General features: G+C 44.3%; 7 protein-coding genes, 1 long non-coding RNA gene and 3 pseudogenes across 8 annotated transcripts in view; 3 read left to right on the forward strand and 8 right to left on the reverse strand.

Annotated features, from left to right (window-relative positions):
- The first annotated feature begins 22,024 nt into the window (after window positions 1–22,024).
- Window positions 22,025–22,760, forward strand: LOC123130032 (uncharacterized). Its single transcript, XM_044549987.1, has 3 exons — window positions 22,025–22,285; window positions 22,379–22,613; window positions 22,741–22,760. Exons 1-3 carry the CDS (start codon window positions 22,025–22,027, stop codon window positions 22,758–22,760), a joined length of 516 nt encoding a protein of 171 aa, XP_044405922.1.
- A 34,278-nt stretch (window positions 22,761–57,038) lies between these two features.
- Window positions 57,039–59,885, reverse strand: LOC123130033 (uncharacterized ATP-dependent helicase YprA-like). Its single transcript, XM_044549988.1, has 2 exons — window positions 59,237–59,885; window positions 57,039–59,086 (listed from the first exon to the last, which is right to left on the reverse strand). Exons 1-2 carry the CDS (start codon window positions 59,870–59,872, stop codon window positions 57,074–57,076), a joined length of 2,649 nt encoding a protein of 882 aa, XP_044405923.1. The 5' UTR covers window positions 59,873–59,885; the 3' UTR covers window positions 57,039–57,073.
- Window positions 59,886–61,298: 1,413 nt separating this feature from the next.
- Window positions 61,299–62,063, forward strand: LOC123129321 (2'-deoxymugineic-acid 2'-dioxygenase-like). Its single transcript, XM_044549534.1, has one exon. It carries the CDS (start codon window positions 61,299–61,301, stop codon window positions 62,061–62,063), a length of 765 nt encoding a protein of 254 aa, XP_044405469.1.
- Window positions 62,064–64,950: 2,887 nt separating this feature from the next.
- Window positions 64,951–69,043, reverse strand: LOC123131706 (cytosolic sulfotransferase 5-like; annotated as a pseudogene).
- Window positions 69,044–76,855: 7,812 nt separating this feature from the next.
- LOC123130034 (uncharacterized) lies at window positions 76,856–79,769 on the forward strand. Its single transcript, XR_006463726.1, has 5 exons — window positions 76,856–76,943; window positions 77,014–77,061; window positions 77,245–77,414; window positions 77,811–79,138; window positions 79,437–79,769. It is a non-coding gene; the product is annotated as an uncharacterized lncRNA (long non-coding RNA).
- Window positions 79,770–86,403: 6,634 nt separating this feature from the next.
- On the reverse strand, window positions 86,404–87,842 carry LOC123130035 (transcription termination factor MTERF15, mitochondrial-like; annotated as a pseudogene).
- A 9,705-nt stretch (window positions 87,843–97,547) lies between these two features.
- Window positions 97,548–103,225, reverse strand: LOC123129322 (uncharacterized). Its single transcript, XM_044549535.1, has 2 exons — window positions 103,052–103,225; window positions 97,548–100,135 (listed from the first exon to the last, which is right to left on the reverse strand). The coding sequence occupies exons 1-2, from the start codon at window positions 103,223–103,225 to the stop codon at window positions 98,900–98,902; spliced, it is 1,410 nt and encodes a 469-aa protein (XP_044405470.1). The 3' UTR covers window positions 97,548–98,899.
- Window positions 103,226–105,896: 2,671 nt separating this feature from the next.
- Window positions 105,897–107,254, reverse strand: LOC123130036 (uncharacterized; annotated as a pseudogene).
- Window positions 107,255–116,158: 8,904 nt separating this feature from the next.
- Window positions 116,159–117,559, reverse strand: LOC123130037 (transcription termination factor MTEF18, mitochondrial-like). The gene has a single exon (XM_044549990.1). The coding sequence runs from the start codon at window positions 117,534–117,536 to the stop codon at window positions 116,376–116,378; it is 1,161 nt and encodes a 386-aa protein (XP_044405925.1). The 5' UTR covers window positions 117,537–117,559; the 3' UTR covers window positions 116,159–116,375.
- A 13,379-nt stretch (window positions 117,560–130,938) lies between these two features.
- On the reverse strand, window positions 130,939–132,266 carry LOC123131707 (transcription termination factor MTERF8, chloroplastic-like). The gene has a single exon (XM_044551380.1). The coding sequence runs from the start codon at window positions 132,239–132,241 to the stop codon at window positions 131,087–131,089; it is 1,155 nt and encodes a 384-aa protein (XP_044407315.1). The 5' UTR covers window positions 132,242–132,266; the 3' UTR covers window positions 130,939–131,086.
- An 11,098-nt stretch (window positions 132,267–143,364) lies between these two features.
- LOC123130038 (high-affinity nitrate transporter 2.1-like) overlaps window positions 143,365–144,179 on the reverse strand; it is a 1,527-nt gene continuing 712 nt past the window's right edge. Inside the window, exon 1 of the mRNA XM_044549991.1 lies at window positions 143,365–144,179. This exon is cut by the window's right edge and continues 712 nt beyond it. Within this exon, the coding sequence (XP_044405926.1) occupies window positions 143,365–144,179 (815 nt within the window).

Genomic DNA, 144,179 nt, shown 5'->3' on the forward strand with positions numbered 1-144,179 from the left:
GTTTCAGTCCTAACAAAACTATGGAGGTAAAAAAAAGTTTACTTGAAGACCGAGCATGGTTATACCTTCAACGTCAAATTATATAATGCAGACACATACACCTATTTTGAATGCAAAACTTGGCAAGCACTATGCAATGCTTATGCATTTGAGCCTGATATGGTTATCACCTTTGATATTCGTCCGGAAGATGATATTAAAGGTAATAGAGACATCTGGGTCGATGTGCAGACGCCTCCAGTTCTACCATTATGTGAGTTTCTCAACCATATTTATGTCTTCGATATTGTTTATTCAAAAATAGTTGACAAGTAATTTATATTGACAGGTTATTTCCAATCAAGCAAATATGTCCGGCGCTTGGTAGACAGGACCGTCCACTGTCCCGGGGCTGAACTAAACTGCGAGGAGACAAGTCATTATGTTCATGGCTTGAGGATCTTGATGCTGTCAAGACAAAAAAAATTCCTGCACTTACAAATGTTAGTACTCAAAACGTGCGACCAATAGTGTTCGTACTGAACTACGATCACATATATTTAGGAAAGATGGTAAGGTTTCTACTATTTCTCCTCAGTGCATCTTTTGCATACATTATTTTTTAAGCTAAACTTCATTGCTAAGTATGTTACTATACGATGTTCTTCAACAGGGACTCCCGATGAATGTTGTGCCTGATTGGATCGAGACTAAAGGTACCATGAATATTGTTAGCTTGCGGCCAAGATATCCTACAATGCACTTTAGTGCATTCATGTTTTCTAATAGCGAGGAATGCTTAATAGTAAAAGACTGGAGCAAAATTGTGAACGATCGCAGAGAAGTACTAGGGGGGCAGCAATCAGAAGCGCAACCCACGATTAGGAGACAGGTTCATCTGCATGCTCCAATATGATGAATCAGGAAAGCTATACATGTTCTATGCTATTTTACCTGAGAGAGAGAGCAGCAGGAGTGATTAGCTAGTTCATGCTCTTAGTGAAGGAAATATGCCCTAGAGGCAATAATAAAGTTATTATTTATTTCCTTATTTCATGATAAATGTTTATTGTTCATGCTATGATTGTATTAACCGGAAACATAATACATGTGTGAATACATAGACAAACAGAGTGTCACTAGTATGCCTCTACTTGACTAGCTCGTTAATCGAAGATGGTTATGTTTCCTAACCATAGACAAAGAGTTGTTATTTGATTAACGGGATCACATCATTAGGTGAATGATCTGATTGACATGACCCATTCCATTAGCTTAGCACCCGATCGTTTAGTATGTTGCTATTGCTTTCTTCATGACTTATACATGTTCCTATGACTATGAGATTATGCAACTCCCGTTTGCCGGAGGAACACTTTGTGTGCTACCAAATGTCACAACGTAACTGGGTGATTATAAAGGTGCTCTACAGGTGTCTCCAAAGGTACATGTTGGGTTGGCGTATTTCGAGATTAGGATTTGTCACTCCGATTGTCGGAGAGGTATCTCTGCGCCCTCTCGGGACGTAATGCACATCACTTAAGCCTTGCAGCATTGCAACTAACTCATTAGTTGCAAAATGATGTATTACGGAACGAGTAAAGAGACTTGCCGGTAACGAGATTGAACTAGGTATTGGATACCGACGATCGAATCTCGGGCAAGTAACATACCGATGACAAAGGGAATTGACCGAAGACGTGTCTCGGTCATGTCTACATTGTTCTCGAACCCGTAGGGTCCGCACGCTTAAGGTTTCGAAGACAGTTATATTATAAGTTTATGAGTTTTGATGTACCGAAGGAGTTCGGAGTCCCGGATGAGATCGGGGACATGACGAGGAGTCTCGAAATGGTCAAGACGTAAAGATCGATATATTGGACGACTATATTCGGACATCGGAAAGGTTCCAAGTGGTTCGGGTATTTTTCGGAGTACCGGGGAGTTACGGGAATACGGGAGAAGAAGTATATGGGTCTTATTGGGCTTTAGGGGAGAGGGAGAGGCAGGCCGCGCGCCCCCCAAGGCCTAGTCCGAATTGGACTAGGGGGAGGGGCTGCGCCCCCTCCTTCCTTCTCTTCCCTCTTCCCCTTCCTTGTCTCCTACTCCTAATACTTGGAAGGACTCCTAGCTGGACTAGGAAAGGGGGAATCCTACTCCCGGTGGGAGTAGGACTCCCCTAGGGCACGCCATAGAGAGGGCTGGCCCTCCCCTCCTCCACTCCTTTATATACGGGGGCAAGGGGCACCCCATAGACACACAAGTTGATCTTTGTGATCGTTCTCTTAGCCGTGTGCGGTGCCCCCTTCCACCATAATCCTCGATAATATTGTAGCGGTGCTTAGGCGAAGCCCTGCGACAGTAGAACATAAAGATCGTCACCACGCCGCCGTGCTGACGGAACTCTTCCCCGACACTTTGCTGGATCGGAGTCCGGGGATCGTCATCGAGGTGAACGTGTGCTAGAACTCGGAGGTGCCGTAGTTTCGGTGCTTGGATCGGTCGGATCGTGAAGACGTACGACTACATCAACCGCGTTGTCATAACGCTTCCGCTATCGGTCTACGAGGGTACATAGACAACACTCTCCCCTCTCGTTGCTATGCATCACCATGATCTTGCGTGTGCGTAGGAATTTTTTTGAAATTACTACGTTCCCCAACAGTGGCATCCGAGCCTAGGTTTTATGGTTTGATATTATATGCACGAGTAGAACACAAGTGAGTTGTGGGCGATATAAGTCATATTGCCTACCAGCATGTCATACTTTGCTTCGGCGGTATTGTTGGATGAAGCGGCCCGGACCGACATTACGCGTACGCTTATGCGAGACTGGTTCTACCGCAGTGCTTTGCACACAGGTGGCTGGCGGGTGTCAGTTTCTCCAACTTTAGTTGAACTGAGTGTGGCTACGCCCGGTCCTTGCGAAGGTTAAAACGGCATCAACTTGACAAACTAGCGTTGTGGTTTTGATGCGTAGGTAAAATTGGTTCTTGCTTAAGCCCATAGCAGCCACGTAAAATTTGCAACAAACAAAGTAGAGGACGTCTAACTTGTTTTTGCAAGGCATGTTGTGATGTGATATGGTCAAGACATGATGCTAAATTTTATTGTATGAGATGATCATGTTTTGTAACCGAGTTATCGGCAACCGGCAGGAGCCATATGGTTGTCGCTTTATTGTATGCAATGCAATCGCCCTGTAATGCTTTACTTTATCACTAAGCGGTAGCGATAGTCGTAGAAGCATAAGATTGGCGAGACGATAACGATGCTACAACGGGTGCAAGCCAGTTTTGCACACGCAGAATACTCAGGTTAAACTTGACGAGCCTAGCATATGCAGATATGGCCTCGGAACACGGAGACCGAAAGGTCGAGCGTGAATAATATAGTAGATATGATCAACATAATGATGTTCACCATTGAAAACTAATCCATTTCACGTGATGATCGGACATGGTTTAGCTGATTTGGATCACGTGATCACTTAGAGGATTAGAGGGATGTCTGTCTAAGTGGGAGTTCTTAAGTAATATGATTAATTGAACTTAAATTTATCATGAAATTAGTCCTGGTAGTATTTTGCAAATCATGTTGTAGATCAATAGCTCGCGTTGTTGCTTCCCTGTGTTTATTTTGATATGTTCCTAGAGAAAATTGAGTTAAAAGATGTTAGTAGCAAAGATGCGGATTGGATCCGTGATCTGAGGTTTATCCTCATTGCTGCACAGAAGAATTATGTCCTTGATGCACCGCTAGGTGACAGACCTATTGCAGGAGCAGATGCAGACGTTATGAACGTTTGGCTAGCTAAATATGATGACTACTTGATAGTTTAGTGCACCATGCTTAACGGCTTAGAATCGGGACTTCAAAGACGTTTTGAACGTCATGGACCATATGAGATGTTCCAGGAGTTGAAGTTAATATTTCAAGCAAATACCCGAGTTGAGAGATATGAAGTCTCCAACAAGTTCTATAGCTAAAAGATGGAGGAGAATCGCTCAACTAGTGAGCATGTACTCAGATTGTCTGGGTACTATAATCGCTTGAATCAAGTGGGAGTTAATCTTCCAGATAAGATAGTGATTGACAGAATTCTCTAGTCACCATCACCAAGTTAGTAGAACTTCGTGATGAACTATAGTATGCAAGGGATAACGGAAACGATCCCCAAGCTCTTCGTGATGCTAAAATCGACGAAGGTAGAAATCAAGAAAAACATCAAGTGTTGATGGTAGACAATACCACTAGTTTTAAGAAAAGGGCAAAAGGAAGAAGGGGAACTTCAAGAAGAATGGCAAGCAAGTTGTTGCTCAAGTGAAGAAACCCAAGTCTGGTCCTAAGCCTGAGACAAAGTGCTTCTACTGCAAAGGGATTGGTCACTGGAAGTGGAACTACCCCAAGTATTTGGTGGATAAGAAAGGATGGCAAAGTAAACAAAGGTATATTTGATATACATGTTATTGATGTGTACTTTACTAGTGTTCATAGCAACCCCTTAGTATTTGGTACTAGTTCAGTTGCTAAGATTAGTAACTCGAAACGAGAGTTGCAGAATAAACAGAGACTAGTTAAGGGTGAAGTGACGATGTGTGTTGGAAGTGGTTCCAAGATTGATATGATCATCATCACACACTCCCTATACTTTCGGGATTAGTGTTGAACCTAAATAAGTGTTATTTGGTGTTTGCGTTGAGCGTAAATATGATTTGATCATGTTTATTGCAATATGGTTATTCATTTAAGTAAGAGAATAAATTGTTGTTCTGTTTACATGAATAAAACCTTATATGGTTACACACCCAATGAAAATGGTTCGTTGGATCTCGATTGTAATGATACACATATTCATAATATTGAAGCCAAAAGATGCAAAGTTAATAATGATAGTGCAACTTGTTTGTGGCACTGCCGTTTAGGTCATATTGGTGTAAAGCGCATGAAGAAACTCCATGTTGATGGGATTTTGGAATTACTTGATTATGAATCACTTGATGCTTGCGAACCATGTCTCTTGGGAAAGATGACTAAAACGCCGTTCTCCGGAACAATGAAGCAAGCAACAGATTTGTTGGAAATCATACATACTGATGTATGTGGTCCGATGAATATTAAGGCTTGCAGCAGGCATCATTATTTTCTGACCTTCACAGATGATTTGAGCAGATATGGGGATATCTACTTGATGAAACATAAGTCTGAAACATTTGAACAGTTCAAAGAATTTCTGAGTGAAGTGGAAAATCATCGTGACAAGAAAATAAATGTTTCTACAATATGATCGCAGAGGTAAAATATTTGAGTTACGAGTTTGGCCTTCAATTAAAACAATGTGAAATAGTTTCACTACTCACGCCACTTGGAACACCATAGTGTAATGGTGTGTCCGAACGTCATAACCGTACTTTATTAGATATAGTGCGATCTATGGTGTCTCTTACCTATCTACCACTATCGTTTTGGGGTTTTGCATTAGAGACAGCTGCATTCACGTTAAATAGGGCACCATCTAAATCCGTTGAGACGACACCGTGTGAACTATGGTTTGGCAAGAAACCTAAGCTGTCGTTTCTTAAAGTTTGGAGTTGCGATGCTTATGTGAAAAAGTTTCATCTCGATAAGCTCAAACTCAAATCGGAGAAATATGTCTTCACAGGATACCCAAAGGAGACAGTTGGGTACACCTTCTATCACAGATCCGAAGGCAAGACATTCGTTGCTAAGAATGGATCCTTTCTAGAGAAGGAGTTTCTCTCGAAAGAAGTGAGTGGGAGGAAAATAGAAAACTTGATAAGGTAATTGTACCTTCTCTCTTATTGGAAATTAGTTCATCACAGAAATCTGTTCCTGTGACTACTACACCAATTAGTGAGGAAGCTAATGATGATGATCATGTAACTTCAGATCAAGTTACTACCGAATCTCGTAGGTAAACCAGAGTGAGATCCGCACCAGAGTGGTACGGTAATCCTATTCTGGAGGTCATGTTACTTGACCATGACGAACCTACGAACTATGAGGAAGCGATGGTGAGCCCAGATTCCGATAAATGGCTTGAGGCCATGAAATCTAAGATAGGATCCATGTATGAGAACAAAGTGTGGACTTTGGTGGACTTGCCCAAGGATCGGCAAGCCATTGATAGTAAATGGATCTTCAAGAGGAAGACGGACGCTGATAGTAGTGTTACTATCTACAAAGCTAGAATTGTCGCAAAAAGGTTTTCGACAAGTTCAAGGTGTTGACTACGATGAGAGTTTCTCACTCGTATCTATGCTTAAGTCTGTCCGAATCATGTTAGCAATTGCCGCATTTTATGAAATCCGGAAAATGGATAAACAAAACTGCATTCCTTAATGGATTTATTAAAGAAGAGTTGTATATGATACAACCAGAAGGTTTTGTCAATCTTAAAGGTGCTAACAAAATGTGCAAGCTCCAGAGATCCATCTATGGACTGGTACAAGCATCTCGGAGTTGGAATATGCGCTTTGATGAGATGATCAAAGCATATAGTTTTATACAGACTTGCGGTGAAGCCTGTATTTACAAGAAAGTGAGTAGGAGCACTACAACATTTCTGATAAGTATATGTGAATGACATATTGTTGATCGGAAATAATATAGAATTATTCTGCAAAGCATAAAGAGTGTTTGAAAGGAGTTTTTCAAAGAAAGACCTCGGTGAAGTTGCTTACATATTGAGCATCAAGATCTATAGAGATAGATCAAGACGCTTGATAAGTTTTTTCAATAAATACATACCTTGACAAGATTTTGAAGTAGTTCAAAATGGAACAGTCAAAGAAAGAGTTTCTTGCCTATGTTACAAGGTGTGAAATTGAGTAAGACTCAAAGCCCGACCACGGCAGAAGATAGAAAGAGAATGAATGTCATTCCCTATGCCTTGGTCATAGGTTCTATAAAGTATGCCATGCTGTGTACCAGATCTATTGTATACCCTACCACTGAGTTTGGCAAGGGAGTACAATAGTGATCTAGGAGTAGATCACTGGACAGCGGTCAAAATTATCCTTAGTGGAATAAGGATATGTTTCTCGATTATGGAAGTGAAAAAAGGTTCGTCGTAAAGGGTTACGCCAATGCAAGTTTTGACACTAATCTAGATGACTCTAAGTCTCGGTCTAGATACATATTGAAAGTGGGAGCAATTAGCTAGAGTAGCTCCATGCAGAGCATTGTTGACATAGAAATTTGCAAAATACATGCGGATCTGAATGTGGCAGACCCGTTGACTAAGATTCTCTCACAAGCAAAACATGATCACACCTTAGTACTCTTTGGGTGTTAATCACATAGCGATGTGAACTAGATTACTGAATCTAGTAAACCCTTTGGGTGTTGGTCACATGGCGATGTGAACTATGGGTGTTAATCACATGATGATGTGAACTATCGATGTTAATCACATGCTGATGTGATCTAGATTATTGACTCTAGTGCAAGTGGGAGACTGAAGGAAATATGCCCTAGAGGCAATAATAAAGTTATTATTTATTTCCTTATTTCATTATAAATGTTTATTATTCATGCTATGATTGTATTAACCAGAAACATAATACATGTGTGAATACATAGACAAACAGAGTGTCACTAGTATGCCTCTACTTGACTAGCTCGTTAATCGAAGATGGTTATGTTTCTTAACCATAGACAAAGAGTTGTTATTTGATTAACGGGATCACATCATTAGGTGAATGATCTGATTGACATGACCCATTCCATTAGCTTAGCACCCGATCGTTTAGGATGTTGCTATTGCTTTCTTCATGACTTATACATGTTCCTATGACTATGAGATTATGCAACTCCCGTTTGCCGGAGGAACACTTTGTGTGCTACCAAACGTCACAACGTAACTGGGTGATTATAAAGGTGCTCTACAGGTGTCTCCAAAGGTACATGTTGGGTTGGCGTATTTTGAGATTAGGATTTGTCACTCCGATTGTCGGAGAGGTATCTCTGGGCCCTCTCGGTAATGCACATCTTAAGCCTTGCAACCATTGCAACTAATGAGTTAGTTGCAAGATGATGTATTACGGAAAGAGTAAAGAGACTTGCCGGTAACGAGATTGAACTAGGTATTGGATACCGACGATCGAATCTCGGGCAAGTAACATACCGATGACAAAGGGAACAACGTATGTAGTTATGCGGTCTGACCGATAAAGATCTTCGTAGAATATGTAGGAGCCAATATGGGCATCCAGGTCCCGCTATTGGTTATTGACCGGAGACGTGTCTCGGTCATGTCTACATTGTTCTCGAACCCGTAGGGTCCGCACGCTTAAGGTTTCGATGACAGTTATATTATAAGTTTATGAGTTTTGATGTACCGAAGGAGTTCGGAGTCCCGGATGAGATCGGGGACATGACGAGGAGTCTCGAAATGGTCGAGACGTAAAGATCGATATATTGGATGACTATATTCGGACATCGGAAAGGTTCTGAGTGGTTCGGGTATTTTTCGGAGTACCGGGGAGTTACGGGAATACGGGAGAAGAAGTATATGGGCCTTATTGGGCTTTAGGGGAGAGGGAGAGGCAGGCCGCCCCCCCCCCCCAAGGCCTAGTCCGAATTGGACTAGGGGGAGGGGCTGCGCCCCCTCCTTCCTTCTCTTCCCTCTTCCCCTTCCTTGTCTCCTACTCCTAATACTTGGAAGGACTCCTAGCTTGACTAGGAAAGGGGGAATCCTACTCCCGGTGGGAGTAGGACTCCCCTATGGCGCGCCATAGAGAGGGCCGGCCCTCCCCTCCTCCACTCCTTTATATACGGGGGCAAGGGGCACCCCATAGACACACAAGTTGATCTTTGTGATCGTTCTCTTAGCCGTGTGCGGTGCCCCCTTCCACCATAATCCTCGATAATATTGTAGCGGTGCTTAGGCGAAGCCCTGCGACAGTAGAACATCAAGATCGTCACCACGCCGTCATGCTGACGGAACTCTTCCCCGACACTTTGCTGGATCGGAGTCCGGGGATCGTCATCGAGCTGAACGTGTGCTAGAACTCGGAGGTGCCGTAGTTTCGGTGCTTGGATCGGTCGGATCGTGAAGACGTACGACTACATCAACCGCGTTGTCATAACGCTTTCGCTATCGGTCTACGAGGGTACGTAGACAACACTCTCCCCTCTCGTTGCTATGCATCACCATGATCTTGCGTGTGCGTAGGAATTTTTTTGAAATTACTACGTTCCCCAACACTTAGTACTTGTCCTCTCATGTCCGTGTTCTTCGTCCTGAACTTAATCTCAAAGAGTGATTTGCTCTTGTGGTGTTATGAACGCTTATAATATCATTACCATGTTGAACTCGATGATATCTTTGCTTCTGGTACAAGTGAATGTTTCTTTTTAAGCTAGTGTTGGTGGTGATTAGATAGCGGTAATGACTATATGATGATTAAGTAGAGGTAATGAGACGACTATTATATGATGATTTTTAGCTAGCTATGAAAACTATTGTTGGTGATGATATATATGATGCAAGAGTTTTTATATTAATATGATGATGATGAGCTATTATATCATTTATGAAAGAAACCGCAGATTAGTTTCAACTGGATGGATTCTAGCTAAGTGATCAAGTATATGCCATATCCATATTACCTCGATCACTTAATTAGGTGATCAAGTATATATAATATGGATATGGCATATACTTGATGACTTAGCTAGGATCCACATGCATCCAGTCAAACTAATCTGCGGTACTTTCACCTAATGATTTAACAACTCATTATAATGTAAAACAATCACTAAATTAAATTGAAAACGCAAAATTAAAGTAAAAATAAAAAATAAAACCAAAACACACCCAAACATTTAGTACCGGTTGGTGTTACCAACCGATACTAATGTCCTACGCGCCCCTGGAGCTGGCTCGTGCCACGTGGTTGCCCTTTAGCGCCGGTTCGTGCGTAACCGGTACTAAAGGGGGGGGGACCTTTAGTCCCCACACTTTAGTGCCGGTTACCGAACCGGCACTAAAGGGCCTTACGAACCGGTGCTATAGCCCGGTTTTGCACTAGTGCTAGGGCATACACCGGTCTAGCGCACTCTTAGCAGGCACCACATGCGCACGCTGCAAAGGCCGCCGCCATCGTCTTCTACCGATCCATCTTCCGAGCAGATATCGATGCATCAACCTTACCAAGCCTACCATCGACGACACCACGGCGCCAGACAACGCCACCTCCCTATGCGCGTCCATCATTTGTCATCGAGACTCCACGTCTTTGATGCGTCACATGAAACGTCGTTCCACCGTTGAAACCGTCCACTAGTCCCTTGAGCCAATGCGCACCTCCAAGAATCACGCCCCCAAGGAGGGAAGGACACAAGAGCACTGACATCATCCGATCGACCGATCTAGGGTTTCCTCCGGAGGTAGTTGATAGAAGCCAGGAGCTTCTCCATGGCGAGGCCTTCAAGAAGGGGACGACATAGAAGAGTGCCTCCATCACCGGCCTTGGCAACTAGCCAAGAGCAAGGTTTTTGTTGGAAATATGCCCTAGAGGCAATAATAAATTGATTATTATTATATTTCCTTGTTCATGATAATCGTCCATGCTAGAATTGTATTGATAGGAAACTCAGATACATGTGTGGATACATAGACAACACCATGTCCCTAGTAAGCCTCTAGTTGACTAGCTCGTTGATCAATAGATGGTTACGGTTTCCTGACCATGGACATTGGATGTCGTTGATAACGGGATCACATCATTAGGAGAATGATGTGATGGACAAGACCAAATCCTAAGCCTAGCACAAAGATCGTGTAGTTCGTATGCTAAAGCTTTTCTAATGTCAAGTATCATTTCCTTAGACCATGAGATTGTGCAACTCCCGGATACCGTAGGAATACTTTGGGTGTGCCAAACATCACAACGTAACTGGGTGGCTATAAAGGTACACTACAGGTATCTCCGAAAGTGTCTGTTGGGTTGGCACGAATCGAGACTGGGATTTGTCACTCTGTGTAAGCGGAGAGGTATCTCTGGGCCCACTCGGTAGGACATCATCATAATGTGCACAATGTGATCAAGGAGTTGATCACGGGATGATGTGTTATGGAACGAGTAAAGAGACTTGCCGGTAACGAGATTGAACAAGGTATCGGGATACCGACGACCGAATCTCGGGCAAGTATCGTACCGATAGACAAAGGGAATTGTATACATGATTGATTGAGTCCTTGACATCGTGGTTCATCCGATGAGATCATCGTGAAACATGTGGGAGCCAACATGGGTATCCAGATCCCGCTGTTGGTTATTGACCGGAGAACGTCTCGGTCATGTCTGCATGTCTCCCGAACCCGTAGGGTCTACACACTTAAGGTTCGATGACGCTAGGGTTATAAAGGAAGTTTGTATGTGGTTACCGAATGTTGTTCGGAGTCCTGGATGAGATCCCGGACATCACGAGGAGTTCCGGAATGGTCCGGAGGTAAAGATTTATATATAGGAAGTCCTATTTTGGCCATCGGGACAAGTTTCGGGGTCATCGGTATTGTACCGGGACCACCGGAAGAGTCCCGGGGGTCCACCGGGTGGGGCCACCTATCCCGGAGGGTCCCATGGGCTGAAGTGGGAAGGGATCCAGCCCAAAGTGGGCTGGGGCGCCACTTCCCCTAGGGCCCATGCGCCTAGGGTGAAAGGGGAACCCTAAGGAAGAGTCCCAAGGAGGGAAGGCACCTCCTAGGTGCCTTGGGGGGGGGGGGAGGGAAACCTCCCTTGGCCGCCGCCCCCCTAGGATTGGATCTCCTAGGGCCGGCGCCCCCCCTTGGGCTCCCTATATATAGTGGGGAAGGAGGGCCTCTCAAGACACACTTTTTGCCTTGGTGCAGCCCTCCCTCTCTCCCAAGTCCTTCTCCTCATCTCCCGTGGTGCTTGGCGAAGCCCTGCAGGATTGCCATGCTCCTCCATCACCAGCACGCCGTTATGCTGCTGCTGGATGGAGTCTTCCTCAACCTCTCCTTCTCTCCTTGCTGGATCAAGGCGTGGGAGACATCATCGGGCTGTACGTGTGTTGAACGCGGAGGTGCCGTCCGTTCGGCACTAGGATCATCGGTGATTTGGATCACGACGAGTACGACTCCATCAACCCCGTTCACTTGAACGCTTCCGCTTAGCGATCTACAAGGGTATGTAGATGCACTCTCCTTCCCCTCGTTGCTAGTCTCTCCATAGATAGATCTTGATGACACGTAGGAAAATTTTGAATTTCTGCTACGTTCCCCAACAGTGGCATCATGAGCTAGGTCTATTGCGTAGATTCTATGCACGAGTAGAACACAAAGTAGTTGTGGGCGTTGATTTTGTTCAATATGCTTACTGTTACTAGTCCAATCTTGATTCGGCGACATCATGGGATGAAGCGGCCCGGACCGACCTTACACGTACTCTTACGTGAGACTGGTTCCACCGACTGACATGCACTAGTTGCATAAGGTGGCTGGCGGGTGTCTGTCTCTCCCACTTTAGTCTGATCAGATTCGATGAACAGGGTCCTTATGAAGGGTAAATAGCAATTGGCATATCAGGTTGTGGTTTTGCGTAGGTAAGAAACGTTCTTGCTAGAAACCCATAGCAGCCACGTAAAACATGCAAACAACAATTAGAGGACGTCTAACTTGTTTTTGCAGGGTATGCCATGTGATGTGATATGGCCAAAAGGATGTGATGAATGATATATGTGATGTATGAGATTGATCATGTTCTTGTAATAGGAATCACGACTTGCATGTCGATGAATATGACAACCGGCAGGAGCCATAGGAGTTGTCTTTATTTATTTATGACCTGCGTGTCAACTTAAACGTCATGTAATTACTTTACTTTATTGCTAAAGCGTTAGCCATAGTAGTAGAAGTAATAGTTGGCGAGACAACTTCATGAAGACACGATGATGGAGATCATGGTGTCATGCCGGTGACAAGATGATCATAGAGCCCCGAAGATGGAGATCAAAAGGAGCAATATGATATTGGCCATATCATGCCACTATTTGATTGCATGTGATGTGTATCATGGTTTTGCATCTTGTTTACTTAGAAGGACGGTAGTAAATAAGATGATCCCTCATAAACAATTTCAAGAATGTGTTCTCCCCTAACTGTGCACCGTTGCTAAAGTTCGTCGTTTCGAAGCACCACGTGATGATCGGGTGTGATAGATCCTTACGTTCACATACAACGGGTGTAAGACAGTTTTACACATGCAAAACACTTAGGGTTAACTTGACGAGCCTAGCATGTGTACAGACATGGCCTCGGAACACAGAAGACAGAAAGGTCGAGCATGAGTCGTATAGAAGATACGATCAACATGAAGATGTTCCCGACGTTGACTAGTCCGTCTCACGTGATGATCAGACACGGCCTAGTTGACTCGGATCATGTAATCACTTAGATGACTAGAGGGATGTCTATCTGAGTGGGAGTTCATAAGATGAACTTAATTATCCTGAACATAGTCAAAAGGATTTTGCAAATTATGTCGTAGCTCGCGCTTTAGTTCTAATGTTTAGATATGTTCCTAGAGAAAATTTAGTTGAAAGTTGATAGTAGCAATTATGCGGACCAGGTCCGTAAACTGAGGATTGTCCTCATTGCTTCATAGAAGGCTTATGTCCTTAATGCACCGCTCAGTGTGCTGAACCTCGAACGTTGTTTGTGGATGTTGCGAACATCTAACATACACGTTTTGATAGCTACGTGATAGTTCAGTTAAACGGTTTAGAGTTGAGGCACCAAAGACATTTTGAAACGTCGCGAAACATATGAGATGTTTTGAGGGCTGAAATTGGGATTTCAGGCTCGTGCCCATGTCAAGAGGTATAAGACCTCTGACGATTTTCTTAGCCTGCAAAATAAGGGAGAAAAGCTCAATTGTTGAGCTTGTGCTCAGATTGTCTGAGTACAACAATCATTTGAATCAAGTGGGAGTTGATCTTCCAGATGAGATAGTGATGTTTCTCCGAAGTCATTACCACCAAGCTGCTAGAGCTTCGTGATGAACTATGATATATCAGGGACATATATGATGATCCTTGAGATATTCGCGATGTTTGACACCACGAAAGTAGAAGTCAAGAAGGAGCATCAATTGTTGATGGTTAGTGAAATCACTAGTTTCAAGAAGGGCAAGGGCAAGAAGGGATACTTCATGAAGCGGCAATTCAGCTGCTGCTCTAATGAAGAAACCCAAGGTTGAACCCAAACCCGAGACTAAGTGCTTCTGTAATAAGGGGAACAGCCACTGGAGCAGAATTACCCTAGATACTTGGTAGATGAGAAGGCTGTCGATAGAAGTATATTGGATATACATTATGCTAATGTATACTTTGCTAGTACTCCTAGTAGCACCAGGGTATTAGATACCGGTTCGGTTGCTAAGTGTTAGTAACTCGAAATAAAAGCTATGGAATAAACGGAGACTAGCTAAAGGTGAGCTGATGATATGTGTTGGAAGTGTTTCCAATGTTGATGTGATCAAGCATCGCACGCTCCCTCTACCATCGAGATTGGTGTTAAACCTAAATAATGGTTATTTGGTGTTTGCGTTGAGCATAGACATGATTGGATTATGTCTATCGCGATACGGTTATTCATTTAAGGAGAATAATGGTTACTCTATTTATTTGAATAATACCTTCAATGGTCTTACACCTAAAATGAATGGTTTATTGAATCTCGATCGTAGTGATACACATGTTCATGCCAAAAGATATAAGATAGCAATGATAGTACCACCTACTTGTGGCACTGCCACGTAAGTCATATCGGTATAAAACGCATGAAGAAGCTCCATGTTGATGGATCTTTGGACTCACTCGTTTTTGAAAGTTTGAGACATGCGAACCATGTCTATTGGTGTATATGCATGAAGAAACTCCATGCAAATGGACTGTTTGGACTCACTTGATTTTGAATCACTTGAGACATGCAAATCATACCACATGGGCAAGATGACTGAAAGCCTCGTTTTCAGTAAAATGGAACTAGAAAGCAACTTGTTGGAAGTAATACATTTTGATGTGTGCAGTCCAATGAGTGCTGAGGCGTGTAGTGGATATCGTTATGTTCTTACTTCACATATGATTTGAGTAGATGTTGAGTACATTTACTTGAGATGAATCACGAGTCTGAATTATTGAAAGGTTCAAGTAATTTCAGGGTGAAGTTGAAAGATCGTTGTGACAAGAGGATAAAATATCTATGATATGATCATAGAGATGAATATCTGAATTACGAGTTTGGCACAGAATTAAGACATTGTGGAAATTGTTTCACAACTAATACAGCCTGGAACACCATAGTGTGATGGTGTGTCCGAACATCATAACTGCACCCTATTGGATATGATGCATACCATGATGTCTCTTATCGAATTACCATGATAGTTTATGGGTTAGGCATTAGAGACAACCACATTCACTTTAAATAGGGCACCACGTAATTCCGATGAGATTACACCGTATGAACTATGGTTTAGAGAAACCTAAGCTGTCATTTCTTAAAAGTTTGGGGCTGCGACGCTTATGTGAAAAGGTTTCAGGCTGATAAGCTCGAACCCAAAGCGGATAAATGCATCTTCATAGGACTCCCAAAACAGTTGGGTATACCTCCTGTCTCAGATCCGAAAGCAATAAAGGATTGTTTCTAGAATAGGGTCCTTTCTCGAGGAAAAGTTTCTCTCGAAAGAATTGAGTGGGAGGATGGTGGAGACTTGATGAGGTTATTGAACCGTCACTTCAACTAGTGTATAGCAGGGCACAAAGAGTTGTTCCTGTGGCACCTACACCAATTGAAGTGGGAGCTTATGATATTGATCATGATACTTCAGATCAAATCACTACCAAACCTCGTGGGATAACAAGGATGCGTACTATTTCAGAGTGGTACGTAATACTGTCTTGAAAGTCATGTTGCTAGACTACAATGAACCTACAAGCTATGGAGAAGCGATGGTGGGCCCGGATTCCGATATATGGCTCGAGGCCATAAAATCCGAGAGAGGATCCATGTATGAAAACAAAGTGTAGACTTTGGAAGAACTACTTGATGGTCGTAAGGCTGTTGAGTACAGATGGATTTTAAAAGGAAGACGGACAATGATGGTAAGTTTCACCATTAAGAAAGATCGACTTGTCGTTAAGATATTTTCCGACAAGTTTAAGGAGTTGACTACGATGAGACTGTCTCACTCGTAGCGATGCTAAGAGTCTGTTGGAATTATATTAGCGATTACTGCATTATTTATGAAATCTTGCAGATAGGATGTCAAAACATTGTTTCCTCGACGATTTTCTTGAGGAAAGGTTGTATGTGATACAACCGGAAGCTTTTGTCAATCCTGAAAGATGCTAATAAGTATGCAAAGCTCCAGCAATCCTTCTAAGGACTGGAGTAAGCATCTCGGAGTTGGAATGTATGCTTTGATGAGATGATCAAAGATTTTGGTGTATACAAAGTTTATGAGAAACTTGTATTTCCAAAGAAGTGAGTGGGAGCACTATAGAATTTCTGATAAGTATATGTTGTTGACATATTGTTGATCAGAAGTGACGTAGAATTTCTGGAAAGCATATAGGGTTATTTGGAAAGTGTTTTTCAATGGAAAGCCTGGATTAAGCTACTTGAACGTTGAGCATCAAGATCTATAAGGATAGATCAAAACGCTTAATGGTACTTTCAAATGAGCACATTCCTTGACATGATCTTGAAGGTGTTCAAGATGGATCAGTCGAAGAAGGAGTTCTTGCCTGAGTTGTAATGTATGAAGTTAAGATTTAAAGCTCGACCACGGCAGAATAGAGAGAAAGGACGAAGGTCGTCCCCTATGCTTAAGACGTAGGCTCTAAAGTATGATATGTTGTGTACCGCACCTGAAGTGTGCCTTGCCATGAGTCAGTCAAGGGGTACAAGAGTGATCCAAGAATGGATCACAGGACAACAGTCAAAGTTATCCTTAGTAACTAGTGGACTAAGGAATTTTTCTCGATTATGGAGGTGGTAAAAGAGTTCGTCGTAAAGGGTTACGTCGATGCAAGCTTAACACCTATCCGGATAGCTCTGAGTAGAGATACCGGATACGTATAATGGAGCAACAATTTAGAATAGCTCCAAGTAGAACAGTTATTTGGAATAGCTCCAAATAGAACGTGGTAGCTACATCTAGGAGATGACATAGAGATTTGTAAAGCACACACGGATCTGAAAGGTTTAGACCCGTTGACTAAAACCTCTCTCATAAGCAACATGATCAAACCTAGAACTCATTGAGTGTTAATCACATAGTGATGTGAACTAGACTACTGACTCTAGTAAACTCTTGGATGTTAGTCACATGGCGATGTGACCTGTGAGTGTTAATCACATGGCGATGTGAACTAGATTATTGACTCCAGTGCAAGTGGGAGACTGTTCGAAATATGCCCTAGAGGCAATAATAAATTGATTATTATTATATTTCCTTGTTCATGATAATCGTTTATTATCCATGCTAGAATTGTATTGATAGGAAACTCAGATACATGTGTGGATACATAGACAACACCATGTCCCTAGTAAGCCTCTAGTTGACTAGCTCGTTGATCAATAGATGGTTACGGTTTTCTGACCATGGACATTGGATGTCGTTGATAACGGGATCACATCATTAGGAGAATGATGTGATGGACAAGACCCAATCCTAAGCCTAGCACAAAGATCGTGTAGTTCATATGCTAAAGCTTTTCTAATGTCAAGTATCATTTCCTTAGACCATGAGATTGTGCAACTCCCGGATACCGTAGGAATACTTTGGGTGTGCCAAACGTCACAACGTAACTGGGTGGCTATAAAGGTACACTACAGGTATCTCCGAAAGTGTCTGTTGGGTTGGCACGAATCGAGACTGGGATTTGTCACTCCGTGTAAGCAGAGAGGTATCTTTGGGCCCACTCGGTAGGACATCATCATAATGTGCACAATGTGATCAAGGAGTTGATCACGGGATGATGTGTTACGGAACGAGTAAAGAGACTTGCCGGTAACGAGATTGAACAAGGTATCGGGATACGGACGATCGAATCTCGGGCAAGTATCGTACCGATAGACAAAGGGAATTGTATACGGGATTGATTGAGTCCTTGACATCGTGGTTCATCCGATGAGATCATCATGAAACATGTGGGAGCCAACATGGGTATCCAGATCCCGCTGTTGGTTATTGACCGGAGAACATCTCAGTCATGTCAGCATGTCTCCCGAACCCGTAGGGTCTACACACTTAAGATTCGATGACGCTAGGGTTATAAAGGAAGTTTGTATGTGGTTACCGAATGTTGTTCGGAGTCCCGGATGAGATCCCGGACATTACGAGGAGTTCCGGAATGGTCTGGAGGTAAAGATTTATATATAGGAAGTCCTATTTTGGCCATCGGGACAAGTTTCGGGGTCATCGGTATTGTACCGGGACCACCGGAAGAGTCCCAGTGGTCCACCGGGTGGGGCCACCTATCCCGGAGGGTCCCATGGGCTGAAGTCGGAAGGGATCCAGCCCAAAGTGGGCTGGGGCGCCACTTCCCCTAGGGCCCATGCGCCTAGGGTGAAAGGGGAACCCTAAGGAAGAGTCCCAAGGAGGGAAGGCACCTCCTAGGTGCCTTGGGGGGGGGGGGAGGGAAACCTCCCTTGGCCGCCGCCCCCCTAGGAGATTGGATCTCCTAGGGACGGCGCCCCCCCCCCTTGGGCTCCCTATATATAGTGGGGAAGGAGGGCCTCTCAAGACACACTTTTTGCCTTGGTGCAGCCCTCCCTCTCTCCCAAGTCCTTCTCCTCATCTCCCGTGGTGCTTGGCGAAGCCCTGCAGGATTGCCACGCTCCTCCATCACCACCACGCCATTGTGCTGCTGCTGGATGGAGTCTTCCTCAACCTCTCCTTCTCTCCTTGCTGGATCAAGGCGTGGGAGACATCATCGGGCTGTACGTGTGTTGAACGCGGAGGTGCCGTCCGTTCGGCACTAGGATCATCGGTGATTTGGATCACGACGAGTACGACTCCATCAACCCCGTTCACTTGAACGCTTCCGCTTAGCGATCTACAAGGGTATGTAGATGCACTCTCCTTCCCCTCGTTGCTAGTCTCTCCATAGATAGATCTTGGTGACACGTAGGAAAATTTTGAATTTCTGCTACGTTCCCCAATAGTTTTCACCCGGATCTGCTCGACGAACCTCCATCTAGCATTGTGTGCACGGGACGACCACCAATCTCTGCTGCCACGCAGCGAACAGGCTGCATCGGCCAGATCAAATCTGACTGGAGGCTAGACCACACATGCAGCTGACTCATCCATCAGGCCCTCCACACGGCTACCACCGATCTGAGGTCAGATGGCCCGCCGCCGCATAACAGGCCACTGCCTGAAGCAGGGCCGACCGCCAAGTCGCCAAGACCAGAACGGCCACGCCTCCTCACATCGAGGGGCCCCGCACCACCCCTAAGCCGCAAGAGAGAGGGAGACGCCCGCCATCGCCATCGGCGGAGGGAGGGGAGGAAGGAGGTGACACCCCCATCAGCTAGGGTTGCGGCACCACCAGAGTCGCTTGAGCTGGGGCGACGCGGGGGTCGGAATGAGATGGGAATTCACCATATCCATGGTTCAAGTGTCTAGGAACTTTCAAATCCCGCGCCCAATGCGCCTGAGCAAACACTCATAAGAGATAAGGACGTGGGCATTATTTCGGGGACTCAAGATTGGGAGCTATGTCTCCAATTATTGTAGAGTCACCTAATTATATCAATACCTATAGATACTTACCAAACTATCGGACTTCGTCTATCTCTATAAAGGTCAGACAAAGCCCCACCGACGTATACAGTCATGCGGGAGCACATACCTGTCATATTTGAATTGGTCCATAAATTCGGCAAGTCAAAATTCAGAAGAGATTGTTGCAAACTAACCAACAATTTGCCTTGCCGTGGAGCAAACGGATAAGTCGAAAAATTGCGATTCTTCAAGGAGGCAAGATTCGAGAAGCATAAGGGGATATCATGTAAAGCTTAGGGAGAGATTGTTATGAATAATCTCGAGTAAGTGGTTGAGTCTAATTGAGTTAGATTTGATTTGTGTTAAGCTAATTAGGTAGTGTGGTTTGCATGGCATGAGTTATAGTAGTCCGGCTAGGATTAGTACACTTGGCCATTTATACGTGTTGTTTAGAGTTTGGGTAAAAATATGTTGAGATGTCCAATCCGAGTATGTCTATGTGTGTGCTAGAATGTGCAGTGTATGTAAGCACAGCCTTGGGCGTGTGTTTAGTAATACCATGAGACGAAGAAAATAAAGAAAACAAAGGCGCGAGACGAGCCTTTGGGAAAAGTTTTTTATTGTATATATGTGTGTTCGTTGTTTTGATGTAATCGATCGTGGGTGAACCCCAACAACACCAGTAACCTATTCTCTCCGTGTACAAAGTTAGTATAAAATTGGGTTATCTATTTTGAAACGGAGGAAGTAGCATGTAATAGATAGGTAGGTAGGGAGTAGGACTATTATCTATCCGAGGACCCCGAACCTTGATATATAAAAGCATCGTGTTACTTTTATTGCTGACGAGCTGCCTTCAGGCACCACCCATCGTCTACAATTTTCCTTGACTACATCCAGATCATGATATCGGTGGTGCATTAATCGTCGACACTAGTGGTGAAAGGAGCTGCACCTGTGGGGCGGGGCGAACAATGGGAAAGTTAAAGGAGGGCCCACGATTGGCCGAGAGAATCATGTAGGGCACATCAAATGTCACTGGAAGTCACAGAACTTCAGAAATATGATCTGCTGGCCACGAAACTTGTCAAAACGGGTGCACATTAGTCAATTTGGCTCCGCGAGGTAGGCGCCATTTACGGCGCACTTCTCATATGAGGGCGCTGGGGTTCTTTCCTTTTTCTTGTAAATATTTACTCATGTATGCTCATGTGTACACAAGGGCAATGTGGTCGCCTCCTAAGTCTACCGGACGCACGGTCATCGGCGAGCACTGGCGAATCTTGGATGAAAATGAAGGGCAGGCTCAACTTCAGTACAAGGGGCTGGAATAGGTAAACAACAGGCTAGACACTTAGATAGTGGGTTGAGATAGGCTGGGAACTAGTAGTAAATTTTTGTTTTTCAATTTTGGAGGGCAGGCTTGAGCCTGTTGAAGCATGGCCAGTAGAATCGCCACTTTCGGCGAGTGCATTCCAAAGCAAATAAAAATAGATGCTATATCCCAGCAAAGTTATCCTCTAGATTCTCCCAACAAACTTTGGGCTTGAAGCCTAAATAAGACACACCTTGCTTGGAAACATTGGCACCAGTCAGCATCCATCCATGCATCACATGGCCAACGAAGCTGGCTAGCAGCCTAGCTAGCATAGCATAGATTCTAACTTGCACACCAATGAGAAGCTAGGTAGCTCTTAACCTTCTCATCCAATGACGTGGCCATCAATAAACTCCACTGAACCGGTCGACCGAATCCACGCGTGGCAATTGATTGTTTCCATTCACCAGACACCAGAGCAAGCAGACAAGTGCAGATCTACAAAAGGGTAGACGTATTAGACAGCTCGCCGTACTGAACTGACGTGTTCGGTTGCTGATCACTCGATCCCTCAGCTGATCCAGTGTTCATGTCAGTAAACGCATGCAAGTGAAGATTAAGTACTCATAGATACGTACACCAACTTTAGATTCCTAAAGATGACTAGCTTAGCTTAGCTAGGCCAGCCAGAACATGCATCTGGCGATTCTCCAGGCCGGCTTACATATGCATGCATCGATCGATGCATGTGGCGACTGGCGAGCAGGTGTAAACTATTCCCGGCCGGCGGCCGACTGTTTTGTTTCATCCCCTCTGCTGCTTGATTAGCGCGCGAGGCTAGCCTAGATCCTCGTGGTCGGTCGACCGGTCCGGCGACTTGTGTCTCGCTGCCTGTCTGCTTGCTTAGCTTCGATCGATCCGGCCGGCATCGGCCGACATGGATCAGTGTGCGTCCAGGGTGCTGCCGATCATCGACGAGGGGTCGGAGTCGGAGTCGGAGACGGGGTCGGCGGAGGGTGTGGCGCCGGAGACGACGACGAGGAAGGCCGCGGCGGCGAGGGCCATAGCCGAGCGCAGGAAGGCGATCGTGGCCAGGATGAGGGAGCTGCTCCGGCGCGCCGTCGTGCAGTCGTCGTCGGCGGCAGCGACTCAGTCCAAGCTGCGCTCCTCCACCGTGGCCACCGCCAAGAAATGGAAGGTACGTAATTAATCGGGAAGGAGCGGCCTGAAACGAATCTTCCTCGTTGACCATTGTTATACTTATGTCCGTGCTTTCTTGATCGGTTTCCAGAGGGTGGTGACCTTCAAGAGTAGAGATCGCCGGCGTTCGGTCGTCCACGGCGGCGGCCTCGACGGCATGAGCTCCGCGTCGTCGGTGTCCAGCGCCAGCAGGAACAGCCTGAGCAGCCGGGACGCCACATTCCCGCGCTCCCCTCCGCCGCCGTTCGCCGCCGCCAACAAGATATGCTTCGAAGAAATCATGGCGATGGAGCATGAGGCTCACTGGATCACCACGGATTCCGACTGTAAGCTCGCTCAGCTCAGCTGCATTGCTCGTTTCATCTTCAAAACTCTAACCTGTGTGTGAGTTGGAGCAGCCTTGTACTGTGCGAGCGGTGTTGATTTTTTTTCTACTTTTTGATGAATTTGCAGTCGTCGTGCTGGAGCTCTAGACGGCGGAGACGACGACGAGGACGCGGTGATCTCTCCGACGAGCAAATTAACGTACCGAGCGGCGTGGATTCGTTGGAGGTCCGGCCCAAGTCTTGCAAATCGTCCTGGCATGATCACACAAGTTTCTGGGCTAATAGTAGTGAGCCTTGCAGACCAAACAAATAATGGACCGGCATATATGTGTATTGTAAAGGCTGATTTTCCTTCTTCTTCTTTTTTTAAATTATTATTGTGCATTTGCTATTTGACGGCTCAAAGAGTTCGGACAGATATTGTATTTTTAGAAGAAGAAATCATCTTTGCGTAACTTAATTACTGTAAACAGATTTGTAGTAATGCAAGCATACTAGTACCGCATCACTTTAAAGATGAGAACAAAATAGAAAGGCTTAAAGTACTTTTGATAGAACTCACCTTTCAATTTCTCGGGATTCTTTTGGTACACAACTTCAGTCCTGGGTAAAATTGTCTGAACAAACATGATATGACTTCCAAATGTTGGTGTACCATGTTCAAAGAAAATCATCATATATTTTGTCGTGCAATGATTGGGCAACGGCAGTGTTCGTAGATCACCGGAGCATCAATGAAGTCAATTCATGCAATCTGAGATCAAAGCAGAAGTTGAGATTATGAGAAGAATAACCATTTCACAAACATACATTTGAAACTAAGATGAACCATGTTATTACAAGTCACCATGACACATTTTCCCAACCTCCTCATTTTGTTAATGCAACACCAAAAGGCAGAGCGAATCGTATAATTCTTTTGCACGAGCCCAACAGGTTGGTGTCGGCACGTGATCGGACTCTATGGTGGCGTGCAAGGGTTCATGTCATTGCGCACTCGGAGGATACAACTTCTGTGGCGACATGAGGGTTTTAGGCCGGTGTCTGCTCGGAGGAAGAGGCTTTCAGGGCCAGCGATATGAGTGAGCCAAGGGGGCAGAGCTAGATGGGCAAGAAGTTGGGACTGGGGAGATCGAGGTGGTTGAGGGGTGGTAGGGTGGAAGTGGAGACGTCTGCAGATGTGGGAGTGGATTAAGGAGAAAGAGAGATGAGTAGCGAAGCAACTAGATTTTGGAAAACGTTGGTCTCAAACCCAAAAAAGTGAATTTCCACGCTCTATTTTTACTTACTATTGTTCCACCGACAATTATTTCTTATCTCCGAGAATGGTTGAACATAATAGCGTAATGCAAGTAAAATTGGACATGTGATGCAAATATCATGCATTAACTTGTTTATGCCTTGTCAACAAGGATGCTTATGTCTTGTTTGACTATGCTTCATAGTCGACATATTCTCAGAAGCTTTTCATTACTACACTAACTGAGATGTCATAGCAAACTAAGCAAAAAAAAGCAAACCACTGCGCAGACACGGTATAGTGGACACATTCATAAGTAATATTGGTGATTACCTGTCGGAGAATCTTGGAGTTTCTTATACAGCTTGATCACACCCTCCATTAATATTGTTATTTAAGTTCCTCGGCTCATTAGGCTCCTAGAGTCCTTAGCTCATTTTCCCCATTTGGTATTTGATAATCTCTAAACGTGGTGGATCTAGCATTTCACTTACGTGGGATCGATTTGTAAATTTTGTAAATTTACAGTTTAACGTTCATTATATATTTTAAAGAGACATACATATTTTTTTAGTTATATCAAATAGATTGCATTTTAATTTTCCAAAATAGTTCAAATGTATTACTCAACCTTACTTAAATTTATATATTTTTAGCCATAACAATCTTGAGTACATTGCTTTATCTTGCAGAACAATATCACTAAATAAATACAACTAAGAAAATCAACAACCACCAACCATAAAAAAATTCAAGTTGTATGTATCTCTCGCTATATTCATTGTCATCCAATCGACATAGCACCCAGGTTGTTATGAGTGGTAAAAAAATATGTTTCAAAAAGTATTACGTGTTCAGCTTCAGAAATTATCCCTCCTCCAACACCATATAAGTGGATACAAAAATCTAAGCTTCAAATAGAACTTAAAGTGTTTGCATGGCTAATTATCTCCCGCCGACTGAATACAAGAAATGTGCTTAGGAGACAAATGAACATTGGTAACAACATTTGTTTTGTGCTTTGCGCCTGATGAAAAATTGTGCGTTTAATTAATTTCCGTTGTAGTTTTATTGTGGCGTGACAGACAAGGTTTAACATCATCACATGGCCTCAAAATAACACACGGATTGGTAATATTCAGTAGGTTGGAACAAATTATCCTAGACGTCTCCTCTTTGAACTATTTACTAATCATTGCTTGGAATATCAAGAAGGATCGCAATAACCAAATTTTCAAAGGGATTTCACACTCTCTATGTGCTCAAAAGGAAAGAACTAAGACTGGTTTGATTCTTCTTTCCTATGTTGGTTTGCTATCTGGAGGTTCCAATCTTATGTAAACTATAAATATTATCTGCTAATATAGAACCGTAGGAGCCTCTCTTACAGTTTATAGGTCAACAAAATGTTCCCACAAAAATCAGGAAAATAACACTAGTTTGAGATGAAATTACATCCAATTGTAAAGATACATTATTTTTTTTGTTTTGTTCCAACTTGCTTAACTGAAATCTCATGGGTTTTTGAACCGATGGTCTCTTTTTTATTTCACCAATTATGTATATCAAGTTAATTATTGCATGTTTGAATAAACGATAGACTAAGATGACGGAGAATATATGTTGTTTGTTCATATGTTAGCCAACACTAAATTGAACATATAACATTTATATGAACAAGTAAATGGCAAATCATTTTGTGGCATCTATAACATGAATTTCATGTATCAAAATATTATTATAAAAAATATAACAAGATGATGTAGTGTTTGTTCAGACATTAGGAAAGACTAAATAAACATGTGATATTTAGATAAATTTAAAGCTAAATTCACAAATACATATTTTTATTTAGATTATATCACCATCCGGCAAATAACCCACTTGACCTCTAAACTCACATATGGTTATCTGTCGATATAGTCATAAGGGGTAGAATCGCTATTCCATCTGTGTACTAGCAGCCAAAAATTCAACAACGAAAAGCAAAAAATGGATCAGTATGCCAAGGGGTGTGATCAGAGGAGTGGCTCAATTCAAGGCCGGAGCACGTTTAAGGGACGAGGTGAAAGGAAAGGTGGTGTGGAAGCCAGAGGAAGCTAGCACAAAGCGGCAAGATGCATAGTAGTCACGCAACCCAGCCGCTCACCGCCACCAGCACATCATTGCAGGAAACAAAACAAGACGCAAGGGCGGCGACCATGGTCAAGCTGAGCGGTGGCGGTGTCAACCCTATGACTAGAGAGGATGGATGAGGCAACACGAATATCTTCGGGGAGCCGTGGGAGAAGGGAGAAGGAGGAGGAGGCAATGCGCCAAAGGAAGGAGTGAAGCACCACCTAGCAGTGTTTCTTTGAAGGAAAGATCAAGCCATGAGGTCGATCTCCATGCGTAGGAGCCTAATGTAATGGACGAGAAGTGACGGGGAGACATATCATCTTAACAACCCATAGCATTTCTGCACCAAAATAATCCTTCCTCTTGTCCTTCCCACAAACCACTTCTGCAACGGGTTCTAACTTTTAATTTCTCCATAGTACAATCATAGAATGAATTAAAATGAGTAGTAACCAACCAATGGAACCAAAACATCAATGATAGATATAGTATTCCTATCAACTTCATGGCCTATTTTATTCACAAGATTGAAAAACGCGGGAATAAGAAAAAACATAAGATTACAATGTCATGCCCTTTTGAATCCTATAATATTAAGGTTTGTTTGATTTCATCATAGTAAAAACAAAGGATTGGTTTTAAGAGGTTCGAATGGATGCTAAATTCCTATGTAATGTAGTAGAAAGAGACAAGACAAGCGTCACCGAGGATATAAACAATAAATTAACAAAATTGTTCACGTCGGAGGAGCTATGTGACACTTTATCCTAGATTGGGCTGCTAAAGGCTCCCGGCTCAGACGGTTTCCCAACCCATTTCTCTCAATGGAATTTGAAATGTGTTGGGAGATGATGCCATTAATGGAGTTCTGAATTTCTTTGAACATGGCGCCCTGCCAAAAGGAATAAACGATGTAGTGATGGTGCTCATCCAAATGTCAATGATCCTCAATCTTTAAAGAATTACCGGCCTATTAGTTTATGCAACATCATTTACAAATTGATCTACGGTGCCTTGTTAACCGCCTTCGTCCACTCTTGGATGACGTCATCTCTCAGACACAGAGCACATTTATCCCGGGGCGCATGATAATGAATAATACTACTGTAGTGTTCGAGTCCTTCCACAAGATCCAACACAGCAACAACAATCACAACACCCACTGCGCGTACAAACTAGATTTGGCAAAGGCCTATGACAGGGTGGAGTTTTTTGGAGGATTTTTTATAAATTAGTTATAACTATGACTGTTGTGATTTTTTTTATTTCCCCCAGGTTTAGAAAGTAGCAAGGATACGATATGAATTTGATTAGACTCGAGATGTCGATAAAAGGTAGATGGTTGGTCTACATTCTAGAGTTGGTTATGATGATAATGTGTATTTATTTTTCTACTTAGATCTTAATTTTTAAACAGAAAAAGAGATTTCAGCCCTATTTACATGCTATAGACAAAAAAAATAGACATTCCTCAATTAATCCAAAATTGTATTGTTGGTGCCTGGTGATGATTAAATGTGCATTTGTAGATAACTGGGATCCTTATCTTCTTCTAAGAGCATTTACTTTTTAATGTCCCTCTTCTTCTCCTATTATTAATAACATATACCACACGGCCCTTTGATGGTTTATTAAATTATGAATGTCTTCCTGAAGCCAATAATATGATTGTTTCAGTTTTCAGTATTGTATCGGGACAAATTTTAGCATCTGAGATTACAACTAGGTCGTAAGTTTTCTTATGCATTATCTTTCCCAAATTTTTAATTATAGATGCTACCTATATCTATACTATTCTCACATTCTAATATCATTTTTTGTTTGCAGTGAACTTGCTCTTGACAGGGAGCAACTATTCGATCAAATTGCAAAGAATGATGGAATACATTAAAAGATTAAGTTTATCTCTTTGTTATACACATCTCGGCTTTCATAATAAGTTTTCTTTGTTCTATAGAATATTTACATTTTAGCTATAGGGAGAATCATCGCAAGGATTATCATTATGTAAGTCTGGTTGTAAACATGAAATACTACAGGAAATCTTTTAGCATATTCTAGCATACATATTGTACCTCCATAACATTGCTGCCAATCTTCCTCCTTCTGGTCTTCCTTCACCTAGTTTTTCATCGAAACTCTCTGTCTAGCCAAAACAATGCTTATAAATCCTTATCAAGGAGCCCACGATCATTATTACAAAAGATTTCACAACAAAGATTTCCACTAGACCAGCCCTATAAATACATATACTCACCTTCCATCACCACTCTCATCATCATGGTGGGGGAGTTGTAGGAGATATGCCCGAGAGGCAATAATAAATGATATTATTTATCTCTGAGTTCATAATTATGTTTACGTTCCATGCTTTAACTGCAATGATTCTCGAGTTTGCAATATCCACGAGGCTCGGGGGAAGACTCATATGCACGTGTGGAATAATAAACGGTAAGAATTATTCCTAGTCTGGCCTCTAAGACTAGCTCAAGTGTTGCATGATGGTTCTGTTTTCCTGATCATGGGCATGTCTATGCCAGCAATTTTGAGGGCACAATGTTAAGAGAACATTTGTGTTGAATCGACCCGGATTGATGTTATGCTATGAGATTCATTCGTCACAAGTTAATGGTACATAACACAGAGATGGTTAATGTTTGCATGATTCCTTAGACCATGAGAGTATCGAGTTTCTTCATGCTTGCTTCATGAACTTTGGGGTTTGTTAAACGTCATCCGTAAATGGGTGGCTACTACGGCAGCTTACGGGTTCATGGAAAAGTATGTCAAGTAACTTGATAGCTCAAGATTGGGATTTGCTCCTCCGGCGATGGAGAGATATTCTCGGGCCCTCTCGGTGTTACGGTATCCATAATCGTCTGGCTAGACACCTTGTGATTTGATCACTGGGATGCCGGAACACGGAAACGGGAAAAGAGAACAAAACCGGTAACGAGGTAACTTGCATGGTGGACAAATTGTTCGTCCACGGGGATGCAATAAATCTCACCTCGGGTGTTTGTGACATATCGCGAAGCAACAGGAATAGCTCACTACAACTGGAGGTTCACCCGAATATTTATTCGTGTGGGTATAGGGGTCAATATGGGTATCCACGGCTCCGATATTGATCATTGATCGGAAGGGGTTCCGGGTCATTTCTATACTTCACCGAACCTATAGGGTCACACGCTTAAGGGTCATCTATCTGCTGAATACTAGACAAGGAGTCTGAGAGAAAATCATCAAAAAAGTTTTGGACACCGAAAAGTTTCGGACAGTGGAAAAGTTCCGCAGAGAGAGGTCACCGGATGAGTTTTGGTGAAACCGAAATAGTTGTTTCGGGGTATGCCATTAAGTCAAAATGGTTTCGGCGCATGCCTGATAATTCTTCGAGGGTGCCAGAATCATCTGGAAACTTTTTGGAATTTTCAGAAATAAAAACCGGAAATGTTCCGGAGCTGCAGGAACCAGTTCAGATGCTTTTCGCAGATGAAAATCACTAAACTGGAATTGTTCCAGAACGTGTTGAAAATTATTATGGTGGGTACTGGAAATGTTCTAAGCCCACATAAAAATTTCCAGTTCAAACGAACGCTGAAAAATGTTGTCGTGAATAGTGAAAGTGCTTTTTGGGATATGTTATGGAAAGCCACCTTTTGGGGCTTTGCCCAAAAGATCTAGGGATGACATGGAAGGGTGGGAACCTCCTTTTTGGGGGCCCCACAAGGGGTGGGACGTTCATGGGTGCAGCTCATCCATGGGGCCCCACTTGTCCCTTGTTTTCACTCTTTAGGTCCTTGGGAAGGACTCCATTTCATGTGGGTTTTGGGTTTTCTTGTAAAACCACTCTACTGTTGGGGAACGTAGTAATTTCAAAAAATTTCCTACGCACACGCAAGATCATGGTGATGCATAGCAACGAGAGGGGAGAGTGTTGTCTACGTACCAACGCAGACCAACTGCGGAAGCGATCACACAACGTAGAGGAAGTAGTTGTACGTCTTCCCGATCCGACCGATCCAAGCACCGTTACTCCGGCACCTCCGAGTTCTTAGCACACGTTCAGCTCGATGACGATCCTCGGGCTCCGATCCAGCAAAGCGTCGAGGAAGAGTTCCGTCAGCACGACGGCGTGGTGACGATCTTGATGTACTACCGACGCAGGGCTTCGCCTAAGCACTACAACGGTATGATCGAGGTGGAATTTGGTGGCAGGGGGCACCGCACACGGCTAAGGAACGATCAACAATGATCAATTGTGTGTCTAGAGGTGCCCCCTGCCCCCGTATATAAAGGATCCAAGGGGGAGGGGTGCGCCGGCCAAGGAGAGGGCGCGGGAGGAGTCCTACTCCTACCGGGAGTAGGACTCCCCCCCTCAATCCTATTCCAACTAGGATTCCCAAGGGGGAAAGGAGAGAGAGGGGGGCCGGCCCCTTCTCCTAGTCCTAATAGGACTTGGGGAAGGGGGGGCGCGCGGCCAGCTATGGGCTGCCCCTTTTCTCTTTTCCACTAAGGCCCATGAAGGCCCATATGGTTCCCGGGGGGTTCCGGTAACCCTCCCGGTAATCCGGTAAAATCCCGATTTTACCCGAAACACTTCCGATGTCCAAACATAGGCTTCCAATATATCAATCTTTACGTCTCGACCATTTCAAGACTCCTCGCCATGTCCGTGATCACATCCGGGACTCCGAACAACCTTCGGTACATCAAAATGCATAAACTCATAATAACTGTCATCGTAACGTTAAGCGTGCGGACCCTACGGTTCGAGAACAATGTAGACATGACCGAGACACGTCTCCGGTCAATAACCAATAGCGGGACCTGGATGCCCATATTGGCTCCTACATATTCCACGAAGATCTTTATCGGTCAGACCGCATAACAACATACGTTGTTCCCTTTGTCATCGGTATGTTACTTGCCCGAGATTTGATCGTCGGTATCCAATACCTAGTTCAATCTTGTTACTGGCAAGTCTCTTTACTCGTTCCGTAACACATCATCTCACAACTAACATCTTAGTTATAATGCTTGCAAGGCTTATGTGATGTGTATTACCGAGAGGGCCCAGAGATACCTCTCCGACAATCGGAGTGACAAAACCCTAATCTCGAAATACGCCAACCCAACATCTACCATTGGAGACACCTGTAGTACTCCTTTATAATCACCCAGTTACGTTGTGACGTTTGGTAGTACCCAAAGTGTTCCTCCGGTAAACGGGAGTTGCATAATCTCATAGTTATAGGAACATGTATAAGTCATGAAGAAAGCAATAGCAACATACTAAACGATCGGGTGCTAAGCTAATGGAATGGGTCATGTCAATCAGATCATTCAACTAATGATGTGACCTCGTTAATCAAATAACAACTCTTTGTTCATGGTTAGGAAACATAACCATCTTTGATTAATGAGCTAGTCAAGTAGAGGCATACTAGTGACACTCTGTTTGTCTATGTATTCACACATGTATTATGTTTCCGGTTAATACAATTCTAGCATGAATAACAAACATTTATCATGATATAAGGAAATAAATAATAACTTTATTATTGCCTCTAGGGCATATTTCCTTTAGTCTCCCACTTGCACTAGAGTCAATAATCTAGATTACACAGTAATGATTCTAACACCCATGGAGCCTTGGTGTTGATCATGTTTTGCTCGTGGAAGAGGCTTAGTCAACGGGTCTGCAACATTTAGATCCGTATGTATCTTGCAAATCTCTATGTCTCCCACCTAGACTAGATCCCGGATGGAGTTGAAGCGTCTCTTGATGTGTTTGGTCCTTTTGTGAAATCTGGATTCCTTTGCCAAAGCAATTGCACCAGTATTGTCACAAAAGATTTTCATTGGACCCGATGCACTAGGTATGACACCTAGATCGGATATGAACTCCTTCATCCAGACTCCTTCGTTTGCTGCTTCCGAAGCAGCTATGTACTCCGCTTCACATGTAGATCCCGCTACGACGCTTTGTTTAGAACTGCACCAACTGACAGCTCCACCGTTTAAAGTAAACACATATCCGGTTTGCGATTTAGAATCGTCCGGATCAGTGTCAAAGCTTGCATCAACGTAACCTCTTACGGTGAGCTCTTTGTCACCTCCATATACGAGAAACATATCCTTAGTCCTTTTCAGGTATTTCAGGATGTTCTTGACCGCTGTCCAGTGATCCACTCCTGGATTACTTTGGTATCTCCCTGCTAAACTTATAGCAAGGCACACATCAGGTCTGGTACACAGCATTGCATACATGATAGAGCCTATGGCTGAAGCATAGGGAACATCTTTCATTTTCTCTCTATCTTCTGCAGTGGTCGGGCATTGAGTCTGACTCAACTTCACACCTTGTAACACAGGCAAGAACCCTTTCTTTGCTTGATCCATTTTGAACTTCTTCAAAATCTTGTCAAGGTATGTGCTTTGTGAAAGTCCAATTAAGCGTCTTGATCTATCTCTATAGATCTTTATGCCTAATATGTAAGCAGCTTCCCCGAGGTCTTTCATCGAAAAACTTTTATTCAAGTATCCCTTTATGCTATCCAGAAATTCTATATCATTTCCAATCAGCAATATGTCATCCACATATAATATCAGAAATGCTACAGAGCTCCCACTCACTTTCTTGTAAATACAGGCTTCTCCAAAAGTCTGTATAAAGCCAAATGCTTTGATCACACTATCAAAGCGTTTATTCCAACTCCGAGATGCTTGCACCAGTCCATAAATGGATCGCTGGAGTTTGCACACTTTGGTAGCTCCCTTTGGATCGACAAAACCTTCTGGTTGCATCATATACAACTCTTCTTCCAGAAATCCATTCAGGAATGCAGTTTTGACATCCATCTGCCATATTTCATAATCATAAAATGCGGCAATTGCTAACATGATTCTGACGGACTTAAGCATCGCTACGGGTGAGAAGGTCTCATCGTAGTCAACCCCTTGAACTTGTCGAAAACCTTTTGTGACAAGTCGAGCTTTATAGACAGTAATATTACCGTCAGCGTCAGTCTTTTTCTTGAAGATCCATTTATTCTCAATTGCTTGCCGATCATCGGGCAGGTCAACCAAAGTCCATACTTTGTTCTCATACATGGATCCCATCTCAGATTTCATGGCCTCAAGCCACTTTGCGGAATCTGGGCTCACCATCGCTTCTTCATAGTTTGTAGGTTCATCACGATCTAGTAGCATGACATCCAGAATTGGATTACCGTACCACTCTGGTGCGGATCTCACTCTGGTTGATCTACGTGGTTCAGTAGTATCTTGTCCTGAAGTTTCATGATCATCATCATTAGCTTCCTCACTGATTGGTATAGGTGTCGCAGAAACAGTTTTCTGTGATGTACTATTTTCCAATAAGGGAGCAGGTACAGTTACCTCGTCAAGTTCTACTTTCCTCCCACTCACTTCTTTCGAGAGAAACTCCTTCTCTAGAAATGATCCATTCTTAGCAACGAATGTCTTGCCTTCGGATCTGTGATAGAAGGTATACCCAACAGTTTGCTTTGGGTATCCTATGAAGACACATTTCTCCGCTTTGGGTTCGAGCTTATCAGGTTGAAGCTTTTTCACATAAGCACCGCAGCCCCAAACTTTAAGAAACGACAACTTTGGTTTCTTGCCAAACCATAGTTCATAAGGCGTCGTCTCAACGGATTTTGATGGTGCCCTATTTAACATGAATGCGGCCGTCTCTAAAGCATAACCCCAAAACGATAGCGGTAAATCAGTAAGAGACATCATAGATCGCACCATATCTAGTAAAGTACGATTACGACGTTCGGACACACCATTACGTTGTGGTGTTCCGGGTGGCGTGAGTTGCGAAACTATTCCACAATTTTTCAAATGTACACCAAACTCGTAACTCAAATATTCTCCTCCACGATCAGATCGTAGATACTTTATTTTCTTGTTACGATGATTTTCAACTTCACTCTGAAATTCCTTGAACCTTTCAAATGTTTCAGACTTATGTTTCATTAAGTAGATATACCCATATCTGCTTAAATCATCTGTGAAGGTGAGAAAATAACGATATCCGCCACGAGCCTCAATATTCATCGGACCACATACATCGGTATGTATGATTTCCAATAAATCTGTTGCTCTCTCCATAGTACCGGAGAACGGTGTTTTAGTCATCTTGCCTATGAGGCACGGTTCGCAAGTACCAAGTGATTCATAATCAAGTGGTTCCAAAAGCCCATCAGTATGGAGTTTCTTCATGCGCTTTACACCGATATGACCTAAACGGCAGTGCCACAAATAAGTTGCACTATCATTATCAACTCTGCATCTTTTGGCTTCCACATTATGAATATGTGTATTACTACTATCGAGATTCAACAAGAATAGACCACTCTTCAAAGGTGCATGACCATAAAAGATATTACTCATATAAATAGAACAACCATTATTCTCTGATTTAAATGAATAACCGTCTCGCATTAAACAAGATCCAGATATAATGTTCATGCTCAACGCTGGCACCAAATAACAATTATTTAGGTCTAATATTAATCCCGAAGGTAGATGTAGAGGTAGCGTGCCGACCGCGATCACATCGACTTTGGAACCGTTTCCCACGCGCATCGTCACCTCGTCCTTTGCTAGCGTCCGCTTATTCCGTAGTCCCTGTTTCGAGTTGCAAATATTAGCAATAGAACCAGTATCAAATACCCAGGTGCTACTGCGAGCTCTAGTAAGGTACACATCAATAACATGTATATCACATATACCTTTGTTCACCTTGCCATCCTTCTTATCCGCCAAATACTTGGGGCAGTTCCGCTTCCAGTGACCAGTCTGCTTGCAGTAGAAGCACTCAGTTTCAGGCTTAGGTCCAGACTTGGATTTCTTCTCCTGAGCAGCAACTTGCTTGCTGTTCTTCTTGAAGTTCCCCTTCTTCTTCCCTTTGCCCTTTTTCTTGAAACTAGTGGTCTTGTTGACCATCAACACTTGATGCTCCTTCTTGATTTCTACCTCCGCAGCTTTCAGCATTGCGAAGAGCTCGGGAATAGTCTTGTTCATCCCTTGCATATTATAGTTCATCACGAAGCTCTTGTAGCTTGGTGGCAGTGATTGGAGAATTCTGTCAATGACGCAATCATCTGGAAGATTAACTCCCATCTGAATCAAGTGATTATTATACCCAGACATTTTGAGTATATGCTCACTGACAGAACTGTTCTCCTCCATCTTGCAGCTATAGAACTTATTGGAGACTTCATATCTCTCAATTCGGGCATTTGCTTGAAATATTAACTTCAACTCCTGGAACATCTCATATGCTCCATGACGTTCAAAACGTCGTTGAAGTCCCGATTCTAAGCCGTAAAGCATGGCACACTGAACTATCGAGTAGTCATTAGCTTTGCTCTGCCAGACGTTCATAACATCTGGCGTAGCTCCAGCAGCAGGCCTGGCACCCAGCGGTGCTTCCAGGACGTAATTCTTCTGTGCAGCAATGAGGATAATCCTCAGGTTACGGACCCAGTCCGTGTAATTGCTACCATCATCTTTCAACTTTGCTTTCTCAAGGAACGCATTAAAATTCAACGGAACAACAACACGAGCCATCTATCTACAATCAACATAAACAAGCAAGATACTATCAGGTACTAAGTTCATGATAAGTTTAAGTTCAGTTAATCAAATTACTTAGGAACTCCCACTTAGATAGACATCCCTCTAATCTTCTAAGTGATCACGTGATCCAAATCAACTAAACCATAACCGATCATCACGTGAGATGGAGTAGTTTTCAATGGTGAACATCGTCATGTTGATCATATCTACTATATGATTCACGCTCGACCTTTCGGTCTCTGCGTTCCGAGGCCATATCTGCATATGCTAGGCTCGTCAAGTTTAACCTGAGTATTCTGCGTGTGCAAAACTGGCTTGCACCCGTTGTAGATGGACGTAGAGCTTATCACACCCGATCATCACGTGGTGTCTGGGCACAACGAACTTTGGCAACGGTGCATACTCAGGGAGAACACTTCTTGATAATTTAGTGAGAGATCATCTTATAATGCTACCGTCAATCAAAGCAAGATAAGATGCATAAAAGGATAAACATCACATGCAATCAATATAAGTGATATGATATGGCCATCATCATCTTGTGCTTGTGATCTCCATCTCCGAAGCACCGTCATGATCACCATCGTCACCGGCGCGACACCTTGATCTCCATCGTAGCATCGTTGTCGTCTCGCCAATCTAATGCTTCTACGACTATCACTACCGCTTAGTAATAAAGTAAAGCATTACATCGCGATTGCATTGCATACAATAAAGTGACAACCATATGGCTCCTGCCAGTTGCCGATAACTTGGTTACAAAACATGATCATCTCATACAATAAAATCAACATCATGCCTTGACCATATCACATCACAACATGCCCTGCAAAAACAAGTTAGACGTCCTCTACTTTGTTGTTGCAAGTTTTACGTGGCTGCTACGGGCTTAAGTAAGAACTCATCTCACCTACGCATCAAAACCACAACGATAGTTCGTCAAATAGACTCCATTTTAACCTTCTCAAGGACCGGGCGTAGCCACACTTGGTTCAACTAAAGTTGGAGAGACAGTCTTCCGCAAGCCATCTATGTGCAAAGCACGTCGAGGGAACCGGTCTCGCGTAAGAGTACGCGTAAGGTTGGTCCGGATCGTCTCGTCCAACAATACCGCCAAACCAAAGTATGACATGCTGGTAGGCAGTATGACTTGTATCGCCCACAACTCACTTGTGTTCTACTCGTGCAAATAACATCAAACCATAAAAACCTAGGCTCGGATGCCACTGTTGGGGAACGTAGTAATTTCAAAAAAATTCCTACGCACACGCAAGATCATGGTGATGCATAGCAACGAGAGGGGAGAGTGTTGTCTACGTACCAACACAGACCGACTGCGGAAGCGATTACACAACATAGAGGAAGTAGTTGTACGTCTTCCCGATCCGACCGATCCAAGCACCGTTACTCCGGCACCTCCGAGTTCTTAGCACACGTTCAGCTCTATGACGATCCTCGGGCTCCGATCCAGCAAAGCGTCGAGGAAGAGTTCCGTCAGCACGACGGCGTGGTGACGATCTTGATGTACTACCGACGCAGGGCTTCGCCTAAGCACTACAACGGTATGATCGAGGTGGAATTTGGTGGCAGGGGGCACCGCACACGGCTAAGGAACGATCAACAATGATCAATTGTGTGTCTAGAGGTGCCCCCTGCCCCCGTATATAAAGGATCCAAGGGGGAGGGGTGCGCCGGCCAAGGAGAGGGCGTGGGAGGAGTCCTACTCCTACCGGGAGTAGGACTCCCCCCCTCAATCCTATTCCAACTAGGATTCCCAAGGGGGAAAGGAGAGAGAGGGGGGCTGGCCCCTTCTCCTAGTCCTAATAGGACTTGGGGAAGGGGGGGCGCGCGGCCAGCTATGGGTTGCCCCTTTTCTCTTTTCCACTAAGGCCCATGAAGGCCCATATGGTTCCCGGGGGGTTCCGGTAACCCTCCCGGTAATCCGGTAAAATCCCGATTTTACCCGAAACACTTCCGATGTCCAAACATAGGCTTCCAATATATCAATCTTTACGTCTCGACCATTTCAAGACTCCTCGTCATGTCCGTGATCACATCCGGGACTCCGAACAACCTTCAGTACATCAAAATGCATAAACTCATAATAACTGTCATCGTAACGTTAAGCGTGCGGACCCTACGGTTCGAGAACAATGTCGACATGACCGAGACACGTCTCCGGTCAATAACCAATAGCGGGACCTGGATGCCCATATTGGCTCCTACATATTCCACGAAGATCTTTATCGGTCAGACCGCATAACAACATACGTTGTTCCCTTTGTCATCGGTATGTTACTTGCCCGAGATTTGATCGTCGGTATCCAATACCTAGTTCAATCTCGTTACTGGCAAGTCTCTTTACTCGTTCCGTAACACATCATCTCACAACTAACATCTTAGTTATAATGCTTGCAAGGCTTATGTGATGTGTATTACCGAGAGGGCCCAGAGATACCTCTCCGACAATCGGAGTGACAAAACCCTAATCTCGAAATACGCCAACCCAACATCTACCATTGGAGACACCTGTAGTACTCCTTTATAATCACCCAGTTACGTTGTGACGTTTGGTAGTACCCAAAGTGTTCCTCCAGTAAACGGGAGTTGCATAATCTCATAGTTATAGGAACATGTATAAGTCATGAAGAAAGCAATAGCAACATACTAAATGATCGGGTGCTAAGCTAATGGAATGGGTCATGTCAATCAGATCATTCAACTAATGATGTGACCTCGTTAATCAAATAACAACTCTTTGTTCATGGTTAGGAAACATAACCATCTTTGATTAATGAGCTAGTCAAGTAGAGGCATACTAGTGACACTCTGTTTGTCTATGTATTCACACATGTATTATGTTTCCGGTTAATACAATTCTAGCATGAATAACAAACATTTATCATGATATAAGGAAATAAATAATAACTTTATTATTGCCTCTAGGGCATATTTCCTTCATCTACCCCTTGGGATTTCCTATAAATAGAGGTGGAGGGGCAGCCCTCCACTCTCATCCCTTGCTCTCATACACATGCCATGCATTATCTGGCTTCTTCTCTCCCTCCCACGAAAAGAGTTTCATAGAGCCATAAGGCTGTCTGGGTTCCGGCAGGAACTAGTTCTGGACGGCGAAGCCCTGCCAGATAGATGACACCGTATGTGTGCAACTCTGTAGAGAGATCGTAGTTTCGGTCTTATTCGTGAGTGCCTCCCAAAGGGCTGTCCGTGTGACCGTCCGAGTTTCGAAGGTCCTCCCGAAGGGCTGTTCGACCGCCTCCCGGAGGGCTGTCTGAGGAGCAGATGAGGGTATACATCCTCGCGGTTGGGAGGTTGTAAATCCTAGCTGCGGGGATCTGCACCACCGATCGTCATCGACTCTACTTCCCGCTGCGCTACGAGTCGGTAACGAAAAAGATCAAACCATGTATGCAGTCTCCATAGTGGTCCTGGGCTGCTGCATACGTCGGAATTTTTTTTTGTTTTCTGCTGCGTTACCCTACAGTAGCATCATGAGCCGTGCTATGCGTAGATGCAGGTTGCGATCTAGAATACATAGAGATGTATGGGTATTGCATAATATAATTAGGTAGTAGATGAGATCTATTGCTGAAAATTATTTATGCGGGTGACAGATGAAATCTGTTACCCAACGTTCTTGTTGCTTCCCTAGAATTTGCGTTTGCTCAATCTCGAGACAGCATGGTGGAATTTGACAAAGTTCTGGCAATCCGTGATCCTGATTGATCATGGAAGTGCTATCAGTTCTTTGGGTTCTGTCGTAGTCAAAAGAAAGATGAAATTCGCAGATGAAAGGGCATTGCAGATATGATCTGCACGGGGGTCATGCGTATGACGAAGTTTAGTATGGGGCTCGAGATTTTATTATCTCATGTTTCATACATCCCGAGATGTTACTCTAGCAACTTGAATAATCATACTTGATGATAAAACGTTGGTAGCTGCGGTTTAAGTTAAAACCTTAGAAGCCACGGAAAATAAAATTTTGCATAAACCGATTAGAGGCGTCTAACTTGGTTTTGCAGGATATGCATGTGATGTGGTATAGCAATGCTCATATTCAATTTGATTATGTATGAGATGACTATATGAAGTAATTAACATGACCTGCGTGTCATGATTCAGCATGATGGCTGGAGCCATATGATTGTCAATTTAATGACCTGCGTGTCAACCTTAAGTAATGCACTTATTTTATTAGCTATAGAGATAGCAATATTATCTGGTGCATCAACAGGGTGGTGGCAATCTTCGTGAAGGTGAACACCGATGCGAATGCCGAAGACGAAGAAATGAAATACTTCTCCATCAGAAAGGGCTATACCATATCATGCTATTGTGAATTGCCTGAGATGTTTATCCCTTATGATGCACCCTTCTTGATTGCACGGTAGTCGCTTTTTATTATGGTGATCTCTCACTTAAAATATCAAAGTAGTTAGTGTTCACCCAAGTGTAGCACCGTCTGAAATTCGTATCTTTTCGGGGTGCGCCATGTACACATGAGCACGAACAAATCGAGAGGAATGAGGCGGGTGAGGTCAGACCTCGCAGCATGATCACTTGGTTGTCTTTGACGTTCAGGCAGGAGAGTCCTAAGCTCGGAACACGCCCATCGAAAGATGAACAAGAATCACATAGAGATGTGATCGGCAAGTTGGCCTACCGATTGAAATTCGTGTCATCAGTGATGAACCCGTCAATGGCATAGAATAGAAATATGGATCTTGAATCACTCTAAATCAATTATGAGAGATATTGATTTGAGTGGGAGCGCACTGTTGAATTAACATGTTTAATTCTCAGTGCAATTAATTATGAACACTGTCTAAGTGTTTCTTGCAAAATAGTTGTAGAATAATGGCTCGCGTTTCCACCTTCCCTGTTAAAATTGAATAGCTGTTAAATATCTGGTTAAAACTTTACGTTTGATAACGTAATGTGAGGATTGTCCTCAAAAGTGCCAAGAAGGACTTTGTCCTATCGCATGCTTTCCGTATCCTCCCTCTAATGCTATGGATCATGTGACTCTCGTCCTTCGATCCAAAAGCTAGAATTCTGTTACGGTCAAGTGGAATATGTTTGCTTCCATGAAACCCAAACTTCGAAAGTTGGGATAGTTATATGATATTCATGGAACTGAAAATTATTTTCAGATACAAACAAAGCAATGTTTGTTTCCAAGTATTAGCAAAAGTGTTTACTATGCATTTGACTATTGGGAAAGGGATCCAAAAGAACGCCTGTCATATAATGAAAGGTGAATAAAACAACAACTTAAAGAGAAAGGAAGTGTCCAAAGGGTGTTAGTATGACTTACACGCCTAGGAAGTCCGGGGCCAACGCCACTCTTAAGTTGGGTGCTTCTTTTGCGAGTAGGAGAAATACTAAAAGTTAAACTGTTAGAAGTATAAAGGCAGAAATAAAGATGGCTGGAATATCCAGCTCATGTATGAATGTCATACAAGTTTTTGATGTATAGTAGGCTGGTCAAAGATATAGTTCTTGGGAATTATGGTTAAACATGTTAATCACTAATTCTTGGGTATTGTGAGTTAATCACAAAGATACCCGCTCGATTGCATTCTGTTGTGAATCAATGTAAGAGCTACTATGGCCTAAAAAGACTAGCCAAAAATGAGGTTAAGGTATACACAGGGAACATAGTAAATGTTACTATACCTTCCATCGGTGTATTGCCGTCTGTATTTATTTTCATAGTTCATTTAGAGTTTCACAAACTCTAGCCCATTGCATAAGGTATCTTGCAAGAAGGTTGTTCATAAGAGAACTTTTTATGTTCGATGTTATGAATAACACAAGGGACATACTTTCATTATGAATGAGATGTATGTTATGAATATTGATAATAATACAATACCTCTGGGTTTACTTTCATAATTCATTTTAGAGTTCCATACACTCTAGCCCATTGCACAATGTTTGTTGCAAAAGAGTTGTTCAGAAAAACAACAATTATTGTTAAGTATTATGAATAACATGAAGGGCCATGCTTCCATCCAAGATGGGATGTATGTTATGAATATTGATTGTAATATGATACATCCATAACACTGACGCTAAATGTCGCAAGACTAAAAGAATACCACACAAGTGTGGCACTACATTTGGTCACATTGGAGAAACCCGCATGGAAAAATTCCATTATGATGGATTTTGAAGTCGTTTGATTTTGAATCATTTGACACTTGCAACTTTCTCCGAAAAGTGAAGTGACTGAAATACCGTTCACAGGCCATAAGGAACGAGCAACAAACTTATTGGTGATCATACATTTTGATGTGTGTAGTTCAATAAATGTTGTTGCAAGTAGTGGATTTATATATCTTCAGAAATGACTCAGGTAGATATATGGATATTTGCTTGATGAGACGTAAGTCTGGATCTTTTGAAATCATTTGAAAGGTTTTCAAAAATGAAGTAGAAGCTATTGTAACAAGAAAATTATGTTTCTGCAATTTGATTGCACAAAGGAATATTCGAGTTACATGTTTAGCGAATGTCTGATGAGTTGTGAAAAGAGTTTCATAACTTACACCTTCTGGAACACCACTATGAGTGGAATGTTTGTGAAGATGTAATCAAACCATTTATGACATGGTAAGGTCAAAGATGACATAAATAAATTTGCCATTATCCCTTTTAAATTGATGCTTTAGAGACTGCGGCTTTTACACTGAAAAGAGCTACATCGGGTCTGTTGAAATAAAGCCATGGTATGGTACACCCAACTATGTTATATCTTTTCTTAACATTTGGAATATGGGGCTTGTGTAAAAGGTTACAAACCTATTCCAAATCAGACAAGTGCTACTTTGTAGGTTATACCAAAATGTTAGGTATTCCTCCCTCACTATACCGAGGCAAATAGTTTTGTCGCGAAACTGTGTGCTTTTAAAGAGAATGGTTCTTTCAAAAAGGTGGGTGGGAGAATAGTGCAATTCGACGAGATAAACAGTATCTTCGTCGTCAGATCAAAGGAAAGAGACCTTGGATGTAATTCCAGAGTTTCCTACTACGACTGATACGGAAGTCTCTATAATAAAATGTATGAACTTCGGTCGAACTTGCAGCTGAACCACGTAGGCAAGGCTCGTGCAAACCTCTCAGGTGCGCAAACGAGATATTGTTGTTAGACAACATTATACCTACGATACACAAGGAAGCGTTGATGGGCCCTGACTCCGGAATTGGCTAAATGCCAATACAACCCGAGTTAGTTTCCATATAAGTGATTCAAGATTAAAACCTTGATACACCTTTCGGAAGACTTAGAGTCTAACGAATATTTATGGAACTTTAAACTGATACGGATAAAAATGTTTTATCCATAAAGCTCGACTTGTTGAAATAACAAGTTCAAGAGTTGACTACGATAAGGTTGTTTTCATCGTAGCGATGCTTAAAGTCGGTTCGGGTTGAACTAGCAATTAATACATATTTCAATCATGAGATATGAAACATGGATGACAATAGGATTTCCATCTAATGGAAATGAAACCAAGGACTTGCATGTGTTACAGTCCAAGGCATTTTGTCTATCCAGAGGATGCTAGTAAGGGTGCAAACTTCAGAGTTCCGGCGATGGATAGAAGAGAGCAAAATGAAGTTGGAATCTTCGTGCTTTGATGAAATGGTCAAAGGGTTCTGACTTCATCAATGGGTAACAAAGATGCTTGTGATTCAAGAAAGTAAGTGGGAGCACAATAATATTTTTAAAAACCTTGTGTTCTTGACACATTGTTAATTAGAAATAAATTTCTTGACACAAATTAGGACTTCATTTGAAAACAGTTTTTTGATGAAGTGCTTAGGCTAAATAGCCTCAATATTACGCATAATGATCTATGGAGATAGATTTACCTAATAGGGCTAAGCAATGAATACATATTGACAAGGTGCTAAAACCTTTTAGCATTTAAAACCGCCAAGGCGTGATTCTTGCCGGAGTCACATGGAAGAGTTTTTTGCAAGACTCAGTGTCCCAAAACACTGATGAGCAAAATACATGATGCAGATTCCACACACTTTTGTGTTTGGATTAATCATGTATTCCATGGTATGTAAAACAACCAGATATGTCCGATACTCCCAAGGTGTTGCGAGTATGGATACTAAAGTGATCAAAGTACTGCTCGTTGGACAACAGTGAAAGATGTCATTGAGTACTAGAGTAAGTACTGATGATATGTTTTCTCGCAAGCGGAGATCATGAAGAGTTCATTGTAAAATGTTACATCGAAACAGTCTTCATCTTTTCTCCATGAGATTTTCGATTTAAATTGAGGGTTTTGTGTAACACAATATGGTGGTGCAGTTAGTTGGAAATTGTTCCAAACAAGTTACTGTGGTGAATTCTACAATAGAGGCGGAGTATGTTGCTGCTTTAGAAGCGACAAAGACAAAGATGTTGAATCATATAGTTCATTCATGAACTTAGTATGGTTCCAAGAAGGCTTTGGTCAATGGGACACTATTGCAGATAGTTGCTCCATAACTCAGTCTGAGGAATCAGGTTCGACCAATGATTCACATATATACAAAGCCAAGTCCGCACAAAATATGAATTTTGTGAAAGCGTGAAAACCCGAGGATATGGAGAGTTACACATGGTGCTGAAGTTGTCAGATCCGATGGACATTAGGCTATACCACATGCGAAGCATTTTTTACACCGGTATGCCATAGGTGTAAAGTGCATTAGCATTAACTAGATTATTGACTCTAGTGCAAGTGGGAGTCTGTAGGAGATATGCCCTATAGGCAATAATAAATGATATTATTTATCTTCGAGTTCATAATTATGTTTATGTTCCATGCTATAACTGCAATGATTCTTGAGTCTGCAATATCCACGAGGCTCGGAGGAAGACTCATATGCACGTGTGGAATAATAAACGGTAAGAAGTATTCCTAGTCTGGCCTCTAAGACTAGCTCAAGTGTTGCATGATGGTTCTGTTTTCCTGATCATGGGCATGTCTATGCCAGCAATTTTGAGGGCACAATGTTAAGAGAACATTTGTGTTGAATCGACCCGGATTGATGTTATGATATGAGATTCATTCGTCACAAGTTAATGGTACATAACACAGAGATGATTAATGTTTGCATGATTCCTTAGACCATGAGAGTATCGAGTTTCTTCATGCTTACTTCATGAACTTTGGGGTTTGTTAAACATCATCCGTAAATGGGTGGCTATTACGGCAGCTTACGGGTTCATGGAAAAGTATGTCAAGTAACTTGATAGCTCAAGATTGGGATTTGCTCCTCCGATGATGGAGAGATATTCTCGGGCCCTCTCGGTGTTACGGTGTCCATAATCGTCTGGCCAGACACCTTGTGATTTGATCACTGGGATGCCGGAACACGGAAACGAGAAAAGAGAACAAAATCGGTAACGAGGTAACTTGCATGGTGGACAAATTGTTCGTCCACGGGGATGCAATAAATCTCACCTCGGGTGTACTGAAGGAAATATGCCCTAGAGGAAATAATAAAGTTATTATTTTATTTCCTTATATCATGGTAAATGTTTATTATTCATGCTAGAATTGTATTAACCAGAAACATAATACTTGTGTGAATACATAGACAAACTAAACGTCACTAGTATGCCTAACCGTAGACATGTGTTGTCATTTGATTAATGGGATCACATCATTAGGAGAATGATGTGATTGACATGTCCCATTCCATTAGCTTAGCACCCGATCGTTTAGTATGTTGCTATTGCTTTCTTCATGACTTATACATGTTCCTATGACTATGAGATTATGCAACTCCCGTTTGCCAGAGGAACACTTTGTGTGCTACCAAACGCCACAACGTAACTGGGTGATTATAAAGGAGCTCTACAGGTGTCTCCAAAGGTACATGTTGGTTGGTGTATTTCGAGATTAGGATTTGTCACTCCGATTGTTGGAGAGGTATCTCTGGGCCCTCTCGGTAATGCACATCACATAAGCCTTGCAAGCATTGCAACTAATGGGTTAGTTGCGAGATGATGTATTACGGAACGAGTAAAGAGACTTGCCGGTAACGAGATTGAACTAGGTATTGAGATACCGACGATCAAATCTCGGGCAAGTAACATACCGATGACAAAGGGAACAACGTATGTTGTTATGCGGTCTGACCGATAAAGATCTTCGTAGAATATGTAAGAGCCAATATGAGCATCCAGGTTCCGCTATTGGTTATTGACCGGAGACGTGTCTCGGTCATGTCTACATTGTTCTAGAACCCATAGGGTCCGCACGCTTAACGTTACGATGACAGTTTCATTATGAGTTTATATATTTTGATGTACCGAAGTTTTTTTGGAGTCTCGGATGTGATCACGGACATGACGAGGAGTCTCGAAATGGTCAAGACATAAAGATTGATATATTGGACGGCTATATTCGGGCTATATTCGGACACCGGAAGTGTTCCGGAGAAGTTTCGAATAAAACCGGAGTACCGGGGGGTTATCGGAACCCCCCCGGGGGTTAATGGGCCTCATGGGCCCAAAGTGGAGAAGAGGAGGGGCGGCCAGGGCAGGCCGCGTGCCCCCTCCCCCTCTAGTCCGAATTGGACAAGGAGGGGGGGCGCCCCCCCCCCCTTCCTTCCTCTCCTCTCTCCCTTCCTTCCCCCTCTCCTAGTTGGACAAGGAAAAGGAGGGAGTCCTACTCCCGGTAGCAGTAGGACTCCTCCCTAGCGCGCCTCCTCCTGGTCGGCCGCCCTCCTCCTTGCTCCTTTATATACGGGGGCAAGGGGGCACCTCTAGACACACAAGTTGATCTTCCTGGTCGTTCTCTTAACCGTGTGCGGTGCCCCCCTCCACCATACTCCTCGATAATATTGTACGGTGCTTAGGCGAAGCCCTGTGACTGTAGAACATCAAGATCGTCACCACGTTGTCGTGCTGACGGAACTCTTCCCCGACACTTTGCTGGATCGGAGTCCGGGGATCGTCATCGAGCTGAATGTGTGCTAGAACTCGGAGGTGCCGTAGTTTCGGTGCTTGATCGGTCGGGTCGCGAAGACGTACGACTACATCAACCGCGTTGTCGTAACGCTTCTGCTTTCGGTCTACGAGGGTACGTGGAAAACACTCTCCCCTCTCGTTGCTATGCATCACCATGATCTTGCGTGTGCGTAGGAATTTTTTTGAAATTACTACGTTCCCCAACAGTGGCATCCGAGCCTAGGTTTTATGTGTTGATGTTATATGCACGAGTAGAACACAAGTGAGTTGTGGGCGATATAAGTCATACTGCTTACCAGCATGTCATACTTTGGTTCAGCGGTATTGTTAGATGAAGCGGCCTGGACCGACATTACGCGTACGCTTACGCGAGACTGGTTCTACCGACGTGCTTTGCACACAGGTGGCTGGCGGGTGTCAGTTTCTCCAACTTTAGTTGAACCAAGTGTGGCTACGCCCGGTCCTTGTGAAGGTTAAAACAGCACCAACTTGACAAACTATCGTTGTGGTTTTGATGCGTAGGTAAGATTGGTTCTTGCTTAAGCCCGTAGCAGCCACGTAAAACTTGCAACAAACAAAGTAGAGGACGTCTAACTTGTTTTTGCAGGGTATGTTGTGATGTGATATGGTCAAGACATGATGCTAAATTTTATTGTATGAGATGATCATGTTTTGTAACCGAGTTATCGGCAACTGGCAGGAGCCATGTGGTTGTCACTTTATTGTATGCAATGCAATCGCCCTGTAATGCTTTACTTTATCACTAAGCGGTAGCGATAGTCATAGAAGCATAAGATTGGCGAGGCGACAACGATGCTACGATGGAGATCAAGGTGTCGCGCCGGTGACGATGGTGATCATGACGGTGCTTCGAAGATGGAGATCACAAGCACAAGATGATGATGGCCATATCATATCACTTATATTGATTGCATGTGATGTTTATCTTTTATGCATCTTATCTTGCTTTGGTTGACGGTAGCATTATAAGATGATCCCTCACTAAATTATCATTGTAAAAGTGTTCTCCCTGAGTATGCACCGTTGCGAAAGTTCTTCGTGCTGAGACACCACGTGATGATCGGGTGTGATAGGCTCTACGTTCAAATACAACGGGTGCAAAATAGTTGCACACACAGAATACTCAGGTTTAACTTGACGAGCCTAGCATATAACAGATATCACCTCGGAACACGGAGACCGAAAGGTCGAGCGTGAATCATATAGTAGATATGATCAACATAGTGATGTTCACCATTGAAACTACTCCATCTCACGTGATGATCGGACATGGTTTAGTTGATTTGCATTACGTGATCACTTAGAGGATTAGAGGGATGTCTATCTAAGTGGGAGTTCTTTAGTAATATGATTAATAGAACTTAAATTTATCATGAACTTAGTACCTGATAGTATCTTGCTTGTTTATGTTTGATTGTAGATAGATGGCCCCTGCTGTTGTTCCGTTGAATTTTAATGCGTTCCTTGAGAAAGCAAAGTTGAAAGATGATGGTAGCAATTACATGGACTGGGTCCATAACTTGAGGATTATCCTCATTGCTGCACAGAAAAATTACGTCCTGGAAGCACCGCTAGGTGCCAGGCCTGCTGCTGATGCAACTGACGACGTTAAGAACGTCTGGCAGAGCAAAGCTGATGACTACTCGATAGTTCAATGTGCCATGCTTTATGGCTTAGAATAGGGTCTTCAACGACGTTTTGAACATCATGGAGCATATGAGATGTTCCAGGAGTTGAAGTTAATATTTCAAGCAAATGCCCGGATTGAGAGATATGAAGTCTCCAATAAGTTCTATAGCTGCAAGATGGAGGAGAACTGTTCTGTCAGTGAGCATATACTCAAAATGTCTAGGTATAATAATCACTTGATTCAGTTGGGAGTTAATCTTCCAGATGATTGCGTCATTGACAGAATTCTCCAATCACTTCCACCTAGCTACAAGAGCTTTGTGATGAACTATAATATGCAAGGGATGGATAAGACAATTCCCGAGCTCTTCGCAATGCTGAAAGCTGCGGAGGTAGAAATAAAGAAGGAGCATCAAGTGTTGATGGTCAACAAGACCACTAGTTTCAAGAAAAAGGGCAAAGAGAAGAAGAAGGGGAACTTCAAGAAGAACAGCAAGCAAGTTGCTGCTCAGGAGAAGAAACCCAAATCTGGACCTAAGCCTGAAACTGAGTGCTTCTACTGTAAGCGGACTGGTCACTGGAAACGGAACTGCCCCAAGTATTTGGCGGATAAGAAGGATGGCAAAGTGAACAAAGGTATATGTGATATACATGTTATTGATGTGTACCTTACTAATGCTCGCAGTAGCACCTGGGTATTTGATAATGGTTTTGTTGCTAATATTTGCAACTCGAAACAGGGACTACGGATTAAGCGAAGATTGGCTAAGGACGAGGTGACGATGCGCGTGGGAAATGGTTCCAAAGTCGATGTGATCGCAGTCGGCACGCTACCTCTACATCTACCTTCGGGATTAGTATTAGACCTAAATAATTGTTATTTGGTGCCAGCGTTGAGCATGAACATTATATCTGGATCTTGTTTGATGCGAGACGGTTATTCATTTAAATCAGAGAATAATGGTTGTTCTATTTATATGAGTAATATCTTTTATGGTCATGCACCCTTGAAGAGTGGTCTATTCTTATTAAATCTCGATAGTAGTGACACACATATTCATAATGTTGAAGCCAAAAGATGCAGAGTTGATAATGATAGTGCAACTTATTTGTGGCACTACCGTTTGGGTCATATCGGTGTAAAGCGCATGAAGAAACTCCATACTGATGGTCTTTTGGAACCACTTGATTATGAATCACTTGGCACTTGCGAACCGTGCCTTATGGGCAAGATGACCAAAACACCGTTCTCCGGTACTATGGAGAGAGCAACAGATTTGTTGGAAATCATACATATAGATGTATGCGGTCCGATGAATGTTGAGGCTCGTGGCGGATATCGTTATTTTCTCACCTTCACAAATGACTTAAGCAGATATGGGTATATCTACTTAATGAAACATAAGTTTGAGACATTTGAAAAGTTCAAAGAATTTCAGAGTGAAGTTGAAAATCATCGTAACAAGAAAATAAAGTTTCTACGATCTGATCGTGGAGGAGAATATTTGAGTTACGAGTTTGGTGTACATTTGAAACAATGCGGAATAGTTTCGCAAATCACGCCACCCGGAACACCACAGCGTAATGGTGTGTCCGAACGTCATAATCGTACTTTACTAGATATGGTGCGATCTATGATGTCTCTTACTGATTTACCGCTATCGTTTTGGGGTTATGCTTTAGAGACGGCCGCATTCACGTTAAATAGGGCACCATCGAAATCCGTTGAGACGACGCCTTATGAACTATGGTTTGGCAAGAAACCAAAGTTGTCGTTTCTTAAAGTTTGGGGCTGCGATGCTTATGTGAAAAAGCTTCAACCTGATAAGCTCGAACCCAAATCGGAGAAATGTGTCTTCATAGGATATCCAAAGGAAACTATTGGATACACCTTCTATCACAGATCCGAAGGCAAGACTTTTTTTGCTAAATTCAGAAACTTTCTAGAGAAGGAGTTTCTCTCGAAAGAAGTGAGTGGGAGGAAAGTAGAACTTGATGAGGTAACTGTACCTGCTCCCTTATTGGAAAGTAGTACATCACAGAAACCGGTTTTTGTGACACCTACACCAATTAGTGAGGAAGCTAATGACGATGATCATGAAACTTCAGAACAAGTTACTACTGAACCTCGTAGATCAACCAGAGTAAGATCCGCACTAGAGTGGTACGGTAATCCTGTTCTGGAAGTCATGCTACTAGATCATGATGAACCTACGAACTATGAAGAAGCGATGGTGAGCCCAGATTCCGCAAAATGGCTTGAAGCCATGAAATCTGAGATGGGATCCATGTATGAGAACAAAGTGTGGACTTTGGTTGACTTGCCCAATGATCGACAAGCAATTGAGAATAAATGGATCTTCAAGAAGAAGACTGACGCTGACGGTAATGTTACTGTCTACAAAGCTCGACTTGTCGCAAAAAGTTTTCGACAAGTTCAAGGGATTGATTACGATGAGACCTTCTCACCCGTAGTGATGCTTAAGTCTGTCCGAATCATGTTAGCAATTGCCGCATTCTATGATTATGAAATTTGGCAGATGGATGTCAAAACTGCATTCCTGAATGGATTTCTGGAAGAAGAGTTGTATATGATGCAGCTGGAAGATTTTGTCGATCCAAAAGGAGCTAACAAAGTGTGCAAGCTCCAGCGATCCATTTATGGACTGGTGCAAGCCTCTCGGAGTTGGAATAAACGCTTTGATAGTGTGATCAAAGCATTTGGGTTTGTACAGACTTTTGGAGAAGCCTGTATTTACAAGAAAGTGAGTGGGAGCTCTGTAGCATTTCTGATATTATATGTGGATGACATATTACTAATCGGAAATGATATAGAATTTCTGGATAGCATAAAGGGATACTTGAATAAGAGTTTTTCAATGAAAGACCTCGGTGAAGCTGCTTACATATTGGGCATTAAGATCTATAGAGATAGATCAAGACGCTTAATTGGACTTTCACAAAGCACATACCATGACAAAGTTTTGAAGAAGTTCAAAATGGATCAAGCAAAGAAAGTATTCTTGCCTGTGTTACAAGGTGTGAAATTGAGTAAGACTCAATGCCCGACCACTGCAGAAGATAGAGAGAAAATGAAAGATGTTCCCTATGCTTCAGCCATAGGCTCTATCATGTATGCAATGCTGTGTACCAGACCTGATGTGTGTCTTGCTATAAATCTAGCAGGGAGGTACCAAAGTAATCTAGGAGTGGATCACTGGACAGTGGTCAAGAACATCCTGAAATACCTGAAAAGGACTAAGGATATGTTTCTCGTATATGGAGGTGACAAAGAGTTCATCGTAAATGGTTACGTTGATGCAAGCTTTGACACTGATCCGGACGATTCTAAATCGCAAACCGGATACGTGTTTACATTAAACGGTGGAGCTGTCAGTTGGTGCAGTTCTAAACAAAGCGTCGTGGCGGGATCTACATGTGAAGCGGAGTACATAGCTGCTTCGGAAGCAGCAAACGAAGGAGTCTGGATGAAGGAGTTCATATCCGATCTAGGTGTCATACCTATTGCATCGGGTCCAATGAAAATCTTTTGTGACAATACTGGTGCAATTGCCTTGGCAAAGGAATCCAGATTTCACAAGAGAACCAAGCACATCAAGAGACGCTTCAATTCCATCCGGGATCTAGTCCAGGTGGGAGACATAGAGATTTGCAAGATACATACGGATCTGAATGTAGCAGACCCCTTGACTAAGCCTCTTCATCGAGCAAAACATGATCAGCACCAAAGCTCCATGGGTGTTAGAATCATTACTGTGTAATCTAGATTATTGACTCTAGTGCAAGTGGGAAACTAAAGGAAATATGCCCTAGAGGCAATAATAAAGTTATTATTTTATTTCCTTATATCATGATAAATGTTTATTATTCATGCTAGAATTGTATTAACCGGAAACATAATACTTGTGTGAATACATAGACAAACTAAACGTCACTAGTATGCCTCTACTTGACTATCTCGTTAATCAAAGATGGTAATGTTTCCTAACCATAGACATGTGTTGTCATTTGATTAACGGGATCACATCATTAGGAGAATGATATGATTGACATGACCCATTCCATTAGCTTAGCACCCGATCGTTTAGTATGTTGCTATTGATTTCTTCATGACTTATACATGTTCCTATGACTATGAGATTATGCAACTCCCGTTTGCCGGAGGAACACTTTGTGTGCTACCAAACGTCACAACGTAACTGGGTGATTATAAAGGAGCTCTACAGGTGTCTCCAAAGGTACATGTTGGGTTGGCGTATTTCGAGATTAGGATTTGTCACTCCGATTGTTGGAGAGGTATCTCTGGGCCCTCTCGGTAATGCACATCACATAAGCCTTGCAAGCATTGCAACTAATGAGTTAGTTGCGAGATGATGTATTACGGAACGAGTAAAGAGACTTGCCGGTAACGAATTGAACTAGGTATTGAGATACCGACGATCAAATCTCGGGCAAGTAACATACCGATGACAAAGGGAACAATGTATGTTGTTATGCGGTCTGACCGATAAAGATCTTCGTAGAATATGTAGGAGCCAATATGAGCATCCAGGTTCCGCTATTGGTTATTGACCGGAGACGTGCCTCGGTCATGTCTACATTGTTCTTGAACCCGTAGGGTCCGCACGCTTAACAATACGATGACAGTTTCATTATGAGTTTATATATTTTGATGTACCAAAGTTTGTTTGGAGTCCCGGATGTGATCACGGACATGACGAGGAGTCTCGAAATTGTCAAGACATAAAGATTGATATATTGGACGGCTATATTCGGACACCGGAAGTGTTCTGGAGATGTTTCGAATAAAACGGGAGTACCGGGGGGTTACCGGAACCCCCCGGGGGTTAATGGGCCTCATGGGCCCAAAGTGGAGAAGAGGAGGGGCGGCCAGGGTAGGCCGCGTGACCCCTCCCCCTCTAGTCCGAATTGGACAAGGAGGGGGGGCGACGCCCCCCCCCCTTTCCTTCCTCTCCTCTCTCCCTTCCTTCCCCCTCTCCTAGTTGGAGAAGGAAAAGGAGGGAGTCCTACTCCCGGTAGGAGTAGGACTCCTCCCTGGCTCGCCTCCTCCTGGCCGGCCGCCCCTCCCCCTTGCTCCTTTATATACGGGGGCAGGGGGCACCTCTAGACACACAAGTTGATCTTCGTGATCATTCTCTTAACCGTGTGCTGTGTCCCCCTCCACCATACTCCTCGATAATATTGTAGCAGTGCTTAGGCGAAGCCCTGCGACGGTAGAACATCAAGATCGTCACCACGCCGTCGTGCTGACGGAACTCTTCCCCGACACTTTGCTGGATCGGAGTCCGGGGATTGTCATCGAGCTGAACGTGTGCTAGAACTCGGAGGTGCCGTAGTTTCGGTGCTTGATCGGTCGGGTCGAGAAGACGTACGACTACATCAACTGCGTTGTCATAACGCTTCCACTTTCGGTCTACGAGGGTACGTGGACAACACTCTCCCCTCTCGTGCTATGCATCACCATGATCTTGCGTGTGCGTAGGAAATTTTTTGAAATTACTACGTTCCCCAACATGTGACATATCGCGAAGCAACAGGAATAGCTCACTACAACTGGAGGTTCACTCGAATATTTATTCGTGTGGGTATAGGGGTCAATATAGGTGTCCACGGCTCCGATGTTGATCATTGATCAGAAGGGGTTCCGGCTCATTTCTATACTTCACCGAACCTATAGGATCACACGCTTAAGGGCCATCTATCTGCTGAATACTAGACAGGGAGTCTGAGAGAAAATCATTGAAAAACTTTCGGACACCGAAAAGTTTCGGACAGTGGAAAAGTTCCGCAGAGAGAGGTCACCGGATGAGTTTCGGTGAAACCGAAATAGTTGTTTCGGGGTATGCCATTAAGTCAAAATGGTTTCGGCACATGCCTGATAATTCTTGGAGGGTGCCAGAATCATTCTGGAAACTTTTTGGAATTTTCAGAAATAAAAACTAGAAATGTTCCGGAGCTGCAGGAACCGGTTCAGATGCTTTTCGCAGATGAAAATCACTAAACTGGAATTGTTCCAGAACGTGTTGAAAATTATTATGGTGGGTACTAGAGATGTTCTAAGCCCACATAAAAATTTCCAGTTCGAACGGACGCTGAAAAATGTCGTCGTGAATAGTGAAAGTGCTTTTTGGGATATTTTATGGAAAGCCACCTTTTGGGGCTTTGCCCAAAAGATCTAGGGATGACATGGAAGGGTGGGAACCTCCTTTTTGGGGGCCCCACAAGGGGTGGGACGTTCATGGGTGCAGCTCATCCATGGGGCCCCACTTGTCCCTTGTTTGCACTCTTTAGGTCCTTGGGAAGGACTCCATTTCATGTGGGTTTTGGGTTTTCTTGTAAAACCACCCTACCCCTTGTGATTTCCTATAAATAGAGGTGGAGGGGCAGCCCTCCACTCTCATCCCTTGCTCTCATACACATGCCATGCATTATCTGGCTTCTTCTCTCCCTCCCATGAAAAGAGTTTCGTAGAGCCGTAAGGCTGTCTGGGTTCCGGCAGGAACTAGTTCTGGACGGCGAAGCCCTGCCGGATAGATGACACCGTATGTGTGCAACTCTGTAGAGAGATCGTAGTTTCAGTCTTAGTTCGTGAGTGCCTCCCGAAGGGCTGTCCGTGTGACCGTCCGAGTTTCGAAGGTTCTCCCGAAGGGCTATTCGACCGCCTCCCGGAGGGCTGTCTGAGGAGCAGATGAGGGTATACATCCTCGCGGTTGGGAGGTTGTAAATCCTAGCTGCGGGGATCTGCACCGCCGATCGTCATCGCCTCTACTTCCCGCTGCGCTATGAGTCGGTAATGAAAAAGATCAAACCATGTATGCAGTCTCCATAGTGGTCCTGGGCTGGTGCGTAGGTCATAATTTTTTTGTTTTCTGTCGCGTTCCCCTACAGGAGTTAGGGGTGTGTGGATGACCAATACATGCGGGGGCTCTATGTGGCACTGATATAACTTATTTAAGCTAAACTTTTTTAGTTTATGCCTATTATATAAGCACAATATTTAACAAGTTCTTTCCCTTGATAATTGGGAAATTTACACTGACAGAGTGCTGCAAAATATTAAATTATGCCTTTTTGTATTATAATTAAATCTTCAACACTTACAAACTTGCTTCCGCCAATTAGAAAGTAAAAGTATATTTGGCCAAAAGTTATGTTATTTTTAAATTTAGTTTCATACATTACTCCTTACAAAACCATTAGCTCAATTGAACCCGCTTGACCCTAGGGAACCTAGGGAAACAAATTATACAGTAATGCAGACATGATTATAATATAACATTGTGTTTGTCTATGTAGTGTTTTTACATACCCTTGTAGAGAGTTGTAGAGTGTACATATCTAAATAATATCTTATATGAGTTTCAAGAATTATTATTGTCGACCTTGCATGTACAAAAAAAACAAATACCTCCTCACCTGCCCCCTGCACCACCCACGACATAAAAATCCTCCTCACTATTGTGTCCCTCCCTGCCACGGTACCTCACCCCTACTATCGTTGTGACCCTTCCTCCCGTGCAGTTGGGCACCTCCCCAGGGTCACAGCTGTCGTGCTCCCCTCCCATGCCATTGTGACACACCCTGTCCATGGAGTACCTCTCGGTTGGCTGCATGAGACATTCACCTCGACCACGCTACCGTCTCCCCTCGCCGGCCATTGCCGCACCTCCTTCTGCATCGACAAATGCCTCCTCCCTCGCTATCGTGGACCCTATACATGCCTCGGGACCCCTTCCTCGTCATCACACTCCTCCAATGTCATAGGTCGTCATTACTAGTGAACCTGTGATCCACTATATAAACCACACGGATAGAAGTTCACTATAATAGATGTCATTCGTTAGCCCATACGTGAAACGTACAAACCAATAATTCAAAATGTGAGAAATGAAAAACAGCAGGTTGTTATCTTGTAATATAGTAGTTCGGTTTTTTTAAGAAGTCGCTAACAAAAAAAAATGCAGCGGTTCCCTCTGCAAAACATCACATCCGTCCGCCTTGTAGGAACACATGGGAAGTTCACTATGTATTAACATTCCATGAAACCTAACAGTCTGCCACTTGAACAACGAAAGTCTCAATGTGCAAACTAGAACAATTTATCATATAAAGAAGAAGTTCACTATTCGCGGCAGCGTTTCACTACCTGAAAACTGAAGTCCACTATTTGTAAATTTTGATAGTTCATGGCTCCCACGCATAAAACAAATAATAACAAAAAAATCACTCTAAAAAACTACAACAATTCAAAATTTCCAAAAGTAAAACTATATTCTGCGGTAGTACACTTGATGAACACAGAAAAAAAGAAGTTCACACTCTGGTGCAGTTGTTCACTACATAAAAACCTGCTACTGCAATTCATTGTCTCTACTATCCTGCACGCAGTGGCGGAGGACAGAAAAAAATTAAGGTGGGGGCGTGGGGCGACGGCGTGCTACAATCAACGGCGGCAGATGTTGAGTCCGGTCAGATGACATGCTATAACCTGCAAGACGGATGCTGCAACCGGTAGAAAGATACAGTGCAAACGCTGGGACAAAATGTTGCGAGGACCATTGGATGATGCTAAATCCAACGCAAATCTCCATGCAAAGATCTAACGGCTATGTAGTCGACTGAGTTTTAGCAAGCCCGATCAAGAAATATGTATATAGCATACAACCTACAAAACATCATGTGATGTAAAGCCCCAAGTACTACTACTCATCTTTTTTCTTTCCGTTCATCTTTAGTTGTGACTTTGATGGCCTCCATCCACCTCAATTAGGCTTCAGTTCAGACTTCAGAATGCCACTCAATGAGACCCTTGAGCAGCGCCACGGCAGCCTCCTTGTCCAGATTCTTGTTAGTGTCACGGCACGCGAACGACTGCACGCAGTTCGGGCACCCGTCGGAGTTGCCGCAGCCACACGCCGACACGAGCTCCAGGGCGGCCGCAAGGAGGTCCCCGAAGAGCGTCCTCGCCTGCGCCGCCAGCCCGATGCCGCCGGGGTGCTTGTCATACAGCAAGATCCTGTCGGGGACGACGACGCGGTCGTCGTCTCGCTTGCGCGTCTCCTGCGGATCCACGCACTCCGTGCCGAGATCGCCGGAGCCGCACATCATGTGCAGCGGCAGAATGCTGAGCATGGCGTGCGCGGCGCCGTGTAGCCCGCCCCGGAACCACAGCTTGCTCTGCTCCATCGATGCCTTGATCGTCCGGGGGATCGTCGCCCAGACGGCCTGGGTGTCGAAGGAGTAGGAGGGAAGGTGGAGAGGGATGACGTCGGACACCTGGTCCGTCGTTTTGAATATCCGGCGGTACCCGACCCACCGCGTGGTCACCGTGCACTCGTCGGCACGGACGCCGCCGCTAGCATCGGCCGGGGCGGCGACGTCGATGTCGGTGTAGTCCTCGGTCTTGGTGTGGTAGCAGAGCTCCGACATGCTGATGCTGCAGTAGGCCGTCCTGGACGAGAGGTCGAGCCGGTCCACCAGGTAGCTCACGCCCTGGTGCATGTACACCGCGCCCTCGTGCACCTGGAAGAAGGCCTTGCTCTGCTCGATCTCCTCCAGCACCCGCTTGCTCGCCGTCTCCGTCACCGTGAACTTTTCGTGCTCGATCGCGCGGATGCTCACCGCCTGCGACGGCCGCCTGACGGGGCCGGCGTACTTCCACGTGTCACCACTACTGGTTGGGTTGCTGGTGAGAATTCCTTTGTCTTTCAAGAACGTGATGGCGTCGTTCATGGTGGCACCGAAGTAGGGCTCGTCGCGGTCGGGCCGGAGCTGGTTCTCGACGGCGGCGCACGCGAGGTGCTGCCGGAGGACCTTCTGGTTCTGCGCATCGACGTGGCAGCGCTCGATCGGCTTGCCGAAGAGCTTGTCGGGGTAGTTCATGAAGTACTGGTCCACGGCGCCGTCGAAGGCGACGTAGACGGCGATGGAGTCCTTGGATCGCCGGCCCGACCTGCCGGCCTGCTGCCATAGGCTGGCAATGCTGCCTGGGAAGCCGAGGTGGAGCGTGGCGTCGACGTGGCCGACGTCGATGCCCAGCTCCAGCGCGTTCGTCGCCGCCACGCCGCGGAGCCGCCCGCTGAACAGGTCCGCCTCGATCTTCCGCCGGTCGCTCGCCATGTAGCCGCCACGGTACACGCACACGGAGCTCGCCAGCTCCGGCGCCGCCGGTACAGCCTCTTCGAGTATCTCGCGCGCCGCCGCCAGCACCTGCTCGCACAGCTTCCTCGTCTTGCAGAAGGCGATGCACCGCAGCCCGTGCTGCACCATCTCAGCCAGCAGCCGGGACACCTCCGTCACCGGCGACTTCGACGCCGACGAGGAGTTCCAGAGGACGAAGTGCTTGACGCCGCGCGGGCTGGTGTCCTGGTCCACCAGCTCCACCTCGTCCACTCCGGCGAGCTCCATGACGTGCTCGCGCGGGTTAGCCAGCGTGGCGGTGCAGAACACGAAGCTGGGATAGCGACCGTAGACGTCAGCACAGAGGCGGCGGAGGCGCCGGAGCACGAGCGCGGCGTGGCAGCCGAACGCGCCGCGGTACGTGTGCGCCTCGTCGACGACGACGTGGGCGAGGCCGGAAAGGATGCGCCGGAACTGGCCGTAGCAGGGGAGGATGGAGGCGTGCAGCATGTCCGGGTTGGTGATGAGCACCCTCGCTTGCCGCCTGATCCTCGCGCGGTCCTGCACCGGCGTGTCGCCGTCGTATATCTCCACGCCGAAGTCACCGGCGCCGGCGAGGAGGAGCGCGGCCTTCATCTGCAGCAGCGCCTTAAGCTGGTCCTGCGCCAGGGCCTTGGTCGGGAACACGTAGAGCGCGCAGGCCGCCGGCGAGGAGACGACGGACTCCAGCACGGGGACGTTGTAGCAGAGCGACTTGCCGCTGGACGTGGAGGTGGACACCACGACGTGCTTGCCGGCGACGGCGGCGCGCACGGCCTGCGCCTGGTGCGCGTACAGCCTCGTCACGCCGGTGCTCCGGAGGCAGCTCCTCATTGCGTCGGTGAGGTGGTGCAGTAGGCCGTCGTCGGCGAAGGAGGCCTCGCTGCCGGGCATGCGCTCGACGTGCGCGATCTGGCCGTGCTTCCCGAGCCCTCGCCGGAGGTGCTCCACCATCTGCGCCGGGTCCAGCGGCTCCGTGCCGCCGCAATGGTTGCTGCACGAGGAAGAGGACGGCCTCGCCACCTTATTCGGCGCGTACACGTCATCGTCGCCGCCGCCACTCCATGAACCCGGAAGCTTCCTCCTTGTGCCGGCCGCCGTCCACGGCGACGGCGAGGGACAGAAAGCGTGCCGGACGAACGGAGCGGGCGTGGTGGGCTTGGCGGTGAAGGGGATGAGGGAGACGAAATCTCCGGCGTAGATGGGGAGGCTGCCGACCTTGGCCTGCGGGAGGAGCTTGGCGCCCTTGAGGAAGAGGTGGAACGTGGGGGCGCCGGCCGGGGGAGGGAAGTTGGAGGCGCGGAGGGCGGCCTTGAGGTCGTCGACGGAGCAGGCGGCGGCCAGGCGCACGGTGGTGGTGCGGCCGTCCAGTGACCGCACGGGGATCGCCTTAGTATCCTGCTGCTGCCGCTGCGCCATTGCCGCCGCCGACGAGGTGTGATGATCGGCAGATCGCGGTAGTGTATTTGTGCCGAGGAAGTTTCCGAGTCGACCGGGATTCGGCGCGAGATTTTGCGGGCCGACTTGACAGCAACGGGCCAGCGTAGGCCCAGTTTTGCACCGACAAAACCACCCGCTGGCTGGGCTCAATCAGGTGTTTTTACTATACTTCCCCTAAAAAAAAGGTGTTTTACTATAGTCCCCTAAAAAAAGGTGTTTTACTATATCCAAAGAAGGATTCTGTGGGGGAAATCCTCTTTTGAAATATATGTCGTGTTATAAAAAAACTTTTTCTCCAAACAAAAATCTTTTGAAATACACTCCATTACTTTATATAAGGTGGATAAGTTTTTTGATAAAAGAAAAATATCTCTCCCCTGATTGCATATATCTCTCTTTGTGAAAAATAAAGTATCTCTATTCCGATTGTGTGTATCTCTTGCTTTCCTAGCTAAATGATTTACTTTTACTTAATCAACGAATTAGCCTAGGGTAATTTCATCCTAAATTTTTCTAAGTATTATGTGCCTTGGTCACAATGCCAAAAACAAAACACCTTACCGCACTGAAAAACTGGTCACCTAACGATTGAAGTGGCACCCATGTTAGAGGGCACTCACGTGAGATCTACTCCAAATTTTAGTAAAAAGAATTGGGTCATTTTTTTCAGAAATCGTGAAAAAAAAATCCTGCGTGCAAAGATAGGGCACTCGTAGGGGTGTCGAGCTCCGACAACGAGGGGTCTATCGTGGACCTCACCTTGATCGGCTACACTGAGGCCACATGCCCCGACGAGGAAGAGTAGGGTATGGAAGATGGTGGTGCCTGGTGTCTCATGTGTGGGACAGTCCATGTCCCATGTCCTACTTTACCCCACCGGCAAATGGACCTTCACTTTGCGGGTCTAAGGCTGGTTGTAATGGGGAGTATCATATACTAGTATCATGCATATGATACTAGTGTATGATACTACATCTCTAATGCATAATATCATATATTAGTATCATGTAGTGCTCTATTTATTGCCATGCATGACACAAAGTAGTATAACATTTATTATGATACGGTATTATGATATGATACTCCATCCTCTCTTTCTTCATTTAATGTTATGACACCTCATCAAAATTGTCTAGTTGGTATGTATGATACTAGCTATGATACTATCATTACGACCAGCCTAATGGCCTCCGGACAGACGCGGACGGAACAATGACTTCAAGGCGAATGAGCACCAGCCAAGATTTAGACTAGGTTTACATTGTATGTAATTGTGTGGATTTGATGGTTCAATAATGAGGTATCCGGTTGTGGCAGAGGAGATTTGAGGATTGACTGGTTAGACATTTAGAGTCCCAGATTTGCTAAGTCCGGTTGGAGATGCTCTGCTAAAACCTATGTACACATGGCGTCTGTTTCTGAAAAGGGGTCAGGAGACACTACTACAGTTGAATACCAGCATTATGATAGAAGCTTCAGCACCTTCTACGACAGTGGCGAGACCCGGTACTGGCACGACTACATCAAGTTCCGCGGCTACCCGGCCTCCAACCAGAACGCGCGCCATTGGCCGTCCAAGCTGGTGAACTTCACGCCAAGCCTCGTCGAGTACTCTGCGGCGGTGCACGAGCTGGCCCAGACCATCCTCTGTCTGATCGCCGAGGGGCTGGGCCTCGACGGCACCTTCTTCAGCGGCAACCTCAGCCGCGGCGACACGCACATGAGCATCAACTACTACCCGCCCTGCCCGGACCCAACCCTCACGATGGGCCTGCTCGCGCACTGCGACCGCCACCTCCTCACCGTGCTTTCCCAGGCTGACGTCGCTGGGCTCCAGGCAAGGCACGGTGACAGGTGGCTCCTCGTCCACCCCGTCCCTGGCGCATTCGTCATCAACTTTGGCCACCAGATGGAGATCGTCACCAACGGGGTGCTGGCCAGCGTGGACCACCGCGCCGTCACCAACTCCGCCGTGGCGAGGATGTCGGTGGCCACACACGTGCACCCCACGGACGGGTGCCGCATCAGACCGGCGTCAGAGATGGTGGACGAGGCGATGAATCCAGCCAAGTACAGGGAACTTGCTTTCAGCGAATTCATGGAAGCATATGACGCGGCCGACGCTAGCAGGGAGGAAGTGCTCCAGTCCTTCAAGATCAACCATGACTAGCTTGATGATGAGTGACAAACTGCACGACATCTGCTGCTGCCATGCAGAGGGCACGAAATAAACAAAGAAGGGAAATAAAATTTTGGTTGTTGTTGTGTGTGGGTTCTGTTTATTTGTGTTCGGATCAGTTTATGGATCTTAGAACCTCCTGAGTTTCTTTCTGTTGTTTGGGTCATCGGTTTATGGATCCTCGAACCTCCTGAGTTTGGAACTTTGTACCCCTAAATGTACTGTCTCCTTAATAAATTCAAAAGAGACTACATCCTGTAAAACAATGAATGTTGACAGTAATTTAAATTACCATCCCACAGTTCAAAGTAATCAACTGATATTACCAATAATTCCATCCTGGTGCCAAAGTAAACCATATTTTAGATTTTTATAATCAACCCAAAATACATCAACTACTGCACTGTCGTGCCTAACAAAAACAGTTATGCGGCCATACTATTATATAAATTTGGTCTATTCCAATGTAAACCTGAGAACACAACTCACCTCAAGTGCAGCATATATCGGAACACCTTCTTCAGTCAAGTGCAGTAAAAGACCGTTTGTAGAACCTGTTTAGTCAGAGTGAACCTGTTTAGTGCAGTAAAAGACCATGCGTAGAACCTGTTTATAGAAACCATATTATGCTCTGCTATGGTTCTAAAGGAACAGTACGTCCTCTCTACCATTTAAGTAAGCTGAAGCTTGGCTTCAAATAATGACATCACCAATTAAAATTCAAATAAGAGTAAGGTCGTAGAACTCAGCAAATTATGCATACTTAAGTTAAGGAAACTCCAGGGTAGTGTCCAAGGTTTACATAAGTAAGATCATGCAAATAGCAAAACTCTGCTCTTCAAAGATACTGGACTCCAACCTTTCAATACATTGATAAAGCAGTCATCACACATATGCCTTCCAAATCTTCCATGCTTCTAAATGAAGCTCAAAATATAATGATGCACACAGCATCGACACAATAATTATAAAAGGAAAATTTCATGAAGGTTTTTCTGAAATGCATGGATTAGCCAGTTCGGCTGTTAGGATATTACATGGTTCACAAACCTACCGTCTTTTGTACTGTGACCATCACCTACGCAGCGACGTCACTATGGCAGCAACTAGAACAGTACTTTACTTCCGACAGTTATGTGTCTAGCTGTACCCCAATTAACCTGTATGGAAAACAAAAGAAAAAATGATGGGCAAATTAAGCAACACCATGGAACTTTGTTGCCAAATCACAAACAGCCTAAATCTGACAACCAAAGCGCAAGATAGCAGTACAAAGGAGCACTAACGAAGAATCTGTAAACAAGATGGTAAGCAGAAAACAGAACAACATAAAACAGAGGCAAAATATAACCATGGCAATATCAATCTCCACATGACATGGTTTTAGTTTGAACTAAAACCATGACACTTATTATGGAACAGAGGGAGTAGATGGAAAACTCAGCAATTCTGCAGCTATGAACAGCTATCTACAAGGCATGAAATTAACTAATAAAATGAAATCAACTAATGACTGGAAGAAGCATATCTAAGTCACATTAAAATGCATGGATTTCTTACTAACAAAAGATCAAATCAAGCTGATAAAATGAGGGATAATTCTCAAAAATGAGGAGTAAACCAAGTTTGAGGCTACATAGGCTTCTTGGTAGAAGGACAGTGTGGTATACCTGAGCACCATCTTGGCACCTGTTTTGGCCAGTGTCCATGTATCTGAAGATGGAACGAATGCCGGCACATCCCAATTACCTGGCAACACATCATCCACAAAAATTTGGCATAACAACACGGCCTTGCACGATACTGGAGGCTAGAACAATGGATCATACTCCTACATCGTATGAAATGATTGAGGGCTAACCTCATCCAGCACCTTCAATTAGGCAGAGGACATCACGGCCTTGTCTTCCCATGCAGACGGCGTCTGATTAGCCATGTTCCTTGCCAGGGCCAGCTTAATCGTTTCATGTTTAATGATTTAATATTCAGAGACATCTTGTGATTACAAATCAAGCTTGCCATCTTAGCCTGCCCCAACCTAGCATTGGAAGGACAAGCAGGCTTGCTCCTTGTACCTGGCCTTTATCTGCGTCATGCACTACTTAAAAGCAAAATTAATTTATCTGTTGTAACCTCACTACTTGCTTGGAACCAAATCTATCTGCTCTAGTGAATCATTGCTTTCATCGTATCATGTCCTGAGATTAACGTGAAGCAACCTTCAGGAATTATATAGCCACTCATGAACATTAGTGTAAATTTTTAGTTTCCAATGAGCGTATACTATATTGTTCATCTTGCCTATCAGCCCTGCTGTAACCATTTGCAGTTTATACACAAAAGAAGTAATTGCTGCAGTTTTCTCTTCATTTTCGGATCAAAATAGCAGTGATCTTTCATGCGATTTAACAATGAAAATGTTTGACCATTGATCTCCAGAAAATGATATATATTAGCAAGGAACAGTAGAGGGGGGTAGTTACCCCTCTTGCATCATTAGACACAATCAAAACACATAATTACATCACTAAACACATAAATTTGCCACTTATTTTATGTTATAATGAACAGCGGGTGTAAGGTGTCAATGCCAAGACTGTTTTTGCGACGGCATATGCCACATCAATTTCCCCTCTGCAAGCCACCGCATAGTTTTCAGTAAGGTGCCAATGCCAAAACTGTTTTATTATAGTCTTGAGGGCCAGCTCATATGCTACATCAATTTTCCACTTTTACGTTATAGCCTGGAGGACCGGCTAATATGCCACATCAATTTGCCACTTTTATTTTATAATGAACAGCGGGTGTAAGGTGTCAATGCCATCACTAAACACATCATATGATCCAAGGAATGGCAACATCAACATATCAGGGTTCAGGAATATAATTATCAGTTTCATAGAAGTTAGCATTTAGCAATGACCAAACTGCCATGTAACAGGCATACTACAGAAAATAACCAACATCTAGTTTGGCAAAGATCACCAAAACAGGGAGTACCAGCTTGGTATAGAGTGAAAACTCTGTTGCGCCATACACAAGCAACCGATTTCCTTAGCCCTTTTCTGGTTCAAGTAAATCTGAAATTACTTGGCATTTCCCCTCTGCAAGCTGCCGCATACTCTTCAGCAAGGTGTGGTACAGATTCCTTGTAAGGGCATATGCACTTCTTTATGAAATACTTCTCAGGCCTAGTGACTGCAGTATAGAAGCTCCAGTCGCGATCGAGCAATCTGTTTTCCTTGAGAAACTTTAGAACATAGCACCGGGGCTTGATCCGGCCCTCCAGGCTATAATAGAGGAATACCGGCCGATGAGCAATGTACCCCGGTTGCAAGCCCACCTCAGAGACAAGGAACTCGAACCTGCGCTGCAGGATGTCCTTTGACCTGTTGAGCAGCATTGGAGCCATAGACAAAGCAACGACCACCTCAGCATCCGACCAACCGAACGTCTTCTTCAGGTAGTCCACTTTGTTGGCGATCTTCTCCTCGCTGAGGAATGCGACAGCCTGTATCGCAACCTTGAACATCCCCGAGCCACGGGGCACGCCCAGACCTTCGGCGCGCGCCACCATTGCCTGGACGCGTTCCAGTTTGTTGCCGAGCAACCTCGGCTCAGAGATGCACAGCTTGGTAATGTCGCAATCAGCTAGCCCGCATTCCCGCAGGAACATGACATTGGGCTTGACCACCTTGTCGAGGTCCGATGAGAGAAGGTAGCATGCGCGCTGGGACGCCCGGAGGAAGCTGTGGAAGGAGCCGAAGAGGGGCAGGTAGTACTCCAGCTTGGGGACTATGGATCTGCGGCGGAAGCGGCTGTGGACAAGCGAGACGAGGCGGGCGATCTCAGGGCGCGACAGGCCGAGGCCGGCGAGGCCGTCGACGACGGGGGCCAATGTTCTCTCCACGCCGGCGCAGAGGAAGAGCGGGTCTTTGGCGACGACGGCGGCGGCGTCGGCGCCGGAGAGGCCGAGGCCGGCGAGGAAGGCGAGGACGGCGTCGGGCTTGGCGGGGGAGTTGAGGTGGGAGAGCTTCTTGGAGGCCTTGAGGGCTTGGGGCCGGGTGAGGCCGCAGGCGTCGACGAGGTAGTCCTCAACGGCGAATCCTTGGCTCGGGGAAATGGGGGCAGCGGCCGCCGCCGCAGAGAGGAGCCGGTGGAGTGGGGAGATGGCAGATGTGGAGGAGGAGGAGCGGATATGGGACACGATGCGGTGCCGGAGTTGGAGCATGGCGCAGGCGGCGGCGGCGGCGGCGGCGAGGAAGATATTTCCGATGGGAGTTGCAAGTTTGCGACGGCGAGTGCGTGTCACACCTAACAGTGAGTGCGTGTGGGCTGGGCCGATGTTTCCTACGATGCAACTTTTGGTCTCTCGTGGGCCTTACAACTTCGTGAGTTTTTTTTTGCGTCCTCTCTCTCTCTCAATTTTAATCTCTCGTATGCCCGGCCTCGGCTCTGCCGATCTGAAGAGGGTTTTGGGCCGAATAAGTAAATTTATCGGAACCGGTATGTACCGATGAAGCATCTGCCGTCCATTTCAACGTTAAGATGCACGCTGTCCTTTGACTAATAAATTAAGAAATCTTTTGTGAACTGAAATACATCTCTATAATAGTCTGGCACCACCTGACCATCATCTTTTGTAAACTCGCTCCACTTTGTTTAAAAAACTGATATCACAATTAAGAAAACAAATTTGAGTCATTCGGAAATACAAATTTAACTCGTTCTAAAATAGATTTAACTCATATTGGAAAACTAATTTTATTCATTTTAAAACATTGATTTCGCTCGTATCAAAACACATACTCGAGTCATTTCAGAGAACTGGTTTCGCTCATTTCGAAAAGGTGATTTCACTCATTTCAAAAAAACTAAATTCTCTCATTTTGAAACACTGGTCTCACTTATTCCGGAACACATATTTCACTCGTTTACAAAAACAATTTCACTTTGTTCAGAAAACAGATTACGCTCGTGTCAAAAGACAAATTTAACTCAACATTTGCCGGTCATGCCTGATGGTTATTAATATTTCCCTTGCGTTGTTCATCAGAGCCCTCGTCAAATCTTGAGCATTGTCAATGGTTTTAAGACAGACTAGATAGTTGCATTAATTCAAACTTACACCCCATCGATCGATCGAAGTTTCACATTAACAGAAACAACATCATCCCATTTATCATCTATATAATGCTAGACTGACATCATTCAAACACTCTGAATTTCTGTTTTGACGTGCACATATTGTAGCTTCAGCACTTCGAAATCATAGAGATCAGAACAGCAGCCCACGGAGCAGACAGTATCAGGATAGCAACAATTAATTTCAGCGATGCTTCCTGGGCTGGGCTGCATCATTCGCCTTGGTTCGACTGCTTCTGGCAAGGAAGACGTCAGTGCCAGTGTGACGCCACGAGTTTTGCTGCTCCTGCTGAGGGAGCATGGTCGGATTTTTTTTGTTATGGTCTTCATGAAAAAATGAAGTAAATAGAATGAACCGAAGATACATGTTCAGTTTATTAACTGCAGTAGAATACAAGTAAAGAAGAACTGACTGTAAGAAACAAGCTGATTACTGAATGTGGATCAGTGTGGAGAAAGAACTGAATTTATATGTCAGATACTACTGGATGTGGATGCTCTTTTCTAACGCCAACATGCACACACTGATACATATATTATTGATTATTTAACAACAATGCCAAACAAGCCAAGCATTGATACCGATGAATCGGCTTATATACAAAAAGGAAAAACAAAACACCCGAGCTGAGGCACATTGGATATATGCATCATGACGGTATAGAATGCCTTCACAGTTCCTCCAGGGCTACCAGCTGCAGGAGATACGGTGTAGGAATACATGATTGATTATATTACTGTTGCGTGGAGATGCCAAAGCCAAATCCAGTGCCTTGCAGTGCTTGTTGGACGATTGCATCGAGCCGTGCCGCCATCTCCGGCGTCATGGTGTTGATCCAGTCACCGGACACCCCCTTCCTGAAGAAGGAATGGTCCATCACGGGTCCGTCCTTCCACTTGTTGCCGATCTGGTTCACCTCCAGCTTCTTTAGCTTGTCCAGGCTACAGAGCTCCAAGATGGCATCCATGACACCGGCTTTCTCCTCCGCCTCAGAGAAGGGGCACCCCAAAAACTCCGCCAGCCTCCTAAGATTACCATGCGGGTCTCGCAGCAGCTCCTCATACTTGAGGAACAGCACCTTGTCGGGCCTTCTCCGGCTCTCCTCCCAATGCTCGAGGGCGTGGCGCCAATAAATCGAACACCTCCTTGAACTGGAGCTGCTCGGGGTTTGGGACGTAGGTGCGCATGAGCCACCACCACGAGACGACCACGCCCTTGGGGTCCCGGCAGATGTAGACGATCCGGCACCCGCTGCCATCACCGCTGATGTGCTCCGGCAGCAAGGACAAGGGGAAGTGGGTGCCGAAGATGCGCGGCGAAGGCTACGCCTCGACGATGCCCCGCGCAACGTCGACCGGTATAGATTGCGTGGATGAATTTGACGCAGCCATGTGGGTTTTTGTACAAGAGAGGGTGCTCGCGGCTGGACGGCGGGTGGACAACTGGACATCACGATGCATGGTGGCGAAGGCCAATGATTTAAGCCAGGTGGTACCGGACTTGGGGCAGCTCACCAGGAAGATGTCCGTTGGATTGGGCTCGAAGTGGTCACGGACAGCCGCCAGGGCCGACAGGTGCCACTCCGGGGACCAGTACCCACGGTACTGTCGCCTCTGCGAGCCGGCGGGCGGCAGCAGTAACCGCTTCTCGACGGGCAAGCGACGGGATGAGCTCGGCGAGGTTGTTGGCACCGTTCGTCGCCGGCAGCGCATCAGCAAGGCAGCTACGCTCGTGTTTTTTCTCTGCTACATGGGCCATCTTGTGCCTATTACAAACCGGTCGTAGGAGTAAGTGCAAGTGGATGTCTGATGAGCAGATACCAAGAAGCAAGGTAGGCATCGATGCTAATTACCTAGGGTTTTCGGCTGCGACCAGATGCAATCCTTGAACTCGCTGCACCTCCAACCGGCCTCCTGCGCACACAGACGACACAAGAGTTTGTCTCGGATCACGGGAGGGCACTATGCCAGCATCAGCTGCGGGCGCCCCAAGCACCCTACATCGACACGCCATCTGCATAGTTATTCTTCGTCGAGCCCGACGTCAACACCGAGTTGTACGACCACACCGTCATATAGAACTTCGTCGAGTACATCTTCGAGAAGCGACATCAATATGCTTCATCCACATGCCAGGCCGGTGTGGAAAGCGACGCAATTCTTCATCGACTTCTCCGGCACGACACGGCATCGACATTTGGTCGCCGCGAGGGACGCCTTCAAGCGATACATTATCGTCGACACGTCGCTACAACGCCATCGCCGACACCTCATCGCCAATGTCTTCATCAATGTGGTCTTCATCACCATCAACGTCAACACACCGCCGCCACCTCGTCCACAAGATAGACACCTAGCGTCCTCTGACAGATTTTTCTGCAAGACGCGACCTTGACGACGGCGATGACCGCGTCACGACGATGGCATCGACCGCGTCATCCACGACAGCACGACTGCATCGACACGGCGTCACTACAATGGCGACCCTACAAGGCCACACGGTTCTGGCAAAACCGATGTGTGCTCAATGGGCTTCCTCTGGTCTTGGCAAAACCGGTGGACTCATCGCCGACGGCACCCTCTGACATCCGCAAGGTGTATCGTCCACGTCTGCAGCTCTGTCATAGCGCATTTTTTTTGCGCCTCCGGCTTTGTGCGGCTTCATCATCCACGACGACCACACCATCAACCACGACTACCTCGACCACGGCTACATCACCATGATCGGCTGTCTCGACATTAATGGCTACGTCTACAGCAACTCATACCAGAAGGGGACGCAGTCACCGCCCTAGGTGCCGACGCAGTTGATGATGGCGTGGCGGAGAAGGCGACGGAAGCACAAGAGTTCAAATTCAGTCGTCATCGTCCGCTTCACTCACGCTACGACTGAGGGGGAATGTTAGAATATATATTGGGTTTAAGTTAGAGATTAGGAGATAGAGATAGAATATGTTTAAACAACATGTAACTTGTCTTGTACTTCAAGCCTCTACTCCTCATGTACTCTATATATATCCCTACGAGGGTTATATCAGAACAACACAAATATTCAATCATCCTATAATTTCCACAGGCCGCAACCGTTGATCACGACTGCCATGCGACATCGTGTGCCAAGTATCGTCTGCACAGTACTTCTGTTTCAAAAATATATGCACACACAAAGACTAGACTAACGTATACATACATAAGCATACCGTGGTGACCACTGGAAATACCATGGTGCACCGGATGCGAATGCACCCCTCACTATACCGGGAGCTACTATATGCCGCTTATTGCGGCAGACTGTCGGAGAAACGCACAGGCTGCTCCGACTGGGCTGGCCAACTAGCAAAAGAGTGAAGCAGAAATCGAGCATGAAAACCTGAACAATTTTTGGAAACATGGACATTTTTTTAAACTCCTAAATAACTTTTAAAGGACTTTTTTTTGGAAAATTAGAAACGATTTTGAAACATACAAACATTTTTTAAAATAATGAAAAATTAAAACAAAAATGGAAAGAAAAATAAAAAGAACAAAAATGGGCGAAAAGAACCAAGAAATAAATACAAACAAAAAAACAGTTCAGGAACCTCCTAGAAGGTTCCCAAAACCGGAGAAAACATGCTAGGGACCGCCTGGAATGTCCTTAAAACCAGGATCGATGAATCGCTGAAATGGCCGGCTTAGCTCATCGCTCCCATGTGAACCCCTGTGCGATTGCTTGACAACCTGACCCAACGTGCGTCATATAGGTTTTTCTGTTTATACCTACCGAGAGCATCTACAACCGGGGAGTTCAAACCGGCCCAAACGCATGAGCATATGCCCCGATCACTGACCGGTTAAAAACCTGACCTAGACAAACACGTCATACTGGTCCTATCCATCCGAGCTGACTGGCACCTCTCATAACCAACCAAATCTAGGGCGGGTAGGAGGAGTCATGGGCATGTTCGTCGCGTCAGACCAGAAAGGCTAGGCAGGTCGGACCCAGCGTAAATTGCACCAAACCCCCCTCCAACTTTGTCGATTCATCCTTGTTCATCTCCTCTCTTCTCCCTCGTCTGCAGACGGCCCACCTATAGCTCCCCAGGGAGTAAATTTGCAACGGCAACGACGGTGTCCTTGTCAGCCTCTTTTAACGCAATTCATGAGGTCCTCCTTGACCTCGCCCACCCATGATTGGCCGGGCGCGTTTCCTGCTCCTGGCGGAGTAGGTCGGCAACAACAGCCGCTAGCTGTTTATTTTCTAGTCCTCACCATTATGCAAACCGGCCAGCAACAATAACCAATGCCACAATTGCAAAAACATAGTAGTAGGGTCATTTGGAAACTTATTCTAAAGACAACAACATTTGTATATCCGTCCCCTGTATATAGTAAATAAAAACGGAGGGAGTATAAACTAGAGCAGCATTTCAGTATGCACAAGTTCGCATGTAGTATTTAGCAACAGGGCACCACAAAATTCAAAACTTTCCCTTTTCTATTCCACACACAATCAGATGATTTGCCTTTTGGAGTGTAACAATGCTAGGTAGGCAACGGTTAGCTCTGGCACACCCGGACAGAGTGGTGATCCGGGCTGGCGGGTGGTTCTGAATCCTCTCGCCGGACTCCGGCGATGATGATGATGATGATGATAGGAGAGACAACGTGGTCAAAATCTTAATTTCATATTGGCTCCCTAACTTCCATGAAGCTACATATATATAGTATGTCCAAAGGTTAAGCCGGCTGCTGGATTATTAAAGGAGAAAAATAACATAATTAAAAAATGTAAATTCAATCACTAACAATCAAGGTGCTTACAAGTGCAAAGGAACAAGCTGCGAGCTGGATGGGATCCTTTCTCGATAGGAACAAAGCTTCTGCTGCAAACACAAGGAGATGAGCCGAGGTTGCGGGTGGACAAGCCTCATTCTTCCAGATATTTGTCACGAGCAAGTAGTGTGAAGGATTCGGAACCTCCAGCCGAGGTTGCTGGGTCTCACTCTCTCTTCCATATACGATTCATCTCCTTGGCTTCCCCTGCAACAGCAGCAGGTATTCCATCTCCAGGTTAGCCCAAGTGCATGCAAACTATTGCTTTTAGCTGCTAGTAAGAATTTAGCTTCCCGTCCTTCCACCCTTCCTTTTGCCTCAATTTATTTCTGTTTTGTTCGTTAATTTCTTCATGTGGTGGCTAGCTGTGTTTCCAGGTAGGTATACATAGACACAAGTATATACATAGACACAAGTAATGGTTTAAATTTCAATTTTAGAAATATTTCAGCTGTGAACCCTCAAGGTAATCTATTTCCAGACAAACTAGACATGCTAGGCAGAACAGTAACATATCTCCAGGCAGAGTACCAACATGTAGTAGGAAGTACATGCATGACGTAGTCGTTTGCTTGTTATAGATTATAAGTAGGACTTCTTTTGGTCTGTGTGCGTGGGCTGTACTGGACAGGCGTTCATTTTTCTCATCCATTTTTCTTCCCTTGTTCTAAGCAAAATCCATGTAAGTCTTGTAATTTTACTTTTGAATCCAGAGCTTCTAATTTTGACATTTGGTTGGGCACTCCATGTAAACATTATCGACATTGACTAAAGCCTATCTACCTTTGCTAAAAAAAAGCTAAATCCATTTTTGCCTAAAAAAAGCAAAATCCATTTTCTTCCCTTTTCATAGTTATATTTTTATTTACTTTCCCTATGTCTCCTCCACATTTTTATTTAATTATCCACATTTTTGTTTTACCTTTTATTTTTATTTACAAACAAATGTGCAGTACTTTCTTTTTCCTTTGACGCTGCTTATAAAAATGGAGAAAAACTTGGTATCTAACGGAAATTATGTTTTCAAAATTACTATTTTAATTTTTTCAAAAAATATGTTTCATGGAATAGTTAGCTCATTTATAAGTAATATTTTTAATCTGATGAAATAATCTTTACGACCACTGTAAACATTTTATTTTATATACATAAATTTTTTTCCTGAAACAATGAATATATATTAAGAAAGACTATCATCTTTTTCTTTTGCATTAATATAAAGACGGGGAATATTTTTCACCAATAGATACTTTCTTCTCGGAATTAGTTTTTTATTTATGTAAGAAAAGTATTGTATAATTTTTTGTCTAATGATATAATTATTAGAATGTAGTGAAAATTTTCTTTGATGTACATAAGTAAAATAATAGACAATGTCATAGACTGTTGTTTTGACGACTATGATGATCTTGAGTTGCCGCATCATCATTGCTTGTTCTCCTTTGGGTTAGATGGTTCGAGAATGTGCCCCCTCCCCCACCCCCTCCTCACTGCAAGGAATAAGGACATTTCACATCCCACTTTTAGTTAGCTTGGTTTTTTTTTGTAAACGGGGACAAAAAGATTTGCCTCATCTATTAATTAAGTAGAAGAGAATTGCCCAACTAATTATGGAAACCGGGCGAAAACCATCACAAACCGCTGTGCGGCGTACACAGGATACTCCACACACACCACTCCAGAGAGAGCCTCGTCGAGACAACACACATGCATCATCGTCATCACTTCTCCCCTAGAGGCATCATCGTCATCCCTAAACCCTGAGCAAACGACTCCTACTTCACCGTAGGCGATCATTGACCCAACCCACACTGAAGAGGTCGTGTAGAGTTATATGAAGATCTGCACCGAAACTCAGCCACCTATGACCAGACATCGCAGCTCCGACTCTGACAAAGAACTAAGAAGAACTAGGCACGGCTGGCACCGCGGAAGATCACAGAACGAACCACATGTTGCTCGTCATCGTGCACCGCCGGGACCCCGCCACCGCAGCTTCGACTTCACAACAACAACAAGCCAAGGTAATCCTGCGGACACGCCGAAGAAGAGCCGACTACCGCAACCAATGCCGCGTCTCCGACATCGGTCCCACTATCATCATTACCACATAAGCCTTGAAGCCAACAACTTCACCTTCGACGGGTCCCACTCGCCATCATCATTAGCTAGGATTTTCATCCTGTCATTTTTGTTTTCATTCAACTTTGTTTTTACTTTCTCAATTTATTTAATTGTTTTCTTGGTTATCCATTTTCTAACTTTTCCTAGCTTCTGCTTTTCTTTTCCTTATTTGTTCACATTTTACAAAAATATAATAATATCTTCTCCTCCATTTCTAGATTATTTTTTGCTTTATGTTTATCAAATTTGTATTTTTACCTAAAAAATAAAATAATATTTTTATGTTTAACCCTACTTATAAAATGGAGATGTTTCATTCACTAATTGATATTTTTATATCAATGCTAGTATTTTATTATTTTTTAGAAAAAGTATGTTTCATCAATTAATAGTTCATATCCCTCAAAAAATCAATTAATATTTCATATGGTACATTTTTATCTAACAGAATAATTATTTTAACTTTTTCACATATGCAGATTATTTCCTTAGACATCAAAATATGTCCTGAGAAAATTTTATAGAATAAAAAACTATTTGTATGGAAATAATTGTAAATAGAAAAAACACTTTATTTTACAAGTGGAACATTTCTATTAGTCAAAACATTTCATTTGACATATATGTTCATTTTACTTTATAGACGGAAAATTTCATAGATATCAAAATATATTTCATAGACAGAAATAGGTATTGCACCACATATTATATTTACATCGAGAAGCATTAACGTGCGCGGAAGGAGCGCCCGCTCGCGCTATCCATGTAGGATCAACTACGAGACAAAAAAACGCGGCATGGGCGATCTGTCGGTGTGTCCAGATGGGCAAAGGACTGTGCGTCTTAGGGCATCTCCAGCCGTTCGGCCCCCCAGGACGCCTGAATAGAGTGGCCTGGAGGCGTGCCGGTGCTAGTTCGGCCCCTGGGGGCGACCTAGCGCCCAGTCACGCCCCCACGCGCCAGCCCCAGGATGCAGGAAATTTAAACTTGGTCGTTCCCGCTCACAAAAGACGCCGCAAATCCGGCGATCGGATGTAGTCTGGCGTTACAAAAAACAGAGTTCGCGTGCGCGTCGCCGTTTGGGTTGAACCCACCGTGCGCGTCACCATTTGGGTTGAACCCACCGTGCGCGTCGTCGTAGCGGGGTGACCATGAGGGAAGGTCACGTTTGGGTTGAACCCACCGTGCGCGTCGCCGTCGGCGTAGCCGGGCGACGATGAACCCCATGGAGATCCGGCGCCTTGCTGTCCCCAGGGCGCGTACTGGGCATGGCTGACGACGGGTGGATTCATCCCCGCCTGGTCGACCGATGAGGAAGACGCCGCCAAGAGCGCCGCGTTGTCGCGGGCCTTCTTGGCGATGGCCCTGTTCCGCCTGTCGGCAGTGACTGCTTCGCGCCGCTGAACTTCCACCCTCCACTCGGCGTTCGACAGGCCCGGCGGCTTCGATGGCGGCGCCCTCGGCTTCCTCTGCTTCGGCTGGACCACGGCGCCAGTCGCGTTTGCCGCCGCGCGCGGCATGGCGTACTTCTTCGGCGGCATGGCGGCGACTGGAAGGCGAGTGGGAGGGGGTTTGGCGGGAGAAAAAGGGAGAATGGCGGGAGGAAGGCGAGCGGGAGGGGGTTTGGCGGGAGAAAAGGGGAGAATGGCGGGAGGAAGGCGAGCGAGCGGGAGAGATGCGAGGAAAAGCATCAACAAACGGTGGGAAAAAGCCCTCGGGTCGCCTCCAGGGCGGGCCCACGCGCCTTTTTCGTTTGCGCCGGCTCCCCAAGCGCCCCCCAAGGCGCCGGGTTCGGCCTGGGTCCGCCAGCACCAGTTTTGGCCCGAGCCGGCGAAAAACGGCCTTCTGAGGACGCGACTGGGGCCTTTTTTAACATCGGCATGGCAAAATCGCCTGAGGAGTCCTTGTTGGGGGCGCGGCTGGACATGCCCTTGGCCAATGGAACGAGGGGATGTCTCGGAGGAGAGTGCGAGACAAAACCGTCGTACGTGGGTGGGAAGAAAGAAAGATAGAGCAGATCTTTTCATCCCACGCAGCTCCTCTCTCTCGTCTCATTTTTCCCACCGGGACCGGTGGTTAGGGTTCCGCCTGCGCGGCCACCGCCACCAACCCTGCTGCTCCAGTCCCGTCCACTGCGCCCTCCTGAGACCTGCTTCTCGCCCTTCGCAGCGAGGTGTGGGTGCTGGAGGAGCAGCTATGGCCGACGGCCTCGTGGCAGCGACGACCGGCAGAGAGCTGCGGCGGCTCGCAGTGGAGGAGCAGCAGCGAAGACCGACCGGCAGAGAGCTGCGGCAGCTCGCAGTGGAGGAGCAGCAGCGGTCGACGGCGGCCCGGACATGGCGGCTGTCACGGGCAGAGCCGGGCGAAGAGGGCGCAGTGGCGGGGCATGATCTGGAGAACCGGTGGGCGGTGGTTCAAAATCTGGGCGGGCGCGACCAGCGCGAGTTGGAGACGAGGTGACGGCGTTGACCAGGACACCGTCGCAGATCCCCATCTTGCCGTCGGGATAGGAGCTCGTCCAGGACCCCCTCTTCTCCATAGATCCGCGACGGAGGTGCTGACTGCTGAGGAGGAGCTTCTTCTCGGGACGCCATGGAGATCGTCAAGGTGCGCCCCCACGCCCCCTCCCCATGTATGCTAGGTAGTGCGATTTTTGTTTCCTGTCATGGTTCTCTCTAAGTTTAAACGCCTCTGAACAGGTCGCACTCCAGATCCCGCGTTTGCGGCATGCATGGCACCACCTTGACACAGAGTGAGCTTTCTTCTTCACTAACCAACCCATTACAGGTAACTCTGTTTCCAATCTAGAGATGATGCATACATATGTAGCAAAATCTAAAGTTGTTTCTGTGTTCAGAATAAATTAGAGTAACACGTATGTGCAGGTTGCCAGTTTAGAATTCAGGTACAACCACTCTTTGCTTGTCTGCTACCCGTGATAAAATCAATACACATTACATCTAAGTTGGTTCCAGTGTCATATTCTACCAACAGCCCACTCAAATTGTTCCACAACTCTCTATTTTTAGCTATGATTGTGTTGTGACTGTACTTAGTTCTCACCACGTTTCGTTCGATGGAAATTCAGTGAGTGCTGGTGATGTGCTTGAAGATGAGACCTCATTGGGAGTCTGAAAGTGTGTCTCCCTTGGCATAAGCACCATGGGAAACAGAGACAACCGGCTCCGTCCTGCTCTAGCGTCGCCGTCCGTTGACCCAACGAACAAGAAACGCATCAACAGGAGAAGCACGGCACATGTACATGTACACATGCACTTCTTTCTTCCTGGTTTTTTCTTCCTCTTTCTTCCAGTGCCTTGCTGTTATAGCTTCTCTTCTTGGACCATCAAAGGATAGTTGTATGCAGGCACTCTCATTTGTCTCACCCTTCCGATCCTTACTGTGATTGCTAAATATTATTTAAGACAATTCCTCTCGATAGCATGTTTTGCCATGATTGTTGTTGCTTATTTAACCAAAAAATAGATTCTTCTGAAGTTTAATATTCTAATGGAGTATGTATTTATGTGCTTGCCTAATTATATCATGCCAATTGCTTGAGCAGCAGGCACTGGTAATTATTTTCCTAAGAGTGATATTGAGTTTCAGTAACGTAGACCCATCTGTTAATTTCAGTCTTTGGTGCTTTTGCAGATATTTAATGTTGTTGCAATTGGTAAGATAATAGGATGCAACACTTATTTTACCAGTTCTAAAGCATGACTAAGTATGGAAAGACCAGAGGCAGGTGTTATTTTCTCTTCTAAACTTCTTTTGCTTGTCTATCTCCCTATTGGTATGCAGGTCTTTAATTGATAGTTTATTATATAGAGTTTGTTTTATATAGAGTTTATTATATAAAGTGATCTCAAGGCGTTGGGCATCCTGATGGTAAGTACATTACACAACAGGCATTTCTTGGCTCCTCACATCCTTCATCCAAGATTAATCTTAGTATGGTCTGGCTATACTTTACATAAACTGTATACTCAACTGTTAAACAAGTACACAGAATGATAGAAGTACTTAGAATGCATCATTTTGCTCAGGAACTGGACGGAACTTGCTTTACAGAAGTACTGCATGCTCTTCTATTTTTTATCGGACGATATGGCACATAAGTTAATGCCAAATTCAGTGTAAAGTAATTCTTTTGTAAGTCGGCATCCTTATTTTTGCATATGTATATTTTGATTCGAGGCGCAAAGGTCAAGCTTACGGTGCATGTTCTTTTAGGGCCCTAGGAAGAAGAGTACCTTTTCCTTGGAATCGAGAGCGTAGGGCAATGGCCATGGGGTACCATGTTGAAAAGTAGGGAGATGTGGTAGTTTTTTTTTTTTTTGCTCATCTGAAGTTCGGCATATTTTATTGGCATGTCTTGTAAGGCTAAAGATAAAACAATGTGGGGTCTCTTTTATTGGCATGTTTCTGTCTTGGTAAGCATGCATCAAACAGGCCTAGGTTGGTTAGAACAAGGTGTGGCGGTCAAGAGATGATGCTGTAAGATTATTAGACTGCTGTTATTTCTAGTCTGCATGCATTTCTGGCCGGACCAGCTGGTTAACTGATGCGGCACTGTGTCAGCGAAACTGGGGCAATATTTTCAATTTTTCATTGTTGTATACTATTGTTACACATACGATTTCATAGTTTGGCAAGTATCACAGAATTTGTGGTTAAGTCATTTGTGAATAATGTTTAGTTTCCCGCTTGGCATGTTTCTTTACATCAATCAATCAGATTCACCGCCGTTGGCCAGAGTTGCGCCTAATTCATACTGATGTTAAGGATAAACTCTCTGTTTTCTAATAGGTCAGACTGGATTCTATGTTCTGTCCATGCCCTGTTCACTGGCATTGCCTCTTGATTCCCCTCTTAAAGTAGAAGATCCACACTAAGCATAGCAAGTCCACTAGAGGAGCAAATGTTGTTTATCACCGCATCTCTTCTCATGTTGACAAGCAAGCCCGATATCTATGAAGGTACACCTTTGTGCTCGGTGGTAAACCTGTTTCTTTTTCAGTTATGTTCAGCACTGCCTTGATCATTTTGTATTATTATTTTAGTATTTTGCTCTGCATTAAGATTTATGCATGGTCTGGTTCTTAGAAGAATATACTGTTGGTTTGTCGATGATTTTTCCTTGTTTGATTTGACATTAATTTAACAATGAGTACTTAAATTCTGAATTCTGGAGTGCATGGCAGCTATATAGATCCATTATAATTTGGTTTGACCTATGCCGCAGAAATAAGCTTCATGCTTCTCTCAACATACCAGGCACTGTACAAGGCGGCGACGGCGTACCCGCTCAGTACCTGCAGCCCTTGGTAGGACAGGAAAAGATGCTGAGCTTCTCGGCCTTGACGACGTCCTCGTGCCTCTCTCTAAAATGGCAGATCTGTTTTGTTTCTCTGGTGGGACTGCAGTTCTTCCGAAGCTTTGCTTTTCGATATGACATGTTTATACTTTAGTTATGCTTCTCAAGCAGCATTTGAATGGTTCTCAGACTACTTTCTCTTGTGATCGCCTTAGCGATGAGGAGATTCGAGTGCATCTTAATTATTGACACCTCATTCTATGACAAGCTCGGCAAGAAAGGCGGCAGCTGACGGGAGGATGTACCGAGGCCTGCGGCGGAGTCAGGTGTGTGTGCTCGGTGGTTTCAGTTTCATAATTCCCATTACACCTAGCCTCTGTTCGCTCAATCTTTGAGAATGTTTGTCTGTCATTGCATTGTTGAGTACGTGCACCAGGATGGAAAGCAGCGAGCAACGGTGCATAGTTCATGGAAGCCTGCTGTTTCTCCTCGCCAAGGTCCGCGCAGATAGAGGCGCTCATGCAGGAAAGAGACGAGGGAGCAGTCAGCTGAACGTTGGCTCCCATGAAGTTGATTGATTGTGCCTCCGCTTTTGTGCCGCTTGCGTTGCTTTTGAACCACTGTCATTTGTGTCATTGGTGATGTAAACTATAAGGACATATAAATAATATCTATGACTCCTAAGGCTGTTCTCTTTATCTCCTGTTTTCATTGTTGTGTACTCCCTCTGTTCCAAAATATAAGAACGCTTTTCACACTACACTAGTGTCAAAAACGTTCTTATATTATGGGACGGAGGGAGTACTTGTTACTTTTCGAGTCAGAACCATGCAATAACGTGAAAGGGGCGCGCTCAACCTGGCAGCGCCCAGCTTTCTCTGAGGCGGCGTGCCATGGGCGCGCCCCAACCGCTAATACAGATTCAAGTGAACGCCAATGGAGTAGTATCCCATTTAATTGACTGTGACACAGGTTTCGACTTGTCTGCATTTTTCAAGGTATTATATTAACTCCTCTCAGCAAGCTTTTATCGAAGGGCGTAGAATTAGTGATAACATTATAATTACGCAAGAAATCACTCATTCATTTGCCCTTAATCCTTGGAAACAACAGGCCTTCATGCTTAAAATTGATCTTGCTAAAGCTTTCGATCGTATTGAATGGAATTTTATCGTTTCAGCTCTCTCACGTAAAGGGTTGCATGCTCACTTCATTAATCTTATCTATGCGTGCATTTCTACTCCAATTTTTTCTGTCATCATTAATGGCCAAGCAACTCAGAGATTTAAAAGTGATAGGGGTATAAAACAGGGTTGTCCTCTTTCTCCCTATCTTTTTGTGCTTGCTATCAATGAACTTTCTCTTGCTCTCAATGATGCTATGGCTGCTAACAATCTTGAAGGCATCATGCTTGGACCAAATTGCCCTCCAGTCCATTCCTTACTTTTTGCAGATGATCTACTGGTGTGTGGAAAAGCTAGCTTGCAGGAAGCTCGTACCATGGCTCATATCATTCACCATTTTTGCGCTTCTTCAGGTCAGACTCCAAACTGGTCCAAGTCTTCCATACTTTTCAGTGCTCAGGTTAACCAATGTGTTGTCTCAGATATTAAAAGCATCTTTCCTGTTCCTGCCATGGATGAGAACTTCACCCACCTAGGACACCCTTTGATTCTCCCTGCCAAGAATAGAACTATTGCTTACAATTTTGTTCTGGATAAATTTATGGCTAAACTTCCTTGTTATAAGGCTAATATGCTTTCTCATGCGGCTAGATTGGAGCTCATTAGATCTGTTTTTTCGGCCATTCCGGTTTATTATATGTCTAATATTTTGTTCACCAAGAAATTTATTGCCAAACTTTCTGCTATCATTAGAACCTTTTGGTGGACAGGAATCAGAGAAGATAATCCTACTAGAAGTCTTTGTCTCAGGGCCTGGAAAGACATCTGCACGTCAAAAAAAGAGGGTGGCTTGGGAATAAGAAACCTTCAAGCCATGAATCAAGGTCTTATCCTAGCCTCTGCTTGGAGAATTGCCAACTCTCCCAGTTCACATCTGCATCTTGTTCTTAAGTCCAAATATTTTTGGGACTCTTCTTTTTGGACTGCCACCTCTAGCGCTCCAAAATCGGCCTTCTGGTCCTCCATTCTCAGGATGCTCCCTAAACTCAAAGCTCACTCCTTCTATCAGATCACTCAAGGAAAAATTTCCATTTGGAGTACTCCCTGGTGCCCAGCTTGGACTGATATCTACAATCATCTCATTATTCAACCTACAAACTTTACTTGTCCTGCTCAAGTCAAAGATCTTTGGCTCCAAGGACAGAAAGCCTGGAACAATGTTCTCATCTATTCTCTTTTTCAAGAACCCACAGCCTCTGTTATTACTCAAACCAAGATCATTCAAGATGATTGTGATGATATTCTTTGCTGGGATCTCACGCCTAATGGTAAGTGTAACACCAAAAGTACTTACAAACTGTGCTTGCAGGACATTCAAAGCCAACCAAGAAATCAGCCTACACAGATTTCTCACCTTGTGAAAGATTTGCTTAATCAAGTCTGGAAGCAAAAGCATATGGTCCCAAGGGTCCAAACATTTGCATGGAGACTTCTTAGAAAAGCTCTTCCTACAGGTTGCAGAGCTAGCCGTTTTTCTAGGCATATTACTAAAGCATGTTGTCGTTGTTCGCAAGATGAGGATGAAATGCATCTTTTTTTCCTATGTCCGTTTGTGAGAGCATCTTGGTTTGCTCATCCTTGGTATCTTAGGACAGATCTTCTTACAGAGAATCATCATTCTATGCAAAATATTATTTATGCTTTGCTCAATATGAATCACCCTTATGCATCGATCCCAAACGTTTTCAACTTCTTATGGTGCATTTGGAAATCAAGAAATGATTGTCTTTTTGCTAGGAAATGTACTTTCCCTCATCAGGTACATCTTGCTGCACTGGCTATGGTTGAATGCAACTCTGTCCATGAGGTTCCTCCTGACAATCCTAATTCTACTCTCCATGCTCATATTAACAGGGACAATAGTTTGGTGCTACAACAAGGCTGCACCATTAGGTCTGATCTTCTAATCTCAGGAGCCAAAATATTCTCTGACGCTTCTTTCAAATGTTCAAAAATTCCAGGTTTATCAAATGGAGATGCAACTACGGGCATTGGAGTTTTTCTCAATTTTTTGCAGGACAATAGAAGTATCCAAGTTCAAATTCAAGCATCCGCACCACTAACTTCGTCACCTCTACAAGCAGAAGCACAAGCTCTTCTTCTTGCTGCCAAAGCATCACAGATCTTACAAGTCGAGCAGCCGACGTTTCTCATCGACAATCTTTCTCTTGCCAAGGCGGCGGCGAACAGGAATGTAACAGCAGATTCCACTCCTTGGATGATTAGAGAATCTCTTGCTAATTTCTACAGGACTACCCAAAATCTTCAGCCGCAGGTGTTCCATATATCTAGAGAAATAAATGGGATCGCACACAATGTAGCTCATCAGGTTCTTAGTCGCTCTTTGGAACCTGTTTATAGTTGTTTCGGGTCAGCTTACAGGAACAGAATATGCCCTGTCATTTCTACTCTTTCTACCTTAAATTTACAGGGTTTTGTACTCCATGTTGGTATGGTAAAGGAAAATATTGATAAAATAGCTCTAGCTCTGAAGAGTCTAAACTGACGCATATGAAAAAATGGCTGAGATTGCACCTTCTATCTACTCTGGCCCTACCCAATTTAGTTTTACAAACCAAAGCATAAGAAAACAGCAGAAGAAAAATCGAGCTTGTAAATTTAAAATATGGTTTGACACAAGGCATGTTTCTTATTTCAAGCTATGCCACTGAAGAATAGGGACGCCAAACAGAATATAGTCTGCACCATATTATATTATGCTCCAGTGCAGCAGAAAATTTACATCAGACTAATTAGGCTCATTTTTCAAACTCCTGAGCTTGCAACATTGCACCCCCTGCCATAATACAAACTAGACATACTGATTAGAACCTACACCTTATCCATCGAGTTTCACACTGACAAAAACAACATCACATTTATCATCCAATGCTAAGCTAACATCATTCAAACACATGGAAGGTTCTACAACGGGAAAGCATAGAGATCAGAACTGCAGTCCACAGAGTAGACAGTATCAGAAATAGCAAAAAATTCAGTCGCTTCCAGGACTATTACAAGTGGAGCATGCACACCTATAGATTGTGTTGCCAGAGCTCCAAGCAAATTTCCTGCCAAAAACTCCATCGTCATGATTCTTATCACTCGTCTCAAATCAAAACAAAAAACCATCGGCAATGGGCTAAACTTTGACAGTGAGGTCTTATGGTAACCAGCTCACCGCTGCGGTGGAACACCACGATTCAGAAATCTAAAGCAGGGACCGGAGATGATTACAGCAGAGTGCAGAGTTAAATCAGGCGTAACTGCTACATAGCTCCCAACTCAACTAATCCGAAGATGAAATGAGTTCATCTCTACTTGTCAAACGGGGATAAAAAATGGCGATTAGAACCCACAGCTTATGAGAGGTTAACAATCTCGACTTCAGTTTGAAATTAGCCACTCAAAGATATACAAACTACAGCTGGTATCATAAAAACTCAGAACAGTGTGTCTATGATTTTAAAGTTAGGCACAGAGTATCAACAGCAGTCATTGTCCTGAAAAGATTCAGGCAGTATGCATCTTAGGCATAGCATTTCAGTAGGCGGTACAAGATTACTACCTGACATTACCTCAACCCTTGCATCTCATCAGCAAGTTCAGCAAGTGTCTTGGTAAAGCAGTAGGACCAAACATGTAACAGCACCTGATGCATCCATCAAAATGTGCGGTAAAAATGAGAGTTTAATTATGCATGCCCTGTCATGATCGATATATGCATGCATGTATACTTTTGGACGAGTTTAATTATGCCTCTTGGACACACACACACACACACACACCCACATGTACTGTTTAAGCTGAACTTGCTGTGACTTGATTGAAAATACATCGGCATGTTAAATCTGTAAAAATGCTATTACTGGATACGTCTCAGCACAACATCGCATCTGTCATCGAACATTAAACATACAGTATTCAAACACATGGTATTTCTGGTTGCAGGTTCTGAAATCTACATACTGTAGCTTCTTCCACATGGGAAATCATAGATAGAGATTAGAACACCAATGCATGGAGCACACAACATCAAACTACCAATAGTTTCAGTCAAATTCAGGATTGTTACAAGTGGAGCACCTCTAGGTCATAATGCCAGAGCACCAAACAGATTTCCAGCCAAAAGCTCCATTGCCACAATTCCTACCACTACTCCCCTATCAGAACAGAACACCATTGATCATGCGCAAAATTATGCTGGTGAGGCCTGATGGTCACCGCCAGTGGAACACAGGGAATCAGAAACTGAAATCCGGGTTTCAGGAGATAATCAGGCATAACTGCAACACAGCTCCCAACTCAACTAACCCGAATTTGAAAGGAGTTCATCTCTATTTGTCAAGCGGAAATAAAGATGGCAATTAGTACTACCTTCAGCTTATCAGAAGTTAACAATCTCGATTTCAGATTGGAATTAGACACTCAAAGATACAAACAACTGCTGATATCCTAAAAATTCAGAACAGTATAGCTATCATTTTGAAGTTTGGAACTAAAAATATCAACATCAGTCATTGTTCTAAGATGGCTCAGGTAGGCATTACATTTTTCTTTTTGACGGAATAGGCGTTATATTTTAGCTGGCAATACAGTAGGCATAGCCTTCTACCTCACGTGTAATAGTTCATTACCTTAGCCTTTGCATCCCATCAGCAAGCTTTTTTTGGCGGCGCACCAAAACCAAACATCTACCGGCATTCTCCTAGGCTCCTGCTATGGGCATTCTCCATGGTTCCATTTAACCAAGTGAACTTCCTTTTCTTCTTGCTAGGAGTTGAAAATTTGGCATTTGTGATTGTGACGGTTAAATGAAATGGAGATACTCCTCAGTCACAGACCAGGTGAATAAGTTCTGTGCACAAGTGCAGCAGAAAATTTACATTAGACAAATTAGCTTCACTTTTCTTTTGTTTGAGAGAGAGTTAGCTGGAATTTCTGAGTAAAACGTAAGTCTAATCCCAGTGAAAAAATCAAGCTATCTTAACGTCCAATTTTGATCAAGTAAACTCAATATTTCCGAGATAGTTAGAGTATCCACCGATCCTATTTGAACCTAATACCAATTCATTCATATCCATACAAATATAAAGCACACATCAACACAAACATTAATCCTATTAATCTTCATACATTAATCCTGTTTGTCCCTTAAGTTCTTCTCTATTTCAATCATGGAGTTCAGGAAAAGGAAGTTAACTTACCTCAGTTTAAGTCACTGAGCAGGAAAAAAATTAGCAACAGCAGCCCAGATCTATTGACCACTGCAGACGCAACAGAACAGAGGCACCCTGCATCCCAAGGCTGAGAAAGCAACTTAGAATCACCATGCTGGTGGGCACTTCATCACCCAGGTATAACTTTTACTAATTCATGAATTAATATTTTTGCTTTCACTGAATACATACTATTTCTCATTTTTTAATGTTCTTTTCAGATCGATATGGTTGTGGTCTTTCATGTCTTTTATAACATGGAAAATGGTGGTATATGATAGACATCGAACGGTAAACTCAGTACTAACTGAGTTCCCTAAAAAAATAACCTTAGTACTAACTGAAATATGATGGAACGGAAAATACAATGAAATCTAGCAAACTGAACATGCTAAATAAACATTGTCATGAAAGCAGATGACACTGATATTTTTAGTGGAAACGAAGGACTCTTCTGTTATTCTTACTGGAAAGTTGGTCCATTGACCACTCACACATCCAATTTCCATGATCCCCAACGTTAGTTAGAAACACAAACATATCGATTGGACTTCTCATTATCGAAAATCAGCTCTAAGCAATGACAACAGCAGCATATCGGGGGTTCAGGAATCAAATTATCAAGTACATCAAGAGTTAGCAATGACCAAACTAGCATGTAACAGAGACACTAAAAGATAGCAGACATCCAGTTAGGCATAGAACACCGAGACAGGAGTTACCAGCTTACTACGCTTAGGCTATTCTTGGTTCATGTAAACCTGAAATTAGTCGGCATGACCCTTTGCAAGCATTTGCATAGTCTTCAGCGAGGTGCGGTGCAGCTTCCTTGTGAGGGCATATGAACTTCTCCAGAAATGCCTTCTCGCTCAGGGTGACTATATTATAGAAGTCCCTGTACTGACCTAGCAATCCATTTGCCTTAAGGAACTTGATAACATAGTACCTGGGACTGAGTCGGCCCTCCAGGCTAAGACTGAGAATCATCGGCCGATGAGCAATGTACGCCGGTTCCAACCCCACCACGGAGAAGAGGAACTCAGACCTACGCTTCAGAGATTCCTTCGACCTCCTCAGCAGACTCGGATACTTACAGACAGCAATGCTTGCTTCGGCATCAGACCACCTGAATGTATTCTTCAGATACTCCACTTTGCTGGCGATCTTCTCCTCGCTGAGAAACGCGACGGCCTGCAGCGCTTGCCTGAGCATCCCAGAGCCGCGCGGCACACCTAATCTTTCAGCACATGCGACCATCGCCCGAACGCGCTCCGGGTTGGAGGTGAGCATCCTCGGCACAAAGATGCACAGCTTGGCAATATCACAATCACCTAGCCCGCACTCCCTCAGGAAGGCAGCATTGGGCTTGACCACCTTGTCGAGGTTGAAAGACAACAGGCGGGATGAGAGCTTGAGCATCCGGAGCAAGTTGTCCAATGAGCCGATGAGTGGCAGGTAGTAGTGCAGCTTGGAGACGATGGCTCTGGTGCGGAAGCCGTCGGGGGTGAGGGAGACGATGCGGGCGATGTCAGGACGCGACAGGCCGAGGCCAGTGAGCCCGACGACCTTAGGGCCAGTGTTTTGTCCACTTTGGCGCATAGGAGCTGCGGGTCTTTGGCGACGACGGCGGCGGCGTCGGCGCCGGAGAGGCCGAGGCCGGAGAGGAAGGCGAGGACGGCGTCGGGCTTGGCGGGGGATTTGAGGTGGGAGAGCTTCAGGGAGGCCTTGAGGGCTTGGGGCCGGGTGAGGCCGCAGGTGTCGACGAGGTACTCCTCGACGGCGAAGGTCCTAGGGTTCGGGGAAATGGGGGATGCGGAGAGCAGGCGAAGCAGAGGGGAGATGGCAGAGGTGGAGGAAGGAGAGAGGAGGCGGGAAACGACGCACTCTCGGAGCCGGAGCATGGCGCAGAGCGCGGCGGCGGCCGGCGGCCGGCGGCGGCGGCGACAGAGATATTTCCGGTGGGATTGCAATTGCTACTGCGGTCTCATCTCAGTAGTTGCTCTGGTCCGTCTAGTGAGTGACCTGAGGAGTCAATATGGGCTGCGTGGGCTGGAGGAGTTTTGATGGGCTGCGTGGGCAGTCTTCCCCTGATACATTAACAGGCTCGACCAGACAGAACTGGCCCTGCAAACATGCACAAGGAATGTAAGATATGTGTAAATAGAGTCAGGACAGGAATACTCACTATCTGCATAAAGTGACCTTCCAGGCATACATACAAAAAAATACGAGTAGGTTTTATGGAATAATAATTTTCTCACTTATATGGAATATTTCTTTATCTGATGAAATAGTGCTGTGAACATTTTATTGGATATGCATAAACAAATTTCAGTGAAATAGTATATTAGCAAAAGTTTGTCTTTGTCTTTAGCACTAGTTTAAAAATGCAGACCTTTTCACTAAAGATACTTTGTTCTCATGGTAGATCTTTATTAATTTGAGAAAAATAAAATGATTATATGGAATTTTTTTGTGTGACTGAATAATAATCATAATTTTAGTGAACATTTTATTTGATATACATAAATAAAATTATTGAGATTAAATTAATATATCTGAAGAAAGAAAAATATTAGACATTTATAGCTATCAAAAACTAGAAATAGAGAAAATAAATATTTGACATGCATGATGCATGATCATTTTTTAGCACTATGAGATGTATCTCAAGTGGGAAAAATATCTACAAACGGGGCAATTTTACAAATAAAAAGATAGAAGTAGCATAGGCGCTTTATTTGACATACGTGTGAACTTTATTAACATATATGATTGTTTTTTATAGAGGGGGTAATATATTTTTAAGAATATTTGCTCAATGCTTTATTATAAGGCTTAGTTTTCATTGTCATAGTATAGCTTTTCTTTTTAATAAATGTGATAGAAACCATACTTTTATTATGTAGAAAATTTTATGAAAAATATATAATCTAAAAATTATACTCCATCCGTCCCAAAATAAGTGTCTCACACACTTATTTTGGGATGGAGGGAGTATATGGTAAGAACATCACCAAGGATGTAGCCATTTCTCCTCGGAATGACTACCCAGTAGGCTCCCCCAAACCTAGCCCGTGTGTCCAGACTACCCCAAATCAAGCACATATGTCCAGACTACCATAGTGCTTGACGTTGGAACAAGAGGATGCTTTGGTCTCCTTCATCAGAATGCTTAGAGACCTCAAGCGCCTCGAGCTTGACTTGCAGCATGGATACAGTGACCCTGACAGCCAGCTGGACTCCTTACATGAACTCTATCTGCTACACTGGGAGTTCAGAAGATGAGTTTGGAAATGTATGCATGCATGCATAGATCAGTCTTGCCTCTGCCTTGTCTCGATCGATGTATGCATGCATGTATACTTTTGGACATGTCTAATTTTGGCGCACATGCTGATTAAGCTCAACTTGATGCGACTTGATTGGAAACGCATCGGCGTCATTGCTTCGGTGCTGCAGCTGGTGAAAATGCTGTACTAGAGGCGTTGCTTTTATTGCAGTTGCAAGTACCATGGTGACGCTGAAAGGGTGCAACTACCTCAGCAGCATATCACACTTATCATCGAACATTTTAAACATACAACATTAAAACATACGAAATTTCTGGTTTCAAGTTTTGAAATCTACGTAGTACTGTAGCTTCTGCCGCAACGGGAAAGCATGTGATAGAGATCGGAACAGCAATGCATGGTTTGGAGCACACGGTATCAAATTTCAGTCGGTTTCAGGATTGCTACCAGAGCAGCAACCAAATTTCCAGCCGAAAGCTCCATCGCCACGATTCCTACTACTCCTCGCCTATATATCACAAGTTCACAACAGAACACAATTGATAATACGCAAAATTTAATTTTGCCGGTGAGGCCTGCCTGATGGTCATCGCAACGGTGAAACACAGGGATTCGGAAATTTAGAAAAGGCACCGGAGATGATTACACAAGTGGAACGCATTGTTAATCAAACCTAACTGGTACGTACATACTTCCAAGTCAACTAATCCTAAGTTCAAAATAATTCATCTTTGCTTCTCAAGCAGAGAAAAAGATGGGGATTAGTACCTGCAGGCTGCTTATTATGACCAGGTAACAATCTCGATTTTGATTTTAAAATAGCCACTAAAAAGATATGGACAGCAGCTGTTATCAAGGGCAACGACGAGGAACGCTGTTACCAGATCATAAACAGCGGCAATCTGGCAACCAAAGCACAAGAACGCCAGCCAATACAAGGAAGCACTTGCAAACAATCTGAATATACAAAGAAAGAGGGCTCCAAGATCCACTGCTAGCTCTATTTTTATGTTTCCTCTCCTTCCCAACTTCTTTATCCCTTAGATTTGTCATGAAACATGTTTTCACATTATCCATGTTTTTGTTTCCTATAACATAGAAAGGACTGTAGATGCATAATTAACTGCAATAGAATATAACTAAAGGAGAGCTAGCTCTAAGACACAAGCTGATTACTGGATGTAAATCAGTGTGGAGAAAGAACTGATTTTATATGTCAGATACTGTATGTGGATAATCTTTTATTTTGCAACATGTGGAATTGTGGATACTTAAATCGTTGTAGCTGGAAGTTAGAAACTACATAAACATAAACGGTTGTGGCACAACAAAATGCTGGTTTCTGAAAGGCTGACCTCATACTAACCAGACAGAGGGACAGGTCTGCGCCGAAAGAAATGTGTAGCCAGAACACAAAACTGAATTTATGCAAACTGAATCATGCGGGCCTAGTGTATAATCATAAATTCAGTTCGTGCTTCTAGGAACAGTGATCATTGCAATGTAATTCTGGGAAACACACCACTCGCCTTAATAGTTCACCTGATGCATCAATCGATACAACGACTTCTTCAGACAAAAAATAATGTTTAATAGTCAGAACTGATCATTAGAAACCTCAAACCACTTGCAGCGTCCATCATTTCAATATCAGAAAAATATACTCGTGCTTAATATGGTAATTCAGCATCACCAAATTATGCTTCAATGCAACAGAAAATTTACATCCGACTATTTAAGTTTGTTTTTCTTTTACTTGAGAGATAGAGTTAGCTGGAACTTCTGAGTAAACATAATTCTAATACCCGTGAAAAAATCAAGTTATCTTAACCATTGGCTTTTCTCAAGTAAAAAAAAAACTCGTTTAAGAAAAGTTTATGAATCTTAACAGCAGGTTGATTATTTTTTCCTACTGATACCCATCCTATCTGAATATATAGTATTCATCACCTAGGTATATACTCTGTGTTCACTGAATATATACTATTTCTCATTTTCTTGATCATCAGCTGCAGTTACCATTTGCAGCTTTTACACAATAAAGTAATTGCTGCGATTTTCTCCTCTTTTTCAGATCTACATGGCTGTGATCTTTCATTTGTTCAAGCAGGAAAAATGTTTTTATATAATGGCATGGTTACAGTAGTGGGGATTGTTACCCCTGTTGCTCATTAAACACAGCCAGAACACATGTACATCACTAATCACAGCAATTTACCACTCTTTATGTTATAGAATGGACAACCAGTGGAAGGTCTCAGTGTCTATAAATCTAATCTAAATATTAAACACAGTTAGTACTAATTTACATAGAGTGGAATCTAAAAGACAAGGAAATGAAAATGAACATGCATGATAAATAAATTTTGGCATGGAAGCAGATCATACTGATACATTTTGGTGGAAAAGGACACCGCATCAACATACTGGGGCTCAGGAGCCAAATTATCAGTGTCATACGGAGTTAGCATTTAGCAATGCCAAACTGGCATGTAACAGGCATACTACAGAAAACAACTAGCATCATCTTAGGCAAAGAACAACGAAACAGGAAGTACTAACAGCTTACACGCAGGGTGATAACTTTGTTGCGCCATACACTGTAACCAATTTCCATAGCCCTTTTTTGTTCATATGAATCTGAAATTAGTTGGCACTTCCCCTTTGCAAGGGGCTGTTTGGATGGCGCCCCAGCATGCCCTGCCAAATCGTGGGCTGGCCAAAATTTTGGCGCAGCTTCCAGCCGCCCACAACTTTGCCAACTGTTGGCGAAAAACTGAACTGGAGAAGCCCCCACGCCCTGGGCGAGCCAATTATTTGGTGGCCATCCAAAGGAGCGCCAGTGCTTGGTCAACTACCAAATTTTTGGCTCGGCAGCTCCAGGCTTCAATCCAAACAGCCCTATAGTCTTCAGCAAGGTGCGGTGCAGCTTCGTTGTGAGGGGATATGAACTTCTCCATGAATACCTTCTCGGTCACCATGACGGCACTATAGAAGCTCCAGTGACGGTCTAGCAGTCCACTTTGCTTGAGAAACTTTACAACATAGTATCGGGGCCTGACCCGACCCTCCAGGCTAAGACAAACATTTATCGGCCGATGAGCAACATATGCAGGTTCCAGCCCCACCTCAGATAACAGGAACTCGGACCTGCGCTTCAGAGATTCCTTTGAGATGGTCAGCACCATCGGCGCCTTACAGACAGCAATGCTCACTTCGGCATCAGACCACCTGAATGTATTCTTCAAGAACTCCAATCTGGCGGCGATCTTGTCCTCGCTGAGAAACACGACAGCCTGCAGCGCTTGCCTGAGCATCCCAGAGCCGCGGGGCACGCCTAATCTTTCAGCACATGCGACCATCGCCCCGACGTGCTTTGGGTTAGTGGTGAGCAACCTCGGCACACGTATACACAGCTTGGCAATATCAGAATCACCTAGCCCGCACTCCCTGAGGAACACAACATTGGGCTTGACAACCTTGTCGATGTCCGAAAACAACAGGCAGGATGAGTGCTTGAGCAGCCGGAGGAAGTTGTGGAAGGATCCCAAGAGAGGCAGGTAGTAGCGCAGCTTGGAGACGATGTTTCTGGAGCGGAAGCATTCGGGGGCGAGTGAGGCGAGGCGGGCGATGTCAGGACGCGAGAGACCAAGGCCAGTGAGCCCGACGACCTTAGGGTCTAGGGTCCTCCCCACGCTGGCCGCGGCTGGCGCAGAGTAGCCGCAGGTCTTTGGCGACGGGCGACGGCGGCGTCGGCGCCGGAGAGGCCGAGGCCGGAGAGGAAGGCGAGTACGGCATCGGGATTGGCGGGCGATTTGAAGTGGGCGAGCTTGGGGCCGGGTGAGGCCGCAGGTGGCGACTAGGGCTGGACACGAGCCGAGCCGAGCCGAGTTCGGTCCGAGCCTGGATTTGGCTCGCCATGAACGAGCCATGCTCGGCTCGGCTCGCTAGTTGAACGAGCCCACATCTGGAGGCTCGGCTCGTCTTGTCTATGGCTCGGTCCAGCCCGAGCAGCTCGTTTTGCCTCTGGAGGCTGGGTGCGTGGGCGTACGGGCGCCTCAGGCGAGGTTGGCTTGACGGCGTTGAGGGGAGCACGACGGAGACGTGCCGGCGTGGCGAGGTCGGGCGTCTGGTGTGTCGAACGCAGGTGGCTAGCCTCCGTAGCAGTTGATCTTGCTTCCTCTCGTACGTGTGCATCCAGCCAACTCCAGGATTCAATCAACGTGCTTCAAGTTTTGTACTTGTGTCCAAGAATCAATCAACAGGCTGGTGATGCATGCGTGCGCTGCGGCCGCTGGATGCGCTCGTGCATGCCGACGCCGGTGGCAGGATGCGTCGTGGTGGCATGCAGGAAATAGCTTGGCGAGAAGCGTGGGGCAGCGGCGGTGGCGGCGGCGAACCCTAGCGGGAGGAGACAGTGGAGACGACGCGACTCGCTGGGTTGGGCTGGTTGCGCTCCTCTGCTGGGCTTCGTGTGATTGCGTCGCGTCCTGGGCTTCGGCTTCGGACGAGCCACCGAGCTGGACCGGGCCAAAACAGGCTCGGCTCGGTCGGCCAACGGGCCCATTTCACGTGGCTCGGCTCGGCCTATTTAGCTCTCGGGCCGAGCTGAGTCGGGCCGAGCTGGAGCGAGCTCCGAGCCGAGCCCATTAGCCCGTTCGGACGTCCAGCCCTAGTGGCGACGAGGTACTCCTCCACGGTGAAGGTACTAGTACTAGGGTTGGGGGCCGACACGGTGGCGGAGAGGAGGCAGCCGAGTGGGGAGAATGCAGCTCTGGAGGGTGAAGCGAGGAGATGGGAAAGGACGCACACCCGGAGGCGGGGCATGGCATGTTCGGCGGCGGTGGCGATGTTTGTGATGGATTGCAACTGCAGCTGTGTCTCGTCGGCTTGGTCTGCAGAGTAGATGGGTTGTACTAGTTCCTTTGGTTTTTTAGACAAATTAGTTCCTTTGATGGTGGTTGTGTCTTGTGTGGGCTCTATTAGACCAAAGTTTTGTTAGGCCCATGGAAGATGTTTTTTGGAATTTTTTTGTTGTTATGAGTTTTAGAGACTAATACTCTGTGTGTTTTTCAAGTTTGCTATTCATCAGGCCATTTGAATTTTCCGCCGGTCAAATATATGGCGAAGAACGAGGCGGCAGCAAGGCGCTGGCGACACGATTAGCAATGGCGTCTTAGCAAGGCTGAGCCAGGCCTGCACTGGAGATAAACCACGATCATCACCGACGTAGGTGTGGTTAAGAGTTGATGGGGGGGGTAGGATCAATAGTTTTGACCGTTCTTTGGATTAAACGGAGTCCAAGCTCGAGACGTGGACATCGTGGCCGGCTATGACGAGGGCTCACCAGGACCTTACTGAAGGCAGGGACGACGCGACTCATTACAGTGTTGCCATCGATGAAGAGGCGAAGAGCCACGAGGTTCGGTGCTTGGAAGAAGAAGGTGCAATTGGATCTCGATATGGTGACAGATAAAAAAGGGGTTGAAGAATTTTTTTTCCAGACACCTATAAAATACGCATTTCGTATTTAGCGCCTTCTACGCCTCTTAGTGTCTTATTCGTATGTGGCGCCCAAACCTCGGTTTCTATAGGCCGGCCCATTTATGCGTCGCTCATATTTCTTTCTTCTTCTCATGATTACGGTTTTTAAGCTCCCTTGGTCTTATGGTCCAGTTTTTTGTGCTTCTTTACTTCTGTTTTAGGCTGGTTTTCTATCCGGTTATTTTGCTTTCGTTTTTCATTTTCCCTTTTCTTTCTATTTTTTCTTTTTTCCACCTTTTCAAATTAATGACATTTTAATCATTGTGTTTTTTAAAATTCATGAACTTTTTTCGTGTTTGCATTTTTTTTCTAAATTCGTTAACATTTTTAAATTCAAGAACCTTTTAAAATCCACAAACAGTTTTTTTCAAATTCACGAACATTTTCCAAGTCCTCCAACATTTTTTTCCAAATCCCTGAACTTTATTAAAATGCATGAACTATTTTCGAGTCTGTGAGTTTTTTTTTCAAATTCATGATTTATTTTCAAATTCACGAACTTTTACAAAGTCTTGAAAAAAATAGATTCACATTTTTTTTCAAATTTACGAACTTTTCTCAAATTCATGAACATATTTTCAAATTCATGATTTTTTCCAAATTTGCAAACTGTTTTGTATTCACGAACTTTTCTTTTCAAATCTGTGAACACTTTTTAAGTTCTTGAAAAGTCAACAGTGAATAAGTCAAACCATTGTGGGGCCAAAGGGTTAAACGGTTAACAGTCAAGGGAAGCGAGTGAGCGTTAATATAGCAAGCGAGTGAGGGTATTTTTTTTGCACCATTCCAATCGAAGCGTGTGTATCGGCGCTGGTTGGAGAAATCACGCATAAAGCACTGATTAGGACCTTCCTATTAAATAGTCGATGTTTTTCTGATGCAAATGTTGTACTGCTTTGGACGCGAACGGAATTTGTGTAACAGTTTTGGATTAAACAATGACCTAAACATCTGTCCTCCATTCCTAAGCCTGGAAGGATCATTTTTTGTCAAAATTGGTGTACAACACACGGTAAAGTTTTCTTTTTTGGTTTTGTTAAATTTCAGCTGAATGATATTTAACAATGTCGCAATGAGGTTCGTGACTGTTGGATTTAGCCATGTCAAGATTCATGTCGCAATGCATGGGAGGCACGCCTATACCTCGCTTAACGTGAGTTGGAGTGACAGCTCGCAAATGGATTTTCTCCTGTTTATTTTTTTGTTTATATTTGTGTTTTTACTCTATAATTATTTAAAAAATATTGTAAATATATATATCAAATAATAAAAAACAAATACAAAATTAAAATCGTGAATTTGAAAAAACGTTGCCACAATGTAAAACAATTGTTAGTTTAATTCAAAAATAATGTTAATAGCATATTAAACAAAATCTTTGTGACATTTAAACTTTTTTCCTTGTTGCAGAAAATATATGTGACGTCATTAAAAATGTTAAACATACATCAAATAAATGTTTCAAATGTATCTGCAAAATGTTGATAGCATACAAAAAAATGGTTGTGACATTTAAAAAAATTCACGCGTTTCAAAAGTATCTAGGTGACAATATAAAAATGTAAACATGCATTTGGAAAATGTTAAATGGATGTAATTTTTATTATTTCTAGTGTTTGTTGTACTGCCATGATAGAAGATGAATAGATTGAAAGTTTTCTCGCAAAAATAGTAATAATAAATGTTTCAGATGCATATGAAAATTATACAAAGTTTATGAAAAAAGTAGACATCAAACATGAGAACATCAAACATGTTTCAGATGCAGCTTGCAAGCATATAGGCACAAATAAAGCTAAACCGCTGATGAGAAGCTACTAGGAAAGTAATGTTTGTGAAACCGATGAAGGAATCACACACACATATGTCTACTATTTTGTTCTAAGAAAACCGAACAAAATAACTTTCCTGTCAAACTTTCTGCTGCACTCCAGTGCAAATTGGGCTCATTTTTCAACCTCCTGAGCTTGCAACTCTGCTCTCCCTGCCCTAATACAGACTAGATCTACTGATTGATCGAGTTTCACATTGACAGAAACAACATCACATTTATCATCAAATGCTAAGCTAACATCATTCAAGCGCATGGAAGCATCTACAACGGGAAAGCATAGAGATCAGAACTGCAGCCCACAGAGCAGACAATGTCAGAAATAGCAACAATTTCAGTCGCTTCCAAGACTATTACCACTGGGGCATGCACATGTATAGGTCGTGCTGCCAGAGCTCCAAGCAAATTTCCTGCCAAAAACTCCATCGTCATGATTCTTATCACTCGTCTCAAATCAAAACAAAAAACCATCGGCAATGGGCTAAACTTTGACAGTGAGGTCTTATGGTAACCAGCTCACCGCTGCGGTGGAACACCGCGATTCAGAAATCTAAAGCAGGGACCGGAGATGATTACAGCAGAGTGCAGAGTTAAATCAGGCGTAACCGCTACATAGCTCCCAACTCAACTAATCCGAAGATGAAATGAGTTCATCTCTACTTGTCAAACGGAGATAAAAAAACGGTGATTAGTACCTGCGGCTTATGAGAATTTAACAATCTCGACTTCAGTTTGAAATTAGCCACTCAAAGATAAACAAACAACAGCTGGTATCATAAAAACACAGAACAGTGTGCCTATGATTTTGCGGTTAGGCACGGAGTATCAACAGCAGCCATTTTCCTGAAATGATTCAAGCAGTATGCGTCTTAGGCATAACATTTCAGTAGGCGGTACAAGATTACTACCTGACATTACCTCAACCCTTGCATCTCATCAGCAAGTTCAGCAAGTGTCTTGGTAAAGCACTAAAACCGAACATGTAACAACATCTGATGCATCCATCAAAGTGTGCGGTAAAGAATGACTGTTTAATTATGCATGCCCTGTCATGATCGATATATGCATGCATGTATACTTTTGGACGTGTTTAATTATGGCTCTTGGACACACACACACACACACACAAACACGTACCGATTAAGCTGAACTTGCTGTGACTTGATTGAAAACGCATCGGCATGTTAAATCTGTAAAAATGCTATTACTGGATACGTCTCAGCACAACATCGCATCTATCATCGAACATTAAACATACAGTATTCAAACACATGGTATTTCTGGTTGCAGGTTCTGAAATCTACATACTGTAGCTTCTTCCACATGGGAAATCATAGATAGAGATTAGAACACCAATGCATGGAGCACACAGCATCAAACTACCAATAGTTTCAGTCAAATTCAGGATTGTTACAAGTGGAGCACCTCTAGGTCATAATGCCAGAGCACCAAACAGATTTCCAGCCAAAAGCTCCATTGCCACAATTCCTACTACTACTCCCCTATCAGAACAGAACACCATTGATCATGCGCAAAATTATGTTGGTGAGACCTGATGGTCACCGCCAGTGGAACACAGGGAATCAGAAACTGAAATACGGGTTTCAGGAGATAATCAGGCATAACTGCAACACGGCTGCCAACTCAACTAACCCGAATTTGAAAGGAGTTCATCTCTATTTGTCAAACGGAAATAAAGATGGCAATTAGTACTACCTTCAGCTTATCAGCAGTTAACAATCTCGATTTCAACTTGGAATTAGACACTCAAAGATACAAACAACTGCTGATATCCTAAAAATTCAGAACAGTATAGCCATCATTTTGAAGTTTGGAACTAAAAATATCAACACAAGTCACGGTTCTAAGATGGTTCAGGTAGGCATTACATTTTTCTTTTTGATGGAATAGGCATTATATTTTAGCTGGCAGTACAGTAGGCGTAGCCTTCTACCTCACGTGTACAGTTGATAGTTCATTACCTTAGCCTTTGCATCCCATCAGCAAGCTTTTTTTGGTGGTGCACCAAAACCAAACACCTACCGGCATCCTCCTAGGCTCCTGGTACATCAATTTCAAGGTAGGCGGACCATGGTTCTATTTAACCAAGTGAACTTCCTTTTCTTCTTGCTAGTAGTTGAAAATTTGGCATTTCTTCTTGCTCCGGGTTGGTGGTCAGCATCCTCGGCCCATGGATGCACAGCTTGGCAATATCACAATCACCTAGCCCGCACTCCCTCAGGAAGGCAGCATTGGGCTTGACCACCTTGTCGAGGTCGAAAGACAACAGGCGGGGTGAGCGCTTGAGCAGCCGGAGGAAGTTGTGGAAGGAGCCGAAGAGGACTTTTTTGTTCATGTAAATCTGAAATTAGTAGGCACTTCCCCTTTGCAAGCTGCTGCATAATCTTCAGCAAGGTGTGGTGCGGCTTCCTTGTGAGGGCATATGAGCTTCTCCACAAATACCTTCTCAGTCATCTTGACCGCAGAATATAAGCTCAAGTCACGGTCTAGCAGTCCATTTTGCTTGAGAAACTTGATAACATAGTACCGAGGTCTGAGTCGGCCCTCCATACTATATGAAAGTATTTCCGATCGATGAGCAATGTACATGGGTTCCAGCCCCACCTTAGAGCACAGGAACTCGGACCTGCGCTTCAGAGGTCCCTTTGACTTCCTCAGCACACCCGGATACTTGCGCACAGCAATGCTCACTTGGGCATCAGACCACCTGAAAGTATTCTTCAAGTAGTCCAATTTGGCGGCAACCTTCTCCTCGCTGAGAAACGCGACAGCCTGCAGCGCTTGCCTGAGCATCCCAGAGCCACGGGGCACACCCAATCTTTCGGCACGTGCCACCATTGCCCGGACGCGCTCCGGGTTGGTGATGAGCATCCTCGGCTCCCGGATACACAGCTTGGCAATATCACAATCACCTAGCCCGCACTCCCTCAGGAAGGCAACATTGGGCTTGACCAACTTATCGATGTCCGACGACAGAAGGTGGGATGAGCGCTTGAGCAGCCGGAGGAAGTTGTGGGAGGAGCCGAAGAGGGGCAGGTAGTACTGCAGCTTGGAGACTATGGCTCTACGGCGGAAGCGGTCGGGGGTGAGGGAGACGAGGCGGGCGATGTCAGGACGCGAGAGACCTAGGCCAGTTAGCCCGACGACCTTAGGGGCCAGGGTTCTCCCCACGCTGGCGCAGAGGAAGAGCGGATCTTTGGCGACGACGTCGGCGCCGGAGAGGCCGAGGCCGGCGAGGAAGGCGAGGACGGCGTCGGGGTTGGTGGGGGACTTGAGGTGGGAGAGCTTGGTGGAGGCCTTGAGGGCTTGGGGTCGGGTGAGGCCGCAGGTGGCGACGAGGTAGTCCTCGACGGCGAAGCCACTGGGATTTGGGGAAATGTGGGGCGCGGCGGCGGAGAGGAGATGGCATAGGTGGGGGTGGAAGGTGAAGAGAGGAGACGGGAAACGAAGCACTCTCGGAGGCGGAGCATGGCGCAGCCGGCGGCGGCGAGAACAACGGCGCCGGCGGCGATGCAGAGAGAGATCTCCGATGGATTGCAATGGCAGCTCTGCCTCTCCGATGGATCTCTAATGGACTTTTTTCTCAGTGTGCGTGGGCTCTAATGGACTTTTTTCTCTGTGTGCGTGGGCTCTAATGGACTTTTTTCTCTGTGTGCGTGGGCTCTAATGGACTTTTTTCTCTGTGTGCGTGGGCTCTAATGGACTTTTTTCTCTGTGTGCGTGGGCTCTAATGGACCGGGTTTTTGATACACCTACCCAATAACAGATGTTCATTTTTCTCATCCATTTTTCTTCCCTTGTTCTAAGAAAAAACTATTTCCTTCCCTTTTCATGGTTATATTTTTATTTACTTTCCCTACTATGTCTCCTCCACATTTTTTTAATTATTCGTATTCGTATCATATATTTTGTTGCATATTTTGTTTTATTTTTATGCATTTTCATTTTTGAATTTTCACTATAAACAAACGTGTGGTACTACCTATTTCCTTTGACGCTGCTTATAAAAATGGAGACAAACTTGACATCTAATGGAAATTCTGTTTTCAAAATTGTTATTTTATTAATTTCAAAAAATATGTTTCATGGAATAGTTTACTCATTTATATATAATTTTTTAACCTGATGAAATAATCTTTACAACCATACTGATACACATTAAAAAAAATCATAGGCAATGAATATATCTTAAGAAATACTATTATATTTTTTATTCTGCATTAATTCTAAAGATATACAATACTTTTCACTAACAGATACTTTCTTCTTGGTATTAACTTTTTATTAATGTGAGAAAAAAGGGTTGTATGAATTTATTGTTGTATGATGATATAATTATTAGAGTGTGGTGAAGATTGTACTGTTTGATATACATAAGGAAAATAATAGATAATGCCATAGACTATTGTTTTGACGACTCCGAACGATGCGCTTGAGCCGTCAAATCACCACACAGAGCCGACTAGTTAGAATGCTTGACAGGGAGGGCATTGTATGACGGAACATCCGAAATCAGCTTACAGATGGGGAACTGAGGCCCTGCTTCAGCAGTTCAGAGCAGCGCTCGCGGATGGTCAGGCATCACTGGGTCAAGCAAAAATCAGAAGGATCCACTTCTAGTTTTCTTAGACCATCAATACAGTAAGTCTGAACTCTGGTCAGGGCCAGCGGTTGGTGGTTCGACTTGAGCAGCTTCTGCAGGGTGATGTCATAGATCATGCATGGGTTAGCTAACTGAAGATGGAAAGAGTGCAATACTGTCTCCGTTGGCCCTTCACTGAACACTGACACTTCCCAAATCACTCTTAAAATCTGAACGTGTGAAAAAATGGAACTAAAAACACATAATTCGTTCAACCATGATTTAGAAAAAAATATAATCAGACAAATCATAAAACCATTCAGCCATGTTGTGATTTGCTCGTTAGTATGTTCAAGATGAAACCTGCAATCTGGGGAAGAAAAGATGGAATGGGAGACATATGACAAACCAACGCTATGATCCAGAGGAATTAAGGAGCACCAAATCACTGAAATGACCATAGGAAGCATCACCATCGACCAAGGCCACACTACTCTGTGTATCAGTGTTCCATCTAATGGAGAATGAAACACCGCTAGTCAACAGATGGTGTTACTAACAACATCTCACAAGAAAGGGACGATGGCCAAAACATGTCACCTGAACAGACTGTATCATATCCCATCCAACCAGTCCACAATTAACCAGGATTCAGATTCAAGTGAACGCTAATGGAGTAGTATCCGGTAATTGCCTTTGGCTCCTAGGTGCATATGCACCCATTGTCAAAATACACATTTCGAAAAGTTGAAAAATTCGGAACAAAAATCCCGCGTGTATATCCGGACATTTTATGTGCGTGCACAAGGTTTCAGTGAAAAACGAGGTTTTTTGTGGCTTGTGTAAAAAAGACAATTTCTGATGCTTCATTCTAACTATTCACAAGGCATTTCTTTATCTTTTTTACACAAGCCACAAAAACATCGTTTTTCGCCAAAACCTTGTGAACGCACATAAAATGTCCGGATATACACGTGGGATTTTTGTTCCGAATTTTTCAACTTTTCAAAATGTGTATTTCGACAATGGGTGCATATGCACCTAGGAGCCAAAACGCCGCTCTCGTTAGCAAAGGAATTTTGTTCTAAGAAAACCAAACACTACAGAGGAGGCTAGATCAACATCATATAAATAAAATATAAAGGAATACATGAAGCATAATTACTTCAATATCCCAGCTTAGCTTACAAAAGGCACCACATTTGTTGCACGTTTCCCAATAATCGCATGAAGGGCTTTGCCATATCTTGATCCAAGGAAAACAACAAAATAACTGTTCTGTCAAACTCCAGCAATCACTGATCTACTTTAAGATAAGAAAGTGACTTGTCAACAGAATTAGTTAAGCCCAGTCTCAATGTTCTGAAAACATAAGAGCTCATGTCATACATATGCTGGTATGGTAAAGGAAAATAGTGATAAAATAGCTCTACCTCTGAAGAGTCTAAATTAAAGCATATGAAAAAATGGCCGAGATTGCACCTTCTATCTACTCTGGCCCCAAGTCCCAATTTAGTTTTACAAGCCAATGCATGAGAAAACAACAGAAGAAAATCGAGCTTGCAAATTTAAAATATGGCTTGACACGAGGCATGTTTGCTTATTTCAAGATATCGAACAACCTTCATTTGAGTTAAGGCTGATAACTTTTAAGCTATGCCACTGAAGAATAGGGACGCCGAACAGAATATAGTCTGCAGCATATTATATTATGCTCCAGTGCAGCAGAAAATTTACATCAGACTAATTAGGCTCATTTTTCAAACTCCTAATCTTGCAACTTTGCACCCCCTGCCCTAATACAGACTAGACGTACACCCTATCCATGAATCCATCGAGTTTCACACTGACAGAAACAACATCACATTTATCATCAAATGCTAAGCTAACATCGTTCAAACACACGGAAGCTTCTTCAACGGGAAAGCATAGAGATCAGAACCGCAGCCCACAGAGCAGACACTATCAGAAATAGCAACAGTTTCAGTCCCCTCCAGGACTATTACCAGTGGGGCATACACACTTATAGGTCGTGTTGCCAGAGCTCCAATCAAATTTCCTGCCAAAAACTCCATCACGATTCTTATCACTCGTCTCAAATCAGAACAAACAACCATCGACAATGGGCTAAACTTTGACAGTGAGGTCTTATGGTAACCGGCTCACTGCTGCAGTGGAACACAGTGATTCAGAAATCTAAAGCAGGGCCCGGAGATGATTACAGCAGAGCGCATAGTTAAATCAGGCATAACTGGTACATAGCTCCCAACTCAATTAATCCGAAGATGAAAAGAGTTCATCTCTACTTGTCAAACGGGGATAAAAAATGGCGATTAGTACCCGCGGCTTATGAGAAGTTAACAATCTCGACTTCAGTTTGAAATTAGCCACTCAAAGATAAACAAACAACAGCTGGTATCATAAAAACTCAGAACAGTGTGCCTATGATTTTGCGGTTAGGCACAGAGTATCAACAGCAGCCATTTTCCTGAAATGATTCAGGCAGTATGCGTCTTAGGCATAACATTTCAGTAGGCGGTACAAGATTACTACCTGACATTACCTCAACCCTTGCATCTCATCAGCAAGTTCGGCAAGTGTCTTGGTAAAGCACTAAAACCGAACATGTAACAACACCTGATGCATCCATCAAAATGTGCAGTAAAAATGACAGTTTAATTATGCATGCCCTGTCATGATCGATATATGCATGCATGTATACTTTTGGACGAGTTTAATTATGCCTCTTGGACACACACACACACACACACACACACACATGTACTGTTTAAGCTGAACTTGCTGTGACTTGATTGAAAATACATCGGCATGTTAATCTGTAAAAATGCTATTACTGGATACGACTCACGGACTCAGCACAACATCACATTTATCATCAGCACAACATCACATTAAACATACAGCATTCAAACACATGGAATTTCTGGTTGCAAGTTCTGAAATCTACATACTGTAGCTTCTTCCACATGGGGAATCATAGATAGAGATCAGAACACCACAGCATCAAAGTACCAACAATTTAACTGCAACACAACTCCCAACTCAACTAACCCGAATTTGAAAGGAGTTCATCTCTATTTGAAAGGAGTTCATCTCTATTTGCTAAACGGAAATAAAGATGGCAATTAGTACTACCTTCAGCTTATCAGCAGTTAACAATCTCGATTTCAACTTGCAATTAGACACTCAAAGATACAAACAACCGCTGATATCCTAAAAATTCAGAACAGTATAGCTATCATTTTGAAGTTTGGAACTGAAAATATCAACATCAGTCATTGTTCTAAGATGGTTCAGGTAGGCATTGCATTTTTCTTTTTGACGGAATAGGCGTTATATTTTAGCTGGCAATACAGTAGGCATAGCCTTCTACCTCACGTGTAATAGTTCATTACCTTAGCCTTTGCATCCCATCAGCAAGCTTTTTTTGGCGGCGCACCAAAACCAAACATCTACCGGCATTCTCCTAGGCTCCTGCTATGGGCATTCTCCATGGTGCTATTTAACCAAGTGAACTTCCTTTTCTTCTTGCTAGGAGTTGAAAATTTGGCATTTGTGATTGTGACGGTTAAATGAAATGGAGATACTCCTCAGTCACAGACCAGGTGAATAAGTTCTGTGCACAAGTGCAGCAGAAAATTTACATTAGACAAATTAGCTTCACTTTTCTTTTGTTTGAGAGAGAGTTAGCTGGAATTTCTGAGTAAAACGTAAGTCTAATCCCAGTGAAAAAATCAAGCTATCTTAACGTCCAATTTTGATCAAGTAAACTCAATATTTCCGAGATAGTTAGAGTATCCACCGATCCTATTTGAACCTAATACCAATTCATTCATATCCATACAAATATAAAGCACACATCAACAGAAGCATTAATCCTATTAATCTTCATACATTAATCCTATTTGTCCCTTAAGTTCTTCTCTATTTCAATCACAAAGTTTAGGAAAAGGAAGTTAACTTACCTCAGTTTAAGTCACTGAGCAGGAAGAAAATAGCAACATCAGCCCAGATCTGATGACCACTGCAGACGCAACAGAACAGAGGCACCCTGCATCCCACGGCTGAGAAAGCAACATAGAATCACCACGCTGGTGGGCACTTGATCACCCAGGTATAAATTTTACTAATTCATGAATTAATATTTTTGATTTCACTGAATACATACTATTTCTCATTTTTTATGTTCTTTTCAGATCAATATGGTTGTGATCTTTCATGTCTTTTATAACAGGGAAAATGGTTATATATGATAGACATCGAACGGTAAACTCAGTACTAACTGAGTTCCGTAAAAAATAACCTTAGTACTAACTGAAATATGATGGAACAGAAAATACAATGAAATCTAAACAGAACATGCTAGATAAACATTGTCATGAAAGCAGATGATACTGATATTTTTAGTGGAAAACGAAGGACTCTTCTGTTATTTTTACTGAAAAGTTGGTCCATTGACCACTCACACATCAATCTACATGATTCCCACCGTTAGTTAGAAACACAAACATATCCATGGGACTTTTCATTATCAAAAATCAACTCTAAGGAATGACAACCACCTGCATATCAGGGGTTCAGGAATCAAATTATGAGTTACATCAAGAGTTAGCAATGACAAAACTAGCATGTAACAGAGACACTAAAAGATAGCCAACATCCGGTTAGGCATAGAACACCTGAGACAGGAGTTACCAGCTTACTATGCTTAGGATATTCTTTGGTTCATGTAAATCTGAAATTAGTTGGCACTTCCCCTTTGCAAGCTGCTGCATAATCTTGAGCGAGGTGTGGTGCGGCTTCCTTGTGAGGGCATATGAACTTCTCCAGAAATACCTTCTCGCTCAGGGTGAATTACCAGCTTACTCTACCAAGTAGAAACTTTGTTGCGACATACAGAGTAACCAATTTTCATAGCCTGTTCCTAGTTCATCTAAATATGATACTAGTTGGCACCTCCCCTTTGCAAGCAGTTGCATAGTCTTCGGCGAGGTGTGGTGCAGCTTCCTTGTGAGGGCATATGAACTTCTCCATGAATACCTTCTCGGTCACCATGACGGCACTATAGAAGCTCCAGTCACGGTCTAGCAGTCCACTTTGCTTGAGAAACTTTACAACATAGTACCTGGGCCTGACCCGTCCATCCAGGCTAAGACAGAGAATTATCGGTCGATGAGCAACGTAAACGGGTTCCAGTCCCACCTCAGAGAATAGGAACTCAGACCTACGCTTCAGAGATTCCTTGGACTTCCTCAGCACAAACGGAGCGCCACACACAGCAACGCGCACTTGGGCATCAGACCACCTGAATGTATTCTTCAGATACTCCACTTTGCTGGCGATCTTCTCCTCGCTGAGAAACGCGACGGCCTGCAGCACTTGCCTGAGCATCCCAGAGCCGCGCGGCACACCTAATCTTTCAGCACATGCGACCATCGCCCGAACGCGCTCCGGGTTGGAGGTGAGCATAATCGGCTCCCGGATACACAGCTTGGCAATATCACAATCACCTAGCCCGCACTCCCTCAGAAACACAACATTGGGCTTGACAACCTTGTCGAGGTCCGACGACAGAAGGTGGGATGAGCGCTTGAGCAGCCGGAGGAAGTTGTGGAAGGAGCCCAAGAGGGGCAGGTAGTAGTGCAGCTTGGAGACTATGGATCTACAGCGGAAGTAGGCGTGGGCGAGCGAGACGAGGCGGGCGATGTCGGAACGCGACAGGCCGAGGCCGGTGAGCCCATCGACCACCGGAGCCAGGGTTTTGTCCACTTTGGCGCATAGGAGCTGCGGGTCTTTGGCGACAACCGGGGCGACGTCGCGCCGGAGAGGCCGAGGCCGGCGAGGAAGGCGAGGACGGCGTTGGGTTTGGCGGGGGACTTGAGGTGGGAGAGCCTGGTGGAGGCCTTGAGGGCTTGGGGCCGGGTGAGGCCGCAGGTGTCGACGAGGTAGTCCTCGACGGCGAATCCACCGGGGTTCGGAGAAATGGGGCCGGCGGCTGCCGATGCGGAGAGGAGCCGGTGGAGAGAGGAGATGGCCGGGCCAGAGGTGGAGGAGAAAGAGAGGCGCCCTCGGAGGCGGAGCATGGCGCAGGCGGCGGTGGTCTAGTTGTGTGTGGGGAAGGAAAGAAATGAAATGGGGGCCGGGGAGAATGGGCTGCCATTCTCTGTTCTTATCGTTCGGTTCAGCACCTGGGCTCTAATTGGACCCATTTTTTCACCCCCCATAGGGGTTTATCTCTTCCAATTTTAATCCTTTGACATTGGGTTCCGGAAGCTTGGATAAAACTACGCTTGCCATTTGCCAAACAAGTGTATGATAAGATTAGAGAACAGTTTGACAACACTTGAGGCGGTCAATTGTAGGGAGGCCTTATTCATAGCGGAATGTTTTCTTCTTCTTCAACGACTCATTGTTGCTTGTGATTCAAAGCAAGTGGTGGGAGAGATATTAGCAAGGGAAATTCAAGGACGTTACGGTCCCATTATGAGTGAGATACAACTGCGAGCATCATTTTTTAATTGTAAATTATATTCGAAGGTCGTGATTTGAACAATAAAGCACATAGTCTAGCCAAACTTTCGCATTCGTTGGGTTGGGGGCGCCATGTGTAGCAAGGTCAACCCCATGATCAGAGAAGTATTCCACGCTCTGCGGCGTTTGATCAACTAAACTTGGCATTTACCTCTTTGAGTTTTAATGAATCTAAAAAAAAACTCTTCGAATTTTAATCGTTAGACATTGGACTCCCTACTGTTAATGGTCCATGATCTGGCAACACTCAAGGTGTTCAATTGTAGGGAGGCCTTATTCATAGAGGAATATTTTCTTCTTCTTTCACGACTCATTGTTGCTTGTGATTCAAAGCAAGTGGTGGGAGAGATATCAGCAAGGGCAATCGAGGACGTTACTGTCACATTTTGAGTGAGACACGACTGCGAGTATCTATTTTTAATTATAAATTTACATTTGAGGCCATGATTCAAACACCGAAGCACATAGTCTAACCAGTTTTCGCATTCGTTAGGTTAGGGGCGTCATTTGTGGCAAGGTCAACTCCATGATTCGAGAAGTTTTTTGTATTCTGTGGTATTTAATCAATAAAACTTGTCTTTATACCCCCCCCCCCCCCCAATATTAATGAGTTTCTCCTCTCGGGTTAAAAAAAGATTTTCTCTCCCTTCTCTAACGGAGTGATTTTCTCCTTCTTTGTCCTTAAAGAACTCTTATCTTTAAAACACAATACAGACAGGAGCTCACAACACGTACGCATATTCATCCTGATGAACACGAGCACACAACCCTACCTATATGAGTATTTCAGAGAGATTGAACTGGAAGATCTTGATATTGACAAAGTTGTCATAGGCACCTCATAGTTGGCAGGCACGCCAAACCACTGAAAAAATGAAAATAGCACAGGAGAGCCTGAAATAAATCCATGACATTTGTTCTCCAAGAATCACGTTCGCCAACATCTTTTGGTTTGCTCTGGCCGCTGCTTCTAGAAGCTCTTGGGTTTCAACAAGTTTGCTTCAGGCCAGAGGCGGCGGTGGTGGATGTAAGATGAATTTATCGATTTCTATAAGGGGTCTTTGTAAGGACCCCCCACCCCCACCCCCTCAAAAAAATCATCCCAACCATATTGGAAAGCCTTTAACGTTTGGTCGAGAACGTTCAGCATCTTCCATCATGATGAAAATCATCAGGCCTCAAGTACCTTCATGACAAAGGCACTCGCGCCAGGCACCGCAATCAGCGCATTCATATTGTTGTTGTTGTTCTTGATTTTGTTTTGTAAAATAGCTAAGAGTCCTATGCAAAGGGTCTCGCTTTGTGTCATATGCTGCTATGGCATCATGTTATACACTTGGAACCCAATAGCTTAGATATGCTTCCCAATGCATGGTTAGAGTATTCAAATCTTGGCATGGATCTATAGAAGTACTGATATCAGTTAAACAATTTTTAAGCCTATAGTAGGGGTAGCTCCAAGTATAGATAGTACCATCCCACACTAAGCTTTTCTTTACTAGCCTAGCTTACTTGCCTTGCGACGCAGAAATAGCTAGCTCACCAGCCTCCTCAATCGGGATGGCAGCAAGTGCGATGACCGGAATGATGAACTCTCTCCTTAGCAAGCTCACAACGCTGCTTGGTGAGGAGTACAAGAAGCTCACGGGAGTGAGGAAGCAGGTCTCCTTCCTCAAGGATGAGCTCTGCACCATGAAAGCTCTCCTTGACAAAATGGAGCTAATGGATGAGCTCGATCCCTCAGCCAAGAACTGGAGGGACCATGTCAGGGAGATGTCCTATGATATGGAGAATTGCATCAATGACTTCATTCATCACATTGAGGGTGCCCATGTAAAGAAAGATTTTGTCACAAAGATGTCTCAACTTCTCAAGAGGTTGGGGAGGCGTCATCAGATTGTCAACCGGATCGAGGAGCGCAAGGTTCTTGTGGTGGAGGCAAATGCTCGGCGCGAGCGTTACAAGATTGACATTGCATCAACTCGAGTCATGGCAATGTGGTTGCGGATCCCCATGTGTTAGCGATCTTCAAGCAGGTAGGTCTCATCAGTATTGATGTCCCGAGAGAAGAGCTTGTCAGTTGGTTGACAGATTCACAGAAGAAACTAAGTGGTTTCCATCTTTGGTTCTGGAGGCTTGGGTAAAACTACGCTTGCCAAACAAGTGTATGATAAGATTAGAGAACAGTTTGACTGCGAGGCATTTATTTCGGTCACCCAAAGACCAGATTTGCAAAACCTTCTCCGTGGCCTGAAATTAAATCTTCAGATGGCGGATTCTTCTCATGCTCACGAGCTACACGACATTATTGACCTCAGTGGCGGAGCTACATAGCAATCTTAGGGGGCCAAAGCCAAAATATGAACAATTAGCAGGGTAAATAATTGACCTTTTCCTTATCTAAGCCCTGCATAGTAAATTTTCTTCAATTTTTTTGCCTAAGGCTGGGGGGGGGGGGGCACGACCTGCTCAGACTTCTACTAAGATCCGCCACTGATTGACCACCTTAGGGACCTTAAACATAAGAGGTATGGAAATGAAGGAAATATGCCCTAGAGGCAATAATAAAGTTATTATTTATTTCCTTACATCATGATAAATGTTTATTATTCATGCTAGAACTGTATTAACCGGAAACATAATACATGTGTGAATACATAGACAAACAGAGTGTCACTAGTATGCCTCTACTTGACTAGCTCGTTAATCAAAGATGGTCAAGTTTCCTGACCATGAACAATGTGTTGTTATTTGATTAACGAGGTCACATCATTAGTTGAATGATCTGATTGACATGACCCATTTCATTAGCTTAGCACTCGATCGTTTAGTATGTTGCTATTGCTTTCTTCATGACTTATACAAGTTCCTATGACTATGAGATTATGCAACTCCCGTTTGCCGGAGGAACACTTTGGGTGCTACCAAACGTCACAACGTAACTGGGTGATTATAAAGGAGTACTACAGGTGTCTCCAATGGTAGATGTTGGGTTGGCGTATTTCGAGATTAGGATTTGTCACTCCGATTGTCGGAGAGGTATCTCTGGGCCCTCTCGGTAATACACATTACACAAGCCTTGCAAGCATTGCAACTAATGAGTTAGTTGCGGGATGATGTATTACAGAACGAGTAAAGAGACTTGCCGGTAACGAGATTGAACTAGGTATTGGATACCGACGATCGAATCTCGGGCAAGTAACATACCGATGACAAAGGGAACAACGTATGTTGTTATGCGGTCTGACCGATAAAGATCTTCGTAGAATATGTAGGAGCCAATATGGGCATCCAGGTCCCGCTATTTGTTATTGACCGGAGACGTGTCTCGGTCATGTCTACATTGTTCTCGAACCGTAGGGTCCGCACGCTTAACGTTACGATGACAGTTATTATGAGTTTATGCATTTTGATGTATCGAAGGTTGTTCGGAGTCCCGGATGTGATCACGGACATGACGAGGAGTCTCGAAATGGTCGAGACATAAAGATTGATATATTGGAAGCCTATGTTTGGACATCGGAAGTGTTCCGAGTGAAATCGGGATTTTACCGGATCACCGGGAGGTTACCGGAACCCCCCGGGAACCATATGGGCCTTCATGGGCCTTAGTGGAAAAGAGAAAAGGGGCAGCCCATAGCTGGCCGCCCCCCCCCCCCCTTCCCTGAGTCCTATTAGGACTAGGAGAAGGGGCCGGCCCCCCTCTCTCTCTTTTCCCCCTTGGGAATCCTAATTGGAATAGGATTGAGGGGGGGGGGGGGGGGAGTCCTACTCCTGGTAGGAGTAGGACTCCTCCCGCGCCCTCTCCCTGGCCGGCGCACCCCTCCCCCTTGGATCCTTTATATACGGGGGCAGGGGGCACCTCTAGACACACAAGTTGATCATTGAGATCGTTCCTTAGCCGTGTGCGGTGCCCCCTGCCACCATATTCCACCTCGATCATACCGTTGTAGTGCTTAGGCGAAGCCCTGCGTCGGTAGTACATCAAGATCGTCACCACGCCGTCGTGCTGACGGAACTCTTCCTCGACGCTTTGCTGGATCGGAGCCCGAGGATCGTCATCGAGCTGAACGTGTGCTAAGAACTCGGAGGTGCCGGAGTAACGGTGCTTGGATCGGTCGGATCGGGAAGAAGACGTACGACTACTTCCTCTATGTTGTGTCAACGCTTCCGTTGCGATCTACAAGGGTACGTAGATCAGACTCTCCCCCTCGTTGCTATGCATCACCATGATCTTGCGTGTGCGTAGGAAATTTTTTGAAATTACTACGTTCCCCAACAGGAAAGGCCTACTGTCGGAGTAATTAGCCACGGGTAGCCTCATCAGCTCCCCATGATGTTTCAAGATATCGGGGCCGGCTGCGCCCCTCAAGGATCCAAGACCAAAGCACCGCATTCTCGCCGCCGGCTGGTCCAAGCGGCCGGCTGCCTGAAGGCGGCAGGGCCTAGAAGGCGGCCTCAGAATGGGCCGACTCCTAGAAGGCGGTCTCAGAGTGGGCCGACTCCTAGAAGGCGGTCTCAGAGTGGGCTGACTCCTAGCAAGCGGCCTCTGGAGAGGCCGGCTCTTGGCAGGCGGCCCCAAGCATTCTCAGAGTCCGTGCCCGTATAAAGGCGACAAGACCGGGCTTGGCTACAGCACGCACTACCAAAAAAGACACATCCGTGACATTTTGGGCCGAGCGAAAAAAATTTCTGTCATCCAGGCCGGCCAAGAGTTCGGCTTCTGACAGGTACAGTCACGCACTTTGTTTTTGTTTGACACCGCTCCGGCTAACTCACCTCTAAGGTGGTGGCCCAGATAAACGTGAACTACTACCCGCCATGCCCAGACCCGACTGTCACTGTCACGCTTGGCTTCTTACCACACTGCGACCCCCACCTCCTCACCATGCTCTCTCAATCCCAGGGTGACAGAAGGTGGCTCATCGTCCCACAGTACCCGATGCATTTGTCAGCAACTTGGGCACCAGACGGAGTCATTGAGATATACGTAATCACCAATAGCAATGGGGTGCTGGCGTGGGTCAAGCACAGCACCATGTGGTCACCAACTCCATAGCAGCAAGGTTGTCGGCGGCAACCCTCGTCATGCCCAAGATGGAGTGCCGCATCGGCGCGACGCTCGAGACGGGTGGACGAGGCAAGGAATCCGGCCAAGTACTGGGAGTTCATGGAGGCATACCATGCCGCTGATGGCAGCAGGGAGAGAGTCCCGGAGTCCTTCAAGATCCACCACCATCTCTATTTCTATGAGTTTGGGTTGTCCGTCGCCTCCCCTCCTAAGCTGTAATTTCTCCTTCGGTTTTGATCGCCTAGGTTCTCCTTTTGCTAAGACCTGCAATCGCTCAATAAATTTGCATTGCCACAATCTTTCGTATTTTCCATTTCGTTATTTCATATCACATATAATGGTCGGAACTCGTATTCAGTCTGTAAGACATGTGCTGATGACAAAAGACCATAGGTCTCCTGTTGTGTGAGCAGTATATAAAAAGAAATGAATTTTTATGTCAGACCTGCATGTGGATGCTAATTGAAATCATTGTAGATGCAACTTAGAAACTCTATAAACATAAACTGCTGTGACACAGCACAATGCTGGTTTCTGAAAGGGCTCACCTCACAGCATCCAGGACAGGTCTGCAACGAAAGCACAAAGATGACAACTCGTGGACCCCTTGTTTTCTCCATAACGGCGGTAAGACTACTTGTTGCATACAGAACTTAGTGCCTACTATTTATTGGACAATAGTATCTTATAGCAAAAGAAAATGCTAAGTTTTAAATCATATCTCTGGTATAAATCACCCCAGTAGACTGCACGCTGAGTAACTGTGATGAGGGAACGCACTGCATAGAGAAGCAGATCGCAGCAGAGAAACAAAAAAATAATTGCAGAGTGTTACACAGAAAGAGAAGGCAGTCGCATCTGGAATAATAGATAATACAATGTATAAGGCAGATATCTGTGTGATATAGGCCATAAATATAAGAATACCAGTAAAGTGTTCTTGTGAGTCCCCAGTGTGAAACAGGGCCTTACAGACGAGAGTTGATCACTATTTGATAACATAAAGTCGGTAATGAAAATACTAATGGGAGGTGCAGGGCATAAGAAACATGATGGCACACTGAGACTGTGTGTATACCTGGAAAATTGTCCAGCAGGTGTGTGCAGAGGCATGGATTCAACAACTCCACCAGTTGAATCTTAATCAGACGGCAAAGAGTATTGATCTGGCGAGACCTTACATAAGAATATAATATCACTAAGCATGTATTAGTGGAACAGAAAAAACTGAGCAATTATCTGATTTTTCTTTCAACTTCCATTAAATATGGTAACTATCTCATACTGAAGTACTAACTTCCTCTGTAAGGCCCTGTTGAGAAGCTTAGTGCCATTTTCTTGTATTCCAGATTAACAAGTCAATTGATCTCAGAATGCAGTCTTCCCCTGATACAGTAACATCCTCGACCAGACAGAACTGAACCCACAAACCATATATGCCGACCATGCAGAAGGAATATAATATATGTGTAAATAGAGCAAGGAATGCTCTCTATCTGCATGAAGTGATCGTCCATGCATAAATATTCCTGATTTGCTATACCCCTTTTTCTTCCTGTGAGGAGCTTGAAAGATTGGCATTTGTGGTTGTGACTGGTTAAATAGTATGGAGATACTCCTCAGAAATCGTACGGTGAATAAGTTCTGTGCACATGTCCAGCAGAAAATTTATCAGACTAATTAGGTTAGTTTTTCTTTTATTTCAGAGATAGTTAGCTGGATTTTCTGAGTAAAACATAAGTCTAACCCCAGTGAAAAAAAATCAAGCTATCCTAACCTCCAATTTTGATCAAGTAAAACCCATTTATGGAAGTTTATGAATCTGAACAGCAGAGTGACTTTTTCCTAGTGGCAATATGCTTAGATATATCCCTCCTATTTAAACAAAATATCCAATGCATTTGTCCCCACGTAAATATAAAGCACTGATCACCACAAGCATGTACATCACTCCTGGTGTTTCAATCCCCCCCCCCCCCCCCTTTTATATCCCTAAGTTCTTTTCTGTTTTGATCATGAAATTCAGGAAAAGCAAGTTAACTCACCTCAGTTCAAGTCACTGAGCAGAACAAAAATAGCAACAGCAGCCCAGATCTGCTGACGCTCTACAGAAGCAACAGAACAGAGGCGCACTACATCCAATGGCTGACAAGCGAGTTGGAGTCACCGCACTGATGTACACCTCATCACCGAGAGTGTTTCATCCCCCCTCATTGTGTCCCTGAAGTTCTTCTCTGTTTTGATCATGAAATTCAGGGAAAGCAAGGTACTCACCTAAGTTCAAGTCACTGAGCAGAAAAAATATATACCAACAGCAGCCCAGATCTGCTCACGCTATGCAGAAACAACACAACAGCCCAGATCCGACGGCTGACAAGCGAGTTGGAGCCACCGCACTGATGTGCACTTACTAATTCTTGAATTTTTTTTTTTTACTGAATATATATTATTTCTCATTTCTCTTCTTTTTCAGATTGATATGGTTGTGATTTATCATGTGTTTCAAGAGGAAAAATATGTGTATATAGTGCCATGGTAACAGTAGCACGGTTAGTTATCCCTGCTGCTCATTAAACACAATCAGAAAAGAAGCATGGGGATTACGAGTCCCCAGGCCACCAACTCATGGACATGTTGAGCGACTAGTTTGGTTGGAAGACAAGTACTACTGTACTAGTCGAGCAACTTAAATCTTAATCCTTGCTAAACAAAACAATTTGCAACTTTTTATGCTAGGATGGACAATAGGTTGAAGGTCTCATTGTTGTTTCAAGGCAGTAAACTGGGACGAATTTTGTTGCAAAATATATTCTTAAAGCTATGATTTCCCTGAATTGTAGACAGGTACAGAAAAAAAACTTTATCCTCAGTGAAAGCTGTAGGTTGTAGAGGGAAAAATCATGGCACCTCCATTGTTCACAAGAAGAAATGTTAGTTCAACCTTCATTGGACTTGCTTGTCATTCATGACACCTCCATTGGTTTATTCTGACAATTAATGACTGATGCAAATGATAAGACTGATTCATATGTAGAAATTTTAAAATTTGCAAACAAAAGAAAGGTCAACTATGGTATTTAGGAACGAATAAGGAGGAAGAAAACAAAAGGTTAAAAAAGAACAGGCATCCATGAGAAATATATTTAAGCATAATGTAAATACTTAACATTGAACTACAAACTTTAGTACTAAATGTCATAATATTTGTAATAATAATCCATATACTGAAAATTGAACTGCAGTACTAACTGAAATATGATGCAACTGAAAATACAATGAAATCGAAAGGGAACATGCTAGATAATCGTTGCCATGAAAGCAGACCACACTTATATTTTGAAGGATCTTCTCTAAGGAATGACAACAACAACATATCGGGGTTCAGGAATCAATTTATCAGTTACATCAAGAGTCAGCAATGAGCAAACTGGCATGTAACAAACACTCTACAAAAGATAGCCAGCATCCAGTTAAGGCATGGAACACTGAGGCAGGAGTTACCAGCTTACTACGCAGAGTGAAAACTTTGTTGCACCATACACTGAAAGGTGATAACTTTGTTGTGCCATAAACTGCAACCAATTTCCATAGCCCTTTTTTGTTCATACGAATCTGAAATTAGTTGGCATCTCTCCTTTGCAAGCGGTTGCATAGTCTTCAGCGAGGTGTGGTGCAGCTTCCTTGTGAGGGGATATGAGCTTCTCCATGAAATACTTCTCGGGCCTATTGACTGCAGTATGGAAGCTCAGGTCGCGATCTACCAATCCATTTTCCTTGAGGAACTTTAGAACATAGTACCGGGGCCTGACCCGCCCCTCCAAGCTAAGACAGAGAATTACTGATCGATGAGCAATGTACACTGGTTCCAACCCCACCTCAGATAAAAGGAACTCGGATTTGCGTTGTAGCATGTCCTTAGAAATCTTCAGAAGCATCGGAGCCTTAGACAAAGCAATGACCACCTCAGCAGCAGACCACCTGAACGTGTTCTTCAAGTAGTCCACTTTGTCGGCGATCTTCTCCTCATTGAGAAACGCAACAGCCTGCAGCGCTTGCCTGAGCATCCCAGACCCACGGGGCATGCCCAATCTTTCAGCACATGCCACCATCGCCCGGACCCTCTCCGGGTTGGTGGTGAGCATCCTCGACACACGGACACACAGCTTGGCAATATCACAATCACCTAGCCCGCACTCCCTCAGGAACACAACATTGGGCCTGACCACCTTGTCGAGGTCCGACGAGAGAAGGTAGGACGAGCGCTGGAGCACCCGGAGGAAGTTGTGGCAGGAGCCAAAGAGAGGCAGATAGTACTGCATCTTGGAGACGATGGATCTGCAGCGGAAGTTGTGGTGGGCGAGCAAGACGAGGCGGCCAATCTCAGGACTAGACAGGCCGAGGCCGGTGAGGCCGTCAAGGACGGGGACCAAGGTTCTCTCCACGCCGGCGCAGAGGAAGAACGGGTCTTTGGCGACGACGGCCGCGACGTCGGCGCCGGAGAGGCCGAGGCCGGAGAGGAAGGCGAGGACATTGTCGGGATTGGCGGGGGAGTTGAGGTGGGAGAGCTTCTTGGAGGCCTTGAGGGCTTGGGGACGGGTGAGGCCGCAGGTGTCGACGAGGTAGTCCTCGACGGCGAAGCCACTGGGATTTGGGGAAATGGGGGGCGACGCGGTGGCGGAGAGGAGACAGCGGAGTGGGGCGAATCCAGCTTTGGAGGGAGAAGAGAGAATATGGGAAAGGATGGACTCTCGGAGCCGGAACATGGCGCAGGCGGCGGTGGCGGCGACAGAGATTTTTTCTGTTTGGATGGAATGGAATGCGTACTCTTCACTGTGAGGAAGGAGAAAGCCAAGCCTGGTGCGTGGGCTCTATTGGACAGGGGGTTTAAATGGGCCTACCTATGTGTTCACTGTATGTCCACTCATAGAAAAAAACTATGATGTTTGTAGTTCTCATCATACCTGACCATGGGTTACCCGGCCCGGTCTTGCCCACGGGCCGGCCTGGGCCTAAGTTTTGAGCCCGAAGCACACGTCAGGCTGGGCCTGGGCTTTTTACAAGTTAGCGGAGGATGTGGAAAGCATCGAATCATTTAACTGGAACGCGTTTACTTTAGGTGTTTGCGTCGATGGCATCACAAAGACTGTATCAGATGTTACAAAATTTACATAGCCGGTGGGAAACCTTGCCCTCATACAGGTAAGTTTATGTTATATATTTTTATTTCCAACTATAGTTTTTAAAATTAAGATTGCTAATATATTTCATGTTCATGCAGTACTTGTTTTGGGAGAAAGTGCAGCCACTAGATGAAGAGACATTCGATCCACTGGCTTATGAATATCCACTGATGCTTAATGCTTAACTGGACAGAAAGTTGAGGCTAAGAAGCGTGACGCGTATGGCACATTATACGGCCGCATGAATGGAATGATAAGTATTTATGGTTTGTACTGCATGCACTTATGCTACTATTTAAATGTAGAGTAATTTAAACTGATTTAACGTGTCACATATTGATGACTTAATAAATGAGAAGTACAAGCAGGCATTAATTGCTCGAGAAGGGAAAATTGCAGAGGAAGAATTTGAGCCAGAAGATCGAACAGGTCGTGCCCGAAAAAGGAAAGATAATAGAGACGAGGCTTCGTCGAGCAGGGACACTACCTTAGATCAAGTGATGAAATGCATCAAAGATATGCAAAAAGAAATTCTTCTTCTCCCTGAAAATGTGCTGAGGTAATGAGTGATGTGTACTTCAATTTACATGGGATTATTCATAATATTTGCATGTAGTTAATGCTTTCGATGTGTTATTGCAGATAGTAGTGGAGAAGCTGGAGAAGAAAGATCTTGTCTTCAAGCCAAACATGGGGTTTCGTGATGATGTTGAGTTTGTGGAGCATAGTGAAGACTGGGTGGGGAAGTATGGTCCATCAAAATATTAGACAGATGTAAAATCAACTCCTGCAAAAGAAGATATGGAGAACAGGATGGCGGCATCCTTCACCACTGGGAACGGGAAGAAGTTTGCACGTAAGAAAGGTGTGCATCACAACGCACCCGGTACAGGAGATGAAGGTGACCCCTTCATTATTGAGGAGAATGGTAATTCACCTGACCCATCTCTAGCAACGGTAGACACGAATGACTTTCCAGCTCTTACTACAACCCCCAAGAATATAAAATACAGTGTCAGACGGGTCTAGTGCCGATAAATCTAAGAAGATTAGTATGGATAGTCTGAACACCCGTATAAAAATACGAAAGAAAGTGGCATTAAGGAGAATGATGGGAAACACAAGAGGAAATAGTCAAAATACTATCGTTCACCCTACCAGCAGAATGGTGGACGTAAACGTCAAGAGAAAAGTAAGTGCTAGGTAATTTATTCTTACAAGATATTTCTGTCCTTGCATGCATACTTTATTAACTCATTGTTTGTTACTATTTTAGATCTGTTTGGTATAAGAGCCGCTATAATTAGTACCGATTACATTAATGAGGAGCACATAGAGGTCGCGAAGGTTTATATCCAGACACTAGCAGATCCGAAGAAGCTTTGTAGGAAAACTGTCGTGCACATGACGGAAATTGCTGGGGAAACATGTACACCTGATATGCTTCAAGCCATCATTTCAAAAAAGTGGTTGCATGGCGCTGTAAGTATTAGCACTAATTTATTAAGTTGTACATGTCATTTTTATAAATTTTCTAATAGGCGTATTGTTGTTATATTATTTTCAGGTCATCAATAGTTATTGCAACCATATGCAGACCCATAATCCTCGTGTTGACCGTCACATATTATCATCTTGGGTGTCCCACTGGCTTATTCTTCATGCTGATGGAAAGGTTAAGAACTCTAAGCAGCATTTTATGGATCATTTCACAAACCAAACTAAAATTGTGTCTAGAGTTACTGAAGAGTATTTCATCAAAGATAAGGTACTGCAGTTTAGTATGATCCTTCGTACTACATAACTATGTGTGTGTACAACATGGATAAACTTTGCTGTAGGCATACTTTTCTTTTCATGTGGAAGAAAATCATTGGATGATAGTTCTCATGCACGAAAAGAAAAAAGAGTTTCAAGTTTTAAATTCTACTGGTAAAAGCAGCAAGAGAATCTTACAAAGATTACTAAGCTGGTAAGCTTACAACTTTACATAAAACAAGATACAGTAGTAATTAGATATGTACTTCATATAAATTTCACATTTTTATTTAAAAGGGCAGAAATAGCTAAAGATACGAAGGAGGTGAACCCCCTTATATAATTGGAACATCCTGATGTATCTTCCTGGCCAATAAGAGAGTATGATATGCCGTTACAAGAGGACGGGTATGTTCGGTTGGGGAACACAGTAATTTCAAAAAAATTCCTACGCACACGGAAGATCTATCATGGTGATGCATAGCAACGGGAGGGGAGAGTGTTGTCTACGTACCCTCGTAGACCGAAAGCGAAAGCGTTATGACAACACGGTTGATGTAGTCGTACGTCTTCACGATCCGACCGATACTTGTGCCTTTGATTTCCATCTCCAAAGTACTGTCATGATCTCTATCGTCACCGGCATGACACCATGATCTCCATCATCTTGATCTATATTAATGTGTCGCCACGTGGTTGTCTCGCCAACAATTGCTCTTACAACTATTGCTATCGCATAGCGATAAAGTAAAGCAATTATTGGGCGCTTGCATCTTATGCAATAAAGAGACAACCATGAGGATTTTGCCAGTTGCCGATAACTTCAACAAAACATGATCATCTCATACAACAACTTATATCTCGTCACGTCTTGACCATATCACATTACAACATGCCCTGCAAAAACAACTTAGACGTCCTCTACTTTGTTGTTGCAAGTTTTACGTGGCTGCTACGGGCTTAGCAAGAACCGTTCTTACCTACGCATCAAAAACCACAACGATAGTTTGTCAAGTTGGTGTTGTTTTAACCTTTGCAAGGACCAGGCGTAGCCACACTTGGTTCAACTAAAGTTGGAGAAACTGACACCCGCTAGTCACCTGTGTGCAAAGCACGTCGGTAGAACCAGTCTCGCGTAAGCGTACGCGTAATGTCGGTCCGGGCCGCTTCATCCAACAATACCGCCGAACCAAAGTATGACATGCTGGTAAGCAGTATGACTTATATCGCCCACAATTCACTTGTGTTCTACTCGTGCACAACATCAACGCATAAAACCTAGGCTTGGATGCCACTGTTGGGGAACGTAGTAATTTTAAAAAATTTCCTACGCACACACAAAATCATGGTGATGCATAGCAATAAGAGGGGAGAGTGTGATCTACGTACCCTTGTAGATCGACAACGGAAGCGTTATGACAACACGGTTGATGTAGTCGTACGTCTTCACGATCCGACCGATACTAGTACCGAAAGTACTGTTGGGGAACGTAGTAATTTCAAAAAATTTCCTACGCACACACAAGATCATGGTGATGCATAGCAACGAGAGGGGAGAGTGTGATCTGCGTACCCTTGTAGACCGACAGCGGAAGCGTTATGACAACGCGGTTGATGTAGTCGTACGTCTTCACGGCCCGATCGATCAAGCACCGAAACTACAACACCTCCGAGTTTTAGCACAAGTTCAGCTCGATGACGATCCCCGGACTCCGATCCAGCAAAGTGTCGGGGAAGAGTTCCGTCAGCACGACAGCGTGGTGACGATCTTGATGTTCAACTGTCGCAGGGCTTCGCCTAAGCACCACTACAATATTATCAAGGTATATGGTGGAAGGGGGCACCGCACACGGCTAAGAAAACGATCACGAGGATCAGCTTGTGTGTCTAGGGGTGCCCCCTGCCCTCGTATATAAAGGAGCAAGGGGAGGAGGCCGGCCGGCCCTATTGGCGCGCCAAGGAGGAGTCCTCCTCCTAGTAGGAGTAGGACTCCTACTAGGAGGGGGAAAGGAAGTGGGGAGGGAGAAGGAAGGGGGGGGGGGGCGCCGCCCCCCCTCTCCTAGTCCAATTCGGACCAGGGGGGAGGAGGCGCGCGGCCCACCCTGGCTGCCCTTCTCTCTCTCCACTAAGGCCCATATGGCCCATTACTTCTCCGGGGGGGGGGGGGGGGTCCGGTAACCCTCCGGCACTCCAGTTTTCTCCGAAATCACCCGGAACACTTCTGGTGTCCGAATATAGCCGCCCAATATATCAATCTTTATGTCTCGACCATTTCGAGACTCCTCGTTATGTCCGTGATCACATCCGGGACTCCTAACTAACTTCGGTACATCAAAAACTCATAAACTCATATAACTGTCATCGAAACCTTAAGCGTGCGGACCCTACGGGTTCGAGAACAATGTAGACATGACCGAGACATGTCTCCGGTCAATAACCAATAGCGGAATCTGGATGCTCATATTGGCTCCCACATATTCTACGAAGATCTTTATCGGTCAGACCGCATAACAACATACGTTGTTCCCTTTGTCGGTCTTCCTATATCTGAACTAGAATACTCTGCTCAAGGTGTTAGATTGAAGGAATGTACACGAATTGTTCATGACCTTTGGCGGTCTAGCCTTCATTCATCACATGCCGAGCCAGAACGCGTTCCTCATCTTTTTCTAGGGCAAATGGTGTTTTTATTACGCCACAGTTTTTGCTACGATGGATTTATGTGATGACCATTTACATAGGACTAGTTGAATGCCCGTGCAACGCCATGACATATGATTTTCATTCACATAGTGACATATATCGGCTCTGTCCCATCTCTTTCCTCCTCGACGATCATCGTGTCTCCTCAATCCCTTTCTTCTTGTAAGAAAACATGGGGTTACATGATCCAGTTCAGAGGGGAATGATGACCTAGACATGGGAGATTTAGAGGTGCACGGCGGCTTGAAGGAAAATGGAGGCAGTTCGGTTCTAGAAGCCAACATGTTGAAAGAGCCCACATGTTAGTGCACGTTTTCCTCAAGAGGGGTGATTTCAACGTCTACTTGTTGGGTCATTCTGATCTACGCTTCTCTTCATCAGCTTTGTTGTTCTGGTGCGCTGGTTCTGTGAGCGTTAGCACGACAAATTTTTGATTGTATGCTGCAACACGATTTTCCTGGGTTCGATGAGGGAGGGGTGACGACGGTGGCGCCTTTGTGTCGCACCAGAGATGATTACACAAGTGGAACGCATTGTTAATCAAACCTAACTGGTACGTAGTACATACCTTCCAAGTCAACTAATCCGAAGTTCAAAATAATTCATCTTTGCTTCTCAGGCAGAGAGAGATGGGGATTAGTACCTGCAGGCTGCTTATGAGCAGGTGACAATCTCGATTTCAATTTGATAAAACCCACCAAAAAGATATAGACAACAGCTGATATCATTAAAAAAAATCTCACAACAGTGTGTGTATGATTTTGCGGTAGGCACTAAAAATATCAACAGCAGCCATTGTCCTAAAAAGATTCAGACAGTATGCATCTTAGGCATTACATCTCAAAGAAAGAAGGAAAAAAAAAAATCAAAAGCAGTGTCAAAATAGCTGTTACTCTCTACTACCAAGGAGGCTCGAATCTAAATAAAAACAACTTCTACAGAATTTCACTTTGTCCATCAGTAACTTCTACAGAATGTGTCATAATTTTTTTGTACGGGTTACACCAAATTAAGATATCAAGAAATATGCATGGTATTTGAAGGATCAGCGAACCTCACTAACATTTCAGTAGGCTGGAGCTTGGGTTCAAATCTCCACACCACGAATTAAAATTTAGGTGAAAGTAAGGTCATGGAACTTCACTAAATTATGAGTATTTAAATTAAGGCACTCTCCAAGTTCATGTACCCAGGTCTACATCTAAGCAAGATGATGGAAATAGAAAACTATGATCTTCAAATCTGCTTTGACTGTTACCTACACAGAAACTTCACTGTGGCAGCAATGAGAACAGTAATTTTCTGTGTATATGTACTCCTGATCAACCTGTATGGAAACAACAGAAAATACCAGAGGCAACGACAAGGAAAGTTGTTACCAGATCAAGAACAGCGGCAATCTGACAACCAAAGCACAAGAATGCCAATACAAGGAAGCACTTACAAACAATCTATAGACAAGATGACAAGCAGAGAACAGATTATAGAATAGAACAGAAGCAAAATATAACCATGACAGTAAATTTTCCACATGATAGTTTGCAAACTGTTGGATGGAACTCTCTGCAATTCTGCAGCTATGAACAGCTAGCTGTAAGGCATGAATTCAACTAATGACATGAAGCAACGAGAGAAAGAGAAGCAAGTGCAGAATTTCACTAACGAAATCAACCAATGACCAGTATCTGAAGATGGTCCATCACTGAACACTGATACTTCCCAAATCACTCTTAAAAGCTGAACATGGGGGAAAATGGAACTGACAACATATAATTCATTCAACCATGATTTGGAAAAATATAATTGGATGAGACCATTCAGCCATGTCATCCAGGCCGGCCAGGAGTTCGGCTTCTGACAGATACAGTCACGCACTTGGTTTTTGTCAGACACCGCTCCGGCTCACCCACCTCTAAGGTGGTGGCCCAGATAAACATGAACTACTACCCGCCATGCCTAGACCCGACTGTCACTGTCACGCTTGGCTTCTTCCCACACAGCAACCCCACCTCCTCACCACGCTCTCCCAATCCCAGGGTGACAGAAGGTGTCTCCTCATCCCACAGTACCCGATGCGTTTGTCATCAACTTGGCACCAGACCGAGTCATTGAGATATAATCACCAATAGCAATAAATTTGCATTGCCACAATCTTTTGTATTTTTCGTTTCGTTATTTCATATCACATAGTAATGGTCGGAATTCGTATTCAGTCTTGCAAAAGCAACAAATAAATGGAAGGAACTGAAGATGCATTATTAACTGCAACAGAATAAAACTAAAGCAGAATATGTCTAAGGAACACGCTCATAACACTAGATCATAGGTCTCTTGTTGTGTCAGCAGTATAGAAAAGGAACAGAATTTATATGTCAAGATAATGGATGTGGATACTCCCTTTACTTGTGCAAGTTGTCGATACTTGTTAAATGGTTCTGGCTGCAAGTTAGAAACTATATATGTGCGCCAACACAATGCCGGTTTCTGAAATGGTTCACCTCATAGAAAAGGAAAACCAAAAGATGAGAACTCATGGGGATCTGAACAGTAAGCCCGACTAAGCCGCACCCCTTGTTTTCTCGATAACGGTGGTAAGACATGATAGCGTCGATTCTTTTATTCTTCAGCCATAGACTTCTTAGTCTGCCAAGAACTTAATGTCGCTACTATGTATTGGATATTAGTATCTTACCGTAGAAGAAAAATGTAAGTTTAGGAAACAGCTGCGGTGACCTTGCTGAGGGAAAACAATCATGCGGGCCTAGTATATAAATTCAGTTTTGTGTTTCTAAGAACAGTGCTCATTGCAATGTAAACCTCAGAAATATACAACTCATCTCAATCACATATACATATTTGATCTGACGCATCAATTGAAACATCCACTTCTTCAGTCAAAACTGGTCCATATTATTTAAACACAAAATTGGTCCACCCACACACCCAATTTCCATGATCTTCAATGGAAGTCGGAATCACATATATATCAATAAACTTCTCATTTACAGAGTTCTTCTCTAACGAATGACTATATCAACATATATGGGGGTAAAGGAATTAAAGTGCCAGCTTCATAGGGAGTTAGCATTTAGCAATGATCAAGTGCCATGTAAATAGGCATACTAAAGAAAACAACCAACATCAAGTAAGGCAAAGAATTGAACACCGAAACAGGAAATACAGCTTACACGCAGGGTGGTAACTTTGTTGCGCCATACACTGTAACCAATTTCCATAGACCTTTTTTGTTCATGTAAATCTGAAATTAGTTGGCACTTCCCCTTTGCAAGCTGCTGCATAATCTTCAGCGAGGTGTGGTGCAGCTTCCTTGTGAGGGCATATGAGCTTCTCCACAAATACCTTCTCAGTCATCTTGATCGAAGAATATAAGCTCAAGTCACAATCTAGCAGTCCATTTTGCTTGAGAAACTTGATAACATAGTACCGAGGTCCGAGTCGGCCCTCCATGTTATAAGAAAGTATTTCCGGTCGATGAGCAATGTACACGGGTTCCAGCCCCACCTCAGAGAACAAGAACTCGGACCTGCGCTTCAGAGATTCCTTTGACTTCCTCAGCACACCCGGATACTTGCGCACAGCAATGCTCACTTCGGCATCAGACCACCTGAAGGTATTTTTCAAGTAGTCCACTTTGGCGGCAATCTTCTCCTTGCTTTGGAATGCGACAGCATGTAGGGCTTTTCTGAACATCCCAGAGCCACGGGGCACGCCTATACCTTCGGCGCATGTCACCATCGCCCGGACGCGCTCCGGGTTGGTGGTGAGCATCCTCGGCCCATGGATACACAGCTTGGCAATATCAGAATCACCTAGCCCGCACTCCCTGAGGAACACAACATTGGGCTTGACAACCTTGTCGAGGTCCGAAAACAACAGGCAGGACGAGCGCTTGAGCAGCCTGGAGAGTATGGATCTACGGCGGAAGCCGTCGGGGGTGAGCGAGACGATGCGAGCGATCTCGGGACTAGACAGGCCGAGGCCGGTTAGCCCGGCGACGACGGGGGCCAGGGTTTTGTCCACTTTGGCGCCGAGGAAGTGCGGATCTTTGGCGACGACGGCGGCGGCATCGGCGCCGGAGAGGCCGAGGCCGGCGAGGAAGGCGAGGACGGCGTCGGGGTTTGGCGGGGAGTTGAGGTGGGAGAGCTTCTTGGAGGCCTTGAGGGCTTGGGGACGGGTGAGGCCGCAGGTGCCGACGAGGTACTCCTCCACGGCGAAGCTACTAGGGTTCGGGGAAACTGGGGGCGACGCGGGGCCGGAGAGCAGGCGGCGGAGTGGGGATAATGCAGCTTTGGAGGGAGAAGAGAGAATATGGGAAAGGATGGACTCTCGGAGCCGGAACATGGCGCAGGCGGCGGTGGCGGCGGCGCCGGCGGCGACAGAGATTCTTTTTTGGGGGTGTGGATTGGAATGCAAATTGCAACTGCGTACTCGTCACTGCAAGTCTGGTGCGTGGGCTCTATTGGACCGTGGGTTTTGATGGGCCTACCTATGTGTTAACACTGTTCTAAAAAAACTGTATGTTCACTCAAAAAGGAAAAAAAAACATGCGCTTGTTCCAAAATACAAAAACAAATGTTTTTCCGGATCCGATAGGCAACTAAGGACGCGTTTGGTTGGAGCAGAGGTACTGCATTCACTGTTGTAATGAGAATGCATTGTATTATTAGATCAGACATTAGTGAATACGTGATGTGTTTGCTTCACGCAAGGAAAGAGGAAGAGGCGGCGTACAACCGTTGGCCTTGTAGAAGATGCCGGAGGAGGGGGCGACGGCTGGCGATGTAAAACGAGATCAACAATTGCTCACATCGGCACCATTCCTCGCAGAACTGAAGGGAGATCAGTGGCGGCGGCGGGCGGTGACGACGAAACGAGACCAGCAGCGTTGCTGCTCACGACAGCGGTGAGTTGAGATGGCAGTGCTGCTGCTCACGACGGCGGTGAGTTGAGATGGCAGTGCTGCTGCTCATGGCGGCGGGAGATCATCGACCCTGATGTTTGATTAGTTGGCCTTCATGGCTTGCTTTCCTCGGAGTCAAATTTTTTAGACAATCTTTTTCTCCCTCAGAATAACGCATGGCAAATCCAACACCATGCTCGCAATGCAAAAGCCAGCGACTTTCGACAACGCAACCAAACAAGCCAAATTTGAGAAACCACAATGCAAGAAACCTCCAAGCTATGAGGCTTCAACTGTTGGTCGAGCAGGCCAATGGTTGTAGGATCGGCATCTTTGAAGGCCTCGAACACCTTGATGATAACGCATGGCTTCGGTGAGCAACGCGACCTGCCCAGTAGATCATGAACACACAAGCATCACATATGAGATCAGAAGTTCCTGTTCTTGGTTTGGATAATTAAAAGATGTACGCACAAATTCAATGGAAACCGATTGAACCACAAAGAAGCAGGACAAAAACAAGACAAAAACCGACCCGCTGTTACTCCTGTCGTTATAGGCTGATTTGGCATGATATGATCTACTCACACAAGAATTATACACTTGGCCACGTTTGGGTTCTACTATTACATATGATCCACTTACATATAGTACGACGCGGCTTAAAGAATATCCTCCTACCAACAGCCAAACGACCATGGTTCCCAATCCACTCGCATAAACGATTGTATTCTACCTAATCAACTGGAATAATGTCTCCTGTTTCATGAGCAATACAAAAAAGTAATTGTATCTATATGTGATGTGGGTAATGCTTTCTTTTGAAAGGTCTGGATACTTGTTAAATCGTTATAGGCTTATTATAGCTGCCAGTTAGGAACTATATAAACGTAGACTGCTGTGAGCAGGTTTCTGAAAGGGCTCACCTCACAGCAACCAGACAGAGGGACACGTCTACAACAAAAGCAGAAAAGAATGAAAACTCATGGACCCCTTGTTTTCTCCATATCGGTGGTAAGGTAGGATTGTGGTTACTCTTAGTGTTCAGCTAGACTACTTACTGTACAAAGAACTGAATGCCACTACTTTTTATTGGATAGTAGCATCTTATAGCAAAAGAAAATGCCAAGTTCTAAATCATATCCTGGGATTTAGATGATCACCCCAATAGACTCTGCGACGAGCAAGTCTCTGTGATGAGGGAAGGCACTGCGTAAAGAGGCAGATCTCAGCAAATAGGCAGGATACACCAAATCGCCAATTCTTTCAGTGTTCAGCCAGACTACTTAGTGTACAAAGAACTGAATGCCGCTACCTTTTATGGCAAAAGAAAATGCCAAGTTCTAGATCATATCTCTGGATTTCAATGATCACCCCAATAGAATGTATGACGAGTAACTCTGTGATGAGGGAAGGAGACAATTACTTTTTACAGAATGTTATACTGACAGTGACAGAGAAGGCAGTCACATCTGCAATAATAGAAAATACAGTGAATCCAGTAGATCTGTGTGTGATAGAGGCCATAGATGTCAGAATACCTGTAAGGTGTTCTTGTGAGTCTTAAGAGTGTGTCAAGCAGGGATTCACGGACGCGAGTTGACCCACAGCTATGTTTGGCGCTGTTTGATAGCATAAAGTCAGGTACGAAGATACTACTTTCAGGTGTGGGGTATAAGAAACATGAGATGGTACATGAAAATAGCTGCAGGGAGAAAATAGCTGCAGTGCTCTGAATACAACCACCCAGTCTCTGGATGGAAGAATCATGCTCTTCCTACAGTCTGGCTGATACATTAATATGCTCGACCAGACTGACCAGCCTGACAAACCATATATGCCGAACATGCAGTATGAACATAGGATATGTTTTAGTAAACATAAGTCTAATCCAAGTGAAAATATCAAGCTATGTCGACCTCCAATTGTGATTATATAAAACCCTTTTAAGGAAAGTTTATGAATCTGAACAGTAGAGTGAATTTTTCCTAGTGGCAATAGGTTCAGAGTACATCCTAGTTGAACCTAATATCCTACACATTCATCCATATAAATATAAAAGCACTGATCAACACAAGCATGTACATCTTGCCTAAGTATTTCATTTTTTTTCCTCTCGCGCCCCTTAAGTTCTCTGTATCGATCATGAAGTTCAGGAAAAGAAAGTTAAACTTACCTCAGTTCAAGTCACCGAGCAATAAAAAAAACTAACAGCAGCGACCCAAATTTGCTGAAGCTCTGCAGAGGCAACAGAGCAGTGGCACACTTCATCCAACGGCTGAGAAAGCGAGTTGGAGTCACTGTGATGATGGGCACTTCATTTAGTAATTCATGAATTAATATTTTGTTTTAACTGAATAGATACTCTTTCTCATTTTTCTCTTCCTTTTCAGATTGATATGGTCGTAATCTGTCATGTGATTTAACAAGCAAAGTGTTTGCATATAATGGCATGGTAACAGTAGCTAGGATAGTTACCCCTGTTGCTCATTAAGCACAATCAGAACACATACTTACATCACTAAACACCAAGGATTACAAGCTGACACATGGACTAGTCGTGTGACTAGTTCAGTTGGAAGACATTGCTAATTGCTAAACAATATAATTTGCCACTTTTTATGTCAGGATGGATAACGGGTCGAAGGTCTTAGTGTCGTGTCAAAGCAACAAATTGGGCTGAATTTTGTGGCATTGCGAAATAGATACTAAACCAACGATTTCATACTGGCTACTTTTGCTGCTGAAACATATGCATGTGGTTTTGTGAACAACGGTGTTACATATGCAATCACTGAATAGTAGATAGATATGAAGAAAAGAGCTCTGGCTCCATGCAAGCTGTAGGTTGTAGCGGAAAAACTTTGTATCCTTTTCTTCTTCATATGTTCCCAATAACAAATGTTAGTTCAAATTTCATTGGATTTCCTTGTTATTCATGGCACCTCCATTGGTTTGTTTTGAAGATTAATGAACTATGTAAATGATAAAACTAATTCATTTGTAGATCATGGATTAGTCCCACCTAGGTTACGTTTTCAAATTTGAAAGCTTCCAAACTAAAGAAAGGTCAACTATGATATTTAGAAAAAAGATGATGAATCTTTAGAACAATAAGGGGAAAGAAAACAAAAGGTTAAGAAAAAAGACGTCCATTAGAAATATATTTCTAAGCATAATCGAAATATTGAACATTGAACTGCAAACTTGGTAGTTAGTACTAACTGACAAAGTATTTCTAAGCATAATCTAAATACTGAACATGGAACTGCAAGCTTAGTACTACCTGAAATATGATGGGACAGAAAATACAATGAAATCAAAACAGGACATGCTAAATAAATGTTGCCATGAAAGCAGATCACGCTGATATTTTTAGTGGAAAACGACAAAGGCTCTTCTGTTATGTCTGGTTTTCTGGGCCCTGGTTTGATCCAAAAGTTGGTCCATGCACACATCCGATTTCCATGATCCCCAACATTAGTTAGAAACACAAACATATGAGACTTCTCATTTTCAAAAATCAACTCTAAGGAATAACAAGAACATCATATCGGGGTTCAGGGATCAAATTATCAGTTATTTCAAGAATGAGCAATGAGGAAACTGGCATGTCATGGATATACTATAAAATATAGCCAACATCAAGTTAGGCAATGAATACTGAGACAAGAGTTACCAGCATACAATGCAGAGTGAAAACTTTGTTGCGCCATACACATGTTACAAATTTCCATAGCCTCTTCTTGGTTCATGTAAATCTGAAATTAGCTGGCACTTCCCCTTTGCAAGCAGTTGCATAGTCTTTAGCAAGGTGTGGTGCAGCCTTCTTGTGAGGGCATATGAACCTCTCCATAAATACTTTGTCGCTCAGCATGACTATATTATAGTAGTCCCGGTACTGACCTAGCAATCCATTTGCCTTAAGGAACTGGATAACATAGTACCTGGGCCTGAGTCGGCCCTCCATGCTGTAAGAGAGCAATGCCGGGCGATGAGCAATGTACGCCGGTTCCAGCCCCATCTCGGAGAGGAAGAACTCAGACCTTTGCTGCAGCGAGCTGTTTGACTTCCTCAGCACAATTGGAGCCTTGCACACAGCATGGCTCACTTGGGCATCAGACCACCTGAATATCTTCTTCAAGTAGTTGGCTTTGGCGGCGATCTTGTCCTCGCTTTTGAACGAGACAGCCTGCAGCGCTTGCCTAAACATCCCAGAGCCGCGGGGCACGCCTAGAGCTTCGGCGCATGCCACCATCTCCCGGACGAGCTCTGGATTTGCGGTGAGGATCCTTGGCACGACCATACACAGCTTGGCAATGTCGCAAGCAGCCAGCCCGCACTCCCGCAGGAGCGCGACGTTGGGCTCGACGACCCTGTCGCGGTTGGACGTGAGCAGGTGGGAGCTCTTCCTGAGGGCCCGGAGGAAGTTCTCGGAGGAGCCGAAGAGGGGCAGGTAGTACTGCAGCTTGGGGACGACGGACTTGAACCGGAAGGGCTCGCCGGCGATGGTGGCGAGGAGCGCGACGTCGGAGCTGGACAGGCCGAGGCCGGTGAGCCCCACGACGTTGGAGGCCAGGGTCCTGTCCACGCCCGCGCAGAGCAGCCGCGGGTCCTTGGCGACGGCGGCGGCGATGTCGGCGCCGGAGAGGCCGAGGCCGGCGAGGAAGGCGAGCACGGCGTCGGGGTTGGCGGGGGACTTGAGGTGGGAGAGCTTCGTGGAGGCCTTGAGCGCCTGGGCGCGGGTGAGGCCGCAGGTGTCGACGAGGTACTCCTCCACGGCGAAGCGCTGGCTCGGGGAAATGGGGGCCGCGGCGGCGGAGAGGAGGCGGTGGGGCGAAGAGACGCGGAAGGCGGCCGGAGAGGAGCGGAGGTGGGAGACGATGCAGCCACGGAGGCGGAGCATTGCGCCGGCAGCGGTGGCGGCGGCGGCGGGGGGGGGGGGGGGGGGGGGTTGGGTAGGTTGCAGCTGCGTCTCGCCTGCTTGGCTGCCGTAGCAGGCCGTGCCCGTACAGTTATGTTGGCCTATGGCTCGCGTTTCTGCTGGGCCGAATCCGTCGTCTGGACGATGCCATCTTGGGCTCATGCAACCGTTGAGTGGGCTTAGTTTGCCATCTTGGGCTCATGCAACCGTTGAGTGTCTTGATTGAGTACATGACGGAGGGAGTACTATTTATTATTTTATCATCTATGTTTTTTAAATCATATAGACATATTATGTAATAAAAATGAGGAAAAGTCATTGTATATTTTTGTATGTTGTTAAGGGCCATTTCATCATGCAGGTATCATGCTCATGCACATACAGGAGAAGACACCATATTAATTTGCTCTATTATTAGAGAAATGTCACTCAACAAACAATACTTAGTGATCAGTGCATGTTCAACGCAAAAATATGATTAATATTTTTAAGTTTAGGAAAAAGGTAGCCAACAATTAACTCCGCATACAAGCATGATAGCAGATAAAACAAGTGGTTGTAAAATGTTTTGATTGAGTGTTGTAGGTTCAAATGAACTGGAATCAGTGAGACATAAATACGTTATTTTATCATTTACTGGGATCATTTTAACGAAGCTCCATTTTGTACTACAAAAATAATTTGTTCCAATTTTTTGTTATGTTTTTATTTCTTTCTTGTTTATAAGTTATTAACGATATCTACCATTTTTATAGCAAGTACAACATATTGAAATCATGATTTTTTTATAGTATTATAGACTATTTCTTAGGTTTTTATGTAGAAATAACCATACTTCCTTTTTCCATGTAGAGGATCAACCAAAATCATAAGTGTCCTAATATCACCCACACGACCACGTAGTAGTTTCATCCAATGTCTAATAATCTGGTTTTTTATAAAAAGTTCATATTTTGGCCAATGTTAACAACATGCAAAATATGGTTATCCACAACCGTTTTTTAAGTATTTTAGATGATTTTTTACTAACTTTGAGTGTAGAACACGAAGACATGCCACTGCCTTTTCTTTGCATGGTACTAAAGGACATATATAAGCATAAGCAGACATGTCCCTGTGTAGATGCATCTGATGCATCAATATACCTAGGGGCGATTTTACTAGCAGGCTTAAGAGGGTGTTTGGTTGGGCTTTTACTTAGCGTTTTCACTTTGGCTTATACACCAAAAAGTACCTATTTATGTGCTTTCAGCTTTGGCTTTTGGCTTTTGTCTCTAAATAGGCCAAAAGCCAAAACCAAAAGTACTTAAATATGTGTTTTTTTACTTATAAGCCAAGGTGGAAAGCTTATAAGCCAAAAAAGCACTTATGTAGTCGGCTTTGGCTTTGGCTGGCTTTTGTCAAAAGCACCTATTTAGGTGCTTTCCGTTTTGGCTTTTGGCCTTTGTCTCTAAATAAGCCAAATCAAAGCCAAAAGCATGTACATAGGTGCTTTTGGCTTGAAAACGCCACGTAAAAGCCCAATCAGACACCCTCTAAGGCTAGAGCCTACCCTCTATTTTTTGCAAAATATTATCAGAACTGCCCATGCCGAGGGGAGGCTGCTCACACATGATCAAGCATGTGTATGGTCCCTAATGTCTACGACTTATATCACTCTACACTTCTTCATAATATAACATATATGTTGGTAGACACCTCACAACGATTGTTTTCGACCAACCGTATCTTTAATATTCTTCGCCTTCACAATTCAATGGACCTTTCACAAGTCGCTGCCTACCGTACTCTAGTTGCATGTGCTCACAGGGGTTTGGAGAAGCTGAGGTGACACATAGTGGAGTAGCATACAATTAATACACGACATGGAGTTATCTACTGAGTGAGAAGTAATCATGTAGTGCACTCAACAATCTCAATCGTAATCTCCACTAATCTAACCACATGGTATGTGTGGTAAGCAACTTCATATTTAAAGTGATGAAATTGAGCTATGATGCTTTGCATGGTGATTAGATAATAGATAATAGAAATAGATGAGACAAAATCTCCACTAATCTATCTCTAAACAACATGTAAATATGCCACCTCAACATACAACCATGCGTGAAAAAGACTCACCATAAACACACGTGGAAAAAAGCCTAACATTTCCATTCTGTTGTGCTACTTATATTCATTATATTGTACTACTATATGATAATAAAATGCAATAAATCAGATTTTCTTGGTTTCGGTTCTCATATTATCAATCCAACTATTAATGTTGGATACGATCAAATCTCATTAAAATATTGCAACCAATTCATGCAGCAACGCGTGGGGTATCATCTAATTAGACATAATTCTGCATCCCTGACTTATTCAATATATTCAGTGTGAGACGCATCTCTTTGTGTGGTCACCACATACGTTGAGACAGAGACTTTGAAAGGTGAACTTCAATTATTTAACTACAAGCATTTAGTATTAGCTAAGATATATTTGTCCTCTATTTCTGCACAAAGCCTCCCTTTTCACTACACCTTCCTTTCTACGTGAGGTCATCAGATACGGCAGATGTCACTTAGCAAGCTGAAAGTTCCCTTTTGGTCAATTAATTTGACACATGTAATGGAGGTCCGAAAACAACCGGCACGGCAAATCGTTTTCACAACGTTAACTGGCCAAAGAAGATTTAAAAACACAACAAGAAGGAGAATTCAAGACTAGAAGTTTTGATGCAACCATGTCCGTATCAACCACCGCGTCGATCCGTACTCTCGCATGTCAAACTCTTGGCGTGCTGAATTGTCTAAAAGTATAAGTTCTGGTCGCCGTCTCTGTTGTTTTCTCCTGTTCTTTAGGAGAACTTGGCATTTTCTCTAGAACACACTAGCTTTATTGACTTTGCATAGAGAAAATGCACTCCTGTCGCTACCGAGAGTTCAGGGCCCAAGAATATCATAGTGCTCCGTGCGCGTTCATGCATAGCAACCGCAGCGTACCGCCGGACGAATGCATGTAGAACATAGAGACTAATGAAGTCATGCGTTTGACTGATAGAGTCAATTCTTTGAATGGTTCTGCAGTTTGGTGTGGAATAAGTACGCTAGCTAGAATAAGTATACGAAATATCTGTGTTTAATCACTGTGTAACCTGCCTGCTAATTAAGAAACATATTCGAGAGCTAGCTCATTGATCAATATGTGCTAATTAACCAGCTACTAGTGTGTGGCATGATCTTATATACTATAGCTGATATGGGGCAAGGAAAAGTAGTGCAAGTTGCAAGACTCTTCGCAGCATCTTCCACTTTCGGTAACCGGCCGCGGCGGTATAACGTACGAAGGCCGTGTAGTAGTAACCAAGGCACAGAAGCACGCAAGTACATGCACATAAAATGAAATTGAGGAGAAATATGCAAGGTGTATTAGAAAGAGTGAATTCCACTTTTTACCATGTAGTTGTATATTTGTGACACATATTAGCCCATTTAGTAGAATTTATATTGAAATATCATATTTTGGAGACTTTTAACACGGTTTTACCCTACTTTTCCATTTTCCTTTATGTTAGATAGGATCGGCATTTCCGCAAAAGCAAAAAGATAGGATCGGCATGCAACGTCAATGATTCGTAAAAAAAAACTGTAAAGATCGGAGGGCGATTATGTCTAGACTTCTTTTGTCCATCTGTTCCATTCTTTGTCGTCATCCAGATATTTTGGGACCCTGGTCGTCACCTCGCACCTTACCTAATGACACACATTAGAAAATGAGGTTCCAAAGCTTCTAAAGGCAGAATTCTAGATGAATTTCCACTCGAGGAGGTAATTAGTGTCACAAAATGTGGAATTCACTCTATTAGAAACGATGAATGTTCACATATTCATCTCTCTCATAACATATTTTACTTTGGCACAAAGCAAACTATTCATTTTTCTTTCTCATAACATATTACAAACCTGTGTTATAGATTAAGGCCTCTGATAATGTGGGTTTGGATAAGCGAACTATTATACTCCCTTCGTTCCTAAATATAAGTCTTTTTAAAGATTCTAATATGAACTACATGCGGAGCATAATGAATGAATCTAAACTCTAAAGTACGTCTATATACATCCATATGTAGTTTTTATTGAAATATCTAAAATGACTTATATTTAGAAATGGAGGGAGTATTACTTCTCTCATAACATGATATAAGCACCAATTATTATGGGGAGTTTGGGTAAGCGCCCCAAGAGCCACTTGGTCTGGGAAACCACACCAACCAAATGGGGGTGCCCCGCCTCTTTTGAGGTAAAAATCTGACGGCTTACATTTTCTTTGGCGTGTTGCTAGGTGGTTTCACGGATACGGCGAGGATGGCATTGCGTTTGCCACGCTTAGAGATGTTGTTCAGGCCCGACATGTGGAGGCCTTGCCCTTCCCCTCCTTCGTCCACTGGATGATGTAGTAGTCCTCGATGGCATTGGTGCTGGAGGGACAAGAATGGAGCCCCACCGGGGAAGTGCACGAATTGACGAGTACAATGGGGAGTGTCCGCGTCAGTATCATGATGCCCAAGCCGCACCGGTTATGTCAAAGATGAGCCCGAGGGAGCGTCTGGAGATGGAGGGGTTGACACCATAGACAACGCCTCATGCAGCCTCGACGCAGATGGAGTTCGAACCATCAATGTTATGGAAACACTGGATGCTGGATGTAGACGTAACTTTGTAAACTTGGCAAATTTGATAGGAGATGCATCGCTCTGGGTGATCACCACCCAAGGGAAAAAATATCTACATATCTAAATCAAATAGTATATTATTAGAAACTGCATAGGAATTATTTTTATATTTTATGTTTTATATTATTATTGATGTTTCCTTGATAAACTTTGTCAATTTTTATAGCAGTTGATTTTTGAGAAAACTATAGACAATACATTATAAAATAAAAAACATATATCACAGAGTGGAGGTAGTATAACATAGGTGGTTGTGACCACGCCTTAGGGCATATACAGTGCCTTTATTTTTCTAGAGAAAAGGCATATAGCCCAACTTCAAATTAATGAAGCCATAAACCGGCAAGGGATACAGTGGTGTTGAATACAAAGGTACCGGCTAGGGATACTGTGGTGTTGAATACAAAGATATAGCCTTAATACATGCAAAGAGTGTAGGCAACAAGTACCCAGATGCTATCTACAAAGAAGCCCAAATACAACTGCCACCGAGGAAAATAACAAGATCAACTCGAGGATGAACTCCATGCCAAAGAGGATCAACGCCCGCAGAGGCACACCAGACAAAGGGTTAGAGTAACACTGCCGTAGGAAGGAGCCCCGTCGCCTATGCCAGGATGGCCGAGCCGAGGTCGAAGGAGAGACCACTATCTCTCCTGACACGTTGCCGGAGAGGAGACCTTATCTCCCCTCACCCCATCACAGGAGCACCATCACGAACCAGCAACCCACAATGCCGCTTGGCAGTGAACCACAACAGTGGAAGCGGGAAGGTGACCTCACACTCACTTCTAGCGACTCCCAACAGAAAACACACAACTGCCAGCGATGCTGATGACTCGAAGAACATCCACACCACCCATCCAAGGGCAGCGTCTTTAGGAAGATCACGATGCTGGAGCACCACTATCGCTCGACCACACACGACTAGGTTCCACCTAGGATTTGGGGAGGAGTAGGTGGGGGAAGGAGGGGAATCAACCCCCCCCCCCCCTCAAGAGGGAGAACGGAGCAGAAGCTACCGTCGACATGGAGGTCGGCCATGGGTTTTCCCCATCCCAGGCCTTCCTCCACCACGGTCACGCCCACCGCCCACGCCGATCTGGTGACCTGGAGGCAGGCAGATCCGCAACCGACGAGGACATATGGAGCCGAGAGAGAGTGTCGGGATATATATCTGGTGCAGCCGCTGGAGTAGACCACGCTGCGAGGAGTCACTGCTACCAACCACCACCCATGCGACCGGAAGGGCCAGACAACACCACCTGCCCGAAGAGGTTGACACCACCTTCACACCCAGGGCCACTGACCCAGCATCCAGAGCTCCCAGAAGTGACAGAGGGCAGCATAAACCTCACTGCCACCTTCACTGGCAGTCACTAGGGGATGTCGGTGACCTTCTCAGGTGGCAGCGTGGAGGGGAGGGGAGGGAGGATAGGGGCTAGAGGGGCTAGGGTTTGTCGTCCGAGAGTCGCCCGTGAGGTGTGTGTGTGGGGGGGGGGGGGGGTGTTGGTCGCCCTCAAGAATTGTAGTTTTATTCCATGTACAGTGATTGATAAGGTAGTCTTATCTTAAGTCCGCCATGTAATCTAGAGAAGACAATAAACAATTATTAACATTGGGTTTTTTTTAGTCTTAAGTAGATATCCTTAAATATATGTGGAAAAAGATATTGTTGTTGAGGGATTATTTCTTAATTAAGAGAAGGCAAACCTTTTCTTTGCTTCATCACTCCTCCAATTCAACATTTATATTCTACGCGACACCCTTAAGATAACATCATTGTGCACACCCTTGTAATCTTTGTTTTGATCAATGGTATCTCTGTTTTTTTCTTACCTTCAGCATCCGTAGGACTAATTAACTTGCAGTGCAGCTTTCTACATGCCCTATCTCCACACTTGAGTCGATGCCAATTTAATGAGACTTCGGACTTAAGATAACCGGCCCTTGTTTTCAGCCCATAATATTATATTAATCGATGTTGTAACATATAGTCGCTGCACGTGCAAGAAGAGTATCTTATGATGTGTTTGTGTTCTCACAGGGGTTTGGAGAAGCTGAAGTGCCACGTAAAAGAGCTCATCTGTCTAATTAACACGTATCAAACATGCATCAGCTCCTACCTTTCAGGGGGTCAAATTTAATACACGCCATGAAGTTATCTCTGGTGTGGAAAGAAACCGTGTATTGCACTCAACAATCTTAATCACATGGTATCATATATAACTATAAAATATGATCCAGCAATAAAACTATCTTTCTTAGCACGCATACATCACACACATGCATCCATGCAGGAGTATTATGCTACTTGTATTAAATATTTTAAAAACTATGCAATTATCAAATACAAAAGATACACAAACTTTATTTGTATTTTTAGTTCCAGTTCACATTATTAGTCTTAATGTTCTACACAAGCAAATATATTTAAAATATATAGTAACCCATTTTCACATTAATGCATTAGTTATCATCTAGTTATATGTTGCTTTGCGGCCGTCACATATTCAATGGGGATGCATCTCTTCTTGTGATCACCACATAGTACGTTAGAAGTTCCGGTATAATAAAGAAACGTGTTCAAGTCCTTCATAAAGTTCTGGTATAATAAATCTATTTAACTAATTCATGCCAACGATTTATTTGTAATTTAGCTAAGATAGTTATATCCTCTTTCCGCAGAAAGTACCCCTTTCGCCGTTGTTTTCTTCTATTTGAGGCCGTTAGGTACAGCTGATGTCACAGCAGAAATAACTTCATATCCGGCGGTTACCGGTCTTTTTCATCAACCGTGTTACTCAACACGTTGAAAGGCCCCCCTTTGGTCAATTTCATTGACATGCAATGGAGGTCGGAAAACAACCAGCACAACAGTCGTTGTCACCAACGTTTAGTTTGTCACTGCTGAGCTATGCCCACTAGACTTGTTTACTTAGCTATTAAACGTCAAGGAAAATAACCATGCTGTAGCTAGCACTATTGGGTCAACTCTATGCGCACAGTTATTGTTTGTTTTGTAAGTACTACTTATGGCCTTCATTTCACCATCCTTATAGTTATAGTAGATAAAATGTGAAAATTAGTAGCAGCATGCACGCCACCTCTCATATATTTTTATTTTATCTCCAAATTTGAAATATTATATCTTTTGACCCAAAAGTTTAAATTAAGTTTTGTTCGTGTATTTGCGTTTGTTGCGATGAGAACTTTCGAACAAGAGCACTCTTGATTGCGTTATGACAACTTTTAAATTTAGTTTCGTATTAAAGCTTGATAGCTGTAATATTAAGTACGTACCAAATAAATTTCAGTTTTGAAACTTGGTGTTATCGTTCGTTCCCAGCAACTTTTAGTAGTTGAAACTTGGTGAAAATTTTCCAAACTTGTCAAAACGTAATAAAGAATGGTCTTGTTTCAAAGTCCTAGTCGCAAGGAACACGAATATGCAAATGAAACATAAAATTAGACTTCTGGTTCAAAAGATATGGATTTAAATTAGAAAGTCAAAAGAAAAAGCATGAGAGAAGGGATGGGTGGAGCTGCCAAAAGATGTGAATTCATATTATATAAACATATGCACAAAGTATACATGGGCAAGGATCCCCACAGAGAGCTTTGCATCAAGGCGTCTAACCAAGTCAAGAGGGTCGATCTAGAAGAAGTTTTAACCCTATGGGCCATGAGGGGTAGCTCTTCTTTAAATAGAATATTGCACCAAGAAAAAGAAGGCACCACATGCTTAAATAAAGCTGTTCCGCTCCTTCCAAATGTTCCATCGGAAATGATAAACCCCGAACATTTGGTATTTGACCATGGCAAATCAAACGTTTTCAATGGCAATTTCAGTGACGCGAGTATGACAAGTTTAGTTGACACACAATAATTTTACTGGTAAAAAAATACATTGAGCATGGATTTGCCATGCTTGCCAACTAAACTTGCCATCCTCGCGTCACTAAAATTGCCACCGAAAATGTTTGATTTGCGATGGTCAAATCCCGAACGTTCAGGATTTATCGGGGTCCATGTTCCATAGGACAAAAATGGATGCCTCCTAAAAGCACGGGCCTTAAGAGCAGCAGCATATATGGCGTGGGGCAGGGAGGCTGTAGAAGACCAAGTAATACCCGTAAACCACCACCAACAACAAAGCAAAAGCACACTCAATGAAAATATGATTTCAGGTTTCAAGGTGGCAAGAGATCACATTAAGCAATAAATTAGGAAAAGAATCCAGGTACCAGGGTCGCCCTATCATCGTATCATGAGTGTTAAGGCGATCCACCCAACAAAAAGCCAAGGGAAAACTTTGATCTTAGAGAGGCTTTCACATCTCCAAATTTCATGAAGAAAAAAATGGCACTTGAAGACCAACATACATGAAATGCTGGATCCTAGACGGAGATTACACATCAGTGCCCCCACGTCATTCTAAAAAGACAATAATACCTCCGATTGATAAAATTCCCTATAGGCTTGAGTGGAGAGAGGGGGTCTAAAAATAAGATCCGTCTCCGCAAGCATACCATCAAGATAAATATTCTGATTGAGGACATATGAGAAGAGTCCTCAAAATTGTTTTCTGGAATGCACAAAGTAATGGCATGGTAAGTTAGCGAAAGGGACAAGGCATCACACCAACAAAATGATCCCACGCGACCAAGAGCACAAGGAAACACAACCTAATAGTAAGTTTGACAGATAAGAGCAACCTATGGAACATCACATTTCTGATAAAAATCATGTAGTTGTTTAAGAAAAAGGTCCTCAATTTGAAACGTGAAGATTAATCACACCCACAATCCCCTTCCTCTTCGGTTGGCACAGTATGGCACACACATCCAAGGATTGTGCCTATTCTCTAGATCATCTTTGGCCCAATGACAATGCCGACAAGATCTATCACGTGCTTGATCACGGTCTTGTGAACCTTCAACTTCCACATGAAATAGGTTATACACGTTGTTATCCGTAGCACAAGAATTCGTCAAATTAGGTCAAACATCTCACAAGAATACATCCTTAGAGTCTCCATACAGGCGTCACCACCATGAAGCTAGAACTTGACCACCAAAATGTATACACGTTGCACCCATTTGAGATGAGAAGGACACACATGACCTAGGCCGAGGACTTTGGCCACCACTTTCCAATAGAAATGCACGCGTATGTGTAGAGGGATCCAACACTTGTCCATGGTTCTTGGTTAGCGATACGCCCTCCATGTTTCCTTCATTATGATATTGGCGTTTTCTTATTTTACATATCATTATAGACAAATATACAAACTAGATACATCTTAGAAGCTGCCTATGTACAAACTACATAAAGATCAGTCCACCACAGAAAGTGTGTATATTAGTGCATAGTATAAAATCATAAAATATACTAACGGACGCCGAAAAGCTAGTAAACATAAAATACAAAGAGCTTCTCAAGGTTAAGAATCTCAGAGCAACACGTCTTATTTGTCGTCAAAATAGCTAGTAAACAGTCCTGTCCATACGAACCACGTGTCGATCGACCAGTACTCTCGCAGGTCAAACTCTTTGCGTGCTGAATGTACCTAAAGGTAGAAATTCGGACCACCGACTCGTTTGATTTATTTTCTCTCCTGTTCTTTTGGCAAACTTGACGCTTTTTTTCCTTGAGTACAACAACTTTATTGACTTGGTTAGAGAAAATGCAAGTGTCATGTGCTGTTGAGAGGTCAGGCTATAGATCACTCATAATATTATAGTACTCCGTACGCTTTCATGGATGCACCGCCATCGTTGTTGTTCATAGAGTCGCCTTTTGAATGGTTCTGTACTTTGGTGTGGAAGAAGAACGCAAGTTCGCATCACGCTAGAATAAGTACACAAGCGCACCGTACTGCCGTACGCTTGCATGCGTAAGGGAGAGACTCGTGGAGTCATGCATGCGTTTGTACTTTGGCGTGCAAGAAGTTCGTACTTGCCGATGCATTGTGCTAGAATACGCCATTGACCAATGCTCTCATATTGATCTTTCTCGTAAGTCGTAACATATTACAAGCCCTTACAAGTACAACGAAATTAATCGCATGGCATATATGCAAGGTACAATGAAATTAATCACATGGTAAGCCATCTCGGGAAATACAAATATTGTCTCAGAAAGTACAATAAAATTAAGGAGATATATGCAAGGTATAAGAAACGATGCATATTCTCATATTGCTCATTCGCATAACATGATACAAGCCCCAGGTACTATATATTGACTAAGGCCTAGATAAGCGCCCAAAAAGCAGGTGGTCGGGGAAACCACACCGGCGAAATGGGGTGCCCCACCTTGATGGGTACGTATGTATATATGTATACGCGCACTGTATACATTGAGGTAAGAAGATACTAACGTACTACACGTGTTGTGGCGTGCTGTTGGGTGGGGTAGCAGGTACGGCCAGGATGGCATTGCGTTTGCCACGCTCAGATATGCTGTTCTCAGCGAACTTGAGTCCGGCCATGTGGAGACCCTTGCTCTTCTCCTCCTCCGTCCACTCGGCGGCATAGTACTCCTCCTCGGTGGCGTCCGCGCTGGGAGGGACAAGCATGGAGCCCCACTGTGGGAAGTGCACGAGAATGACGGGGAGCGTGCACGCCATGATCATGATGCCCATGTACTGGAGTCCTTTGCCGGTGGTGTATTGCGATGAAGTGAAGAAGAGGAGCTGTGTGAGACCGCCACCCACATTACCGCCTGCACCGGTCATGCCAGAGACGAGCCCGAGGGAGCGGCGGGAGACGAAGGGGATGACACCATAGACGGCGCCGCATGCAGCCTCGACACAGATGGAGTACAGGACCATGCATGCTATGGAGGTGGGAAGGGTGGATGCACGACCGAGACAAAGGCAGAAGACTCCACCAGCAGTCTGGAGGATCCAGATGTTCCAGAGTCGGGCACGCATGCCGAAGTAGCGAGCACCAAGGTCGGAGAGGTACCCACCCATGGGGCGTGCAAAGATATTGGCCAAGCCAAAGCAGGCGGCAATGATACCTGCTTTTCGAAGGTCGAGGTAGAAACTATCATAGTAGTACCCAGCGATCACGTTGTTTGAGGTGAGCTCGACACCCATGCAATAGCCATAGATGAAGACAAAGATCCAGGTTCGATAGTTGGTGACAGCTCCACGGAGAACCTTGGAGAACTTGTCCTTGTTCATGTCACCAT

The sequence above is a fragment of the Triticum aestivum genome, chromosome 6A (assembly GCF_018294505.1).
Source record: "Triticum aestivum cultivar Chinese Spring chromosome 6A, IWGSC CS RefSeq v2.1, whole genome shotgun sequence".
Classification (NCBI taxonomy): Eukaryota; Viridiplantae; Streptophyta; class Magnoliopsida; order Poales; family Poaceae; genus Triticum; species Triticum aestivum.

Excerpts from the sequence above, each read along its gene's own strand:
- LOC123129321 (XM_044549534.1), top strand. The coding sequence starts at position 61,299 with ATGGCGTCTGTTTCTGAAAAGGGGTCAGGAGACACTACTACAGTTGAA.
- LOC123130032 (XM_044549987.1), top strand. The coding sequence starts at position 22,025 with ATGGATCAGTGTGCGTCCAGGGTGCTGCCGATCATCGACGAGGGGTCG. Across the intron at positions 22,286-22,378 it reads CCACCGCCAAGAAATGGAAG|AGGGTGGTGACCTTCAAGAG; the intron begins GTACGTAATTAA and ends ATCGGTTTCCAG. Across the intron at positions 22,614-22,740 it reads GATCACCACGGATTCCGACT|TCGTCGTGCTGGAGCTCTAG; the intron begins GTAAGCTCGCTC and ends ATGAATTTGCAG.
- LOC123130033 (XM_044549988.1), bottom strand. The coding sequence starts at position 59,872 with ATGGCGCAGCGGCAGCAGCAGGATACTAAGGCGATCCCCGTGCGGTCA. Across the intron at positions 59,087-59,236 it reads CGAGGCTGTACGCGCACCAG|GCCCTGGCGCAGGACCAGCT; the intron begins GCGCAGGCCGTG and ends TTCCCGACCAAG.
- LOC123129322 (XM_044549535.1), bottom strand. The coding sequence starts at position 103,225 with ATGGAGTTTTTGGCAGGAAATTTGATTGGAGCTCTGGCAACACGACCT. Across the intron at positions 100,136-103,051 it reads CGTTGAAGAAGCTTCCGTGT|AGATCCATCGGAGAGGCAGA; the intron begins GTTTGAACGATG and ends AAAGTCCATTAG.
- LOC123130037 (XM_044549990.1), bottom strand. The coding sequence starts at position 117,536 with ATGTTCCGGCTCCGAGAGTCCATCCTTTCCCATATTCTCTCTTCTCCC.
- LOC123131707 (XM_044551380.1), bottom strand. The coding sequence starts at position 132,241 with ATGCTCCGCCTCCGTGGCTGCATCGTCTCCCACCTCCGCTCCTCTCCG.